The following is a 144,179-nucleotide window of genomic DNA, read 5'->3' as shown; positions in this document are numbered from 1 at the left end:
TACTTCTCTGGATCGCATTGTCATCCACACTAGAAAAGAGCTCCTCCCTCTTTCTCTCCCGGTCCTGGCTCCTCCCTTCCTGGCACTTGGAAGGCTGCTACAGGAGTCAAGGAGGCTGGGAAATGTAGTTTTCCCTAGGTGCCTTGGAAAACTAGATTCCCAGCATGTCTGACACCTGGCAAGTTGCTGTGGCAGCATTCCAAATGCCAGAAAAGGAGGAACCAGGGAGGACAGATGAAGAGGAGGAAGAGAGAGAGAGAGAGAGAGAAAGAAAGACAGAAAGAAAGACAGACAGACAGACAGACAGACAGAAAGAAAGAAAGAGTCTCTCTCTCCCCTCTGATTGCCTTTACTATCACAGCATTTTCCGCCAATGCAACAAGCTGGTAAGTGGATTGGGAGCTCATGGGGTGGTGATGAGAGAGATTCAGAGCCTACTGCACTTCCAGTGGTGTTGAACTGAGCTCAGAATGAACTCTTTCTCATGTTTGGGGGAAGATGGCTTGGTTTGCTGAGTATCTTGTTCAGGAGGCTCCAATTGTTGTTGTTGATGATGATGACGACAACAACAACAACAACAACAATTTATTACATTTCTATACCACCCCATAGCCAAAGTTGTCTGGGTGGTTTACAAAAGTTAAAACATTAAAAATACAGTATGCAGAATTTAAAAACATAAAACACACACAGACAGTATACACAGAGACAACGTACAGTCAGGGCCAGATATATTGGAACAAGGATAACTGTTTTGGCAGTTGGCCTCTGCACACAACCACATTGAAGTTGAAAGGAAACACACCCAGATGGGAGCGAAGTCAAGACTTTCAGCTGTAATTCAAGGGGTTTGGCAAAAGTGGGGCACTAGCCATTCAGGAAGGACAGCCAGTGGCACCCCCTCCCCCCATCATTGGTGGCTCATAAGTAATGGAACAAACCAACATCATTTCAAACTTAAGGGTCACCTTTAATACTGGGATGAAAATCCTTTGCAGTCAATGACAGCCTGAAGTCTGGAACCCATGGACATGACCAAATGCTGAGTTTCCTCCCTCGAGATGCTTTGCCAGGCCTTCACTGCAGCTGCCTTCAGCTGATGCTTGTTTGTGGGTCTTTCTGCCTTCAGTCTTGTCTTCAGTGAGTGAGAGGCATGCTCTATTGGGTTGAGATCAGGTGACTGACTTGGCCATTGAAGAACATCCCACTTCTTTGCCTGGAGAAACTCCTGGGCAGCTTTTGCTGTATGTTTTGGGTCATTATCCATCTGCAATATGAAGCGGCGTCCTATCAGTTTGGCAGCATTTGGCTGAATCTGAGCAGAAAGTACAGCCCTATACACTTCAGAATTCATCCTGCTGCTTTTCTCAGCAGTCAGGTCATCAAGAAACCCCAGTGACCCGGTTCCATTGGCAGCCATACATGCCCATGCCATAACACTGCCTCCACCATGTTTGACAGATGATGTGGCATGCTTTGGATCACGAGCTGTTCCTTTCCTTCTCCATGCTTTTCTCTTCCCAACATTCTGGTACAAGTTAATCTTGGTTTCATCAGTCCAAAGAATCTTATTCCAGAACTGGGCAGGCTTTTTTAGGTGTTTGCTGGCAAAAGCTAATCTGGCCTTTCCGTTCTTGAGCGTTACCAGTGGTTTGCACCTTGTTGTGAAGCCTCTGTATTTACATTCATAAAACCGTCTCTTGACTGTGGATGTTGACAATGACATGCCTACCTCCTTAAGAGCGTTCTTGACCTGGCTAGATGTTTTGAAAGGGTTCCTCTTCACCATGAGCAGAATTCTGCGGTCATCCACTTTAGTTGTCTTCCGTGGTCTTCCAGGCCTTTTGCTGTTGCTGAGCTTGACAGTTAATTCCTTCTTTTTCAGGATGTTCCAAACTGTTGTGTTGGCCACTCCCACTGTTTTTGCGATCTCTCTGATGAGTTTATTCTGTTTCCTCAGCCTAATGATGGCCTCCTTCACTCGCATGGGCACCTCTTTGGACCTCATGTTGGGGGTTCCAGTGAACAGCTACCAAATGCAGATGTAACACTCAGAACCACCTCCAGGCCTTTCATCTGCTTGATTGGTCATGGGGTACCCAGGAAACAGGCCACACCTGGCCATGCAGCTGCTTGCCAGCCATTCATTCCATTACTTATGAACCACCAACGATGGGTGTGTGTGTGTGCCACTGGGTGTCCTTCCTGAATGGTTGGTGCTCCACCTTTGTCACACCCCTTGAATTACAGCTGAAAGTCCTGACTTCGCTCCCAGCTGGGTGTGCTTCCTTTCAACTTCAATGTGGTGGTGTACAGAGGCCAACTGCCAAAACACTTTTCCTTGTTCCAATATTTCTGGCCTTGACTGTATATCTAAAAACAACTTTGAGCAATCAGCCAAACCATAAAACAAATCCAGGATCAATTAAAAATCATCTCATGCAGCCAAATGCCTGGGAGAAGAGAAAAGTCTTGACCTGGTGCCGAAAAGGTAACCATGTTGGCGGCAGGGAACACAACCCAGGAGACAGCGTGGCATGAACATTATTATTACCCCTTTTGCTCACCACGAGAAAGGGCAAGGATCTATAGTTTGGATTCTGTGCAGGCCACTGAACCACTGGAAGCAGGGCTGGCGTCAGGGGTCGACATCATTGAGCATGTGCTGAGGCTCACATCAGTCATGACTCGTGGAGCTCCTGGCCCTGAGGCCCCACATTCTTGCTGTGCAGCTGCTCTCTCGGAGCACAATAGCAGTAGCAAGAGCGAGAAGCAGCAGCATCTTCCTGCCCTGCTGCCATGTGCTTTCCCTCTGGGCAATTGTGTGGTCCAGAGGGAGAGGGGAAGAGACAGGACAGTGGGGAGGGCATCCCAAGTTCGATCCCCGGCCTCTCCAGGTAGAGCTGAAAAAGGTCATCTCAAACTCTGGAGAGCTGCTACCAGGCAACGTTGACGATACTGGGCTGGGTCGATGGATGGTCTACCGAAGGCCGCATCCTATGTTCCTGTGACAGTGAGGAGGAGGTGGTCTCACTCAGGGCATCACGTTGAAGGGCTCCTAAAACCTGGTGCCCACACTGCTTGAAAACCCCGCTCCTCTCTCCCCTTCTGCAGATCCCTGCCTGTGTAGTGCCCTTTACACATTACTGCACCACCACGGGAACCGCTTTTCTGTGGTTTCCTCCTGTGATCCTGCTGAAGTTGGCCTAAAACCAAACAGGCAGGGCTGATGACTCACGTTTTTCCTTATGCAAGATAAAGTGTTTGAGAATTTGCTCCAAGGAAGGTGTGTGTGTGTGTGTGTGTGTGTGCGTGCGCGTGCGTGGGGGGGGGGGTTAAAACAAAAAACGTCACCTATTTTAAAGATACTGACTTTGCTGTTGTTGTTTTTAAACATGAAAGACTTCATTTTTGTAGGAAATACCAGCAGTCTACCTGGTTGGTGCTAGTAGCAATCCAAACTGAATGTTGCCCCCAGATTATGACTTCTTCGTGGTATTTCCTCCGAAGTTATTATTTCCAGAGGGGCAGCTGTGTCAGTCTGTTGCGGCAAAAGCAACGCAGAATCTTAAAGACAAACTGGTTCTCTCATAAGCCTGTGCTAAAGCAGACAGTCTCCATGAAAGCCGATGCCAGAATAAATACGGTCATTTCTAAGGTGCTGCAAGACTCTGCGTAGTTTTTCCTCAGAAGGTAGGCCTCTGCAGGGTCCTCATCCCAGGCTGTTGTTGGACCCAGGGGAGCTGTCTGCCAGTCCAAGTGCATGGTCCAAAACAGGCAGAGAGCGAGTTCCAGAGCAGCCAAGAAGGATGAGAGGGCTCAGAGGCAGGAGTGTTGTCAGAGCCAGGAAGGGGCCAAGCTTCTTGGCTGGGAGCTTAGGACGTGTCACCAACCACAGATGGGTTGATCAGGACCAAAGTTTGGGGCTTTATTCGGCCTTGTGGACTATCTGGCCCTTGTGGATCATCTGGCCAGATGCTCAGGAGGGCTGGTGCTTCAGCCTAGATGGTGCCCTTGAAGCCCAGAGCCCAATCCACCAGTCCACCAATAGCAAGACAACAGCCCTATTCAAAACTACCACCACACCCAGCACCTTAGCAGACATTCCAAACCAGAGCCTCATAAGAAGATAAGACGAGCCCTGCGGGATCAGACCAAGGGTCCATCTAGTCCAGCATTCTGCTCACACAGTGGCCACCCAGCCTTCTGGCCACCCATGAAATTACCATTCTTTCTGACACCCGGGAGTTCTTCTGAAGCAACCAACTGAATATTACCCCTCTTGTGGGTAGGATGGCCCACATCCCACACTACAAACCAAGGTGGCCATCCTCAGAAAGCTTAGGAACAAAGCAGGTCAACAATCGGAAAGAAAAAAAAATAAAATAAGGATGTTCTTGTGTTCGTGAGCCCACAGCCCTGAGTCATCTGTTGAATGCTTGTTTCTTCTCCATGCAGTACTGGTCACAAGGAAACCCTATGCTCATTTACATGGGAGTAAGCCCCATTGAAATCAGAGGGCCTTGCTTCCATTTTATTTATTTATTTATTTATTTATTTATTTATTTCATTTCTATACCGCCCAATAGCCGAAGCTCTCTGGGCGGTTCACAAAAATTAAAACCAAACAACACACAATAAAACAATTTAAAATATATAGAACATTAAAACCACAATATAATAATACAACCACAATAAAACCTGGCAGCAGTACAGGAATTTAAAATACAGATTTAAAACAGCAAAGATAAAAATTTAGAAAGCTAAAAAGCCTGGGAAAATAAAAAGGTCTTCACCTGGCGCTGAAAGGAGTACAATGTAGGCGCCAGGCGAACCTCACTAGGGAGCTCATTCCAGAGCCGGGGGGCCACAGCATAAAAAGCCCTCCTCCTAGTAGCCACCCGCCTCACTTCCTTTGGCAGGGGCTCACGGAGAAGGGCCGCTGATGATGATCTCAAGGTCCGGGCAGGCACACATGGGAGGAGGTGATCCTTCCGGTAACCTGGCCCCAAGCCGTTAAGGGCTTTGAATGTTAACACCAGCGCTTTGAATCGGGCCCGGAAATGGACTGGCAGCCAGTGCAGCTGGAAAAGTACTGGCCTAATATGAGCTCGCAGGCCAGTCCCTGTTAACAATCTTGCTGCCCTATTTTGGACCAGCTGAAGTTTCCGGACTGTTTTCAAAGGCAGCCCCACGTATAACGCATTGCAGTAATCCAGACGAGAAGTTACCAGAGCATGGATAACTGTAGCTAGGCTATCTCTGTCCAGATAAGGGCGTAGTTGGTATACCAGCCGAAGCTGATAAAAAGTGCTCCGCGCCACTGAGTTCACCTGTGCCTCAAGTGACAGTTCTGGATCCAAGAGCACCCCCAAACTACGAACCTGATCCTTTAGGGGGAGTGCAACCCCCTCCAGAACAGGTTGATTATCACCTAGCCGGGCAGACGAACCACCCACTAACAGTACCTCCGTCTTGTCTGGATTGAGTTTCAGTTTATTGGCCCTCATCCAGTCCATTACCGTGCCCAGGCACTGGTTCAGAACAGCCACTGCCTCACCTGGTTTTGATGAGAAAGAGAGGTAGAGCTGGGTGTCATCCGCATATTGATGGCACCTCAGCCCACACCTCCGGATAACCTCCCCCAGCGGTTTCATGTAGATGTTAAACAGCATGGGGGATAAAACAGAGCCCTGTGGAACCCCATGGCACAATTGCCATGGCACAGAGCAGTAATCCCCCAGCACCACCTTCTGGAATCGGCCATCCAAGTAGGAGCGGAACCACTGCAGTGCAGTGCCTCCAACTCCCAACCCAGACAACCTATCCAGAAGGATACCATGGTCGATGGTATCGAAAGCCGCTGAGAGGTCCAGGAGAATCAACAGGGTCGCACTCCCCCTGTCCCTCTCCCATGTAAACATCGGGAGGATTGTACTGGCTGGCTGGGCCAAACATCCACCCATTTCATTTTGCTGTGGGGGGAATGGAGGAGAGTGTTTCTTAAGAAACCCAAACAAAGCCTCTTTGCTGCCTATTGGCTCCTATGTTTGCTCTAATATTATAAGGGGGCTTTTTTTTTTTTAAGGTGGGTCGTCTTTTTTGCCTGGAAATAGCCATCCAATCAGGAATCACCTAGTGAGCACGATGACAGCACGACTCTACATAGCCAATCGGTTTGAGCTGTGGGATGACATCACAGAGACAATTGAGAGCAAGAGAAACGCTTGCTCTCGCTCCAAATGGGCAGAGACTTTCATTTCATGCCGGAGCAACTTGTGAAGAACCACTAGACACTGTGGCTGGTGACTCTACCCCTGAGCAACAGCCTGAATCTGACATGGGGGTGGTGCAAAACCAGATGAATACGGAAGACTTTCAGCACAGGGTCCAGAGGGGCTGAATGCAGAACCCGAGTCTGACCCTACCAGCCAGGAGTCCCTTGAGTCAGAGACCCCAAACTCCCCCCCCCCCCGAGATAGCACCTTTTTGAGGCAGATTCCCTGGAAGGGTGACCCTCCTTTGCACACTCCCTTGTCCCTGCTTGTTAGCGTGAGCAATGCACAAGGCTGGAGCTGGCTGAGAGGTGAGGGAAAGCTTGGCTCTAGGCCGATGGAGGCTCGTGGCTCTGGCGTCAGTGGGGCAGTGAATCCACTCCAGCCTTCCGTCAGAACCCGTCTGAACTCTAAAGGAGCTCTCCGAGGCCTGCAGCTCGGATCGCCCCTTCTGACTGGTTCTGATGGAAGCCTGGAGAGGATTCACTGCTCCACCGACATGGGAACCACCAACCTCCACGGCTCCAGGCCAGAAGGCTGCCCCTTTAAGGCTCTGCACTCTTGAGGAAGGGGGTGGAGCCTGGGAAGGGTGACTGGCCCAAGGGGTATAAAAGGCGGCAGCTGAGTTCCAGCTCTTGTCAGAGCAAGTGGTCTCTTTGGAGCTATCCAAGGTCCTGCAATGCCTGCCTAGCTAAGCTACCCACAGGCACCTGTCAACGCCTCGTGGGCTCCTGCCCACGGCCAGGACGGAATAGTGTGAGTGCTTCCTGCTGCTGCTGATACACACACACACACACACACACACACAATGCCACACCTTTTGGCTCAGACCTGCTGGCAACCCGTAATGATGCAGTGCATAATCATTATTATTTTTGTAAGGCCCATCTCCACTGCCATTTCTGAAATGGTTACCGGAAGAGGTAACGTACCTCATTTCTTCCCCCCTCCATCCCAAAGCCCGCCCCCCATGTCTCAACTTTCAGGTATTGCATGTGCCTCGATTTCGAGTATGGCCTAGCACAAAGCACCGTCCATTTCACATAGAGACCAGCATGGAAATAGTTATCTGCTAACGTCAGACCATGTTATGGTAGTGAGACAACATCCCTAGACGATGCTCAGATTTATTTTGCTCTTTGCCAGGAGCAAGACGCATTTCATACCAGTTTTAATCAGTGTTCGCCCTTCCACGACCTGTAATAAAAGGCTCGCTCATTCATGGCCACCTCTTTAAGATATTTTGCCCTCCCTTCCCCCCATCCCACCAAGTGGCCACCTCACGTGATCTGAGTGGGTTGCCAGGTAGGCTGGGGCACACCTCTCAGATCATGCACAGCTTCCTTGGTGCTCCAAAAACATTGCCACCCATTCGAGCACTTGGAATGCCTCAGTCCTCCTCTTACCTGCTTCCAGCAGCTGACATTGATGGCCAAAAACTTGCGAGAAGGTGACGGGGCCCACTGAAGGGCTGGAGGTCATGGCTGATGTCTCCATGGCTTTGGCAGGGTCTCCTGGATTAGTCATGTGCCCAACCCTGAGCCTTGGAATTTTCTCTCCTTTCCTATCACAGCCTCTTGGATAGCCTAGTGGTGGGAGCAGGCAACTGGCAATGCTAGATTATGTGGGTGAGGTTCATTTAAGGAAGCTACCTTCATTCACCTTCAGTGGGACACCTCTTGTGTCCCAGAAATGTGTCCTTCTCTGTTGCGGCCAGCTCCAGAAGGCATCAAATGAGCCACCTTCTTTTGATGCCAGTCAGAATCTGTTCTTCTTCACAAGTTCTTGCTAGAAAGATGCACTCATCATTTCCCCCAAAGACACCGTCCCCTCCTTTTCTTTCTAGCTTCTACACACACTTCCACCAAGAGCTTTTGCAAAGCTTTATGGACTGACCTTTCCAAACTGGCAAACCATCATCTTCCCAGCCCCTGGTTTGGGGGGCTCCCCCAGCCCCCTGAAAAAGGCGACGTCCCTCTCAAGCCTTGCGAGAAACCACAATCGTCTATCACTCTTTCCAGCTTCCAAGTCTGCAGGAATTGTTGACGAGGCAAAAATACTTCTGTAGGGGGCCGGCGAGTCGAGATGGAGCCCTGTCAAAGGAGGAGGACAACACACTCCCAGACACCCCTGCCACCCCCACCGCCACTCAAAGCCCCTTGCCTAAAAGGTGCCACTTTGCCTCCCTTGTTCTCTGTCCTCCCTCAACTCTGCAGCTTCACGGGGCACAAGCATCCCCTGACAGTCCAGTCCTGCCAGCCGCTTGGCACTGCTCCGTGGTACGCGCTTCCACTCCAGATCTTTCCCTCCCCTTTCCTGTGCCCAAGCTGAAACAGAGACACAGGAGGGGCCTAGAAGCATCATTAAGTTACGTTGCCTCTGAATCTGCTGCAGTGTTTCCTCCTCCCTCTCTAACCCCCCCTCCCACATCCCACTCCAACTCAGCGATGCAAAAATTCTCTTCTGGAAACAGATGGAAATAGCAGGCAGGGGGGAGAGAGAGAGAGAGAGTTGTTTTTGCTAACTGCTGCCTGTCTCCTGTTTGTCAGGGATGATGAAAGAAGAGGAGGTGAAAGGGGCATGAATGAGAGAGGCGTGTCACACGATGCAGAGTGGAATCCCTTAAAAAAATGACAGGGTAGCTCCACTTTGGAAAAAAGCCACACATTCCAGCAGCTCCCGTCTCCTCCCGTAACTACACCTGCCTGATATACATAATGGAAATTAAGGAATATTTGACCCTTGCCCCCGTCTTCCCTTCGCAGTGGATGCTGGTGGAGGCAGTGAATCTGCTCCGGGTTTCAGGCAGAACCCGTCAGAACTCTAAAGTTCTTGGATAGCTCCTTTGGAGTTCTGACTGGTTCTGACTGAAAACCGGTGTGGATTCACCGCCCCACTGACATCGGAGTCAGCAGCCTCTACTGTCCCTTGCCTTCCTCTGTTGTTTTCCCTCCCTGTTGGATTTTAGACTGTAAGCTCCTTGGGGGCAAGGACTCTTCTCCATTGCACAAGGAAATGCTTCTTCACACAGTGCATCATTAACTGATGGAACTCACTGCCACAAGATGTGACCACGGCCACAGGCTTAGATCAGGTTCCAAAAATGCCTCCGATGTTTTGTCGTATGTGTGTTTGGATCACCTCTCGGACTGGGCACTTAATGCTGAATGATAGCCCGTGAGGAGCCATAATTTCACATAGTATGTGGAGTTACATTTCTGAATTAGCAGTCCCTTTCATGGCGAGGGAAGGATGTTGCATCATATTGGGCTGAGTCCAATAGTTGGGCAAATGCATTGGAAGGACAGATACTGAAGCTGAAGCTCAAATATTTTGGCCACCTAATGCGAAGAGAAAACTCCCTGGAAAAGACCCTGATGCTGGGAAAGACTGAAGGCAAAAGGAGAAGGGGACGGCAGAGGATGAGATGGCTAGATAGCATCACTGATGCAATGAATATGGACTTGAGCACGCTCCGGGAGAGAGCGCAGGACAGGAAGGCCTGGCGTGCTCTGGTCCATGGGGTCACGAAGAGTCGGACACGACTGAACGACTGAACAACAAAGACCACTTGCACAAAGGAAATTGTCTGTGCTCTCCTGTCCCTTGTGAGCCCCTGTCTGACCCCCAGATATGTTCTGGAGGATCTCCCAACACTGATTTCTAAGGGGTATTAGACAATTGCTTGGAGGCAGAGTGGGTCTACCAATGGCTAGTAGTCGTCATGGTTATACAGAGCCTCCACATATTCAGAGGCAGTAAGTCTCTAAATACCAGTTACTGGGAAGCAAGGAAAGGACAGGGCTCTTGACTTCATGCTCTGATTATGATGTCTCCAGCAGAGATGGGTAAAACTGTCATGTTAATTTTCAGGCAATTCATCAGATTCTCATGCCCCAGTTCCCTGTTGATGTGCGAATTGTGGAAAAAACAAAACAAAGGAAAACCTGTGCAAAAATGAGTACCTAATTTTAGAGCTGTGCACCACTTTGGCCCGAGGCCCAAACCCCGAGTCGAAGCGGGCCGCTTTGGGCCACTTTGTGCCCCTTCTGAGGTGAAGCAGAGGGGGCATGAAGCGCTCTGGAGCGGGTTGGGGGTCACCGAAGTGCTTGGTGTGCTTCAGAGCTTCAGCCCCCGGCCCATCCCCCCCCGGCGCCTCCAAGTCCTTACCTGAGCCGCTTTCTCTGCTGCCACTGCCATCTCCTGAGGCCTGGACCCGTGCTGACTCCCTGGAAGACCAGTCGCTGCATGTCCAGGCCTCAGGAGATGGAGGCAGCAGTGAAGACGACAGCAGCAGCAGGCAGTGGCAGTGAAGAAGACCAAGGCGGCGGCAGCAAAGAAGGTGGCAGCAGCAGCAGCAGAGGAGGCGGCAGCCCAGGTAAGGAGCTGAGGGGTTGCGTGGGGGCATCAGGGGGTTTGCCATCTGAACCCCACTTCGGGTTCAGAGCTGAGGCGGGTCGGGGCCCCCCCCCCGAATCTGCCCAGGCCACATCAGGCTCGCTTCGGAAGCTGTGAAGCGGCTTCCAAGTCGGATTGGGGGGTCCGTGCACAGCCCTACCTAATTTGCACTCACCGAGCCAGAGCCTGAACTGGAACACAGCTGCGCTCTGAAATCAAACACTTGCCCAAACATTGCTGATTTTTAAAAAATGGCGATCGGCAAGATGTGCCCATAGACTTATATGCAAAATAGGGCCGTGAATCTTGCGTATAAGCCTATGGACACATAGACTTATACGCACGATTCATGGCTCTATTTTGCGTATAAGTCTATGGGCACATCCTGCCGATCGCCATTTAAAAAAGAAAGAAATGGTGATCGTCGCGGAGGAGGCGAATGGCTCTGGCTGGCAATATAAGCGGCCCTGTATCTGGTGCGGCTCTGCGGAATCCTCGCTGAGTGGAGCCACTCCAGAGGATTCTGGAGACGAGTAGGGATGCCAGAGAATTCCGTGACGGATCTCGGTGAGGCTGAATGCCAGTGCATTCGGCCCCCTGAAATCCATCGCGGAACGGCCTGCCACCCCCCCCGCCCCCCGCGAATCCCCCCCAGGATGAGACTTACCTGGGGCAGATGTTCCGGATGGTGGCGGCTCCAGCGGCAGCTGTGGCTAGTCTTCTGAACGGCTGCTGCCGCCGCCATTTGCAGTCTGTGGTATCCCCCCCCCCATAGACGTAATAGGCTACGTAAAGACTTACGTAGCCAATCACGTCTGGGTTTTAAAAAAAAAAAGCGTATGCAAATGGCAGCAGCTACAGCCGCCACCATTTGCATTCCTTATTTTTCGCTGTCTTAGTCTACATCAATATTTATGTAGACTAAGAAGAAGAAAAGAAAGGGGAACGCAAATAGCGCCTACTATGCTATTTGCGTTCCCCTTTATTTTCTTCATCTTAGTCTACATAAATATTTACGTAGATTCAAATGGTGAAAAATAAGGAACGCAAATGGTGGCGGCCGTAGCTGCCGCCGTTTGCGTACACTTTTTTGTTTTTTGTTTCACCCAGAGCCCTCTGCGGCCGGAAATCCGGCTGCGGATGGCCCTGGCCTGGGCCTGTTCGGCTGCTCCGCGGAGCCACCGCAGAGCACAGCCGGCCGTCGAGGATTCCGTGGGGGAGAACCGGATCGCCTCCCCCCCGTTGAGGATGCTGAGGGGAGGGACAGAACGCCTCCCCCCCCATGAACAGAATCCGTGAAAAGGTAAGTGACTTTCATACATCCCTAGAGAGGAGGAATGGATGGCCTCCAGCCCCCCACGGATTCCCCACCGGAACGGACAGTGGGGAATCGGTACACCCCTACAGATGGTATAGTGTTCTTTTAACCCGTAAACACTGAACAGTGTCATTAAGATCAATGCTTGGCAGCTGGAACACTTGGAAGTCTGGGAAAGAGGACTAGAAGTCACTGCTACTCCGCAGTACTTTTGCAGTTGCCAGCTTCTTCTGGAGAAGAGAGGAGGGGGTAGCTGTGAAACAGCTAGCCTGGTGAGAAGACCTCACCTCCACGGATTTGTATTGAAGCTAGGCTGCTGTAGCCCCGTGGAGAATAGCAAAACCAGCTCTAGTGCCATGGATCATCCTTACTGCTGTTTAATTTGAGGCCTGCTGGTTTTGAGTTCGCTCTGTTGCTGTTTCATTGCAAATTGCAATATCAGTTTTCGTCTATGTTTTCCAAATTGTTGGTTTTGTCATATTTGAGTTTGTTGATATGATTTGTAATGACTTGTGTTCTGTGGTTTTTAGGAAGGGGGGTCAAATATGAAGTATGTTAAGTTAAATGTTTTTTGTGAGCCAATTTTGCTACAGTTTACTGTAGGGAAGTAGCATATAAAACAAAGCAAACATACAATTTAAGGACAAAGTATTTGCAGCATATGCTAAAGAGATGGGCAAACTCTTAAACTGGAGTGAGGAATCTGAAGGCTGGCACTTTGGAGTCATTCCCTCCAGGTCCTCTAGTCGGATGACATCTAGAGTTCTCTGGAGTCTAACCTGATGGAGAGCTCTCCCATCCACTTACTTAACTTATCAAGGTGGTGGTAGTGATGGGACAGTGGGGAAAGAACACCCAGGATTTGCCCTAAGTAGTCCTTTGGACCTCAGTTCTGCCACACATGTTTGCAGAGCATACACGGGGTCATGATCCCCAGCTCCCACACCGTCCAGTGTGCAGGAGATGGTTCTGATGAAGATGAGGCACAGGCTACTTCCTCAGAGGTAGGACAATCAGTGCCTTATTCAGGATCCTCCCATATGGAGAACACAGCCCTACCATCATTGTGTGGCTCAGAGCAGGAGTCCCTGGCAGAACTTACATCTCCCCAACTTCACAGAAATCTCAGGCTACAAAACCAGGTCAGAGCCCTTTAACAGTCCTCCATGAGGGGTGGAGCTGATTACACTACAGGTCATCAGCCTACATAAGGCTTGACTGGGCTTTAGCTCCCTGCTGAGACAACATCCTCCTATTTTTGTAGTAGAGAGAGGTCCAGCCAGCAGGACCTGCTTGGAGCTATCCAAGGTCCTGTTTCCTTCTTGCCTAGTTCTGAGTCCTGTTGGATGCTACCAACCTCCCTGACAAGCCTCAAGGGACCACAGAATTGGATGCTCAGCTAGCAACTGGGGGAGATGCCCAAGAATGGAAGCATTTGGCAACAATGAACTAGGGACTACTGAGCCAATCCACTCTGGGCCCAACTTGGAGCTCACACTTTTCTGGGGGACATTCAACAAAATAATCAATTTCCCCTAAAGCGTTTATGGAGATTACTGAGACAGGTCCACTCATCACTACACGTTAAAAGAAGGTAATGTTCACACAGAAGCTATAATAGGGATGAGCTACTTTCCCTCCATCCTTTCCTTTATTCCATGGGTTCACTCCAGCTTGAGTTTGCGTCCCCCTGAAGTGCAGTATAACTGAGAGAAATTTTTAATTTCTTTCCAGGATTGGAGCATGCACAGTCTGCCACATCCTGGATCTCCTTTCTCCTCTGCATTAACAATGCACACCTGCACATTGATTAAAAGCCATTGCACTCACGCGTGGTTGCATCACGATTCTTGGTGCGTGTCGTTTAAAACACTGCATGGGTGTGCTTAGGTAAAACTCTGCACAAAAACCATTTTGTCATGCGTACAATGTTATTGCGTTGCTTTTCCTGCAGTTTTTTTAAATCAGGGAACACTGAACGTAGAAGTGGGAAACAAACGGATGAGCCAAAAAGCTTTGGCAAACTGCATATGCACGCGGCTCTGTACAAAATTCAGAAATAAACACACACACAAAAACAGAGAATTCCTGGTACGCCCATTCCATTTCAGAAATAAACACCGGGCAATTTGGAACTCCAGAATCTGAGGGCGATATTTTTATGAATTAATGAAGAATATGTATGTATGTATGCATGTATTTGTTTGCTTTGGGAACTATATCCCCACTGCTGTCTATTCCTTCTCAGACAATTCCCTGTGTTGCTTTACCTCGGATATGCGGTCCCGTCTGAGCGTCTACCTTCTCCAGTTCCCACTACCTGAGGCACTCAGTCGCTCAGTCAGTCCTGCCAACTTAGGGTTTATGACAGGAGTTGGAAAGCCTCTCTTTCCCCCAAGGAAGCAGGGTCTCCAGTGAGAGTTGTCCTAATAGTGAATTAACTCTTCGTGCCCTTACCTCCTGTCTTTCCCAAATTCCTGCCTCCTCTGTTCCCCTCCCTTGCCTTTCTTTCTGTCCATCTGTTTTCCTCCTCCTTTGTTCTTTCTCTTGGGCATTCTCTCTCCTCCCTCAGCCACCCCATCCTTTGGTCTCCTTCACACTCCTCCCTTTCTTTTATTCTCCCAGTTTTCCCCCTTCACCGCTGTCCCTGTTCGGGTGATGCTCATTCTGGTGATGGAGCGAGCAGCAAGTGAGCTGGTGACATCAGCAGTTTCAGCTGTCACCATTGGAGTCTCCCTGTCCTTGCACTTTGTGCCAGCATGGAATCCCAGGTAGGGATGCTGGAGAAATTCGAGATGGATTAAAATGAGCTCAGATTTCTAGGAATCTGACCTGCGGAATCTGCTGCGGAGAGGGCCCCCCCCCCCCCTCACCAGGCCGTGCGGAGTCTGCGGACTTTCGGATGATTTTTTACTTTCCCAAAATTTACGCATATAAATCCGTGGGAAAATACGTATGTTTCTGCTGAGGAAACGTTGAATGGAATAGGGGACAGTACACTAAATGTTACGTACTGAGGTAAATTAGGTAAATACTTACGTAAATACTTACGTGCATATTTATGTAATTATTTCTGGATTTTTCTGCATGATGAAAAAAGAAATACTCGCATCCGCCTGTGGGCGGATGACGGAACGAAAGGCACTTGACAATCTGCGAAACGCAGACGGAGCAGATTTTACGTGGTCCATACATCCCTAATGTGTGCAGGGAAAACCAGCAATCCCATGAGTGAGTCAATGGTCTTATAGTCCCCTTCCAACCCTCCTATTCTACTATTCCATGACTCATCGAGGTCTGGGTAAGAGATGGCAAGGCCCGCTGATCCCTCAAAGGGGGGAATGCACATTTAAAAGTGCACTTTAAAAATGCATTTTTCTATGCAATCACAAGTTGGGAAACGTGTATTCCCCCCCCCCCCAAATGCTTGCCTTTCTTTTGGTCCATCTCTGTTTTTTTTTTCCCTAGAGATGGAAACTATGACACAGCTCCCCTCCCCAAAAATGCACTCCCGTTCTTGCTTGCGGTTATGAATGGGGCCAATTTGGATGTTTAACAGACTGAAATGAAATTCTCCTCCATCCCTAATGGGAAAGAGCCAACCCCAATTTGCGAGACAGGGGGTTCCCTATTGGTCCTATTGGATGAAGCCACTGAAAAGGCCCTTTCTCTTGTCCCACTCAAACCTGCTTCTGCTCTAGATGGTCACTTGCCCCATTTGGGTGTTTTCCTTGCCTCCTTGCCTTTCCCAAGCTCCTGCATCCACTGTTCCCCTTGCTTGCCTTTCTTTCGGTCCATCTCTGTTTTTTTTTCCCTAGAGATGGAAACTATGACACAGCTCTGTGCAATAGACATGACACATTCTGATCTTAGGGAGAGGCAGGATGATATGGAACAAGGCAGTCCCAAAGGCATCCCGGGCCGTTCAGGGCTTTAAAGATAATCATCATCGTTCTACATGGGGCTGTCTTTGAAAATGCTACAGGCACTTCAGCTGGTCCAAAACAGGGCGGCGAGATTGTTAATCGGCACTGGCCAATGTGATCATATTAGGACCGTACTCTTCCATCTGATGAAGGTTTGAGGAGATGCTCAGTTTGGCCTCTTTCTCTTCCGACAGCCTCCTTGCCTCTGCGGTTTGGCTGCTTTCTTCCTCGGCCCCTTCAAAGGAAAAACAGCAAATAGCAGACTCCGGGGCTGCAGGCCAAGCCCTCGATGGATTAATATTGTCCAATTAACTCTTCCGCCACAGAGAAGTGAGCTGGCAATTGCCCAGGGCAACATTATCTACAGCAATGTGTAGAGGCGAGAGTGACAGGCTGGGAGCCGGGAGATCCGGGTTCTAGCCCCCACTCGGCCATGGAAGCTCACTGGGTGACTTTGGGCCAGCCACAGACTCTCAGCCCAACCCACCTCACAGGGTTGTTGTTGTGAGGATAAAACAGAGGCAGAGGAAGACTACGTATGCCGCCTTGGGTTCCTTAAGGACGAAAAAAGGTGGGATATAAATGTAATAAGTAAGTAAGTAAGTAAGTAAATAAGTAAAGCTCCATGCTCGCTGATTCCGTTTTCAGGCTCAAGCCCAGAATGCCTCAACAGTGCTCACAAATGCTGAGGGCGCACTTTGGGCTACTGTGCATGACAAATGGCTCTGAAGTCTGAACTGCAGAGCCTACCCTTGAGGCATGTGGCTTTCCTGCTGGACATGGAGGGTATAGAGCAGGATTACTAACCTTGTAGACCAGGGGTGGGCAACCCACAGACCTCAAGCTGCATGTGCTCCTCGCCCTGATTTCAAAAGCCAGTTCAGACCTCTGGTGAGAGTGAGCTCTCTCTCAATAGGGCTGGTGTGAGGCAATTCACAGTGCAATCCTGTGTGTGTGTGTGTGTGTGTGGGTGTCCACTGGGGAGTAAACGCCATTGAGCTTATTCTCTGCTAAGTGTGCTTAGAATTGCAGCCTAACGCAGCCCCCAAATAGAAATTTGGGGATATTGGAAAGAGATTCACATTTCACACATGCACCCCTCCCTGCTAGAAAGAGCACACAGCTCCAGCTGACAGTTCCTGGGGATGCAGACGCTGGCCTCATCCATCAGCCAGAAAACCGAGGGCCACTGGTAAGCTGTACTCCCTGTCTCCCAGGATGAATTTTATTTTATTTATTTATTGCATTTATATCCCGCCTTTTTTCCTCTTGCAAGGAACCCAAGGCGGCTTACATCCTCCTCCTCCTCTCCATTTTATCCTCACAACAACAACCCTGTGAGGGAGGTTGGGCTGAGGGTCTGTGACAGGCCCAAAGCCACCCAGTGAGCTTCCATGGCTGAGTGGGGACTAGAACCCGGATCTCCCGGCTCCCAGTCCAACACTCTCGCCACTACACCACACTGAACATCATCACACGGGGGAGACCAACCTGGTCCTATCGCTCATTGGCGTATTTGCTTTCCTTCCCCTCCTTCCTCCCAATCCCTTTTCCTTTTGCGCCATGTCTTTAGGTTGTAAGCCCAAGGGCAGGGACTGTCTTAATATTCATCTTTGCAAGCCACTCTGAGAGCCTTTTTCGGCTGACGAGTGGGGTAAAAACACCCCAAACAAACAAACAAACAAACATGGGAACAAGAGACTGTGTCACAGAATCACAGAATAGTAGGGTTGGAAGGGGTGTGTAAGACCATCGAGCCCAACCCACTGCTCAAGGCAGGAATCCAAATCAGTGTCTCCAAATTAGTTCCAAGCCAGTGGCTTCAAATTCGTTTCAATGAGGGATGTTCAGGCTGTGTAAACTCCGCTCCTGTCTCTGTTTCACGGATTGTCAGGAGCCTTTTGTTCCATCGTCTGCTCACAGACAGATGCAATTCTTTTTCATCCTGTGGAAAAATAAGCAAATAATTCCGTAAGACGATTTGTATCAATTTACATAATTTGCCTTAGCACGTAACGTTCAGCGTATTGTCCCCCATTCCATTCAACTTTTCCTCAGCAGAAACGTGCATATTTTCCTACGAATAAATCTGCGTACGTTTTGGAAAAGTTAAAAAAAATATCCAAAGTCCAGGGACTCTGTGCGGCCTGAGGGGGTCGCTCTGCAGCGGATTCCACAGGTCAGATTCTTAGAAATCTCAGCTCATTTTAGTCTGTCTCAAATTTCTCCTAGTTTCAACAGAAGTTGTGCTGCTTAGCAAAGCAGTATGCAAAGGCATCTACAGAGATAACATGTTACACATGCCTTTCGAGGATCCTAGATATTTGGAGTTTCAAAAACTACTTTCACTAAGAAACTGGCACTCCCATTTTGAAACAAAAGTTGAAACTTCAAACATGCTGACTCAAGCATCCTTGGGGTGGGTGGGAATACAAATCCACTCGACAGGTACAACTCAAATTATTGATTTAGAAAATCGGCATTTGCAGGTTCACAGAAATCACAGACTCATAGGGTGGGAAGGGGCCTGCAAGACCATTGAGTCCAACCCCCTGCTCAATGCAGGAAGCCCGATTCCCAGGCGGTCTCCCATCCAAGGACTAACCCAGGCTGACCCTGCTTAGCTTCCGAGATCAGAGATGAGATCAGGCGCACCCAGCCCTTTGCTCAACATCACAGACTCATAGAGTGGAAAGGGGCCTGAAAGACCATCCAGTCCACCCCCCTGCTCAGTGCAGAAAGCCTGATTCCCAGGTGGTCTCCCATCCAAGGACTAACCCAGGCTGACCTGGCTTAGCTTCTGAGATCAGAGATGAGATCAGGCGCACCCAGCCCTTTGCTCAACATCACAGACTCATAGAGTGGAAAGGGGCCTGAAAGACCATCCAGTCCACCCCCCTGCTCAGTGCAGAAAGCCTGATTCCCAGGTGGTCTCCCATCCAAGGACTAACCCAGGCTGACCTGGCTTAGCTTCTGAGATCAGAGATGAGATCAGGCGCACCCAGCCCTTTGCTCAACATCACAGACTCATAGAGTGGAAAGGGGCCTGAAAGACCATCCAGTCCACCCCTCTGCTCAGTGCAGAAAGCCTGATTCCCAGGTGGTCTCCCATCCAAGGACTAACCCAGGCTGACCTGGCTTAGCTTCTGAGATCAGAGATGAGATCAGGCGCACCCAGCCCTTTGCTCAACATCACAGACTCATAGAGTGGAAAGGGGCCTGAAAGACCATCCAGTCCACCCCCCTGCTCAGTGCAGAAAGCCTGATTCCCAGGTGGTCTCCCATCCAAGGACTAACCCAGGCTGACCTGGCTTAGCTTCTGAGATCAGAGATGAGATCAGGCGCACCCAGCCCTTTGCTCAACATCACAGACTCATAGGGTGGGAAGGGGCCTACAAGACCCTCGAGCCCAACCCCCTGCTCCATGCAGGAAGCCTGATTCCCAGGCGGTCTCCCATCCAAGGACTAACCAGGGCTGACCCTGCTTAGCTTCCGAGATCACAGATGAGATTAGGCGCACCCAGAAGCCTACAAATTTCCACTTCCATATGGGAGGTAAACGTGCTTGCACGTGGTTTCCCCATGGAATTGGTGTCATGTCTACAAACCCGGCAGACACACATTTCTCCTATTTTTTTTGCAGCAATGCAATATTGCGGGGGGGGGGGGGATGCGATAGCCTTTCTCCACAAGATGGTGCCACAAACGCACACAAACACACACTTATTGAAGCAGAAGGGTCCATCTAATTCACTAAGAGCCCTTTATTCTTATCTCACTAAATTAAGTTAAATCTCATTAAAGTAAATGAAACAGAAGATGAGCCCAGCTGGATCAGCCTCCGTTTGCTCATTGTGAGAGAGGTGGTGTTACCGGAGAGGGTTGCCTGGTCATTATTCGGCTAGCGCATTGGTCTCCAGAGTGGGGTGCACACACACTCACTCCCAGGGGCGCAAGACGATCTAGTGGGATGCACGAGCCGCCTGATAATTGAGCGCTCCCCCCCCGCTGCCCTGACAAACTGCCGTTGTGTGCAATGATGGCGGAGACAGTGGCAGCAGGGTGGGACGGGAGCCGAGAGGGAAGCTCCCTGGCATCTCTGTCTCTGCTCCAGTTCCATCCTGCCTCTGCTGCGGCCACTGGGAGCAACTGCCCAGTCTCCACCAGGCATGCCAGAGGAAGCCTCCACCCTCCCCACCCTGCTTTGGAAGGGCATGCTGCGGGGACTGGGTCAAATGAGGATCCATAAAATCAAAACGGGATCCTCATGATTTCGTAAGATTTTTGAAGGGGAGACCCACAAACCCACCATCCAATCACAGAGCGCATCTGCCTCCGAGGAGCGAACCAGGAAAAACAGGGATCCACCACTCGTGGGTGCAGCCACGGTGCAAAAACGTGGATCCGTGGCAGGGGTCCTCTTGATTCCATACTTTTTTTGCAGAGCCAATCCCCCACACCAGCATCACATCGCAGAGCACCTCTGCCTCCACGGGCTGAACCAGAACAATCATGGATCCGACACTTGTGGGCACAGCCACGGTGCAAAACCAGGGGGGAAATGGCTCCTCCCCCATTCCCTGGAAGACGGCGGAGGCCGGTGCGCATCCAGAGGGCCCAGGAGCTGGTGGGGTCGGGGGGCAACCCGCCCCCATTGCAAGCCACGGCCGCTGGACTCACACAAGCCTTCACGGGCTCCCCCCACACACGGAACCAGGGCCCAGGGAAGGAGCTGGGGGCTGGGTGGCAAGTCGGGAGGGGGAAGCAGGATTCGGATGTCTGAATTCTGCTTCAGCTTTGTAGACCGAGACGGGTCGGGGCCCACCCCCCCCGAATCAGCCCGAGCCGAATTGGGCCTGCCTCGGAAGCCCAAAGCGGCTTCCAAGTCGGATCGGGGTGTGTGTGTCCAACACACAGTCCTAACCTAATTTTTACCTCTTTGAAAGGAATATGCAGTGTGTTGGACATGTTCCATTTCCTCGCTTTGACCATCACTTTGAGGCTGTGCTTCCCATTTTGTCTGGCTTCCACACACGTGCAGACCACAAGGGCCCACTCACCCCAAAGCTGTCTATGAGTGCTAGGATATGGCAATGACTTAAGGCTGCTTCATCCACCACCCGGCAACAAAGCACGAGTCGTCACCACATATACACTCGACTGGGAGCTGCAGCCAACCATGAATATACGTGTACAGGCGGGAACTGCAACCAAATGTTGCAGCGTATTCCCACCTCCTAATAGGGTGCTCTTTTCAGGGCTCCAGACACCCTACCCCCAAGCAGGCCATTCCATGCCCCCCCCCCCCGTTTTCAAATCCCCCACCAAATTCAGAAGCAACACTCCATGGCTACTGAATATATCTTCTTTGTAGGGTGGGGGTTTTATTTTTATTTATTTATTATTAAATTTATTAATCACCCATCTGGCTGGTCACCCAGCCACTCTGGGCGATGTACAGTGTACAATAAAACAGTTTAAAATAAAATTCTACAGTAAAAACATTTTCTAAAATACCCTAACCCACCCCAAATGCCTGCCTGAACAACCACGTTTTTAATGCACGACAGAAGCTCATTAAAGAGGGGGCATGGCGGAGTTCCCTAGGGAGGGAGTTCCACAAAACCCTAAGTTGGTTTTGACCACTTAGGGTTTTTCTTTTTCTTTTTTTTAAAGATTTTGTTATACTTCTACAGACTTCAGGTTACACCCCGGTCATGCCGATACTTCTCCCATTTCTCAGTGGCTCCATTTTGGCTAAAATCCCACCACCACTCACCACCTACTTTCAGCATTAGGAGTGAGAATACATGGGTTTGGGTCCACAAATACATTTTATTCTTTAAAATGTACTCGCCCTGCAAGTAGGTGTGAAGCATCCCTAAGAATGTTCAGCCTGCATCCCTAAGACACATTTTACACCAACCACATATTCACTATGTCGCTTTCTCTGTGGAACTCCCTCCCTAGGGAACTCCGCCATGCCTCCTCTTTAATGAGCTTCCGCCACGCATTAAAAACGTGGTTGTTCAGGCAGGCATTTGGGGTGGGTTAGGGTATTTTTAAGAAATATGTTTTTAATGTAGAATTTTATTGTTTTAAACTGTTTTATTGTTGTACATCACTCAGAGTGGCTGGGTGACCAGCCAGATGGGTGATAGATCGATCAAGCCAGCCAGCCAGCCAGGATTTTTCATTTGCAAAAGGACAGCTGCCCTACAGACCTATTGTTAAGGATTACTGATGCTGCAACCCTATATACATGTAGCAGAACTCAACAGGAGTAGGCATGGATGTGATTTCACTGTTAGGTACCACGTGTACTCTGAATCTCTGAAATGCGATGAGATCAAAGCTTCAGTCAGCATAGTGTAATGGTTAGAGCCGGACTACCACTGGGGATGCAGGTCCAAATCAAAAAGATGAAACTCCCTTAGGTGGCCAGTCAGTGACTCTCAGCCTAATCTACTTCTTGGGGTTGTTGTGAGGATAAAGGGGGCAAGCGGGAGACATGCTTGTACATTGGAAGGAGAGTGAGATAACATGCTATGAGTAACACTGACATTGCATGTGGGAAGAATATAATCTGATAAGCCTAACATGGGGGAAAAAACAAAGCCAGACTTTATCCATCATTCTGACTTGCAAACAAGTGCAAAATGTTCACTTAAGTTCCTGGACCACATGCCGAGGTCTGACAGTAATTCATTTTTAGGTACAAAAAGGCCATTTTCCCACAGTTCAAAGGATAGCTTTACAAAAAATGCTTCCTGCACTTGAAAATCTAGGTCATGAGGGGAGTAGCGAACCCGACTTTCCCCGTGGCTCACTCCTCCTTTCAACCTCCCTTGCAAGACAGGAAGGGGTTATGTTCCATTTATTCCCCCTCCCCTCGGCTCTCTCCAGGCTACTGAAGACTGGGTCCAATCCTTCCCTGGTTAGCTTATGAACAGCATGCTACAGCCTTCAATAAATATTTTGTTTTAAACTGTTCTATTATACACTCTATACATTGCCAGAGTGGCTGGGTGACCAGGCAGATGGGCGATTAATAAATTTAATACATAAATTCATGGGAACCCCTGCTCCCCAACGCCTGGCTTCCTGGCAGGGAAGGACACTCACCTTCTTGGGTAATCTTGTCTGTGGGTCTAGGGGCACTTCTGGGCCATTTGGCCACGGGAGCAGTTCCTTGTGTCATGCCAGAGGACTCCACCCCAGCTGTTGTGCTGGGGACGTAGTTGCGGGATCCCCGACAGGTCACGTGTTTGCAAAAATAATTTTTAAGAAATACGTATTATGGGTTTACAAAGGTCATTGAACATGGTCAGATCTCTCTCTCTCTCTCTCTCACACACACACTCACCCCGTTTGCCTGTCGGCTGTATTTTAGGTCTCTCCAATGATGCCACGTTGAAAAGCAACAACAACCCTTTTTGTTTTGTATGGCAAATTGGAAATTTTTAATGTTTTCAATAGAATAGCCTTTATATCACTCTCCAACAAAAAAGAAACTACAGAACAGCAAACTTTAATACAGGAATAACCTCCAGATTAACAAACCCCCCTCTCCTCCCCACCCCCAAACAAAATTAATGTAAAATGTAAATCACATATAGTACAACTGAAGTGTCCAAAAACAATTTAAATAATTTTAAATATTTTATTTTATTTCAAACTTGCTACAAATGCTTTATACAATAGTTCGATGCAGAAGTCCCCATAAACCGGAAAAAAATGTAACAAAAAAAGGGAATGATAGTGAAAGAGAAGGTGGTTAAAGTGGCACAAAGTCACCAAACAATATTAAAACTACAAATTTTAAGAGGTAGATTACTTTTTAAGTCAAGAACAAATAAGATTTAAAAAATGGGGCGCTTAAACGAAACTAACTGCTCTTCATCATCTGAAATGCTAGCTCCCTCAAGGTGTGTGGAAACAAAACAAAACTATATTTTCAGGAGGAAAAATAATGATAATCTTGCTTTACAACTAGGGGAAAATGTAGCTCTTCTTATTAGATACATCAGCCAATTAACAGTAATTTCATCCATGTGTTCATTTGTGCTATACAGCTTTAAGGGGTGAATGCTTCATTCATGATAAGTTGTGGATGACACCCCCATCGACAGATTTCTGAAATGGATGCCAGTGAGGTGGATGGGACCAAATCTTTCTCTTTCCACAGCCTCTCCCACCCACTGCCCCGTGCATAAACTAGAAGATGGGGGAAAGCAAAGACAACTTCTGAGCCTGCTTCCACCACTCATTTTTTTTTAAAAAAACCCAAATGGTCTGGGAGATGTGTGTGTGTGTGTGTGTATGTGTGTGTGTGTGGCAGGAGGGAGATAAAGAGGGAAGGAATCCTTCTCCCCATCAGTCTTTTCATGCTGGTATAAAACAAAGGCTTTAAGAGACTCGGTGTGCGACCAAAAATACGTTGAGTGCAGTTAACGTTTTGTCATCCCTGAATATACCGGGAGCATCTGAAGAGGACCTGCTTTGCATACGTTTTGGCAACACCATCTCAAGCAACTGGTTTGTTTCCCGTGCTTTCCCATCTGACAAAAGCAAGTAGAAGCACGAGCTACGAACTCTCTGGCAGGATTTGCTCCTGTTGGGTTTGATCCGCATCCTTAAAAACAACAAAACGACCGCGGGAGGAACAGCCATGGGCCCGCCCTCTTTTCTTGGCAGCCAAGAATCCCTGTCGCCTGGCTGGCGCATGCCAAATGCTGTAGTGGTGTAAATTTCATTTACAATTTGGAGGCTTTTTTGCTTGTTGTTTTGTTACAGGAGGTTCCTAAATGGGAAGAAACAAAGCGGGTGAGAATATATTCAGGACACCGCCATCAGGCTGGATCTGCAAGGCAAGGCAGGTCAACACAAAAACACACGTAAGTGTGATGGTACAGGAGGGAGAGAAGCAGGCTTATTGGGAAACTACTGAGAACAGTCACTTCTATGCAGCAAATGGGTCTGAGAAATAAACATACAGATAATACTGGGGAGGGGGGAATGATATATTTCGCACAATTACTCCACCTGCCACCGACAGGCTTCAATCTCACTAATCTCTTCTGAATTTTGGAGGAGGGCCATAGCTCAGTGGTAGAACGGCTGCTTTGCATGCACAGGGCCCCAGGCTCAATTCTTGGCATCTCCAGGTAGAGCTGAAAAATGCTGCTGTCTGAAAGTCTGGAAAGGTGCTGGCAGTTATACTAGACCAGGCTTCCCCCACCCGGTGCCCTGCAGACGTTTTGGACCACAACTCCCAGCATGCCTGACCACTGGCCATGTTGGCAATGGCTGATGGGAGCTGAAGTCTAAAGCATTTGGTGGCACCAGGTGACTGAAGGCTGGAGCAGACAGTACTAAGATGGAGAAATAGTCTGGCTGGGTAGAAGGCAGCTTCCTATGTAATTCTTTGCAGCCAAAGCAACATTACCAAAGATCCCCCCCCCCCCCCGGCAAAGCTGTAGCTAAAAACAAATTAAGGCCATTAGATAAACAGCAAAATAAAGTATCAAAAAGACAACAGAAAGCCCAGCTCCACTGGTTACCGGTATGTTTCCGAGCCCAATTCAATGTGCTGGTTTTGACCTTGAAAGCCTTAAAATGGTTTGGGACCAAGTTACTTGAAGGACCGCCTTCGCCTGTATCAGCCTGCCCACACTTTAAGATCGGAAAGAGAGGCCCTTCTCACTTGCCCACCTGTGAGAGCAGTCAGGTGAGTGACCACATGGGAGAGGGCCTTCTCTGCAGTGGCCCCACGCCTTTGGAACAAGCTACCATCAGAAGTTTGCCATGCTCTGTCATTGCAGGATTTAAAGAAGGCCTTGAAAACATGTTACTTTACCTTGGCCTTGTCTTGATATGGCTGCTGTTGTTGCCGTTATTGCCGCTGCTGGTTTTAATGCCGGCTTTCATGGTGGCTTTTATTGCTATTTTATTGTGTTTATATCGCTTTAAATATTTTACTGTTTTTATGTATTTCATTGCTGTGAGCCGCCTTGGGAGGGCTTCTGCCCTGAAAGGCGGCCAAGGAATGTTTTAAATAAATAAATAAAATGTTTGAAAGAGTCTTGGATGTTGCTAAAAGCCGTCAAAGCCACAAGAGATTTGAGCAGACTTTCTGTCTGGTACCTAAATGAGGGGAAAGGCGGCCCCAGGTGCAGCTGTCTAGTGAGGGAGTCCCACAACTTTGATGCCGTCACAGAAAGAGCTACCCAACTAGCCTCTGAAGGTGGGACATACAGAAACCAACAGGTTTTCCCTTTGGAAGAGGTAGATTTTAATCAAGAAAACAGCATGGAGAAAAGCATTAACCCACCGTCCCCTATCCCAGCCCCGCTAGTAACAGGATGAACAGTCTCGGATCTCCCAACATCATGTCTAGCTGGAACCTCAGACATCGAGTACCATACAGGAAGTACTCAGTAAAAGCTACTATGGAAGGAAAGGGCAGGCGGAAGGGGTGGGGGTCTCAGGGGAAAGAGGTACCGTAGATTCTGAATTTGGACTTGCATCTTTCCCATTATTGGTTTAGCTAAGCAAGTGCAGGTGAGAGCCATAGCTCACTTTTTTTTAAAAAAAGTGAAAAAGGTAAAAACGGTCAGCCCTATCTTCCACAGATGATATGTGGAGCAACTAAAAATCAACAGAACAATGGGCGGGTTAGGGCAGCTTGAACTACCCATCAAGTTAAACTTTAATATGAGCAGTAACCAATTTAGAGTTAATAGCTAAACTACAGGAAATTACGCTGCTTGACAGCACGCTGCAGTGCAATACAGGTTTACTCAGAAGTAAGTCCCCGTGAGTTCAGTGCCGCTTACTCCCAAGTAAATGGGTTAAAGCTCTAGTAAGTGATCCAAATGACGTGTTGACATTTCGGAAATGATGGGCAGCTGAAGACTGGGCTGATCAGTTCAAATCCAGAGGAAAAGTTATCGCCTGGCCCCCGCTGCTTCCCTTTGCCATCTACTACTCTTCAATAGCACGCGGGCCCTCCTGTACTTAAGATTTGGAAAAAGACACCACAGAGGCAACAGTTGTGAAGATAATGGCTGCCTGAAGCTTGGATGTTTTTCGGCCAAGTGTAGAGAGAGGAAAGCAGGGCACAGAGAGACATCACGGACTTCCACAACTTCCACTCGCCGTTTCAGTTTTGGTGCTACGCTTGGTCACTTAAGAGGCAGGTTGCACTCATCCCTCGAGACGGCCTGCCCCAGAATTCCAAAACGGCATGCCACAAAATTCAAACAATGGCCCCTCTGAGCCCAAAGTACTCACCCAGAGAGGAGGCTACCTGGGGTGTCTCTGGATGAGTCACTGGCCTGGATGTGCCTCCTTCTGAACAGGAGGGCCATCCAGACATGCTGTCACGATGCCCCTGTTGCCTACTGAATCCTCCAAAAGCCAGAATCAATGCTCAGACAAAAAGGGCTGCTTTCCAAGGATTTAATTCCATTCATCCTAATGAAGCATACAGATGCTAATTGCCTGAGACTCAGAGGAACTACAAAGGAACAGGCATCTAGGGGTTTCGAAGGATTAGGTCGTCAGTTGATCTCCATTTGGGAAAAACGCGGCAACTCTCTGAACTTAAGGGGTGGGAGGGGAAGATCTCCCCCTCTCCTGTGGGGCCTCGGGGCGCAGCTGTTGACGTCCAGCCAATCGAGCTGAGCGCCTAAGCTCGGCTCCTGCAATCTCTCGCTTGTGCCTGCGCCTGGCGTCTAGAAGCTCAAGTTGTCCCTTCCTTTCCATGCCTGGGTCACTGTCGCTCCCAGGGATGTGAGCGGGGGGGGGGGGCTCCCCCTCCAGCTGCGCCTCTGAAGTCTGAGAGTTCCTCTCCCACGAATGGTATCTCCTCCACAGAATCAGAGCTGCCTTGGGACTCTATAGGCTCAGATACAACCCTAACAGACAGGACCTGGGCTTCACCGAGGGGGATTTAAACCACAAGGCAGAGGCGCACCACTCAAAACACTCTGGGATCTACCTGTACTAATTCAAGAGAACCAAGCCACGACATTAACTGCAACTCTGCCCTGTTACCACCACAGGATTCTTTCTCCCACACAGGATCATTGGGGCATAAGCCAAATTTCCATCTACTGCAGCATCTTACGTCCCACAAAGGCCAACCAGATGCCTCCAGGAAACCCACAAGCAGCCTCCAAGGCTATAGTCCTCTATTGCAGTTGCTCTCCAGCAACTGGTACTCAAAACGTACTGTGCCTCTGAACCTGAGAGGTTCTACATCATGACCTCTCCTGCTCCATGAATGTGTCTTAATCCAGCCTTCCCCAGCCTGGTGCCCTCCAGATGTTTTGGACTTCAACTCCCAACAGCCCCAGCCAGCATGGCCAATGGTCAAGAATGCTGGGAGTTGTCCAAAACATCTGGAGGGCACCAAGTTGGGCAGGGCTGGCTAAACTCCCTTTTAAAGGTATGAATGCATGAGTTAGTTATGCAGTTTGTGATGAGGTATATTTAGCATGGAATTGGTCTGTCCTTCCATCCATGTCCCCCCCCCCCCGATCTCCCAGTTTCTCTCCATGCCATTTTCTTCCTTCATTCTTTTTTTTGCTCTGTTTTCATAGTTGCCAGTTGCAGTGCTACAGTAAACTATGGTTTGCACTAAAGCAGAAGGAAATAATTGAAGTGCGGTGTTCAAGGGGAGGAGGGTGTGAGCATGCGGCTCATTCATGTAACTCAAACCACAGTTTGGCATTTATTTAAAGTATTTTTTACCCCAGTCTTCAGCCAAGAAGGCTCCCAAAGTGGTTTGGAGGTCAATAAAAAACCAAGGGATGAAGATGATCAGGGGACTGGAAACAAAGCCCTACGAGGAGAGACTGAAAGGACTGGGCCTGTTTAGCCTTGAGAAGAGAAGGCTGAGGGGAGATAGGAGAGCACTCTTCAAGTACCTGAAAGGTTGTCCCAGAGAGGAAGGCCAGGATCTCTTCTCCATCATCCCAGAGTGCAGGACATGGAATCATGGGTTCAAGTGACAGGAAGCCAGATTCTGGCTGAACATCAGGAAGAATGTCCTGACTGTCAGAGCAATATGACAATGGAACCCATTCCCTAGGGAGGCAGTGGATTCTCCCACACTAGAGGCATTCAGGATGAGGCTGGACAGCCACCTGTCAGGGATGCTTTGACTTGGATTCCTGCACTGAGCAGGGGGTTGGACTCGATGGTCTTGTAGGCCCCTTCCAACTCTACTCTTCTATGAATGGCCCAACCACCCGTCTTTCCCTCTGCTACAGCCGCACGGAGTATTGTACCTGAACAGCTCTCCTGAGCCTCTACCTATCCCTCTCAGTCTCTTGCACTGACCTGGGTTGCACGATCAAAACAGCCCATCATGGCCGGGTGTTGAATATTCCAACTGGCAGCCTGTCCACCTGCCTGTGGTTTAAATAAGCCATGGTGGGCTGTTCAATCATATGAACTGGCCCAATGTCACCCATCCTGCTGTGTCTCTTTCACTCTCAATGGTCTCAGGCCTGTTATTGTCTCTCCCTACCCATCCTCCCTTCCTCATGCATTGTGGACCCATACTACATCTATGTGGCACCCGTTTCTCTTCCCCTCTCCCTCTCTCTCTCTGCTCTATGGAATGTTCATGGAGATTCTTGTGGGTTCCCAGTCGACAGCTGGTTGGCCATTGTGTGAACAGAATGCTGGACTAGATGGATCCTTGATCTGATCCAGCAGGGCTCTTCTTACGTTCTTATGAGGCTCGGGTTTGGAATGTCTGCTAAGGTGCAGGGTGTGGTGCTAGTCTTGAATTGGGGCTCCCAGCACTCAGCTTCTGACACCTGTGCTACCTGGGCTTCAAGGGCACCATCTAGGCTGAAGCACCAGCCCTCCTGAGCATCTGGCCAGATGATCCACAAGGGCCAATCCTAGTCCACAAGGCCGAATAAAGCCCCAAACTTTGGTCCTGAGCAGAAGAACACAAAATATAAGTCCCACCCACTGAGATTTAGGAAGAGGGGTGACTACAACCAATCTCCTTTTAACCCTTCACAGACCACACATCACATGTTCTGCTTGTGGGTTTCCCATGGGCAGCTGGTTGGCCACTGTGTGAACAGAACGCTGGACTAGATGGACCCTTGGTCTGATCCAGCAGGGCTCTTCTTAGGTTCTTACTTTTATTGCTGCAGAGCCAAAAATTCACAAAGCTAGAGAAATGCCTCATGTCGGGGCAGAGGTGATATGCTGTTGGGGAAGCAGAGAGGTGGTCTTGCCAACAACTTGGCATAGAAGAAGAGGTGAAGAGTTGAGAGAAGGAAGGATCAAGGGTCCAGGGAATAACCTCAAACAGGCTTCATGATATAACAGGGAAGGTGCCATTGGTCGGAAAAAGAGGAATGGAAAGAGGTGATGGAAAATAGAGCCAAGATAGGGGCTGCATTTCACATACTGAATCTTTGGCCTCCTGGGAGCTGCACCATATTCTAACTGGGCCCACCCATGTAGCCGGTCATGCACTAGACCTTGTGTTTGTTTCTGGAGAAGCGGGGAGTGATCTGGAAGTCGGGGGTATATCCACCACCCCCTTGTCATGGTCAGATCACTATCTGGTGACGTTGGACTTCTCGGTTCCACAACCCCTCTGCAGGGGTGGAGGACCCATTAAAATGGTCCGCCCCAGGTGTCTTATGGATCCAAATGGATTCCTGAACGCGCTTGGGGATTCTCTGGGGCATGCCAACGGCCACTCGGTCGAGACCCTGGTGGGTGGCTGGAATGCCGCAATCACTGGGGCATTAGATCGGGTGGCTCCGAAACGCCCTCTCCCCCTGAACAGGGCTCGGACTGCACCATGGTTCAATCCGCAGTTACGAGATCTGAAACAGGAGGTGAGACGGCTAGAGCGCCGGTGGCGGAAGTCTCGCTCCAAAGACGATCAGACACGGGCTAGAGCTGTATCTTCAGCCTATCACGTGGCGGTGAAGGCAGCAAAAAAGGAATATTATGCTGCCTCCATCGTGTCTGCAGAGTGCTGCCCCAGGAGGCTGTTCCAAGTGGTCCGGAGCCTGGTCGGTCCTGTGGCTCCGGAACCACTGGAGCATTCTAAGGCCTCCTGTAAGGCTTTGGCAAGGCACTTTGCAGATAAAATTGATCAGATTAGGTGTGTTACTCTGCACACTGTGGATACAGTTAGTGAGCAAGAGGCGGCCTGTGGCAAACCGGTTTTGTGGGATCGGTTCCAGCTTCTTCCTCCTGATGAAGTGGACAAGGTGCTTTCATCTGTAAGGCCGACCACCTGCTTACTTGATCCTTGCCCATCTTGGCTCATTATGAGCTGCAGAGAGAGACTGGGTGAGGGGATCAAGGCGGTGGTGAACGCCTCCCTTGAGGAGGGAGTGATGCCATCAGCCCTCAAGGAGGCAGTGATAAGACCGCTCTTAAAGAAGCCCTCCTTGGATCCTCAAGTTCTGAACAACTTTCGCCCAGTCTCAAATCTGCCATTTTGGGGCAAGGTGATTGAGCGGGTGGTGGCGGTGCAGTTGAAGGCACACTTGGAAGAAACTGATTATCTAGACCCATTTCAGTCGGGCTTCAGGCCTGGGCATGGGACAGAAACGGCCTTGGTCGCCTTGGTGGATGATATGAGGAGGGCTCTGGATAGGGGTGAATGCTCCTTCCTTGTTCTCCTCGACCTCTCAGCGGCTTTTGATACCGTTGACCACGGTATCCTCCTGGACCGCCTGGAGGGGTTGGGCATTGGAGACACTGTATTGCGGTGGTTCCGGTCCTTCCTCTCCGGCAGGTACCAGAGGGTAGAACTGGGAGAGGAGGTTTCGGACCCGTGGCCACTTACTTGTGGGGTGCCACAGGGTTCCATCCTCTCCCCGATGCTATTTAACATCTATGTGAAGCTGCTGGGGGCTATCATCAGGAGGTTTGGTGTGCAGTGTCATCAATATGCGGATGACACGCAGCTCTACCTCTCGTTCAAATCTTCACCAAGGTTGGCCGTAGAATCCCTGTCCAAATGTCTGGAGACGGTGAGTGGCTGGATGGGGAGGAATAAGCTGAAGCTGAACCCTGACAAGACCGAGGTACTTTTGGTGGGAGACAAGAGGAGGCTGGGGGATGTTGACCTAGTGTTGAATGGGGTATGGCTACCCTTGAAAGACCAGGTCCGCAGCCTGGGGGTCATTTTGGACTCCCAGCTGTCCATGGAGGCTCAGGTGTCAGCTGTGAGCCGGACAGCGCTGTATCAACTCCATCTGATACGGCGGCTGCGCCCCTTCCTTCCCGACCATCTGCTCCCATCGGTAGTACATGCCCTGGTCTCCTCTCGTTTAGACTACTGTAATGCGCTCTACGTGGGGTTACCCTTGAAGAAGGTTCGGAAGCTGCAGCTGGTACAGAACGCGGCAGCTCGCCTGATTAAAGGCAGCCGCCGGCGAGATCACATCACTCCAGTGCTGAAGGAGTTGCACTGGTTACCAGTTGTTTTCCGGGCCAAATTCAAGGTGTTGGTTTTGACCTTTAAAACCCTATATGGTTCCGGCCCAGCCTATCTTAAGGAGAGCCTCCAGCAACACCAGACAGGCCGCTTAACAAGATCAGCCTCGAATGGCCTTCTCTCTATCCCATCAGCCAGGACAGCTAGACTGGTGGGGACGAGGGAGAGGGCCTTTTCTGTGGTGGCCCCCACTCTGTGGAACTCCCTCCCTAGGGAACTCCGTCATGCCCCCTCTTTAATGAGCTTCCGTCGTGCATTAAAAACGTGGTAGTTCAGGCAGGCATTTGGGGTGGGTTAGGGTATTTAAAAAAAAATGTTTATGGTAAAATTTTATTGTTTTATGGTGGGTTGTACATCGCCCAGAGTGGCTGGGTGACCAGTCAGATGGGCAATTAATAAATTTAATAAATAAATAAATTTGGCTACAGGTTTCCAATTGAAGAGACTATAACACAGAGTAGGATCAGATATTTATAACATGATATGGGAACCACCATGAATTCATCTACCTGGCTGCATTTTCAACACTTTCTCATGACATTTTTAGCTTTTAAGGACCACTGGTGACTGCATCAAACTGCCTGTCTCTTATGATCAATGGCCTTTTGAGGTTAGGCAGGTGGCAAATGGGGAAAGAGGGCTTTCTCTGTGGTTTTGGAGGACTCTCCCCAGGGTTACTCATCTGATGCCCTCTTTAATGAGATTTAGGCAACAGGAGAAGTTTAAACATTTGCCCTGGCAAACAGTCATGTTTAATGCACTGCTGTTCTAGATTTCTTATCTGACTATCTTTAGTGCTGTTTTAGACTGCTGGATTTATGGATTTCATTTTTAATGCTAGTTTTGCTGAATTGGTGGCCATCATTGATTTTTTCTACTCCACCTAAAAACTCAATTAAGGAGGTGGAACATAACTTTTAACACACAAATGATGTTTCCTTTTGGACCTGGAGTTGGCACAATGAATCAGCAGTTGGCCCAGGTTCCTTAGGACCATCAACTGGTACTTCCTACAGCAACGTCTGCCTATAGCTCGGCCGTTGTTCAAATTTGTACTAGAGCTGAACTTCTCTTTTAAAGCCACAAGTGGATCCTTTACAAGTAAGTCCCACTGTGGTGAATGGGGCTTACTGCCTAGGAGGTGTGTTTAAAAGCTTACCTGAAATCTTTTAGCTCCTGCCTTGTGCTGGTTTCATCCCTCTTGTTCTCCGCAGCATCCGCACCGGTTGCCTGCTGCAAACTCCGGGTGACAGGGCCTCCCACTCTCTCTCTTGACTTCACGCTGAACCGGTCAACCTTCTTTTTGTTTGTCACTGTCGACTTGCTGGCTAAGGCCACTTTGTTCCTTTGTATCCTGACATGCAACTTGCGGGATGTTTTGCTCGAGAGTCCAGAGGAACTGTTCTTGGTTACCCCTTTTGCTCTTTTGCCCTCCGCTGAGATCAGTTTGGCCACTCTTACAGGGCTGGCGTTCCGTGCTGCTGACGGGGCACTCGGCTTTTTGGATCGAATGGGCGGTACGAATTTGACATTTTGTTTCAATTTGAAGGATGCAGCTGGCAGCTGGATTGACATGGGCCCCGTGCTCCGAGCTCGGGTCTTGCCCAAATGAGCCTGCGTGCTTTGCATTTTGATCTCGGCATCCGCTGTTCGTCGGCGCTGGTTGCTATTTCTATCGCTGCTGGAAGGTGATGTCCCGCTTTTCTTTTTCGCGTTCTTTTTAGAGGAAGGGGAAATGGGCTTTTTGGGGCAACTATAGGAAGCGTGCTTGTTCAAGCTTCCAATGTATGTGAACTCCCGGTTGCAATAGGGGCAGATGTGAGAGCTGGGCTCCGCAGTGCTGTTCCTCAACTCCGCCTTCTGCTGGGATTTCTTCTTTTGCAAAATGGCTTTCTGGACAAGTTGGTTTTTCTTCTTCAGAGCGCTAATTTTGAGTTTGTTAGAGGACATCCTACTCACCTCAACACTGAAATTGAGTCTCTTGGGCTGGCCCATGTGCCTGAACGTATTGCTTGCCGGGCTGGGGAGAACGACACCGTTTTTGGGGCGAACAGTCTGTTTGAGCGGCACAGGGTTCTTTTTCGGCGTATACCGTTTTTTATCGCTGGCAGAAGCGCAAGCCAATATGTGTTTGTGTAATTCGGGCATGTTGTCTACACTTTTCCCACACTTGGTGCAGCGGATGGCAGTGGTGAAGGTCTGCGGAATATTGTGAGTTGTGAAATTTGTGGCAGTAACTCCAATCCCATTAGGGTTGCGGTGGTGATATTGGAATGGAGGGGGTTTAAAACTTGGGTAGTGCTGATTGAGGCCCATGCGGACATCTGGATCTTTTGACTTGACTCCAGCTGCCATTATCTTGATAGTTGTATAAAGTTCTTCGGAGGAGTCGTTCAGCTCCTCATCTTCCTCTTCCTCTTTCGATGGTTCAGAGGAGTCTTCGGGCAGGCTCTGCACGTGCTCGATACTTGCCTTACTGGGATCTGTAAAGTTCTGAGGCCGTAGAGTCCCGCTTTCAAATTCGTGGTGTGTGCATTCCTTGTCAGGGTGCAGATCTCGCTGGTGCTGCTGCAAATTGCACAGAAAAGCAAATTCCTTCTTGCACACAGAGCAAACGAAGATGTTCCCAACTCCATGGAGCAAGAAGCGATGTTCTCGTAAGTCTGTTTTCTCCCGAAAGAGTTGGACACAGAATTCACATTTAAAGGGCCACTCTTCGGCATGAACGGATAAGTGTTTGGTGAGATCTTTGATGGAAAGAAAAGGTGACTCGCAGACATTGCAAACGAAGTTCTTGTTAAATGTTTCCTGAATGATATCTGCTTCCCCTGAACTGTGTGGGTCTTCTCTTGGCTTCTGATGCTCATTTTCCACTTCTTCTTGTTTAAAAGATATTATGGGGCCTGAGTTTTCTAGGTTATCGCCAGGGGAAAGGACTGAAGAGACGACAGAGAGAGGAGGAGGAGAAGGTGATGAGAACGATGATGATGGAGAGGAGGAGGAGGAAGAAAAAGAAGAGGAGGAAGAAGAGGGGGAGAGGTTGGGAGGCCCTGGTGAAGCACAACTAAGGGGTTCGACAGAAGGAACAGGAGAAGCCGAGACTGTTGGAGAAAGGATTGGAAGAGGGGAGTGAGCAGTGGTATTTGATAAGGGAGAGGGACATGAGCTTGGAGTGACACTGATGGGCTCTTCTGGGAGTGGTGAAGGGACAGTAGGAAGGAGAGGTGGAGGTGGGGTGGGAACCTTTAACATAGGTGGGCAGGGTGGTGGGGAAGGAGAGCTTGTTGGCGTCAGGAGAGGCGGCACCTGACACGAAGACACCGTAGATGCTGGAGGCAAAGGCGTCTCAACGGAAGGGCTCGGGGAGTCTAATTTGACAATGGGTACAGGGAGACCAGCATCAGGCTCGGGCTCTGGATGTGTTTGTGCTAATTTGCACACACTCAGGCCCGTAGTCGTTCCGGCTGCAGGGTTTTCCGATGCCGAAACAGTCCCATTATATTCGTTCAGCAGAACTTTCTGTAACATGGATGTGGTTGGCTTCTTCTTGACACTACTACATGCCGGTGCAGCCAAGTTACTCTCCTTGGCTTCAGTGTCATTGCAAGGCTTTTTATGGAGACTGAGATCTAACACTGATTCCCAGGGAACCTGGGCCCTGTTCTTGCAGTTTGACCTTTGCTTTACGCTACTGGATAAGTCCAACGGCTGCTGGTTGCACACATTGCCAAAAGGAGGGCTTGGCGTCCAATCCTTTGATACTTTATAGTCTTCTAAACACAGAGGACTCATCGTCTCTTTTTCTTCTCGCCCAGACAAGCTCCAGGCAGGAGAATTACTATGACTCTCGAGCTTGGGAATTTTTGAGCCTAGAATTGCATCGTTCCAGACAGATTTTCCTTCACCCGCTTTGCCAAAATCTCGAAGGGCTGGACTGTGCTGGGGGGAACTGGGAGGGGAACTGGTCCTCCTTTTGAATCTGCTGGAGGCTGCGGGCAGAAGAGGCGAAGAGGCAGCAGGAAGTCCCAGTTTGGGGATTTCAGCTGAGGACGATGGGGGAGACGGCACTACCTTATTACCATCCTGCGTCTGGAGAAGCTGCTTCAGTTTGGAGGATAAATAAATACTTTTCTCTTTGGGGAAAGGCAAGTTCTCAGCAGTCGATATAGTGAGAGGAATAGTCAGAGAGCACAAGGACGTGATTGGTTCTGGATCCATTTCAGTTTTTATCTTAGGCAGGAAAGGCGGGCTTGTGGTCCTCCTCTTTTTAGGTTCGGCGTTCCCGCTGACTGGCAACTCCTTAGATACATCACTTATGTGCACCGTTGTTGCCTTTAAATTCGGGGATATTTCTACCGTCACAGGGCTAAGTAAACAGTTTATTCCATAGAGTTCAGTTGAGCTGGCTTCCACCTCGATCACATCGCAGTTGCTTGTGCTGCTGTTGGACTGAATCTTACCATCTATGTAGTAATTGAGGTTTTCAGATATATTACTGGAAACGTCCATGATGTACACATCATCGGCCTCACCCTCCTCCTCCTCGAGGTCTGTACTTGCTACATACACATTTGGGGCTTGCTGGGTTGGGGGCTCCTCAGGTTTTCTCCTGACACCTTTGGGGATGAGATGGCGCTCATGGACCCTCCGCTGATGCCTGCGCATGTTGGTGTGGGTGCCAAAAACCTTCCTGCAATATTTGCACGGGTGCAGTTCTTTGGGCTCCTTGCTCTCTTCAAAGAGAGCAGGGTTTGGCATTTCTAGGGAGACTTTCTCGGTTTCCGCAGCTGTGAACTCTTGCCTGGCGGCCGTCTCCTCTTTAGCACCAGCCTCAGAAACCATTCGGTTCTTGGCAATGCCGTCGGCTGGCTGGGCTGAACCCAGAGTTAAGAACGGCTTCAGCTTCGGTCCGGCTTCATGGCGCCGCTCATGCCGTCGCCGGTTAATCTGTGTGCCGAAGGCTTTGCCGCAATAGCGGCATTTGAAAGCGTGGCTGATGGCTGAAATGTGGATGTGCATGTGGCGTTCGAGTCCCTGCTTCGTGGTGAATTTCCTTTCACAATGTTGACACGGAAACATGAACGTGCCCTGGATATTGCCGTTGGATTCGCCTCTCTTTATGGAAAATTTTGCCAAAGGCTTTTTCTTGGGGGAACTTTCTGGAGAGTCTTCAGATACACTGCTATGCTCTTCCACAGATTCCAGCTTGTCTTCACACATGGACATGGGTTCCACATCAGGACTTTTTTTAGGTAAGCTAGCATCTTCCTCCTCCTCCTCAGGCTCTTCCTCGTCTTCCTCCTCTTCCCCCATATCCTCCTCAGGCTCCTCCCCATCCTCCTCAGGCTCCTCCCCATCCTCCTCAGGCTCCTCCCCATCCTCCTCAGGCTCCTCCCCATCCTCCTCAGGCTCCTCCCCATCCTCCTCAGGCTCCTCTTCCTGCGCCTCTAAAACTTTTGATGCACATGTTATTGCTTCCGATTTGTCTTCCGGCATTGTATGTGGCTCACTCATGGGACTGGAGATTACCAAGTTCGGAAGTGTGTCTTGGTTGACCATCTCTTGGATCACAGCTGTCTGTTCCAGCGACAGCACCGCTGAGACAGAGGGTGTTCCATCCTCCTGTTTGTGGCCTGTTAAATAGAAGAAGAGAACAAATTAAAATTTGCTGAACATTCCAAATATATTTGCAGGATTCTGTGATGACTGCCATTTGCAAAACACAGTAATATTACGGTTTTGTTTACTACTTTAGAACTAAACTTTTAAATTAAATTTAATTTAATTTGTAAATATGGCCATGCCCAGAGGCCGGAGTAAGATCGGAACATCTCTTGGTGCCTTTCCAGTTGTGCCCTGTATGAGACCATTCAACTTTCAGCAGGAGAAGTGGAACCTGAAACAAAATAGTGCAGTGCATCCTCCCTCCTAAAAAGAGCTGTTCAAGGTCCTGGCCAGCTGTTCCCTCTAAGCAGGGCAGGCCACTTTTCTCTCCCCCAGCCTTTTCCCACTTTTCTTCTCCATCTGCCACTCTACCTTCCATGGCTCCTGAGCATGTTCAGTTTTCACCAACCTGTTGTCGCTTTTTTGTTGGCTTTTTTTTTTTGGCCCCTTTAGGTTTTAAAAGCGTTTCTGTGATTCTGCAAAACCTTGGGGTTCCAGAACACATGCTGTTACTTCCCTCTTGGACCCCTCGTGGCAGAGCACGGACCAGCTGAGTTCACGATTAGGAGTGACTGAAATGAATCTTCTCCCCCTCTGCATGGTGCACTCTTGCACCCCGCCCCCCTTACCTTCCTTAGGCTCCCTCATATCGACAGCAGTTAAATCCAAAATGGTCTTCTGCTTTTTATCTATTGCTTTTTTCCCTTTGTTTTTAGCCTCCTGGGATTTTTTCTTCCCTAAAAAAAAGGGAGGGGGAGGGGGAAGAGAAAGGAAATAGTAATTTGCTTTTAATGCATTGCCTTCTTTTTTAATGACACCTTCAAAGAGTGAATCTTGGGGTGGAAATTCGTGTTTTCTTTTCTTAATTAAAAAATAATAATATCAAGTACAGTGGAGATAACATAGTCACACATACATTTAAAAGAAAAAGCAAATCAGACCAAAAAATTCCACTCAAATCACCTTAAAGCAGCCTTTGCCAAATGGGTGCCCTCCAGATGTTGTGGACTACAACTCCCATCAGCCCGCTTGGCAAACTATCAGGGATGGTGGGAGCTGTAGCCCAAAGCAACTGGAGGGAACCAGGTTGGGGGAAGGCTTTGTTACAGTAATCCAACCAGGAGAAGTTACTCTATTAAAACCACATAGAAAAACTACATTTATTGGTGTGTAGATGAAATAGCTGCTAGTCTTGATGGCTATGCGCTACCTGCAGTACCAGAGGCAGGGAGCCTGTGTACACCAGTTGCTGGGGAACATGGACGGGAGGGTGCTATTATGCTTGTGGTTTCCTGGTCAGCAGCTGGTTGGCCACTGTGTGAGCAGAACGCTGGCCTAGAGGGACCCTTGGTCTGATCCAGCAGGGCTCTTCTCATGGAATCTTTTCTTCCATGCATCCAATAAAACAGCCTCCTTCAACCAGGCACCCTTCAAATGTTTTGAACTACAATTCCCATCACCGTCACCAGGCCACTTGCCATGCTGAGTGGAAATGATGGGGCTGTGGTTCAAAACATCTGGAAGTACTGGGTTAGGGAAGGAAATAAAGGAGAGTTCTAAAATGCGCTCTTTTGCCACTTTCCAAGATTTCGTTAGCGATCCTTCTGGGTGCTGGAGCTTCAGGGCTGTGTTCATCCTCTGGGCTGTGTTCACCCTCAGTGTAAGTATCACCTTCCCAACACGCACACACCAACCATGCTCTCTGGCTGTCCTTGTTCACCAGGGACACATTCGAATTCTTGGTCTCCAGTAAATCACTGTCCCCATTCATATTGGGGTGCGTGTGTGTGCCTTGATAAAATTTTACTAGTCCAAGTTGCTTGAGTTGCCATTCTCCAAGAGTTCAGCTCTGTGCCCATGGTCTTTATAAATTGAATCATGGAGTTGAGAGGCATCTTGTCTCAAGCGCGCATGCATCCAAGGGCTCGCACATGGGCACTAAAGGACCATGCAGTACCCAAACTGCATTTCACTTCTTCAGCCACTGTTTTATTTTGAACTGTCATCAACCTATTATTTGCAAGTGAATTATTTTATTTGTATACGACTTCAAAAGATCACACGTTGCCTTGTTATTTAGATTAATGGAGGCCAGGCTACTGCAAAATAAACCAATACAAAACATTTCTGACACCTCCCTTTTGTTTCACAGGTGGCCCTGCTTTGGCTCCAGTCCTCTTGGCACTCACCACCTAAGTTTGCTATTAGAGGGAGTGGTAGCATCGCCTTTAACAATGCGCTATAGTGTGTGTGCGCGCACGCGCGTGTGTACATACACACGCATGTGTTGGGGTGCGGGAGTGTTTGGCAGTGACTCTTGGGAGAACTGGATTGTTACAAGCATGTCATTATTTTTAGTTCTGAAATGTTGGAGGATATGACACACAAAACATTGAAGGGTATGACACACAAAATTCCAGAGTTTCTACCTTAATAGATGTGTTGGAAGGCCCAGACACTTGAAGAAAACTGGAAATAGTTTTTCTCTCTCTCTCTCTGCACCCAGCCTTAGACAGAAGGGCCAATGAGAACTCTAATATACACTGCTTCAGTTCCGGTCACAGCTACTTTGCACTGCCCCAGACCTACATGTGAATCTAACCATCACCACTCAAACCCTTCCCCCTTGCAGATTATTTGAACGCATTAATTCTGAGCACATCCCACCCTGATTTAGAAAGATTATATATACTCCATCAAATGCTTCAAAACAGAAGGGGAAGAGAATTCAGGAAACTAGCTAGTTTCAGAGAAAGAGCAGATAATTTGTTTTGGTTGCCTGATAAAATTGACTACGACACAATGTACAGAGGGAGCTGGTTGAAAACAGACGTATCTTATCATATACAGAATCAATAGAAACAGGAACATAATAAAATAACAAGACAACATTATCGGTCAGTCAGAAAAGTCGCTCTTGGGAAAAGTCCGAAAGGCTTGACACAAATGGTTTTACAGTCCTTGCAGAGGACGAACTCCTGAGTTCTGGAGCAAGGTCATTCAACTGCCTCGGGCTGGAGCAATTGCACAAATAGATGGTATGTGAAGCAGGGTCTGGTTGTGATGCACGAAAATGGTGGTGGTGGGGAATTATATATGGGGTCAGATGGACTCTGAAAGGAAAGGAAAGGTTCCTCCTGTGCAAGCACCGGGTCATTACTGACCCCTAGAGGGACGCCGCTTGCGCTGGCGTTTTCATGGCAGACTGTAGTGGGGTGGTTTGCCATTGTGCCTTCCCCAGCCATGACTACCTTTCCCCCAGCAAGCTGGGTACTCATTTTACCGACCTCGGAAGGATGGAGGGCTGAGTCGCCCTGAGCCGGCTACCCGACACCCGGCTTCCGCTGGGATCGAACTCAGGTCGTGGGGAGAGTTTTGGTTGCAATACTGCCGCCTACCACTCTGCGCCACACGAGGCTCTCTAAAAGGTAAACAGAACCCCAAAGCAGCACCTTGAATTGGGCCCAAAGGCACGCTGGTATATTGGGAGCACAAGGTTGATAGGTGCATGAAGCATCGAGGGAGACGGGGATAGCTGATAATTGGAACATCTGTCTGTACTATCATAGAGCGATGCACAAGACAGCAAGAGAAAGGAGGGAGGTAAGTCACCTATTTATGCACAGGATGCAGATGTTTTGGACTAAAACTCCCATAAACTCTGTCCTTTGGCCATGCTGTTTGGGGCTTATGGGGGCTGTAGTCCAAAACAACGGGAGGGCACCAAGTTACCTACCCCTGAGCTCGTGGGTTCGAACCCAGCAGTTAATCTGTCATGTACAGCGTAGAACTACTGAATCTTCTTACAAGTCCCTCGCCATAAATCAAGCACATCTGCACAGAATGCCAGGCCTGAATAGATCGACCTAACGCAATACGAACTGCACGTCTGTCACCGGCACCAAAGAAAGGGCGTGAGCAGCAGGTAAATCACAGAGACGCACCCAGCTGCAAGTCACACGTATAAACATACCACATGCAAAATATTATAAAGGAATGATGAGCATTTACAAGACATTCTGCAAAACATTTTTTTTTCCATTTTGCAAATAAGGTGCTAACCCCCAAGGACCATAAATCAATGGCAGAACTCAGCACCCACGCAGGGCAGATCACTTGACCAAGCGAGTCACATCACAAACTACAGATCCATGGCAGAGAATCAAAACCAAAGCAGAGCTCCCTGCACAACTGACATGCGAGCATCCTCCCTCACATCCACGCGGAAGCCCTCCTCTCCTGCATGGGGAAGCAAGTACTACAGATGGAGGTTTGGTCCTTTGCATCCTATGCTGCAGCACTGGGGAGTGGCTATAAACTCCACTTCACAGAGCCATCGGTAGGATGACCTGACCTCTCGGCCAAACGACAGGGACGACTGCCTCTTTCGAGCGGGTGTTTCCTTTTTAAACATGGGCACCTCCAGAGGATGCCTTGTGAGGCAAGTAGTACCCTAAACCAGAGATTCTCAAACCATGGTTCCAGTCAGGTGATCTGCAGAAAGGCTGTGGAACAGTCGACAATATCTACACTAGGGCCGAATTATTGAACAGGCTAACAAGACCCTGGCCTATGGCCCATGATTTCCAGAACATGGTGCTTGCTGGTTTTGACAACGATGCTGGCACTAAAGATTTTTAAAATTAAAATGTGAGTATGTGCTTTTGATTAGTAGAACAATACAATGTCCCAGTAAGACCCGCAGAAATTTGCAAGTAGTCTGCAACAACAACAAAACACATTTGAGAACCGCTGCCCTAAACAGTACGGGAGCAGAAGATGCCGCACATCCCACCTTCTTTGGAGAGGCGGCTGTTCGGGCCACGCGACGCCCTTCTCTGTTGTACAACTCAGGTTGTGGAACTCCTTCCCTTATAAGCTCCAGGTATTATAGAATCATAGAATCATAGAATAGTAGGGTTGGAAGGGGCCTACAAGGCCATCGAGTCCAACCCCCTGCTCAATGCAGGAATCCAAGTCAGAGCATCCCTGACAAATGGCTGTCCAGCCTCGTCTTGAAGGCCTCCAGTGTGGGAGAGCCCACCACCTCCCCAGGTAATTGGTTCCATTGCCGTATTGCTCTGACACTCAGGAAGTTTTTCCTGATGTTCAGCCGGAATCTGGCTTCCTGTAACTTGAGCCCATTATTCCGTGTCCTGCACTCTGGGATGATCAAGAAGAGATCCTGGCCTTCTTCTCTGTGACAACCTTTCAAGTACTTGAAGAGTGCTATCATATCTCCCCTCAGTCTTCTCTTCTCAAGGCTAAACATACCCAGTTCTTTCAGTCTCTCTTCATAGGGCTTTGTTTCCAGTCCCCTGATCATCTTTGTTGCCCCCCTCTGAACCCTCTCCAGCTTGTCTGCATCCTTCTTAAAGTGTGGTGCCCAGAACTGGACACAGTACTCCAGATGAGGCCTAACCAGTGCTGAGTAGAGGGGAACTAGTACTTCCCGGGATTTGGAAGCGATGCTTCTATGAATGCAGCCCAAAATAGCATTTGCCTTTTTTGCAGCCACATCACATTGTTGGCTCATATTCAGCTTGTGATCGACGACAATTCCAAGATCCTTCTCGCTCGTAGTGTGGTTGAGCCACGTATCCCCTATCTTGTAACTGTGCATTTGGTTTCTTTTTCCTAGGTGCAGAACTTGGCATTTGTCCCTATTAAATGCCATTCTGTTGTTTTCTGCCCAGCACTCCAGTCTATCCAGATCACTTTGAATTTTGTTTCTGTCTTCCAAAGTATTAGCTATCCCTCCCAATTTTGTGTCATCTGCAAATTTGATCAGCATTCCCTGCACCTCCTCCTCCAAGTCATTAATAAAAATGTTGAAGAGCACTGGGCCCAGGACTGAGCCCTGCGGTACCCCACTCGTTACCTCTCCCCAGCTTGAGAAGGTCCCATTGATAAGCACTCTTTGAGTCCGATTCTGTAGCCAACTGTGGATCCACTGGATCGTTGTTTCATCTAGCCCACTTCGAGCAAGTTTGCTCATCAGGATATCATGGGGCACTTTGTCGAAAGCTTTGCTGAAGTCGAGGTATATGATGTCTACAGCATTCCCACGGTCTACAAGGGAGGTGACTTGATCAAAAAATGAGATCAGATTTGTCTGGCAGGACTTGTTTTTGACAAATCCATGTTGGCTTCGAGTAATCACGGCATTGTTGTCAAGGTGCTTCCAGATGGATTGCTTTATGATCTGCTCCAGAATTTTTCCAGGGATTGATGTCAGACTGACTGGTCTGTAGTTCCCAGGTTCCTCCTTTTTACCCTTTTTGAAGATAGGGACAACGTTAGCCCTCCTCCAGTCATCTGGCACTTCCCCGGTCCTCCATGATTTCTCAAAGAGAATAGACAGCGGTTCTGAGAGTTCTTCTGCCAGTTCCTTTATTACTCTAGGATGCAGTTCATCTGGCCCTGGAGATTTGAACTCATTCAAAGTAATGAGGTGTTCCTTGACCATATGCCTGTCGATCTCAAGCTGCAATCCTGCCCCTTCAGCCTGTACTTCGCCTTTGCCAGGGGGGTCATAGACCCTCTTTTGGGAGAAGACTGAGCCAAAGTAGGAATTGAGCACCTCTGCCTTTTCTTTGTCATCTGTTATCATTTTGCCATCCTTATTTAATAGCTGAACAACCATTTCTTTCCTCTGCCTTTTACTATGCACGTAGCTGAAGAAAGCCTTTTTGTTGTTTTTAGCATCCCTCGCTAACCTCACCTCGTTCTCCGCTTTAGCCTTCCTGACGCCATCCCTGCAATTCTGTGCTACCTGCCTGTACTCTTCCTTTGTTACTTGGCCTTCTTTCCACTTCCTATATGTGTCCTTTTTTGTTTTCAGGTCATCCCTAAGCTTTTTGTGAAGCCACATTGGCTTCTTCTGTTGTCTTCCACCTTTTCTTCTTGTTGGAATTGTTTGTGATTGTGCCTTGAGAATTTCCTTTTTTAAAAGTTCCCACCCATCTTGGACTCCTTTTCTCGCTAGCATTGTTTGCCATGGGACCTTACTGATCATTGTTCTGAGTTTATTAAAATCAGCTTTCCTAAAATCCAGGGTACGCGTTTGAGTACACTCGGCTTTTGCTTCCCTTAGAACCAAGAACTCAAGTACAACATGGTCGCTTTCCCCCAGAGTTCCTGTAACTGCTACTTTACCCACTAAGTCATCTCTGTTGGTTAGGATCAAGTCAAGGATAGCCGATCCTCTAGTTCCTTCCTCTACTTTCTGTAGGAGGAAGTTATCCGCCACACAAGTCAGGAATTTCCTGGAGGGGCCATGTTTTGCAGAATTTGTCTCCCAACAAATATCGGGGAAATTGAAGTCCCCCATTACTACTACATCATGCTTCCTTAAAACATTGGCTATTTGCTTTTCAAAAGTTTCATCCTTGTCTTCTCCTTGATTGGGTGGCCGGTAGTAGACTCCGACCACCAGGTTCCTTTTATTCTTTGCTCCATTTATTTCAACCCAGATGCTCTCGATGGGGCTACCAAGCTCCTCCTCCTGTATTTCTGTGCAGAGATATGTATTTTTCACATACAGTGCAACCCCGCCTCCCTTTCTGTTCCTCCTGTTCTTTTTGAACAAGTTATATCCTTCAACTGCTGTATTCCAGTCATGAGAGTCATCCCACCAAGTCTCAGTTATACCTATCAAGTCATAATTTCCCTCCTGTATTAAGAGTTCAAGTTCGTTCTGTTTGTTTCCCATACTCTGGGCATTAGTATATAGACATCGAAGACCATGTGCTTCATAGTCTGGCTTTCTTCCTACATGTGTCTGAAGACTATTATTGGGCGCTATCAGCGCTGTTCTCTCCATTGCAGTGCATGCGCCTGCAATGTCCATTGTTACGTCCATTGTTACCCCCAACATTACATCTCCCTTCCCCGTAGGATTCAGTTTAAAGCCCTCCTGATGAAGTTCTTCATGCTGTGGCCAAACACATTCTTCCCAGCCTTTGTGAGGTGCAACCCATCCCTAGCCAACAGCCCATCTTCCAGGAATGGGCTGTTCTATTAAGACTATTATTCTATTAAGACTTTAAAAAAATATATTTTGCCTCGCTTTTGATCTGCAAGCATCCTCGTTTATCCTTCCCAACTACATTTTGCTGCTTTATTCTGTTCTCTGATTTACTTATTTATTTATAAATTTTATTAATCGCCCATCTCGCTGGTCACCCAGCCACTCTGGGCGATGTACAAAGTATATAATAAAACAGTTTAAAACAATAAAATTCTACAATAAAAACATTTTCTAAAATACCCTAACCCACCCCAAATTTATTGTATTTTATCTCGTTACTATATTTTTTCTGTGTTGTACGTGCCACTCTTAGGCTGGAGAAGCAGCACACAGATAATTTTAAACAAATATATACATTAAAAATATTGTGCCTTCCTTTCAGTTGGGGCAAGGGGAAACCATCACCACACTGGAGGAATAGGAGAGCAGACATGTCCCCTCTCATGCACAGACACAAAAATGCCCCTCTCCCGGTGTTGGAACCGAGTCCCAGGAGGGACTCCACTCCAGCAGTGGGAGAGGGGCATTTTTATGCCCCTTCAGGAGGATCCCCCTCCCGAAGTTAGCTGCCATCTTGAGATATAGCCTGCTGTCGCGCAAGGTCAGAAAGAGCTCTTCCAGTGTATGCTGCCTTTCACCTGTTTAGCACTATAATCCTCGTCAGCCTCATGAAGCAAGACTAATAGCCAGGGATTACTTGAGTTGTAGCCCAAAACCTCTGCAGGGCACCAGGTAACACACCAAGAAACAGCGGTTGGAGCTGACCACGGCCATTTCGCTTCTACATCTCACTTTTTACATCTCCAGAAGAGGGGCTGTGTAACTTGACCACACATCTTCCTCCTGTTAGTAAAGTGGCTATGTCAAGGCCCCTGACTCTGTAACTACAGAACAGATGGTCACTAAACAACTGAAAGGGAGACTCCCGAAACATACCTGATTTTTTTTTAATGTTATCTAAGAAGCAAAAAGGAATACATGATGAGAGCGACAAGAGATGCTGAGAATTTCTCCCGGAAACTTCAATGGGCCGAGTGCCAACGCATTCGGTCCTCCGAAGGTTGTTGGGGGAGAAATTCTCCGCCCCCCCCCCCCCCGGGATGGGACTTACCTTTCACGAATGTCCCTCCCACCGGCGGGTCCTGCCGGCGGTTCGGCAGGTCTTCGTCAGGGACGGCAGCCGGTCTTTCGACCGGCTGCCGCCGCCGCCATTACAAGAAAAGTAAAAAAAACAACAACGCCCCTATGATAGGCTACGTAATGATTAACATAGCCTATCACGGCTAGATTTGCAAAGTCAGCCGTGATAGGCTACGTTAATCGTCACGTAGCCTATCACGGGTGACTTAAAAAAAAAAAAAGCGCATACGGCAGCAAATAGCAGCAAATAGCGTTGCCCTTATTTTCGCCATAGTCTACGTAAATCTTTACGTAGACTACAGGGACCAAATAAGGAACGCGAATGGCGGCTCCCTATGGGGGCCACCATTTGCGTACGCGTTTTTTTTTTCAAAGTCACCCGTGATAGGCTACATGACGATTAACGTAGCCTATCACGGCTGACTTTGCAGATCTAGCCGTGATAGGCTACGTTAATCGTTACATAGCCTATCACAGGGGCGATTTTTTTTTCTTTTGAAGGTCGCGGCCGGGGAGACGGGGCGCTTCTCCCCGGCCTGAATTTTGGCCGGGCGAGGCGGGAAGCCTCCCCCCCCGGCCTGAATTTCGGCTGGGCGAGGAGGGAAGCCCCCCCCCCGGCCTGAACTTCGGGGGGAGGAGCGAAGCGCCTCCCCCCCACCGCGAAGCAAGCTGCGAGACCAGGTAAGTGACTTTCATGCATCCCTAGTTGGGACAATTATGCATCAGTGCAATTTTTTTCCCAACAGTTGTAACTCAGCCATTCTTTCTTGGGTTTCCCTCTATTTTGGGGTTTCCCCCAGCCATTCTTTCTTGGGTCTCCCTCAGCCATTCTTTCTTGGGTTTCCCTCTATTTTGGGGTTTCCCCCAGCCATTCTTTCTTGGGTTTCCTTCAGCCATTCTTTCTTGGGTTTCCCTCTATTTTGGGGTTTCCCCCAGCCATTCTTTCTTGGGTTTCCCTCAGCCATTCTTTCTTGGGTTTCCCTCTATTTTGGGGGTTCCCCTCAGCCATTCTTTCCTGGGTTCCCCTCAATTTTGGGGGTTCCCCTCAGCCATTCTTTCTTAGGTTCCCCTCTATTTTGGGGTTTCCCTCAGCCATTCTTTCTTGGGTTCCCCTCTATTTTGGGGTTTCCCCCAGCCATTCTTTCTTGGGTTTCCCTCAGCCATTCTTTCTTGGGTTTCCCTCTATTTTGGGGTTTCCCCCAGCCATTCTTTCTTGGGTTTCCCTCAGCCATTCTTTCTTGGGTTTCCCTCTATTTTGGGGGTTCCCCTCAGCCATTCTTTCTTAGGTTCCCCTCAATTTGGGGGGTTCCCCTCAGCCATTCTTTCTTAGGTTCCCCTCTATTTTGGGGTTTCCCTCAGCCATTCTTTCTTGGGTTCCCCTCTATTTTGGGGTTTCCCCCAGCCATTCTTTCTTGGGTTTCCCTCAGACATTCTTTCTTGGGTTTCCCTCTATTTTGGGGGTTCCCCCCAGACATTCTTTCTTGGGTTTCCCTCTATTTTGGGGTTTCCCTCAGCCATTCTTTCTTGAGTTCCCCTCAATTTTGGGGGTTCCCCTCAGCCATTCTTTCTTAGGTTCCCCTCTATTTTGGGGTTTCCCTCAGCCATTCTTTCTTGGGTTCCCCTCTATTTTGGGGTTTCCCTCAGCCATTCTTTCTTGGGTTCCCCTCAATTTTGGGGGTTCCCCTCAGCCATTCTTTCTTGGGTTCCCCTCAGAGATTCTTTCTTGGGTTTCCCTCTATTTTGGGGGTTCCCCTCAGCCATTCTTTCTTGGGTTCCCCTCAATTTTGGGGGTTCCCCTCAGCCATTCTTTCTTGGCCCCCCCTCTATTTTGGGGCTTCCCTCGACCATTCTTTCTTGGGGTCCCCTCTATTTTGAGGGTTCCCCTCAGCCATTCTTGAGTTCCCCTATATTTTGGGGTTTCCCTCGGCCATTCTTCCATGGGTTTCATACAGATAGGATAAATTATCTTGAATTTATGGAGGACCAAATTTGTTATATAATGGGAGAAAACTGTAGGGTGGGAGGACAAGACACTATCTGTGAAGGAGCGACTTCTCACTAAGTGTGAAGCCATGGCTCTGGCTCCATAATTGTGACTACAGAAGTTAGCACAGTGGAGTAAACTGTGTAGACAGGTTGGATTTGTATACACACACACTGCAATCAGGCTTTCCAATACACCACAAGTCAGCGGCTTATTTTTTTGCAGAACTGGACAAATACCCATAGAATTACGTTTGGCTGAAGTACCTGCTTTGCACTGAAGGAAAATGGATGGTTTTCGTTCGCTTCAGCTGTACATCCTTAGGTAATGAGGACTGGGACTCAAAGCACTGGGGATACTTGAAGGGAGAAAGACAGGTCTCCTGTGGAGGAAGGATGGCTATACCATCACATCTTTGTTTTTCTCATGTCAAGGGGCTTTTGACCCCTACCGTTCCAATACAGGAGGATGGACTGCAGGACGTTATGTTGCTTTCACTTGGGAATGGCGCAGTGCAGGACCGCCAGTCAAGGGCCTGCAACTGTGCTCATGTGGTAGTTTGGCGAGAGATGGGCAGGGGGGTAATGCACCGAGAGGTGTTTGTCTCTCAAACAAAGCCCTACGCCACCAGCACTCTGGCTTCTTGGGAGGCCAGGCAGAGTCATCTCATTCGTCTGTGCAACTCATCCCTACGTGTAACAGACTCCTGGTGTCTGGCCTTGCCTGCTTGCTACCTCATTCCAGCTTGTCTCTGACCACATCTATTGCCTCTCTGGCCCTTTGCTCCTTGACTGCCTGTACCTCAGCTGGATCCCACCTGCAACCCATCCTGCAACTAGGTCAAAGCCTGACCGGGGCCTCCTTTCTGACCTCGTGATGGACATCAGAGCAACTCAGAAAACAGAAAGGAGCCTCACTGCTTTCCAAGTGCCTCCAGAACCCACTGCCATGTCTGGGAGAGACTAGAGAAAGGGAGAGTTTCCCTCGATGTCCTGATGAGTTTTGGCAGTACTTGGAAGCAGTGAGCAGTGAGGGACAACTGCTCACCTCTCTTCCAAGTCAGGAAAGGGCAGGGTTGAATCGCGACACACATTTCATCTAGCCATGACTGGAAAAAAGAAAATGTGGACCCGTGGCACTGGTAACTATTTGTTGTTCAGTCGTTCAGTCGTGTCCAACTCTTTGTGACCCCATGGACCAGATTACGCCAGGCCTTCCTGTCCTGCACTCTCTCCCGGAGTGTGCTCAAGTTCATACTCATTGCACCGGTGATGCTATCTAGCCATCTCATCCTCTGCCGTCCCCTTCTCCTTTTGCCTTCAGTCTTTCCCAGCATCAGGGTCTTTTCCAGGGAGTTTTCTCTTCGCATCAGGTGGCCAAAATATTTGAGCTTCAGCTTCAGTATCTGTCCTTCCAATGAGCAGTCAGAGTTGATTTCCTTTAGGATGGACTGATTTGACCTCCTTGCAGTCCAGGGGACTCGTAAGAGTCTTCTCCAGCACCTATACTGCTACCATATTCTCGCACTGTGCAGCTCATAGCTCAGATGTGGGCTGACACCTGACAGGCAACTCACTCAAGACACAGTGATGGGTAATGTCAGGGTTGGATCGGAGCCCATAGAGCCCCAAAGCAGTTCTGATTCTGAGGAAGAGATAGAAACTGTGGGAGAGGAACCCACGCGCTGTTCGGAGGTGCCGCCAGAGGGAGAGCCCCTCTCTGCTCACATTCCTGAGAGTGGCAGTGACCCTGGCAGGCAGGGGGAGGGACAACTGGAGCTTCGGGATACTAGGCGCTGGGACAAGTGGGAGATGGAGGGCACCGAGAGGAGGCGCTCAGTCCGCTTGGCGCAATGTCAACAGCTGCACCCCAATGCCCCATCGCCTCCTAGCCCTTAAGTTCAGAGGCTTCCCGCCTTTACCCTCCAAACCGAGATCAACTGATTCACTAAGGCTAGAAACCCCTAGTAGGCAGCTCTCTTAAGTTTCTCTCATTAGGCTCATGCAAATAGCATCTGTAAGCATCATTAGGTTGAATGGAAATAAAGCCTCGGAATAGAGCCCTATCATCTGCATATTGATTCTGGCTACTTGAGGATTTCTGAAGGCAGCAAGGGCGCTCCTGACAGGTAAGTGGCGAAAAGACTTGGAACTAATGTGTCTATGTTCTATGAGGGCAGGCTGGGCTGTGGCTCAGTGGCAGAATCCCAGGTTCAATCCCCAGCATCTCCAGGTAGGGACATAAGAACATGAGAAGAGCCATGCTCAGACCAAGGGTCCATCCAGTCCAGCGTTCTGTTCACACAGCGGCCAAGCATCTGCTCACGGGAAACCCACAAGCAGGACATGGGCGCAACAGCACCCTCCCACCCAAGTTCCCAGCAGCTGGTGAACATAAGCTTGCTGCCTCTGATACTGGAGGTAGTACACAGCCATCAGGACTAGTAGCCATGGATAGTCTTCTCCTCCAGGAATTTGTCCAACCCCTTCTAAAGCCTTCCAAATGGGTGGCCATCACTACATCTTATCGTAGCGAATTCCAGAGTTCGACTCTGCGCTGTGTGAAGAAGTCCTTCCCTTTATCTGTCCTGAATCTCCCACCAATCAGCTTCATGGGATGACCCCACTGGGTTCTATTACTGTGAGAGAGGGAGAAAAATGTCTCTCTGTCCACATTCTCCACACCAGACATAATTCTGTACACCTCTGTCATGTCTCCCTTTACCTTCCCCTTTCCCAGGGATGGGAAAGACTTCTGTCTGGAATGCCGGAGAGCTGCTGCCAGCCAGTGCAAACAATACTGAGCTGGACAGACCAATGGCTGGACTCGGCATAAGGTAGCTTCCTATGATATATTTTTAAAAAGAAAAATAGGAAAGCTATCTCAGGTTTTCAGGTCGGGTCGTCACCACCTTATCATATAGAAGCAAATCCCACACGACCACGGAGTGTTTTGTGTGAAGAGCTACGACTTGCTTTGGTCTGTCCTCAATCTCCTGCAAATCCATGTCAATGTGCAAGACCCTTCATGAAGTGTAACAGGACAGGTCCCTGCCTCGAGGAGGTTACAATCTAAAATTTGCCACAGAGGAGACAACAGTGGAAGGGAAAGGAGATGGAGGCAGGAGTAAACTGTGGACGAATATACATTTATTTCAGCTATACCTACTTCAGCTTAGATCTAGGCAGGGACGGGGATTAGGGGTTGAGCCAAAGGTTACATGGAAAAGGTGGCCATGTTGGCTGGGAGATGCATCAACTGCAGAGCATACTCAACCCCGTTGAGTCTCATATGACCTAAGTGGACCCTAAAATGAGATCAAAGATGCATCTGCTCTTACTTGAGGCATTCCTTGAAGCTTTCTTCAATGACACAATGGTGACAGGCACACTCTGTAAAGGGACTGACAAGCTACCGCTACAGGATCTGGCACCAGCCACTGATTGGGCATGGGGGGATAACGGCATCAGGAGCTTGGCCAATTTTCAGTAGGGCGGAGGCTGATGGCCGTGCCGAGGGTCAGTGGGACGCATCTGGTTTCATTTCAGAGGTGATGCAACTAACGTGGCTGGAAGAGGGGGCATAAGCTGTAGGATTTGGCGAAGCAGCCCTTTATGGAGAGAAGAGAAGAAAGGGAGGCGAGCATAGGTGAGGCGAGGGAAGTCAGATGGCTGTGGGCAGAATGAAATGTACCAGTCCTGACCCACTGGCACCAAATCATCAGCAACCTGATCCAGATGGGAGCTGACCTGATCGAGGAAGTGTTTCTCTACTAGACTTCTGATGAACTGGGAGATTGGGACAAAAGCTAACCAGGGCCCAGGATTTATTACAAAAGGGAGAGGTGGGGAAGTTCTACTGCAGACCCAACCAGAGGACTTTGCTCCTAAACAATGCATCCCATCAACTTGCTACATGAGTTAGATCAATAGCTCTCAGTGCAAGTCAAGCCCCAAACTTCCAGGAGTTTGTTACCTGGGAAGGCTCAAGTTCCTTTCTCTTTCCCATTAGTACAATGATAGCTGTGCTGTTTCTCAGTGCTAGGGAGGGGGTGATCAGGCAGCTCTCTGAAATAATCGTAATTATTATGGAGACTTTGTTCCCCAACTTTAATCTTGACGAATGTCTTTGTTTTGCCTTTATTAGCCTCAAAAACAACCACAACAGTGTAGTCTAGTGGTAAGAGCAGGGGTGGTCAACTTGCAGCCCTTGGCCTAATTTCAAAAGCCTTCAGCAAGTGACCAGTTCAGGCCTCTGGCAAGAGTAAGTTGTCCCTCCCTGTAATGGCCCCAGGAGTGTAACCAAGTCACCTGTAGTTTAGAGGGGGCTAGAGATCCATAATGCTTGGCCTAGGTTCATTATTGGTGCAATTTCTTTGCTAGTGGGCCTCTGAGCATGTGAGAGGAGTCACAGGTCGACAGCATGGCCTCAGCACATTCCATGCTAACGAAGGCTAGTATCTTATCAGGGCCTAGGATGTGCCTGAGAAATGAGGCTCTGTTTATGCCGAGTTACAGGTGCCTGTGCTGGGAAAGTTCTGACTGTTTTCACTCCGACCAAGCACTGTTAGCCTATGCTGGGAAAGTTGTAGAGGAATGCTAAATAACGCTTGCTGTTGTCATGCTGCCTCACTGCTGACATGTATGGTATAAAACCCATTGTACCCCATGGTTCTGTGTTCAGAGACGCTGTCTGATCCAACCACTGGGGACACCTGTGTGCTGACTGTACTCAATAAAGTACTCCTTGTAAGTAAACCTGGATCTGATTTATCACTATCTTGGCACCTCTAAATTAAGAGGCCTACTGCAGGGGCAATACACTCCCCCAGCAGTCCACTGGGTAGGGAGGAAGATGGAAGTGGGGAAGAGAGACAGAACAGAGTGGCTACCACTGGCCTGTGGTCCCTGACAGATAACTCCAAGGCAGCCTTCTGAAACCTGCCCCCCCCCCCGATGCTTTGGACTTCAATTCCTGTCAGTCTCAGCCTATGTAGGAGTTGTAGTCCCAAAAATCTGGGAGGGGGCCAGGTTGGGGAAGGCTGCTCCAAGGGAATGTGTCCCTCAACAGAAAGGTTCCCCCCACTACCACTTTGCTAGAAAGTGTTCAGCTTGAGCCGAGACCCAGGTTGAAGTCCCCACTCAGCCCGCACAATGCTTACCTGGTGACCGTGGGTTAGTCACATTCTCCCAGGACTACTCTTGCAAGAATAAAAGGCAGACAGGGAAACCACATGGGCTACTCTGAGTTAATCTGAGCAAAGGCTGAATACAATACAATACAATAAATAAATAGGCTTGAAACAAGACTTGGAGATAACCATCCTGCTGAAAGATCTCCTAATGAGACTCTCCGAATTTCAAATGCTAGCTCTGGAATTAGACCCGCATGACCTTAACACAGAATTAACCCTGGAAGAGAGGATCCAGCCAGCAGCTGCTCCCACTTACTAAAAACAGCCAGGACGACAACTTGAGAGCAAATGTAATTTTAGATCCACTGGATCAGAGTCCAAGGAGCAAGGGGAAACATTCAAAGCTTTTCTCTGTCTATTGCTTCAGCACTTCCCACCAAACTTCCAACTGGTTTGCACAAACACTGCACGACTTCAGACCTGCCAGGCATCCCCCCCCGAACCCCACCCCCATTTCACTATGGTTTTTCTCTGATATAAGCATGATCGGGAACATCAAAAATGTCCACATTCTGTGATCCGAAAGTAGTAATACTGTAAAATGTTTAAGCTACAAGTTAGGAAAACACGCACACAGCTTTTGCTTACATTTAGCAGAATCTGGATTATTTTTACTTCCACCTTTGGAGGGATTGAAAGAAGAGGACTAGAGCTGACAAAACCCCTAAAAAAGCAGTGCAGGCGAAGAATTCTAGAAGAGGGATCGCAAACTATGTTTAATGACTAAGTCCCAACGACAAAACTTCCCAAACCTGCACTGAGACCTTTTCTAGTTTCTAGAACAGCAAGGAAAAATAAACTCAACAAGCAGGAAAGAGTTGTGTGAGTGCCTACACACGAGTCAGACAGCAATATGCTAACCTACAGCCAGACCTTTTAGCGTAATGACATGACTAAACCATGGATAGACCCTCAACAGAGCCAGTGTGGTGTAGTGGTGAGAACACTGGACTGGGAGCCGGGAGATCCAGGTTCTAGCCCCCACTCAGCCATGGAAGCTCACTGGATGACTTTGGGCCAGTCAGAGACTCTCAGCCCAACCTACCTCACAGGGTTGTTGATGGAAGGATAAAACGGAGAGGAGGAAGGTAATGTAAGCCACCTTGGGTTCCTTGCAAGAGGAAAAAAGGCAGGATATAAATGCAATAAATAAATACTTGGAGGGACAAAAAGCCATCCAGCCCAATTCTCTGGCCCAGCTTGTCCATCCACCATACCAACCAAGCAGCCTTTGTGACCCAAACCACACCGTGGACCATGGAGGGCAGGCACACCGCAGAGACACGCTTCACAAAGTGAGTAGCTCCAGCTAACCCACACAACTGTTAGCCAAGGCTCATAAAATATACCTTCTCCCAGTCCAGTTACAGTGAGCCACCATGATGGCCAGGAGAACCATCTCAAGGGCCATCTATTCTAAAGACAAACTCTAAAGGACCATCTCTTCCCATATGATCCTACCTGTTCAATTAAGTCTTTGATGGAGGCCCTGCTTGATGCCTCGCCCTGTTCAGAGATACAGCTCTTAAGTCCCCAAACAGGGCCTTTTCAACCATGGCACCTGGGCTATAATTCTGGAGGTTTGCTGACTGGCACCCTCCTGGTTGGTGTTCAGACACTATGTAAAAACTGCTATTCCAGCATGTTTTTGGACCGGGCAACAATTTCTGTCTGTGTTCAGCTGGCTTCTCTTGTTTGTTTCTGTGTGTGTGTTTTTTTCCTTTTTGTTCTACTGTGCTGCATTTATTTTAATTTGATTGCTGTCCCATCTTTAACGCTAGTTTGCCACCTTGGGGAGTGCAACTTGTAGACAGAAAGGCTGGGTATACATATTTTAAATAAAATAATAGGCAGGTCAACATCCTGTCTTGGCTGGGCAATCTGATATCCCATAAGAACAGGGGGACCCTTGGCATATCATGGATTTTATTAGAGGAGCAAAGAGGAAGATCTCTTCAGGAATGTCTTTTTCCTTTAGCATGGACAACTACATCAAGGAAACAAGTTACACTGAAATCAAAACCAAACCACCTGGGTGCTTTAGTTTTCCATCTTCTAACGGAGAGTTCGACATGTTACTCTCCCGTAAAAATGAAACTCGGGATTCTGCACCAGCTACTATAACAAGGCTTAGAGATTCTATGCTGTGACTGCAGAGGGTTATGCCTCCTTCTTTGCAGGGATTAGCCATTCCCATCTTCCAGACATTTGTGGCCAGCAAAAGCCCAAAAAGAACCTGTTGGGAGCCTGATATAAGTACACGAGTGCACTCACCATCAGGTTACTGAAGGGTCCTACATGCTTGCTACTGCCAGCTGGATCCTCCAGTTGGTCTAAACAAGAAAGATACAGGAATGAAACACAGGGGAAGTGGAATGAGAACAGCGATAAAAAAAGAAAAGAAAAAAATAGAAAAAAAGAAGAACCAAATAAGTATGTTGTGTCGACACAGAGCGGAAGGACGTTGAACGAAAGAAACAGAGAAGGGCCAAGAGGTCTGTCTGTTGAAGGGACAAGGTGAGAAAAGCCAGAGGGACTTTTTCCCTCCATGTGGTTTTTTAAAAACTGGCTTCGAATTTGATTGCCTGGGGCCGCTTCGTTGGCCCTGGATCTGGGGTCAAATAGAAATATCGCCGGGTGGCCTGGAGCATGCCACAGTCTTGCAGCTTAATTTCCCTCTTTTGTAAAATAGGATTGACTGCAGCCTACCTCACAGGGATATTGAGAAGATTAATGAAATAGATACGGTTGCAGCGCACAATCAATAATCAATAATCATTTCAGTAGTCCCTCTCTGTTCTCCTGCCGTCCAAGGTGAGACGGGTGGAAAGTGAGGAAGACATCTTTTTCAATGGTGGCATCCCCATCTCTGAAAAACCCTCCCCAGACAGATCTGGAAGGCACGCTCATTACTATCTTCCTGGCACCAGGTTGAGACTTAAAAAAAAAAAAAAATTATTTAAGGGTTTTAACTTTTATTCCTGCTGATTTGTTTGGTTTAGTCACTGCTGTTTGTTTGTTTTATTGACTGTTTCTGCTGTTTGTACCATTTTGCTACTGTTGTTCTATCTTATTTTAGTTTTTAAGCTGTTTTTGTGAGCCGCTTTGAAGATTTGGAGGGTGGGGTGGAAAAACCGCAGATAAATATTTAAAAATAGCAAAAAAAATTAAGAGATGGCACACACCTCGTTTGCCCCAGCTTTCTGCTTGTGGCATCCTATGACCTAGATGACTACATGAATTTCAAGATGAGGCTGGACAGCCATATGTCAGGGATGCTCTTGGATTCCTGCATTGAGCAGGGGGTTGGACTCGATGGTCTTGTAGGCCCCTTCTGACCCTATGATTCTAATTTAGGATGTCACTTGCCTACAACTACCCCAAAGCAGAGACATCAGAACGCAACTGCTGTCAAGAACAACCTACGTGGACTCCTAGAAGTCGGTCCCATTGCCGAGACAGATGCCTAATTTATGTGAACAGCAGAGGAGTTGATAAAACTGCTCTGACAGCGTACCACTGCGGACTGCAAGTGATGACTGCGTGAAATATAGGGAAAACTCCAAGGAGACAGGGAAGATGTCAAGGAGAAAGGGGTTCTTGCTTAGCCTTCTCCCCAAAACGCTCGTTTTCTGTGTTTAGGGATTCCACCTCTCTCCTCCAGTAGGAAGCAATCTAATCGTGCAGTGTCACCCCTGATCTCTGAACCAGTAAAGTTCCAAGGTGGGCAGTAATTAAACTAATACATAAATTCACTTTACGATGGCTGAATGGTAATTACAACATTTCATAAAGTAGTTCAAACTACATAGTTAAACGATTATTGGTAGTTAACTACTATAGTTCCATTAACAATAATACTTGCTTCAGGTTTGTAAAGAAGACCACAAAAGGTACCAGCCTAAAAGGCTGGTAGGTTGCATTTCCATGCTGGGAAGGGAAGTCCTCTCTTCCACAGCTAGAATGGAAACACAGGCTACTAGCCTCTGGGCTAGGAAAAACATCTGACTGGTCCTCCACTTGGCTGCTGCATTTCCATGCTTCGCCTCCTCTGTAGCCAGCATGGAAGCCAAGGAGACGGGTGGAAGAAGGACAGAGATCTGCCTATCTGTTCACTTACCCACATGGAATTCCTGGTTGCCTATGGCAATCGGAGGAGTTGTTAAATACAAGGCTGATTTACTTTAATCCATTAGGAGAAAACGGTTTAAATAATTCACTGTTTATTCTATAGAAAAGTCTGCATACAGCTACATTGAAAATATCAGATCCATCGCGAAGAATACAAGCCTGCCTGCATCTACCAGCAAGAGGGTGTGGCAGCCTCCTTTCAACTGGTACAGAGCCAGTGTGGTGTAGTGGCTAGAGTGTTGGACTGGGAGCCGGGAGATCCGGGTTCTAGTCCCCACTCGGCCATGGAAGCTCACTGGGTGACTCTGGGCCAGTCGCAGACTCTCAGCCCAACCCACCTCACAGGGTTGTTGTTGTGAGGATAAAATGGAGAGCAGGAGGAGGAGAATGTAAGCCACCTTGGGTTCCTTGCAAGAGGAAAAAAGGTGGGATAAAAATGCAATCAATCAATCAATGCTTCGCGCATGCTAAGTGGTTAGCAGGGGGCTGGCTACACGACAAGTACTTCAACCCAGGCAAGGGAGAGAGCAGTTGCACCAGAGATGGGGAAAGCAGCATGAAGTGTGAGGTTTACAGGTCTCCTTTAGTTACTTACAGGGCTGTGCTGGCAACCGAGTCTTAATTGGGGCTCCTTCCAAAAGGAAAGTCGAAAACATGTCATGGAATAGAATCACAGAATATTAGAGTTGGAAGGGGCCTAGAAGACTATCGAGTCCAACCCCTGATTATTTCATTTATAATCGGTTCAGTTCCTAGAGAACAGCTGACCTGGGTTAAGTAAATATTTGAAGTTTCTACACTGTTTCATTTAACCTATTTATTTATTACATTTCTAATATGCCCAATAAATAATGTTCTCTGGGTGGATTGCAAACCAGTTAAAAAAATAAAATGCCACAGAACTGTTAAAAATATAAAATACAATACAAATATTTAAAATAAAATACAATATAATGCAAAACAGTAAACAGCAGAGAAATCAGTAAAACAGCCACAGTAACCTAGAACAAGGTCTCTAAACTGCCAGGGAGAAAATAAAGGTCTTGGCCTGGTGTCGAAAAGATATGAAGGATTTTTTTTAAAGTTTTAATTCTCATCCTGACAAAGAGGGAAGTGGTTATTTAAAAAGTAGCTAGAAGTTTGCAACTATTTCAAAGTACTTGAAAAAAAGTAGTTCCATTTGCTTTTATGAAACTGTGGTTCGCTAGGATTTATCGCTACCAATTTCGGTAGCAAACTGGTAAGCTGTGGTTAAACTACTGACAAGGTATTCAATGGCCAACCGTACACATTTCAAAACAGTTACACCACCTCTTCTGTGATTTCTGTGAAGCAGACCACAACTTTCACTTCAGTTGTTTCGGTGATTGGGACTTTTTTTTTTTTTTAAACCTCCGTATTACTCTACAACCTGTTAGATTTAGGGCGCAATCCAATGGCCGCTAGTCAGTCCCCACCGATCCCCACCCCCTCCCATGCCGCCTTGTAGGCAGCGCGGATCGGCCCCACGCTCATAAGAGCAGCACCGAGTGGCAAAAACGGGGCGTTCCCGGGGCACGGGGACGTTGGAAATCCGGTAAGACACATCCTATGAGTCGTCCGGCCGCCGCTTCCCGCACTCCGAGGTCCGGAAATTGGCTGCCTAGCCGCAAAAGCAGGGGGGGGAGCGAGGAGGAGATCCGCTCCTTGCCACTCCTCCCGCCATGCACTGGATAGGCAGTCGATCTTGATAGGATTGCTCCCTTAAAAACAAAGGTGCCATTTCTATCATTAGCCACCATGAGGCGTAAGGATGGGAAGTACATAAACAGCAGCCCCAACCAGTTGCTTGAAATGTGACAGCATGGAAGCAGCTCCAGATAGCAAGCCTTCAGCGATGGCGGCTGTCCGTGCAGGTTGGGCTATCTTTTGGACAATGCTGATGCGGCCCCTTCTTTCATGTGCTTCATACCAGAGTGCTTACAATGCCAAAAACCACGGGGGAAGCTGCTAGCATGAACAGCTGACCACTTCAAGCAGCCTCCGTGTAGCCATGCTTTGAGAAGGCACCCACATGTCAACCCGAATCCTTCAAACTGAGCCTAAGACACGTCGTTGGCATACCGCAAAAGTAAAAGACTGACCTGGCGTACCTGAGAAGGAGCCTTTTCGTAAGCAGCAGTCTGCTTTGTCAGGTGCTAGAGAGGTCGTGTAGGGAAGGTGGCTTGGTTACTGAAACTCCGGGTCTGATGGCTACCCTGCCACAAAATGTGGTGATGGTCATGGGCAAGAAAAGCCTTCTGTCTGTCCCATCAGCCAGGACAGCTAGGCTGGGGAGGACTAGGGAGAGGGCCTTTTCTGTGGTGGGTCCTGCTTTGTGGAATTCCCTCCCTAGTGACCTCCGCCATGCCCTGTCTTTGATGAGCTTCCGTCGGGCTTTGAAAACCTGGCTGTTCAGGTGGGCATTTGTGGTGGGTTAAGGGTTTTTTTAGACCAATGTTGTTTTGTTGATTATGTTGCATTTTGTGTTATTTGTATTGTATGCTGCCTAGAGTGGCCGGGTAGCCAGCCAGGTGGGCGGCTAATAAATCTAATATAAATGAATGAATGAATGAATGAATGATTTGACAAAATTCATGGGGAGAGGATAGATCTCTTAGTGGCTACTATCCATGACAGCTACATGAAACCTCCATATCCACAAGCAGTCTACCACTGAACACTAGATGCCGGGTGGGGGTGCAGACATTAGGAGAGGGCTATTGCCTTCCTGCCCTGCCTATCAGTCTCCCAACTGGCCACTGTGGTTAACTGGATGCAGAACCAGACCTGATGGACCTTCGGTCTCACCCAGCAGGGCTCGTCACATGTCCTTATGTTCTGGGGCTAAAAATCCATGCCACTGCAGTATCTGCTGGCATTATGTAGGTTTTGTTTGTGATAAATGGCTTTGTGCTTGTTCAGGATTTTGAAATGCTGTCAGCTACTCTCTCTTTCTTACATTTCCTGCTTCAGAAAGATACAGAACTTCAGTTTTAGAGCAAAGGTTTCCACAAATACAGAGAAAGAGAGAGAGAGAGACAGAGAGAGACTGACCTGGCTGCTTTGTTGCTCTCTCCTCTTAGCAAGATTAACAGGAAATGAAGGCATTAGAGCTGCCAAGCAGTGTTTAAGTGCTCCACATTTCTACAACCTCCCCGCCATTTAAGAAGCCCTGTTCCAATTCCATTGCATCGAGAGGCCTCTGAGAAGCAGGGCCCATTCAGCTGCTACAGAACAGCCGTAGACTAACCCAGCTATAGTTTTAGTGCATTCGGTTCTGTCCCTCCTGGCGTTCCAAAAGCAGGTTGGGACAGTTTTGTTTAGGCGTGCTTTACGTTGCCGGTTCTTATGTTTCACTGCTGTTGCTGCTTTTGGTTTTGTTTGGATTATTTTCCCATTGTCTTATGGCTGTTTTGCTTTTATCGTACTGTAAACAGCTTTGAAACACTTCTTTGGTGGTGAAAGGTAGTAGGCAAATTTAGCAAAATAAATACATATTGTGGCAGTGGAAGGGACAGTGTGGCTGACGCGGCCTCTCGATCGGGAATCTACCAGTGATCATGGCATCTGGGTAGAGAGCAATATGACACCAGGCCTAGGCCCAAAGGATACGTTCCATTCGGAACTGGTGATGGCTGTCCAGCCTCATTCAAGATGAGGCTGGACAGCCATCTGTCGGAGATGCTCTGACTTGGATTCCTGCCTTGAGCAGGGGGTTGGACTTGATGGTCTTGTGGGCCCCTTCCAACCCTACTATTCTAGGATTCTATGAAGCCCCACTCAGAACACTGTATTCAGTTGTGCCAATCAAGAAAGATGCCCAAGAACTAAGAAGCTGTCAAAAACAGATCTATAGAGATAATTTTGTTAAAAAGGGAAGGATGAAAAAGGCCATATATGGTTAAGCTACAGACACTGAACTATATAGGAGATGTTGTCAGTTTTCCCAAGTTGCTAAGCTGTAACTCTTCTTCTCTGAGAGCAGTTCAAGTACAGGCACACATATGGGTGGTCAAGCAGATTGGGTATTTGGTGGAAAACCTTTCAGCAAGTATCCAGGGAGACAGATAGATAGACAGACAGACACAAAGACACAGAAAAAAAGAATGAAACAAACAACCTGGGGAAAATTAGGGAACACGCTTTTTTTGGCCCCCACCCCGAACCTGACATGGCAAAAAAAAAAAGGGCTGTTGGTGGGGAGAGGACTGAAGGAAAAAAATCCGCTTATGAAATATTCAACAATAATGCTACAGCCAATTCATACTCCTGCAAATCTTTCACAAGATTCCCAAGGTAGCAGTGATAGCAGTATTAGTGTTTTTGACTGGGCTACACAGTGATCAATACTCTCAGAGCTGTATGTGGGAAGAAATATTATGAAACACTAACAGCAGAATAGAGAATATATCCTCGGACACTTACACCTATCTGGAAGTCCACCGGGCATATTGCTCTCACGTCATAATGGCAAGGCCTTTGAATCACAGACCCTCCAACCCATCTTCCTTCTCACTTGCCTCAGTTTACTCCATCTTCTGAAACTTGCACCAGAGAGGGTCATTTGAAATAAACACACGTGCTCAATTCGAAGGAACGAACGCACATGAAAGAGCTGAGAAGCTTGTTTGAAGTCATACAAGTCTTCAATTTATTGAAGTCCATGAACGTCAAAGTAGAAGTTCAAACTCAGATGCTACAAACCGCTGGCTTGCATCCTCCCTCCTTCCTGTTGTGTGCATGCTCCTCTTTGCTGTCTTGCTTTTCCTTGTTTGAGCCAACTACCATTTTAACTCCGAACTAGAGGCTGAAACCATGGTTTGAGGTCAGTTTCAAGCCTTGATTCAGAGGCAAACTACGGTTTGCTCAAACAAGGAAGGGAGAGCAACTGGGGAAGATGCAACATGCATTCTCATGATGCACCGCCAATCCTCCAAAGCACCTTTCCCTACCTCGTGCCCTCCAAATGGTTTGGACTTCATCGCCCATCAGCTCCAGCCAACGTGGCCGATGGTCAGGAATGCTGGGAGTTGTAGTTCATAGCATCTGGAGGGTGCCATGTTGGGGAAGGCTGCTCCAAAGCACTGGAAAATCAGGAGCATTATGTCTGAACTGGCCCAATGATCCTGATTGGAGAAATGAACAACTTATGCTAACACCTCAGCTTTTCCCAACGTCTAGATGTGTTGGACTACAGCCCCCATCACTCCTGGCCAGCATGGCCAAGAGCACCAGGTTGGAGCAGGCTACAATGAGATATGGGGATTAGGTGGATGATCGAAAGACTTCTCAGAAAATGTTAAGTTTATCCCACTTGGTTTCTTGCCTGAAAGGAGCAGAAAATTAAAGCACAAACTCACAAGCCAGGGAAACAGGGGAGAGGGAAATCCCCGGGTAAAATAATATTCCAACACAAGTTACCTTGAGGATCAAATCCAAAAATGTAAACAGAAAGCATGTCCATTTTTTCCTATTCAGGAATCCATCACAGGATCCCTACACAAAGGCATTGCTGCTAATACATTCCAGACTACTAAAATTAATCATGCCTCCAACTCAGTGTATGACACCAGTAGACCTTGTAAGGTTATGGAGTCCTTCCAAAACAGGAATTTTCAAGAGCATATTCTGTTCTAGAAGGTGCTGAATCTGATACAGGGAAGAGCTACAGCTCAGCAGCAAAGCACCTGCTTTACATGCAGAACATCATACTTAGCCGATTCGACTTGGAGATCACTTCTATAACAGCCTGTGCCCACCCAAGAACGCCAAACTATTCTGGGAGAATCTGAGCAGATCTAGGGAGCTCATGCACGTGCGCACACACATACACAATCCACATTCACTGCCCCCCTCAGAAATTCCTGCTGCTGAATATGATGGTCCCCATGTAACCACTGTGATTAAAAGATATTGACTGGACTGCTCCTTATCCATGAATTTGTCTAATCTCATTTTAAAGCCACCTAAATGAGTGTATATCACCACCTTGTGGCAAAAATAAAATATAATAAATCATGTTTTTTTTTCATTTGTGTAGGAAAAGTACTTCCTTTTCTTTTCTGAATCGGCTGCCAACCAGTTTGATTGAATAACCCCAAGATCAAATATGTTGGGAGAGGGAGAAAAAACACACATATCTATCCATTTTCTTCACACCATGCATAGAAAAATATTCCCTGCACATGGGACAGCCAGCATGTCAGGGAGGGGAGCCCTTTCCCCTGACATGCTACCTTTCTATATGCAGGGACATTTTTGTATGGAGGATATTTTGTGAGCCTTTGCCTGTGATCTGAAGTGGTACAGCCCAGACACAGTTTGCAACCTAGGAGAGAACCAGGCCTGTCTAAGTGTGCAGGGATCTTATTTCGAGGGAAGCAACAAAAGAGAGACTGAGATGGTTGACTCAGGCATTTTGAAAGTGAAGGAGCTCACAGGCTGTCTGGAAAGCTACATGAACAATGAGAAATATATACAGAGGAGACACAGAGTAGCTTGTGAGGGAGCTACTCCGCGAGGGAGCTGCTTTGTTATTCTGAGGGGGGTAAAAACGGCACACGTATTTTCTTCGGCTGAGTGCATCCCCTCAATTCGATTCTGCAATTGTTCTGAGATTCCCACATGCCTTTGGTTCCACTACAGATGAATTTCAGTCAGAGATCCAGATTTGTGAACAGTGATGGAACTGATGTGCCATTCCAGCTTTACAAAAGCATTTTTTTAAAAATAAACTGCACAATTTTTAAAGGACAAAGTAGAGGTAGACAAGGGTCGTCTGACTCTCCCATTCTCTCCCCCCACCCACCCCCAATCTTGTGCTGTGCTACAAACGCTTACTGGAGGACAGAAGGGAGAGCCAGATGACTCTCTTCCAGCCTGCAAAATTCCAGAAATATGCTGGAAGAATAACGGATTCAGGAGGTTTGAATTCCGCTCCAGAAAACATTTCTGGTAAAGCAGAACCTCAAAGTGGAATCCAGTAAAGGCAGCTTCTGGAAGAATCTCCAGCAATCCCTCTTACAATTTCTGGCCACGTTATATTTTGTCTCTTGTTTTCTGGAGAACTATGGCTGCAAGTTGGATGTCTGCACGTTAATCTCCATGCACTTAATTCTTTTGTTTGTCCCACTACTGCCAGAGATAGTCGCCCTGTTCCACTTCCATTTCTCTTCCCCATCAGCGCTAGCAAGGTGGTCAAATGACTGCATTTTTGGTCCGCTTTGAATACAATGTAAACGTTCATAAGACCAACGCTATTGTAGTTCCTGAATTAAATATTCTTAACTGGTGACTCTGATCCAGCTAAAGTTAAGTCGTAACTAAGACTGCAGTTCCATGCAGAGTTACTTGGGCATAAGCCCCACTGAACTCAATGACACTTGCATCTGAGGAAACATGGGCAAGAAGGGACTGGATGTCCCACTAAAAGCAACGGAACAGAAGTTAGTCACAACTCAGTTTAGCTAAAATATATAAGGTGAATATGCATGTTTGCGCGCACACACACACACACACAAAAGGCCATAAACCTTTTCCAATCCATGCCCTTCTACATTATGCAAAAACTACAGAACTGTTTTTTCATTAGATGTCAGCTATCCAACATCTTAATGCTCTTTTGAAAACAACTGCACAGAAAAAAATAATTATTAACCTCTCACTATCTACCTTTAACTTTTGTGTTTGGGCTAAACATATCATTCAAAATCATCCCTCAATTTAAAGTTAAATTGTCACTCTGCCCCCTTCCTGCCAGTGGAAAGCTTTGTACAGCTTGGGACTGGGGTATGTCAAACATCACCTGCTCCAAATGAACCTCCCCATATTTTTAGATCACGTGGTGAGACCCTTCGACAAGGTTCTTTGCTTGTTGAGGTTAGGTGGGTGCTCGGAAAGGGCCTTTTCAGTGGTAGCACCCCATCTGTGGTGAACACGTCAAAACGTTTCCATTGTCCCAGGCATTTTAATTCACTTTAATGTGATTTTACCATTGTCGCTATTAATTTATGCTTCTTTTAGATTTGTATTTTAACTGGATTGCTTTGCTGCTATAGAGGTTTTAGTCTTGTTGCTGTTATTTTTATCCTGTTGTCTTGTTTTTATAAGTTTGTGTTTATCTGTACATTGCCCTGGAACCACCTTTTGAAGAGGCAGGATGAAAACATATCAGACATATAAATAATACATTAGGAGTGGGGGAGGGAAGAGTACAATTTGATTATCCTCAAAATGTTCCTGAATCTGCAGCTCTGAGAGATGCTGGAGGGCCATTTTTGGTGACCAAACAAACCATGGAGGGATCTTTGTTCAGCTGCTTTTTTCCACTCAGGTCCTACACAGGAGAGCAGACTGAGGAAGAAACACAGCAACAACCCAATGGCTGCATTTTTTGTTGTTCATTCGCTCAGTCACTTCCAACTCTTCATGACTTCATGGACCAGCCCACGCCAGAGCTTCCTGTCGGCCGTCGCCACCCCCAGCTCCCCCAAGGTTGAGTCCGTCACCTCCAGAATATCGTCCATCCATCTTGCCCTTGGTCAGCCCCTCTTCCTTTGGCCTTCCACTTTCCCCAGCATCAGCATCTTCTCCGGGGTATCCTGTCTTCTCATTATGGGCCAAAGTACTTCAGGTTTGCTTTTAGTTTTGCCTTTAATGGCTGCATTAGCCTGACGCAAATAGCATGAGACAATCTTAGCCCCTCATTTTGATGCACCCCCAATCGCTTCACAAGTTACACATTTCCTACATGGCCATTTCTGCACAGGAAACCCGAGCACGGTCAGCTGCGTGGGTCTCTGTGTGATTGCCAGAACCAGTGTAGCTGGAAGTTACGCTGATCCTTTAGAGAGGCAAAGAGCGATTATGGGACGGTCTATCTAGCCTAATGGATGGAAGGCATGGTTCTGTTTATGTTTAGCATGGTTCTCCATTTATGCCGAGATACTGATCTGCTGGATCATCTGCCGCAGATGCAGTCACCAAACGAACTGGCCGTCTGGCTTTACTGGGGAAACTGACACATAACTTTAGCTTCTTCAGAGAAGAAGCAAAACCTGTCCCTTTTGGTATGGTCTGGTGTCCCTTAAGAGACCATGCCAACAGAGGCCACCTAGCTTTTGGCCTACCCTCGTCATTCTGAAAGGACAACCTGCATCAGTCGTGGGAGCTTTTCAATCCCGACTGTTTTCCTCTCTTGCATTTGCTCAACACTGGATTTCTTGACAGAGAGGAACAGACAGAATCTGTAGCACTAGTCTTTGAGGGACTCCGTGGAGTGATTCTGAACCGTGTGGCCTTGAGGGCCTTGAGCAGCCTTCAAATGCTGGCATTCCACCTGAGCGCACCGGAAGGTGAGAGATGGCGGCAGCAGCAGGGCCCCTTATTTATTACATTTCTATACTGCCTCATAGACGAAGCTGTCTGGGCGGTTCACAACCATTAAAACTTCTAGGTGCAGCGTAAAACATTGTAAATTACAAATGCTTAAAACGACAATATAAAAGTGCAACCAGAATGAAACCCAGCAGCAAAGCAGAGATTTAAAATGGTGGCGCTAAAAGACTAGGAACGCTGGGCAAATAAATAAATAAAATGCTGGGAAAATAAAAAAGGTCTTCACCTGGCACCTGAAAGAGTACAGTGTAGGCACCAGGCGGACCTCTCTAGGGAGCTCATTCCACATCCGGGGTGCCACAGCAGAAAAGGCCCTCTTCCTTGTTGCTACCCACCTCACTTCCTTTCGCAGGGGATCCTGGAGAAGAACCCCTGAAGATGATCTTAGGTCAGGGCAGGTACATATGGGAGGAGGTGACCCTTCAGATAACCTGGCCCCTTCATCAGTTCACCTGGGATCGATGGCCATTTGGTTCCTCCGAACTCCTAGAACTGTTTCATGCAGTAACCAAAAAAGCTTCTCATGGTGACTCCAAGGAATCCTTCCTTGATTAGCTCAAGCTACTTCAGAACTTATAAGGGTGGATGATGGCCCAAGACCCTCCAACCCATCAGCAGTTGGGCCCAAAGGGTTGGATGGAGAGGACTGCGTTCCTGAACCACCATAGGAGGCCACACCACTACAGTCCATTTCAGAGCCCGATTCAATGTGCTGGTATTAACATTCAAAGCCCTAAACAGCATGGTTATCTTAAGCATCATCTCCTTCCATATGTACCTGCCTAGACCCTAAGATCATCGTCAGCGACCCTTCTCCGTGAGCCCCTGCCAAAGGAAGTGAGGCGGGTGGCTGCCAGGAAGATGGCCCTTTCAGGTGCCAGGTGAAGACCTTTTCATTTTCCCAGGAGTTTTAGCATTTTAGCATTCCAGTCGTTTTGAATTTGTTACTGTATTTCAAATCTCTGTTGCTGCTAGGTTTTATTCTGGTTGTATTTTTATATTGTAGCTTTAAGTGTTTACATTTTATACTGTTTTTATTCTGTTATTTGTGGTTTTAATTTTTGTGAACTGCCCAGAGAGCTTCGGCTATTGGGCGATATAGAAGTGTAATAAATAAATAGATGGGACAGATATTTACCCTGGATTTTCCTGAAGGGGATTTACCCCTTCCCTTTTGCTCTCCACTCCTTTCCTCTCTGTTGTGCCTTGTCGTTACCTTTAGGTTGTAAGCCTGCAGGCAACAGGACCTATGTCATTTCTGATTTTTGTGCAGTACCTAGCAGCTTTAGGTACTTCATAAACAAACAAAAATGGTGAAAGCAAAATGTGGTTTTGTCTTAGAAATGCCACCAGAAAATTGTTATGAATTCCAGGCATTACTGAAAGCTTTTTCATATCACCCACTACAAAAACTAGAAAATTAATGGAACATACTGAAATGGGTGTTGAACACATTTGTCTAAACACTCAAAAAGAAATGCATGGAAGTTGTAACTATTCTGCCTTGTTTTGCCCAGACAATCCTAGCTAACCAGCACCAACAGGCCCTGGTTATTTAGCTGCCCAGTCTTCCAATGTACAGCCTGATGTTTACTGTAAAATAAGTCCCACTTTTTATGATTCACTGCCATCTTTGGTTAGATTCGCCCTAACCTTTCCCCAATAACTAACATGACCTGAATAAAGGCAATGCAGTTACTATAAAAGTAATGCTCCTGAAATTTGGATTCAATAGAAGTAAAAAAAAACGGGGGGAAAAACCAAAAAAGAAAAGCTCAACTTTTTTTTTTAGGAGTACAACTTGGATGTATATTTTCTGGAAAGAAAAGTAAACATAATACTCTGTCCACTACATTGCATCTGAGCACATATATGTGTTCAATCACCAAACAAACTGGCCATCTGGCTCTGCTGGAGAAATTGACATATAACTTTAGCTTCTTCAGAGAATATATATATATATATATATATATATATATATATATCTGTTCCCATCACTGTCAGAACTGCAGCTTCAACCCAAAGGCTCTAACTCAAAGCATGCTGCCACAGAAGTTTAGTTGTTATAGAATAGGAGCACCTATATTTTAACCACTTTGCAAAATTAGGTTTTAAAAAATAGAACCCTGACATATATCATTCAAGATCGTTCTGAAATATTTCCTTTGCTGTCCTCAAAAAACCCCATACCCTGGGGTTTCTTCCTTCTCACCTTCCCCAATTTTGTTTCTATCAAAAACGTTTCTTCAATCCATTAAAAACTAAAATGTCCTGAATATGCAAACAGAAGGACATCTATTTTTCCACTTTCTACACTAAATATAGACTGATTTTTACCTCTACAATACGAGATGTTTCTGCATAACAGCTTCTCATTAATTTCAAAAACAACCCCACCCACAATGAGAAATTCAAAATTAAAGACACAGGCCCAGTTTTCTCAAGTGCAGTGTTGCAAACAGTACTGCCATAATGAAGGAATAAATGCAGATGCTGTGTCTTGATGAGTCATCACCCAAATTTCAACACCAGACCGGAATAAAATCCTAAGAACAACCTGTACAAATTCAACATTTAGAATTCTCCACAAATTAAGATGCCATTTGCTAACTGAATTTGTGACAGTTAACACTACTGGGAATGAATAATAAATGTCTTGAGTATAAAATATAAATGTTTGCAGGCTCTTAAAAAAAAAACCTCAGTGCTTTTAAACTTTTGAGATCATCATTTGCAGAGTACATCTGCTAAAAGAAAGTGCCATAAAGCAAACACCAAGGGCAGCTAAAACGTTTCCATGCTGTCAAAACAAAACGATCGCTTCGTTTTCCTAACACGCGTGACAAATGATCAATATTAAAACCCTAAAAGCAACTGAAGTAACAAGCACGTCATTTCCTCTTCCTCAAAGTTTTTAACTAACTTGTCGTTTCAAAACTAGAGACACATCAGATATGTCACACACACACACAAACCGGTAACATCCGAAGAAATTGAAGTTACTGTCCTACTTCAAGGGGAGGGAAGGTGGTGGTGGGCAGGGGGAGGGGGTAGGTAATAAGAGAAAAAAAAACTCCTTTAACTGGAAGACTGGGAACTGCGTGATCTAAGCAGGTGGGCGGCAGAGCCTGGGAAAAGGTCATACGGACGTACTTGCTGGCAAGAGACACTCCGAACTGAGAAAGGATTAGAGCGACCCGTAATGCCGCAAGCAGGAGCTGGCGGAAGAAAAAGAGGAAAGTTTGTGCGTCTCATCGCACCGCTCCCGAGATGTTTGCCTCCTTGGATTTTTCTCCACGGATAGAGAGAGACAGATGGGCGGGCGGGCAGTCAAACCCTCTTACCTTTCTTGGCTTTGGGAGAGTTCCTTTTGCTCCGATTGCTTGCTCTTTCTTCTTCAATAGCGGCTGCTATCTCTGGGTTGTCTTCCCCATTGTACCACACCAGGAGCTCCTCGCCTGGCTCAATTGGCTGGAGGAATAAAAGAGACCAACAAGACACCAATCAAACAGAAGGTTGCTAATAAAAAGAGGGAGAGGAGCAGGCGCAGGGCCAGAGGGCGTGGAGCTTGCCAGTGCGGATCACAAACAGCTGTACTCTGCACTGAGAGCGGATTTCCCAACTGCCTGTCTGGCCAAACAGGAAGGACTCTTTAACCCTTCACGGCTGGTGCAAGCAGATTCGGCTGTACTGCAGCGTCACAGAAAAAGACAGAGAGAGAGAGAGAAAGGAGAAGGAGGCTATACCAAACCCCTCTGCTGGAAGGAGGACCGCATATATTCAGTGCAACGGCGTGACTTGCGGATTCATTAAAACTCAACTGTTTGCCGTCTGATTCAGCAGAAGAACTTTAACCAGACTGCAGATTGCAGGCGGGGGGGCGGGGCGGGGGAGAGACACCAACCCGATTTGCATTTATTTTTAGAACTTCTGGACCGACATCGACTCGTTCTGACAAGTACGTTTGGAAAGGCGAGGAGGAAAACAGAATTAACACAAGCAGTATCAACAAACGTCGCCTCCCTTTGAAAGGAAATGGAATCTTGCTTGTTTTGTTTTAAGCGGCGCTAGTTTGCTTTTCTGTTAAAATGGTACCCAAAGCGGCTCACAAACAACACCAATCTCCAAAAGAAAGCAGAGACGATAATTTGAAAAACAAAACAAAACTGAACACAGAAGGGAATCAATAAAACTATGAAACAAAAACACATTAAAAGCCATGGCAAACAAAAAGGTCTTCTCTTTGGTAATAGAAAAACATTGGTTTTTCTTTGCCTGTTGGGGAAAAGTCATTCCAGTGACAGAGCGTATCAAAGAGGAGTTATCCTTCCCTATTCCTGCATTAAAGTCTCCAGGCCAAAAGGACTTCAGCAGAAGGATACTGAGATTCCAATTTTATCACATACTGTCTTAAACTTTCCCACTGGGCCATTATTTCTACTCTGCTACTACGAGACGGAAGGTATACATTAAAAATGACAGACAGCACCACCACTAAAAAGGCCCTCTCACCAATAGCAGCTTTGCCTCGCAGGGACACCTGGTTCAGATCTTAAATTCCAGGCAGATACACACAGGAGAAGATTTCCAACGGTTATCTACCAACTCGACTTCTGTAGATATATTTACTTCTCTGTTTTTTCCTGTCCACTTAAGACTTCATTTATGTATTTCATAATGTTTACATCTTGCGCGTGTGGCCACTTACAGTATATCAAAACAACCCCACCCACCCACCCCCCGCAAAAATTAAAAATAAACAGCAGCAGATAAAAGCAACCATTGAACCAATTCGGTAAAACTCTGTAACCTAGCAGGTCAATGCCTGTTGAAAAAGAAACTTCTTTACCGGGCAGCAGAAGGCTAAGTGAGGGGGGCAAAGGAAACTTTCACAACCAAGGCACATCAACAGACAAGCCCCTTCTCAACGAATTAGAATCATAGAATAGCAGGGTTGGAAGGGGCCTATAAGACCAAGATCCACCAACCAGAGCCAGGTACAAAAGATGCACACACAGAATTAAAGAATTCTGAGCTCAGGAATCTGTTTTCAATACCAGAACTGAATGGAGCTCACAGTCCTTAGGCACAAAAAGTCATTCCTGGTTACCTACAGCATGTTTTTATTTCAGCAGTATAATTTAGGGGAGGGATTCATTTTGTTGCTAGTATTGTTAAAGAATTTGGAGTCAGGCATCCTTGCCAATCTATTGTAAATTACCCAGAGATCTACCAATAGATCTTGATTTATATTCTATATAATACTGACTGGCACAGTTCTCCAGGGTTCCAGACAGGAGACTTTCCCAGCTCTACCTGGAGATGCCAGAGATAACTGAGCTATGGCCCTTCTCATATTCTAGTCCAACATTTTATCAAACCATCTCTTTTTAAGCTCGGTCAGTTTCTGCTCTCGTGCTCAGTGATATGAGCTAGTATTTCCCCCCCCCTGAAACTGAAGTGCTTTTGGAACTTTTTGCATTACTACATGTTTCTGCCAAAATGTTTCCACTTTAAGAAATGCATTGTATCATGAAATGGGTTAGTAGCGTAATGAACACAACTGAAATAAAACTGGGCAACTAGATTTGATACGACGTTCGTCAAATCAAAGCTTTCATCATAGGAAGCACATTATTTATGTGCACAGCTCTTCAGGCATGCTAAATTGATCATGTTTACAATTTCCAAAGGCCCAGTTCATACATCACAACAACCAGGCTTTTTAAAAACCTATTTTTAAAAAACATTTTTGTGAAGGTGTCAGTGTGTTGGCGCACACCGGCTGATCATTCCCATTGCACGCTGCATCGCTGTGTTTTGTCGTGATGTGCGAACCAGGAACTCTAACTTGTCTCTCCACCAACAAGCCTGAGAAATAACCCAATGTCTGTTCATGGGTTATTTCCCTGGCTTGTCAGGAGAGAGATAAGCCAGAGCTCCTGGTTCACATGTCATGACCAATAACCTAGGGACAGAGCCACTCCCATTCGAAGTGAGAAAGATCAGGCAAGCGTGTACTAGGTTTATCAATAACTTGGGTTGTTGTGATGTGCAAAACCAGGCCAATGCCTACATTCCCCTAACATTTAAGCAAGGGGTGGGCTACATGTGGCCCTCCAGATGTCTTGGCCTACAATAACTCCCATCATCGCTCACCATTGGCTAAGCTGGCTTGGGGAGATAGGAGTTGTAGGCCAAAACATCAGGAGGGCTATACGTTCCTCAGTCTTAAAGTATTTCCAGGAACTCTACATAATGTGCAAGTAAAACTTTGAATATAAACATTTAAACTGCATTAAGTGCACTCAGTTTTTTTTTCTCTAATCAAATATTTCACCACACTAAGTGCACTTAGTCCATACTATAGAGCCACTGCAAGTCGCTGTAGACAATGCTTAATTTTGTTGTGTATTCAGTTAACAGATGAATTACACAAGTCTACAGAGTTAATCTCAAGAAGCAGTAAGAAGCTGATATGGAACAACCAATTGGTTCAAAATTGGGAAAGGAGTACGACAAGGCTGCATATTGTCGCCCTGCTTATTTAACTTATATGCAGAGTACATCATGAGAAACGCCAGGTTGGATGAATCACAGGTCGGAAGATTGCCAGGAGAATTATCAACAACCTCTGATATGCAGACGATACCACCCTAATGGCAGAAAGTGAAGAGGATCTAAAGAGCCTCTTGTTGAGGGTGAAAGAGGAGAGTGCAAAAGCTGGTTTGAAACTCAACATTAAAAAAACTAAGATCATGGCATCTGGCCCCATCGCTTCCTGGCATATAGAAGGGGAAGAAATGGAAGCAGTGACAGATTTTATTTTCTGGGGCTCCAAGATCACCGCAGACGGTGACTGTAGCCATGAAAAGACGCTTAAAAGACGCTTGCTCCTTGGGAGGAAAGCTATGGCAAACCTGGACAGCATAGTAAGAAGCAGAGACATCACCTTGCTGACAAAGGTTCGTATAATCAAAGCTATGTTTTTCCCAGTAGTAACGTATGGCTGTGAGAGCTGGACTATAAGGGAGGCTGAGCGCCGAAGAATTGATGCTTTCGAACTGTGGTGCTGGAGAAGACTCTTACGAGTCCCCTGGACTGCAAGGAGGTCAAATCAGCCAATCCTAAAGGAAATCGACCCTGAGTGCTCATTGAAAGGACAGATACTGAAGCTGAAGCTCAAATATTTTGGCCACCTAATGTGAAGAGAAAAGTCACTGGAAAAGACCCTGATGCTGGGTAGGATTGAAGGCAAAAGGAGAAGGGGACAGCAGAGGATAAGATGGCTAGATAGCATCACGGATGCAGTGAATATGGACTTGAGCACACTCCGGGAGAGAGCGGAAGACAGGAAGGCCTGGTGTGCTATGGTCCATGGGGTCACGAAGAGTCGGACACAACTTAATGACTGAACAACAACAGAGTTAATCAGGATAACATGCGTACTTCAGATAGGTCAAATAATTTACTATTGACTTGGAGTGATACAGATAGAGGTGTGCGTGTGTGTGTGACACACACACACAGCATTGATAGATGGGCCAAATTCAACAGGTGGCAATTTCCTATACACCTGTGCCTGAGACCCCAGAAAGCCATTGCCAATGAACAACAATAGTTGGCTAGATCGACACATAGTCCATTTTGGAGTACAGCAGCTTTATATATTACTAAACACACTAAATCAGATCTCCATCGATTCAGGGCAGTGAAAAATTTTCTGATACTTTTTTTTTTCCTGGAAAACCCGTATCATGACTTATGTTATCCATGAATTCCCTTGGTGCAGTGAAGTCTCTGTTCCTTCCACCCACCATCTGCAATGCGAGAATACTACTACTAGTTTAATTGTAGGACTACTGTAAGTATTACAATGAAGATAAGGTGCGAAGCACTTTAAACATCTGAAATGTGCTGCCAAGCACAATTAGTAGAACATATTTGATCCACAACCACCACTAAACCTCCCCATCCCAGAAACACATAACCAGATTTGCTAAGATCAAATCACAAATTGCTCTCAATTAGCTGGGAAAAGACCACACTTTTGCTAACCAGAAGTACCTGGGATTTGAAGGATGGTTTGCAACACAGCTGCATGAGTACCATAGGCAGCTAGATGGATACGTTTTTTGACATCACTGTGGGCAAAATGACAAGAGGGGATTTTTTCCCCCAAGGGGAGATGAAACTGACTACTAACACGATTAAATGAAGACCCTTGTCAATTTCACTCCCCCCACACCTTTCTCAGTCTTTGGACTATGGTGAGACTTACTAGCCAGAGATATTTATGATTTTATGACTTTTACAGATTTTACTTTGTAACTCTTAAAATGCAACAGCCACCTTGAAAATGAATTTATTTTCATTTATATTCTTCTGCCCCCACCGCATACCTTTCAATAAATATTCAAGAGGGGATGGCCAACTTGTCACATACTTGAACCCAATACCGACATACACTTATCTTTGATATTCGTTATTGATTATATTTATTTATTTATTATTTATTTATTATTCACATTTATAAACCACCTTATCTGCTAAAAAGCCCTCAAGGCGGTGTATGACAATTTAAAACAAAAAAGCCTTGAAAAAAACAAAAAAGTAAAACATTAAAACTACACATTTTAAAAGGCAAAATTGAAAAAACAAACACCCACATACATTCAAAATAATGTGGTTAAAAAAAGAAAGGTGACAAAGTAAAGCTACCAAAATGCAGAACAATAAAATGAGAAACATAAAAAATGATGGGCGTGCAGGGGAAAGAGTGAAAGTCCCCAAGAACTGCCTCCACCATGTTGCCTTTCAGCTTCTGATTTACAGCTCAGATTCCCTACTTTCTAATCCCGTTCCCCACAACACACACTGCTTTGCACAGATTACATATAACTACACTGCCATAAGGAGCAAAAAGATTTTAGCCTGGGTAGGAGAACCACAGTATAGACACACTTTGAACTGACAGTAAGGCAACTGCTTTATTATCCTCATCCTATTCATCAGCACACCTTCCTTTAAATTGCCCCAAAGGCTGACAAACGAGTTCATGGCTGGACAGGGATAAGACCTCAGGTTCCACAAGTCCACCCCTAGGTCACACTGATATTCCAATGTACCTAGAGGCAGGGATGCTAGAGAAATTTGAGGCAGACTAAAATGAGCTTGGATTTCTAAGGATCCGACCTGAGGAATCCACTGTGGACTGACTCCTCAGGCCACGTGGAGTCCATGGACTTTGGATCTTTTTTTAATTTCCCCCAAGTTTATGCAAATGTATTCATAAGAAAATACGCAAGTTTCTGCTGAGACTGTTAAATATACAGGGGGGAAAGTTGAATGGAATGGGGGGCAATATGGTAAATGTTTCATACTAAGGTAAATTATGCAAATCGTTGTGAACCCCTTACGGAATTATTTGCATATTTTCTGCGTGGTGAAAATAAAAAATCTGCATCCGCCTGTGAACAGACGATGGAGCAAAAAGCACCTGACAATCCGCGAAACACAGACAGAGTGGATTTTACATGGTCCATACATCCCTACCTAGAGGTACTTTGGGGGTGATTCCTATGAATCATAGATGCTACAAAAGAGGATGCGGATGGAAGCAATCAATACAACACATTAAGGGTAAGGTAGTATTTTATTGGCTCAACCCTAATGTTATTTATTTTTTTATTTATTATTTATTTATGCACACACGTGGAATTGCAAACCAGATGTCAGTTTTCCAACAATCGAGTAAGCGACTGGTTGCCGCTTGGTTCCTGCTCCATGACCAGTGTCTAACTCCAGCTATTCCCCCTGGCCGAAATAGATAGAGAGGCTAGACAGTGGAGGCCCCCTCTGCCTTGGGCCAACTGCCATCTGACTTCTCCCCTCCAAGCATAATAAATACATTACTGAAAGAATTAGATTTTGTTATATCCTACTGATAATGCACTACCTAGTTGCTTTGAGAAAGGGATGATATGATATTTTCAAGAGTTTGATATTTATTTACTGCATTTTAAACCCACTTTTCAGACAATTGTTGTCTCCCAAAGCAGCTCACATCAAAAGAAAGAAAGACGCCCTGCCATCAGGGTTACAAACTAAGATAAAAAAAAATATTATAATTATAGAAGAGACAAATATACAAGGCTGACGATTTTTAACTGCCCGGGGAGAATACAATAGTCCTGATGTGAGACACACACATATATATTTAAAATTATGTTCTATTATTATTCCAAATAGTTCAGAACACAGAATGCTTCAGTCAAATAGGCACAGTAACATTTTGTTTGAATTGTGATTATGGCAGAAGGTTAATATATAAAGTTGTCAGAGAAAGGTAAAACACACACTTTTCAGGTAATATTTTATCTAGAGAACAGAGAGCGAGCGAGGGAGGGAGGGATGTCTTTCGATTAAAAATGAGTAAGGTTGCTAACAGTATTAAAAGTAACAAGGACAGCAGCAACATTAAAAACTAACATTATACAATACAAATAGCAAAATAAACTAAATAAAAACACAGAAGAGGAAATAAAACCAGCAGAAATCAATTGCCACATCTACTGCACATTAGGGCAAATAAATTTCTTTTAACATGTTTTTCCTCGGAGCAGGGACCTGTCCTCTTGTAGTCTGTAAAAAGCGCCACACAGATTGATGGTGCCATATCAGTCTTGTATTTAGCAACTTGCCAATTACCTAGGGAGATAGTGGGCTCTCCCACGCTGGAGGCATCCAAGACGAGGCTGGACAGCCATCTGTCAGGGATGCTTTGACCTGGATTCCTGCACTGAACAGGGGGTTGGGCTTGATGGTCTTGTAGGCCCCTTCCCACCCCACTCTTCTATGATTCTATGAGGCTGGGCAGCCATCTGTCTGGGATGCTTTGACTTGGATTCCTGCATTGAGCAGGGGGTTGAACTCAATGGTCTTATAGGCCCCTTCTCACCCCACTCTTCTATGATTCTATGAGGCTGGGCAGCCATCTGTCAGGGATGCTTTGACTTGGATTCCTGCACTGAGCAGGGGGTTGAACTCAATGGTCTCGTAGGCCCCTTCCCACCCCACTCTTCCATGATTCTATGAGGCTGGGCAGCCATCTGTCTGGGATGCCTTGGCTTGGGTTCCTGCATTGAGCAGGGGGTTGAACTCAATGGTCTTGTAGGCCCCTTCCAACCCTACTCTTCCATGATTCTATGAGGCTGGGCAGCCGTCTGTCTGGGATGCTTTGGCTTGGATTCCTGCATTGAGCAGGGGGTTGAACTCAATTGTCTTGTAGGCCCCTTCCAACCCTACTCTTCTATGATTCTATGAAGGCGAGTGAGCAGTGAATTGAACCATTCCTCCTCCATCAGCTCACTTGGGGTCTGTGCTAGCCACGAAGGAAGTAAAGCTTCTTCCTCCATTGATCAGCATGAAAAAGTAGAGGATGGCCTAGGGGGGTGGGATGATCGGGCCCTTCCCCACCAGACTGCTCGGCAGAGGTCTCTCTCTTTTTGTTTTAAGACGCTAAGAGACTAGCAGCCTATTTTTCCATGCTGGTTTTGGAGGAAGGGGCTTTTGTGGGATCATTTACAAGGCTGTGCTATATGAATAAAATGTCAGCCACAAAATGCATTTGCAATGGGACAGTTTGCACCCCACCCCTCCAAGCCTGATCCCTTGGTCCTGGGCTTGCATGCCAGTGACTGTAGCACATCCTCAAATGCATACAGAAGCCTTCCCTTTCTCCGTTCCTTTCTTTTCCTCCTTTTTGCAAAAACGAATAGCACTGGGAAGGGAGGGTAGCAGAAGACTTCATGCCACTGCTGTGCTTTCATAGCCATTCAGAGTAATATGATAGTAGAAAAAACACAATATGCCCATCAACTGGAGCATGACAGCCACCAAATTTTTCTTATCATATGGTAATTGCTTACATTTTACCAGGCACTGTACAATCAAACTTAAAATAAGACAATTCCTGGCTTAGGACTTACAGTCTAGAAGGACGGGACAAGTCACACACACACACACAAACAGGGGAGAAAGAGGCAACAAGAATAAGCAGCTATGGGAAGGATTAGGACATCCAACTATTGGTAGGATTTCTGACTCCAGATGGTTAAACAGCAGCAACAGAATGACCGTCCCGCTAAATTATACTGTGGAAATAAAGGAAGTTCGGGAGCAGTGTAACAAGGAATAGATGTTTGCGTGGAAGGACTATAACCTCTGTTCAGTTGTGGTACTCAAAACAAATTCCTGGGCTCAGACTTCTTTAAATGTATGCATTTTGCAACTGCCGCTGGTTGGTGTATCTTGGATTCCGAGTAAAAAACAAAGCAGATTCTGCAAGCCTGCAGTCTGCTCACACCTCGTCTATGGGATGCCCATCCAAGACATATCTAACTTTTATAACACTTTTGGAAAAGACCATAATCTATTAAATATAAATTATATTAAAACCAAGTTCTTTTTGCCAGGGAGGGAGGGAGGGGGATGAAGGATCTGAGACAAATTTCCCTGAAGTTTTTTCTTACAGATGGAATCAACTGAAGATTTAAGATATACAAAAACAGACAAAAAAGCCTTCCTCTGAAAAGTCCAGAATATTTCTTCACCAAACCTACATTTTGTAGGCTTAAACCTACAAAATGATCTGCAGTTCCTATCTAAATCCAGCATGTTCTGTTCCAAAAATACCTTCAAATTCAGCCCAGGCTTCTAATTTATAGTAGAAAAATCATGCAAAGAGTTTACCAATAATAGATAGAAGACAACTTGGTCTGTAAGTATTTGTCCTTTGCTTCTTTCCCAGGACCTTTGGAGTATTATTATACATCCTGGAGGTGGGCGGCTACCAGAAGGTGGGCTTTTTCTGCTGTGGCACCCCGACTCTGGAATGAGCTCCCTAGTGAGGTTCGCCTGGCACCTACATTGTATTCCTTTTGGCGCCAGGTGAAGGCCTTTTTATTTTCCCAGGCATTTTAGCTTTCTAGACTTTTAGCTTTGCTGTTTTAAACCTGTATTTTAAACTCCTGCACTGCTGCTAGGTTTTATTGTGGTTGTATTGTTATATTGTGGTTTTAATGTTCTATATATTTTAAATTGTTGTATTGTGTGATGTTTGGTTTTAATTTTTGTGAACGGCCCACAGAGCTTCGACTGTTGGGCAGTATAGAAATAAATAAATAAATAAATAAATAAATAAAATCCTTTCTGGTCTCTGATACACAACCTTATGTTACTGAATCAGTTGCAACATTTGTATTCCAAGCTATAAAAACCTCTAACCAACTTCTATAGAAGGGGTACTGATTGTTTTAATTTTGTTTTGATCTAGTGTTATTTTTTAATAATTGAAAATTGCAATCTTAGTGGACTTCTTGGTCTGCTTGCATTTCCTTCTTTCCTGCCTGTTTTTGAAATTTGAAAGTCTGCAGACTATTAATAAACTTGAACCGAGAGGCTCCATTCAGAAACCTTGAGGGTTGCAGGTCACACAAAGACTGAGCTCTTTAGTCAGCTTTAGTCAGGTACGTATTCACGGTGACAATGGTCTTCTATCATTCTTTTTATGTCCAGGTTGCAGGTAAATGTATGGTCCCTCATTAGTTCCAGAAAATAAAGCCCTTGAAGAGATAGGATTCCCAGCTAGAAACAGGAAGTACATTTCTCTCTTTTCGACCTGACCCCTGGGCCGTACGGGCACTGTGCTAAAAGGTAAGTTTAAAGAGGTTTGTTTAGGAGGGTCAACAATTCTGGACAAAAGTGGTCTGCCAATCATTCACATTTGGGGATGCAGATGGTTTACCATCTTCCCTGCTGGCTGTATCCTCTCCGGGCTGGTAAGTCCCAGCAGGGCATTTCCCAGGCTTCTCCCCACCTCTAATGATTCTACCCAACAAGCCCACCTTAAAGCCTCCTCCCTGTATATTTTCCCTGGAATTTTCCTCTCTTCTTCCCCTGTACAGAAGAAACTGATTATCTAGACCCATTTCAGTCGGGCTTCAGGCTTGGGCATGGGACAGAAACGGCCTTGGTCACCTTGGTGGATGATATGAGGAGGGCTCTGGATAGGGGTGAATGCTCCTTCCTTGTTCTCTTCGACCTCTCAGCGGCTTTTGATACTGTTGACCACGGTATCCTCCTGGACCGCAGGGAGGGGTTGGGCATTGGAGACACTGTATTGCGGTGGTTCTGGTCCTTCCTCTCCGGCAGGTACCAGAGGGTAGCACTGGGAGAGGAGGTTTCGGACCCGTGGCCACTCACTTGTGGGGTGCCACAGGGTTCCATACTCTCCCCGATGCTATTTAACATCTATGTGAAGCCGCTGAGGGCTATCATCAGGATGTTTGGGGTGCGGTGTCATCAATATGCGGATGACATGCAGCTCTACCTCTCATTCAAATCTTCACCAAGGTTGGCCGTAGAATCCCTGTCCAAATGTCTGGAGATGGTGAGTGGCTGGATGGGGAGGAATAAGCTGAAGCTGAACCCTGACAAGACGGAGGTACTTTTGGTGGGAGACAAGAGGAGGCTGGGGGATGTTGACCTAGTGTTGAATGGGGTACGGCTACCCTTGAAAGACCAGGTCTGCAGCCTGGGGGTCATTTTGGACTCCCAGCTGTCCATGGAGGCTCAGGTGTCAGCTGTGAGCCGGACAGCGCTGTATCAACTCCATCTGATACGGCGGCTGCGCCCCTTCCTTCCCGACCATCTGCTCCCATTGGTAGTACATGCCCTGGTTTCCTCTCATTTAGACTACTGTAATGCGCTCTACGTGGGGTTACCCTTGAAGACAGTTCGGAAGCTGCAGCTGGTACGGAACACAACAGCTCGCCTGATTACAGGCAGCCGCCAGCGAGATCACATCACTCCAGTGCTGAAGGAGTTGCATTGGTTACCAGTTGTTTTCCGGGCCAAATTCAAGGTGTTGGTTTTGACCTTTAAAACCCTATATGGTTCCGGCCCAGCGTATCTTAAGGAGCGCTTCCAGCAACACCAGACAGGCCGCTTAACAAGATCAGCCTCGGATGGCCTTCTCTCTGTCCCATCAGCCAGGACAGCTAGACTGGTGGGGACAAGGGAGAGGGCCTTTTCTGTGGTGGCCCCCACTCTGTGGAACTATCTCCCTAGGGAACTCCACCATGCCCCCTCTTTAATGAGCTTCCACCATGCATTAAAAATGTGGTTGTTCAGGCAGGCATTTGGGGTGGGTTAGGGTATTTTAGAAAACGTTTTTATTGTAGAATTTTATTGTTTTAAACTGTTTTATTATATGTTGTACATCGCCCAGAGTGGCTGGGTGACCAGCCAGATGGGCGATTAATAAATTTAATAATAAAATAAAATTAAAAAAAAATACTGTTCAACTCTGTCTTTGTCTCTTGGGTCTACTCTCACTCCTCCATCCCTGTCTCTGGTTGTCCCCTTCTCGCATTAACGCTTGTGCTCAGTCTCCTCCCCGCTTGCTCAGCCGGGAATGCCCACCATTCAGCTGCTCAGTAGTCCAACTTCTGGTTTGTTGGGAAGGACTCCAGAGTGCTCCATTTGGTTCTCTGCCAGGCAACGGAGCCTACTGCTGTTCCAGAAGCATTCTTACTTCTGAGGAGATGGCCAACTGGACCTGTCTCCACTCCCCAGGTGACACCAGCCAGTGCACAATCTATTTCTAACGAATCCCTTATTCATACCTCATCCTTCCACTGAGTCTTCATCACTCAGAGTGGTTTACCCTGAATTAAAGTTCATGTATGCAAGGCAGGTCCTCTTATCACTGAACTGTTGGCTATCTCAAAAAGATCCAAGGGAGAGTCCCAAAATCACTAAGAAACTGTTGAACACACAAAGCTGCCTTATATCAGCTCAGGCCTTTGCCCTATCTAGCTGAACATGGCCTATCCATGGAAAAAACAACAACAACTTGTGGCATTGTTTTCCAAGGTTTTAGACTGGTCTTTTCCCCAACCCCAATGCCAGAGACCCTTTCAAGCTGGGGATGCCAAGGACTGAACCTGGAACCTTCTGCATCGGAAGCATGTCTCTGCCGCTGTGCTACGGCTCCTCACGCATTCATCAGGTTGTGCTTCACAGAGCAGCAATGGAAAAGCAGTTTCTTTAGAAGAGAGAGAAATTAAGGACAATTAAGGCAGACGTGTCGGTACTGCTACCTTTAAGGTTTTGTAGTAAATGGTCCTGTTGATCTCCAAAGGGAAGAGGTTCTGCTCCTTTCCTGAACGAGCCCAGTTCACATAGCGCAGCCAGTTCCCCTTCTCTGGATCTGTGGCATCAACACACATCCACCCCAAGTTTGGGTAATAGACCTTCAGATGTTGTCAGGGAGGAGGAGGAGGAGAAGGGAGGAGAACAAAGTTATTCAGCACAAGGGTATGCACACGTCTTACCCATTTCAAAATGTGGGTGTTTTATATGGCTGGGTCCATTTAGGGTCAGGGAGGGAAGGGAAAAAGTCACACAGTGGTCTCTGGGAGATTAAAGAGGCCCCATCACGGTCCCCCTCCCAGCCATTCCATGAGTATGAAGTGGGAGGCTTGCATTCTAGGCCTATTGTCCTCCAACCCTTGCTTTCTCCTCCCCTTCATCTGAAAGCGTTACTGCCAGGACCCACTGAAAAGGCGAGTTTTGCCTTGAGGTTGCCTCAGTGTCTCCCCACAAGGAAGGCCTTGAACCCCCATTTCCTGTTTTCCCAACGGGCCTACAGGCAGCTCCCGAATCTGCCTGCTGTGAAGCTGCTGTTGTAGCCTAAGAACATAAGAAGAGCCCTGCTGGATCAGGCCAAGGGCCCATCTAGTCCGGCATTCTGTTCACATAGTGGCCAACCAGCTGTCGTCCGGGAACCCACAAGCAGGGCATGAGTGCAACAGCACCCTCCCACCCATGTTCCACAGCAACTGGTGTACATAGGCTCACTGCCTCTGGTACTGGAGGTAGCACATAGCCATCAGGACTAGTAGCCATTGATAGCCTTTTCCTCCAGGAATTTGTCCAACTCCCTTTTAAAACCATCCAAATGGGTGGCCATCACTACATCCTGTGGTAGTAAATTCCATAGTTTAACTATGCGCTATGTGAGGATGTCCTTCCTTTCTTTCCCTTTTTCTTTCCAGTCTCCTCTTTAAACATGTGTTCCTCTCTGATGGGCAAGGACACCTATGCATCGCATGAGTATCTTGACAGCTTTCTGTGCTGGGGCGTTGTTTGCAAAGCGAGACACAAGCCCAGGCATTCTCCACGAAAGCCCCCCTACCCACTGGGCTGTGGGATTGGCTGCCTGCTCACTGCAATGCCAACCCTCCCACTGTTGTCTGGCCCTGGCTGTTTGCCCCACAAAAGGAGGGGGAGTTCCAAGACTGCTGCTGCGATCTAGTCTGTCAGAGGATTTGAACTTGAGAAGGAAGTGTCAGGAGTGCCCTAGCGGCCTCTTTCAGTACACTCCAATAACCAACTCAAGACACAGACGAAAGGATTCTTTTCAAGGCTTTAATCCTTTTCCAACTTAATGACTCTTTCAGATGCTAATCACCAGCGACTAAGCAATCAAAAGCAGAGTAGCCTATGCTCTGGGTAGGCAGTTGGTTCCCGTTTGAAGGAGAATCACTTGAAGACCCTGAACTTATGGGCTAGGGAAAGATCCTCCCTCTTTCCCTTGGGTCCACGGGACGCGGCCGTTGCTTGCGTGCCAAATGGGTGCTACGCCTCCTTTCCGCACCCTCCATTGCTCGTCGCTCCCTGCGTCTGCGTCGAGCATCTAGCAAGCCCCCCTCCCACACTCTCTCACTGCCAGGGTCACTATCTATCTCAGGAATGCCAGCAGGAGGAATCTCTGCCAGCTGCTGTGCCTGTGAGGGATGAGCTGGCTCCTCTCCCACGGATTGCTGATCCTCCTCAGAATCAGAACAGCTATGGGGTTCTATTGACTCAGTTTCCACCCTGACAGGAAGATCTGGACCTTGAGGCTGTGGTGCTATCCTTTCCTCCACCATGCTAGGAGGCTCGTGGGGGAAGCACTGTGGTTTCTCCCTTGCTGCCAGGTTGTACACTATGTGTGTAGGACCATACTGGGCACAGGGATGTTCTGCCATCCCCCATATGCTGACTGATGTCTTTTATGCACGGGTAGCATAGGAGTGTTATTCGTGTGCAATGCTGCAACTGCTGGGTGGTGGTGGTGGAGTTGCTATGGAGGCAGCAACTTGCATTGCTCCATTCTTGTTTTTATCTTAACTACTGTATTTGTATTAAAATTGAGTCGGGTTGTATAAGCAGAATAAGCTGCAAGAAAGGGTTTTTCTTTCTTTTTTTGCAAAGACAAGCTTTCATGGTTTTAAAACTCTGGAGCCATGAGGGTTGGGGACTTGTTTTAAAAGAATTTTCAGGAATCCACCACAGGCGATCAAGTTCTGCACTAGATACAAAATTTTAAGTTTATCTCCTGATGTCAAAAACTTCAAACAAACCCACTCTTAGATTCTTCAACAGCCCTACAACATTCATTTCCCTGCTTAAGGGGCCATATACTCCAGAATACTAGATGCTGGGTACAGGAGAGGGTTTTTGCCTTCCTGGCCCACTGGTAAACTTTTCAAGAAATCCGTCTGGCCACACAGAATACTGGATTAGATGGACCTTGGCATGATCCAACAAGGATCCAGTTCTTAATTAAAGTTGATCTAGAAATTATTTAGAAGACTGCTCCCTTTTAAAAGCCCTTTGTGTGTAGCTTTTGTTTCTGGAAGTAGCAAGAGACAGAGACATGTGTTACAGGCCCTACATTTCTACCTGATTCCATCTTGGACAGTGTCTTTAATAGTTATGGGGAAGGCACATTTTCTCATATTACTGTACAGCAGCAGCAAGAGAAACTGGGCCAGTAATTCTTTCCTTGACCTCAGAGAGCTGGAAAGAAAAACAAAAACAAACCTTGCCTGCAACCTATGTTGGAAAGTCACTAAGGTTTAGAAACAATCACAACCAATAAAGCACGGCAACTTTAATAGCAGGAGGCAAAAATAGAGAAAGTGATTCATGTGTGCTTTTCAACTGTTCAAAAACCACTGAGCAGGATTTATAAAAAGCCAAGTTTCACTGACTGTTTTATAACCATTTCATATACCATGCAAAAGAAAAGATGCATGTATACCATGCATGCAATCCAGCTCAGAAATGAATTGGAGGCAAATTCTTTCTCCATTATTGAAAATTAATTTCAGTTTTCTGCTAGGCAGACTAATCACAGGTAGCCTATGGTGCTGCCACTCACAAATAATTGTTCCGCAATGTATGTAGCATTACATGTATGTAGCATTACGTGAGACACACTTGAAGTGGGTTATTTTGCTTTTTACAGAACCAGAGGACATATTTTCAATGTCTATGACTGCTGCCAGCATATTAAAGCAATGGTACTCCCCTGACCCACTCCAAGACAAAGAATATCCCTTTGATTATACTACCCATGTGCCAAGTTCACACAGGAAAGGCATGCAGTATTTTTGGTGCTCTCAGTTGCTAACCAATAGCTGTAGAAAGACCCTTCCTTTGACGTTTTGCAAAGATGCCAGAGCAACGAAGGCAACAGCTCTCTCCTACGGCTACTCTCCAGCAACTGATGTCCAGTGACAGGCCCTGAACTCAGAGGTTCCATATAGTCATCAAGCCAAGCAGCCACTGACAGATGTAGGCTCCACAAATATGTCCCATCCTCTTTTATTTTGTTCTATCCTCTGGTGGCCATCATCCCATCTTGTGACACTTAAGGACAACTCTCTTTTCCCTGCCCTGAATCCCCTGTCAATCAATTTCATTGGCTGGCCCCAGGTTCTAACATTATGAGAGAGGGAGACGAGCACCTCTGTTTTAGTTTATCCACAACATGCATCACTGCATAAGTCTCTAGCATGCCCCCCACCCCCCCACCCTGCAGACCTTCCCCCACTAAACTAAAAAGCCCAAAATGCTTTGGGGCATGGTCTTGAGATGGCAACCACCTCAGCAGCTCAACTTCGACCCAGGCTTCCTGAGATCAGAGATACATGTTCTGTCCTCCAGACCTCACTGGCTCACCTCTCAGGACAGCAGCTGATGCTGGATGGGGGGCGGGGGAGCCCAAGACACTGAAGAGCCTGCCCTGGCCTGCCTACAGCGCTGGTGATGACGTTTAGAATTTAGAACCCTTTATAGTTTGGAGCAAGGATATCTAAAGGACCACCTTCTCCCGCATGAACCTGTCCACTCATTAGGGTAATTGTTGGAAGCCCTTTGATGTCTTCTAGCTATCCCTGAAGTTTGTCAGGCCATGATCAGGGAGAGAAGTCTTTGTAGTCATGTCAAGTCTTTAGAACTCCCTCCTGAAAGAAGTTCGCCTTGCCCCCTCCCTCCCTTAAGAACATCAGAAGAGCCCTGCAGGATCAGACCAAGGGTCCATCTAGCACAGCATTCTGTTCACACAGTAGACAACCAGCTGCCCATGGGAAACCCACCAGCAGGAGAGGAGTGCAACAGCACCCTCCCATCCATGTTCCCCAGCACCTGGCATACAGAGGCATACTGCCCGATACTGGAGGTAGAATAGAGGCATCAAGGACTAGTAGCCATTGATAGCCTTTTCCTCCATGAGTTTGCCTAACCCACAGGAAACCCACAAGCAGGATATGAGTGCAACAGCACCCTCCCACCCATATTCCCCAGCATCGGGTGAACAGAGGCATACCGCCTCTGGTACCTCATGCCCTTATATTTCAGTGGATGGCAAGAATGTTTTTAGAAAGGCCGTTGGCTTATAACAGGGACAGGGAATATGTGGCCCTCCAGATGTTATTGGACTGCAACTCCCATGATCCCTCACCATTGGTATGCTAGCTAGGAGTTGCGGATCAGCAGCCTCTGAAAGACCACATGTTCCCTACTACTGGCCTATAACAACTGGATGATACTATTACTGGATTTACTAAATGCCTCGAGGGCATTTGCCAGCTGGGCGCTATGTAATAAATAAATACATAATAAATTTTACACTATTGAGATGAGGTTCTGTCTGCAGTTGTTGTTTTCTTTGGTGTTGACATATTTTTGGTGTATGCTTTTCTAGATTGTGCTTTTATCTCAATACTGTTTAGAATCATAGAATCGTAGAATAGTAGGGTTGGAAGAGGCCTACAAGACCATCGAGTCCAACCCCCTGCTCAGTGCAGGAATCTAAATCAGAGCATCCCTGACAGACGGCTGTCCAGCCTCGTCTTGAATGCCTCCAGTGTGGGAGAGCCCACACCTTAGTTTTTTAAAATGTGTAATCAACAGGGATGCCCTTAGCTGCCTTGGGCTATTTTTTTTTTAAGGAAATAATAAATACAGTCTTTCATCAGCCTTTCCTTACCTCCCACATGTACACATTGCTTTTCACTTGAGATCTTTTCTTCTTGTCACCAACAAATGGTCCAAACTTTCTGCCTCTGAAAATTGGCTTTGTTGCCCAGACACCTGAAGATCAAATGAGGAACTGCAATTAGCCCGCTTGATTCTGCATACCTCAAAACAGTGCAAAGATGAGTACAGATATCAAGGGGGTGGCATAAATCCCCCCCCCCCCAGCTTTGCCTGGCTACATGCAACATGAAGGAGAACAGCAGAGGAGGTAAAACTTGTTTCTTTTGCAAGACAGACGTGAGAACCAATGTATTGACCTGGAACGTCGAAAATGTCTAAGCTGTGTGTGTGTGTGGGGGGGGCATTAACATACCATAAATGTTACATACTAATGGCAAAGCAGGCAAAAGAGAAAATAATCAGTAAAAGCCATCAGCATTTGGCAGCACATGATGAGTTTTAATCGGTCCTGGATGTGTCTTTAGTTATGTCTGATAGTTCAATGTTGTTTTTAATTATATGTTGTTTGTGTATATGGTTTGTGTGCTTTTATGTGCTTTTTTGTAAATGGCTTTTAAACTTTTTATATTGTATTTAATGTTTTAACTTTTGTAAACCGCCCAGAGAGCTTTGGCTATGCGGCGGTATAGAAATGCAACAACAACAACAACAACACTACTACTACTACTGAGAGCTACCTAAACTGGGACTGGAACAGAGGCATCAAGGGATTGATAAAATCTGCTTCTGAAAAAACAAGACTTGATCCAAGCTTCAAAAGGTCCAAAAGTAAGATGTTGTATGTTTCTGGCCGCCAAGCATAGAGACAAAACCTGCCCCGTTAGGCCTGGTCCACAGCTCTGTTAATACCCCTCCACAGAGTCGATTCCAAACACAAGGGTTGCTCTAGAGCTCCTCATCTCCTCACCCCATCTCTGGGATGGCATCCTTCATCTGCAAAACACCCAGTGGGCAGGGATATGTACGAGGGCTTTAGAGCTGTGCATAATTTCTGCGTAAGTTTGTCTCCTCCCATTAACTTCAGCCACTCAGATTTCATCTTCCTGACTGGGGTGGTTTGCCAAAAACAGCTCATGACACCAGGTAATTCTGGGGCAAATCATCCCAGAATTTATTTGTCCAGGCCCCAATGAAACATGCAGCTTTTGACTCGGGTTTGGCAGGGCCTGCTGCTTTTGACTATGGTTTTACACGCCTTGCTGCCCAGTGACAGCTATTTTGAAATCTTGGATTTCCCTGTTGTTTTCTATTGAGCTCTTACATCTGCACCAGGGGAGGAAAGAGCAAGGTCTAAATCAGGGGTGGGCAACTTGTGGCCATCCAGAATTTTTGGCCTACAACCCCCATCATCCCTTACCGTTGGCTGGTTAGAACTGTAGGTCAAAACATCTGGAGGGCCGCAAGTTGCCCACTCCTGGTCTTAAGGAACCGGGTGCAGAACAGCTTGTGAGACTCTAGAGATTAGGTGTACAGTAGAGGACAGGTGAGCCATGGTATGTTAAAGACGCCAGGTTAAAAAAGGACAATGGAGAGGGGAGTGGAACAGACCTACTTGGGCTTAGCATATCTCAGAGGAGAGCATTAAGGCTGAGTGAATGCATGTCACGAGGTTAAAAAAAGTGTTCCTGCCCATGAAATACTCCCCCGCCAAGCTAGACAGCAATAAAGCACTTGGCTTCGGGATTGGCCACCAGACCCAATCCTGAGCCGTTCAGCACTACATACGTATATATTAACCAGGTTTATACACCACCCAGAAGCTGGAGTTCCCTGGGCAGTTCATAAAATAGAGAGAACACAGGAAAATAGAAGAATAAAACATAACGTCACAGCCATCAAAGGAAACCAAAGTAAAAACAGCAGCAGTGGAGAACAGTAGTGCAAGGATCTAAAAAGCACTAGCACATTTAAAAAAAAAACGGAGGGACTGGAAAGCATAGGAGAATAAAAAGGTCTTTTCCTGGCACTGAAATGAAAACGTGGATGCCAGGCGAGTCTCTCTGGAGAGGGCATTCTACCTGTGTGCCACCACCAAAAAGATTCTCTTTTCTAGAAGCCACCCACCTGACCTCATTTGACAGGGGCATCCAGGGAAGGGACTCAGAAGATGGCCTTAGGGTCCAGGGAGGGGAGGGGGGGGGAGAGAGAAAGAGAATGTGTATGTATACACACACGGGGGGGGGGGCAGCAGGGAAAGCTTTCAGGAGGGTAAGAAAGAAACAAGGTTCTTGATCTAGGATGTCTGGAACCCTAAAGAAGAGCACTCCTGTTAAGGGCTGGATATGTACTGCAATAATTTATTATGGGTACCCCCATAAGAAGTTCTTCCTAGCTTCTTACCTACAACTAAGTTCCTGTCGTTTTCTTTGACTGATTTTTACCTTTGCCTTCATAAGCAGAATCAGATTACTTCTTTTTTCTGAATCTTAAGACCCATCAGCATCTCTCCGCGATCTTTTTCTAGGCCACGCACATTCAGTTCCAGCCGTCTCTCCTTATGCGACTTATTTCTAGATTCACTTACCAAGCCGTGTCTTGTCAACAGCAGATGGAAGAAGTCTCACTTCCTCAGGAAGTCCTTTGAGTACGTGCTCAGGTACGTCAGCCAAAGTCTCAACTGATACTGCAGGCTCGATTGAGCTCTGCAAAGAAGAAGAAAGGGACACAGCAACAGTAAACACACCACAGAATCAAGCAACCCATCCAGATTACAACCAACAGCACTGCACAAAAGAATCGACCCGCTAAACGAAGCCAAGCGGCCCGTGGCAGTTCAGACGTGCGCTGGTAACAAGCACTGCCAAACCTGAAGGCATAAAATAAATAGAAGTCCCTCGCTCAGTGCATATTCTACCGAGGGGTACGCCCACCGTTGTGATGGCTACCAGAAGAAATGGCTTTTTAAAAATAGACACAGAGAGGATAAGTCTATCACTGGTTACTAGCCATAACAAATAAAAAGGGCAACCTTCATTTTCAGAGACAAGATACGGAAGAACGAACAAGAGCGGGTAGATGTTCCCGCTGCGTTTGGCTTGCAGCACAATCCTTATCTCTGTTTCTTACAGCAAGCCTGTGAGCCAGAGATTACACAGGTCCACATCTTGGTTTTCATTCTAGGTGATCGATCACAATCCTTCCATCATGCCTTTGGCTCAACCTCTTGTTCCTCAGTCCCCTACAGACACCGGGCCTAATTACGGGTAACTACATTACAGCGTATTCTTCTCCCTTTCCCCTTGCCTCTGTGTCTATTCCCCTTGGCAGACACACACACACACACACACACACTCCCCTCCGTCAAAATTTAAAGTGGAAACTCCTCAGGGAACGGATAAGCTTTTTCCCCTTATGTTAACCTGTCCAGTACTACGTACGTCACAAAGGTTTTACTCTAGGTTTATTCTGGTTGTAGCATTATATTGTGGTTTTAATGTTTTTATGTTTTATATTGTCTTACTGCGTGCTTTTTGGTTTTAATTTTTGTGAACCGCCCAGAGAGCTTCGGCTATTGGGCGGTATAGAAATGGAAATAAATAAATAAATAACATCATTCTTTGTAAGACCAGATTTGGTGTTTCCCCTATCGGCTGGACAGATAAACCGCTGAAGTTGCATACAAGGTAGTGTTTTCCGCCCTAGGGGTGGGGAGACAGGGGACTCAAAGGGCACTGACCACTCTACAGAACTGGGGACAGGATCACGATCAATGAAACAGCTCTTCCTTTGATCTGCATTAAATTGCCCCTTCAAGGATGATTTCGGCTGCAAAGAGGGCAGAGCCCTCAACAGCCTGAAAAGAGCCTCCTCTAACCTGCTGCCTTCCAGATGACTTGGGCTGCAACTCCCATAATCTCCAGCCAGCAGGTCAATGGGCGTGTTGGCTGCGGATGATGGGAATTGTAGTCCGATGCATCTGGAGGGCACCAGGTTAGGGGAGGGCTGGCTTAAAATATCCTGGATGAAATTAAAGTCAGGTTGCTATGTGTTGCAAGGCAGATGTCCTCTCCCTAAAGCTCCTGCACACCCCGCAGGGAGGGTGACGCGTAAATGCCTCCCCCCCCCGCCCGCCACTATACAACCTTCGTGGATGACCAAGCTTAAAAGCCACTTATCAGTGGCTTTGTATTGAACAACGCACTGAACAGCAACAGTCTGGTTCATTACAAATTCTCACTGAACAAGATTATTTCCAGAAATGCTGAGGAACGAACAACCTTCAAAGGGGAGAACAAACAAATGGGGGAGACGTCTATCAACTGCCATGTTCAGAGGCAGCGTGCCATGGGGTGACAGCTACTAGGGGGTAACAGCAGCGCATGGTAGTGCCTTCCAGGCCTACTTGCGAGCTTGCTGGAGGCTGCTGGTTCACCCCAGTGGGAAACAGGATGTTGGAATAAACGGACTTTTGGTCTGACTCAAATTGTTCTAATGTAAAAAAGAACGCTTCTTCATTATGATGGCAAAACACCCTTTGTTATGACAGGCAGGATAGCAAAGACATGGAACAGAGATTGCAAGGACCCTTAAGGATCCTGCTTGCACAGGCGAAGCCACCCCGTGTCAAGCGTTTCTTGACTATTGGAACCCGCTGACTTTGTCCAATAGGAATGATCCATCAATGCAGCAGAAGGTAGTTACTGCTTCCTCTCAGCCTTGTCCCAAATGGCAGACTGCTTAATCTGCCATAATCCACTCAGAACTGAGCTGACTTCCATCTACATATCCCCTTTGGGGCAGTATATCAATACTCCTGACCTCTTCATAATTTGTGCTGGGAATCACACACACGCAGCCCCCAGTCCTTCCCATCTTGAGCACAAGCTACCAAATCCCTTTCACTGGCCAGCCTTAACCATGTCAGCATTGACCTAAACCATGGTTGCCACTAAACCACGAATTGGTATCGCTCAAGGGTCTGAAAGTAGTTTCTAACCCTGGTTGAAAGTGAAACCTGGTTATCCTGGTTAGTGCTTTAGCCACAATTAAGACCTGGAGATGGGGGTTGTGCTGGAGTGGGGTGGGAGCCTGTTTCATTAACACTGGAGCATTCATTGCCTGTGCACCAGCCTGTCCTATTTCTACAAATTAGTCATGTTAGAGTTTGACAAAGAAATGGATATGTCTTCTTTTCTTTTCTTTTTACTTATAACTTCCACAGCACTTCCTTATTTACAAATCATTATCCCACTAACCCCTCATAGCAACCCCAGACCATCGCTTTTCCCCAAAAGGGCAGAGACAGAGAGAGAGAGAATGATGTGCCCAAAGTAGAATGAATTGTTATGGCAAAGGATAGTCGAACTCAGCTCTCAAATCAAACACGCACACCTATTAAACCACACTGGCTCTAGTTAAACCACGCTTTCACTGTGTTCTTCCACGATGGTGTTTTCCCTTCATGAGAGAAAACTCTTTAGTTACAGACTCGCCCCCTTGGTAAAGCTTATGGTTGATATGGCATTTCTTCTACCCAAAATGCTGGAGAAGGCGATTAATCCCATTTTTTACAGACAGAGAAATGCAGCAGAGACCCACACACTGCAGTGGAATTTGAACCCATTCCCAGTGAAGATCTAGGCTTAATCCACTGGACTGCATCAGATTTAAAGACAAATTAAACTGAGGGCTTCACCACATTTAACACCTAATGTGGAACAGAAAATTTGCCACTGCTGTATTAAAATGACTCAGCTCCAGTCATATAATGGTCACCTGTCCCTACATAAACCTGTCTTGACTTTTAAAATCTTCTTTAGACACCCTGTTCAAAGTGTTGCCCCCCACTTCTGGAAGGAGGTGGGCAGCAACTAGGAGCAGGGTCTTTTCTGGAATACTCCCTGCCCCAACCTCCGGGTCACCTCACCTAGCTCCTACTTGGCCGATCTGTAGGAAAGCATCTGCTTTACCCATGCACTGGCCTGCTTTTTCTTCAGCTTTAAACGCACGCCGATGTTACTGTTCTTCTGAAGTGAGGTTCCAAGCTCAATTGGTCGATCTCTTTACTGCGGTTGACTTATGGTTTTATTGTGAGTTTGCATCTTTACATTTGTTAGCTGCCTTGAGAATTTCCATGCTTGAGAGAGCAACCCTGTGGACTGCTCTGTTGATAGGCAGAGGGCTCTGAGATAGGAGCTGTTTGCCTAACCTATTGTAATGGCCCCAGGAGCGTAACCAAGTCACCTGTAATTTTAGAGGGGCCTAGAGATCCATAACACTTGGCCTAGGTTCATTATTGGTGCACTAGTGGGCCTCTGAGCATGTGAGAGGAGTCAAAGGTCGATAGCGCGGCCTCAGCACATTCCATGCTAATGAAGGCTAGGATGTTATCAGGGCCTAGGATGTGCCTCAGAAGTGAGGCTCTGTTTATGCCGAGTTACAGGTGCCTGTGCTGGGAAAGTTCTGACTGTTTTCACTCCGACCAAGCACTGTTAGCCTATGCTGGGAAAGTTGTAGAGGAATGCTAAATAACGCTTGCTGCTGTCATGCTGCCTCACTGCTGACATGTATGGCATAAAACCCATTGTACCCCATGGCTCTGGGTTCAGATAAGCTGTCTGATCCAACCACTGGGTATGCCTGTGTGCTGTAAGTACTCAAGGAAGTACTCCTTGTAAGCAAACCTGGCTCTGATTTATCACTATCTTGGCACCTTTAAATTAAGAGGCCTACTGCAGGGGCAATACACCTATGCCCTGCTGACAAGAGCTACGCAGGGCAGGAGGAAGTCAAAGGTGATTCCATCTCTGGTTCCTCTTTAAAAATGAAATTTTCAGCTAGACAGGCCTCTGAGACGGTCTAGCTGACCAACCTGGTTGTGGGCGGGGACAAAGCAGGAGTAGGATCCTGTCCTCACCTCTCCCACTCACTGTCCTGCCCCCTTTTTGATTTCTCCAAGGTCTTCCAAGGTCACAACAAGCAGCCGCTGTCATGCTTTCCCTGGAGGTTGTGACGCAGCAGGGGAAGGCTCAATGTCTGATTCCCTCTCCCAAGGTCACATCTAGGGACGTACGGACTGTGTAAAATCCACTTCATCTGTGTTTCGTGGATTGTCAGGTGCCTTTTGTTCCGTCGTCCGCTCACAGACGGAGGCGAACTTTTTTTTCCTGTCATGCCGAAAAATACGCAAATAATTCTGTAAGAGGTTTCGTAAGAATTTAATCATTTACTTTAGTACGTAATATTTAGCACATTGTCCCCCATTCCATTCAACTTTTCCTCAGCAGAAACTTGAGTATTTTCCTACAAATAAATATGCATAAATTTCGGGAAAGTTAAAAAAAAAACCATCAGAAAGTCCATGGACTCCACATGGCCTGAGGGGGTCTCTCCACAGTGGATTCTGCATGTTGGATTCTTAGAAATCTGAGCTCATTTTAGTTTGTCTCGAATTTCTCCAACATCCCTAGTCATATCCTATGGTCCCTATTTTAAGTATTTCCCATTATGGAAAAAAAACTATTACAATTTCTAAATATGCATAATTTCAGAAGACTGACGAGTAACATAATCAATGGCTACAATACCAGTCAGCCTGGGCAGTTTTGATGATGTAACCTTTTTTCAGGTGAGTATCCCCAGATAGATTGACAGATAATATACTTATACCTACAGTTATCATGCACACCTATATGGGCATGATAAAATTAGTGTGTTAACTGTTAATGCTGCCTTCATTTTTTCTTCTTAACATTTAAATGATGTAAGGGAAGTGCATGCTTTCACAGAAGCTTAGAGATGTCCTGAAAACAAAACAAAAAACACATATAGGAAGTGGAAAGAAGGCCAAGTAACAAAGGAAGAGTACAGGCAGGTAGCACAGAATTGCAGGGATGGCGTCAGGAAGGCTAAAGCTGAGAACGAGCTGAGGTTAGCGAGGGATGCTAAAAGCAACAAAAAAGCTTTCTTCAGATACATGCATAGTAAAAGACAGAGGAAAGAAATGGTGGTTCAACTATTAAATAAGGATGGCAAAATGGTAACAGATGACAAAGAAAAGGCAAAAGTGATCAATTCCTACTTTGGCTCAGTCTTCTCCCAAAAGAGGGTCTATGACCCCGTCCCCCCCGGCAAAGGCGAAATACAGGCGGAAGGGGCAGGATTACAGCTTGAGATTGATAGGCATATGGTCAAGGAACACCTAATGACTTTGAATGAGTTCAGATCTCCAGGGCCAGATGAACTGCATCCTAGAGTAATAAAGGAACTGGCAGAAGAACTCTCAGAACCGCTGTCTATTCTCTTTGAGAAATCATGGAGGATGGCTGAAGTGCCAGATGACTGGAGGAGGGCTAATGTTGTCCCTATCTTCAAAAAGGCAAAAATTAGGAACCTGGGAACTACAGACCAGTCAGTCTGACATCAATCCCGGGGAAAATTCTGGAGCAGATTATCAAGCAATCAGTCTGTAAGCACCTTGAAAACAATGCAGTGATTACTCGAAGCCAACATGGTTTTGTCAAGAATAAATCCTGCCAGACAAATCTGATCTCATTTTTTGATCAAGTAACCTCCCTTGTAGACCGTGGGAATGCTGTAGACATCATATACCTCGACTTAAGCAAAGCTTTCGACAAAGTGCCCCATGATACCCTGATGAGCAAACTAGCTCAAAGTGGGCTAGATGAAACAACGATCTGGTGGATCCACAGGTCGGTTCCCAGAAATGAGCATATCCTATGGCCCGCTAGACAGTGTCTAGTGGCCATAGGATTGCTCCCTAAAAAGATGTGTTTTCACACCCTTTCTAAAAGCCAAGAGAGTGGCGGGAAATCATAGTTCTTGAGGGAGTGCATTCCACAGTTTAGAAGCAACACAGGAGAAAGCCCTTTCACACATACCGAACAAGCGGGCCTTTGCATGTAACAGTGCACTCAGATCTTAAAAACCTGATGAGTTCATAACGAGACATATAGGAGATAACCAATTTGTACCCACAACAGGGGTTTGGGGAGATTCCACTACCTTTTCCTAGCATCAGCACCATGTCTGGTTTAGATTAATTTTCTGTCCAGGGTAATGGAAAGGGCACCAAATGGAACAAGATGCCCCCCCCCCCCCGCCCCAGCATAAATAGGTTCCAACTGTTCTTATTTAGTAGCGGCTATCCCTATTTCTGTTTTGGGGGGCTACGTCCACGACAAAAAAAATAGCGCGAGTTACTAGAGGTGTCGTGCTCAGCTGCCTCCCACCAAGGTCCCTAGAATTTTGAGGTGGGGAATGGATGCATTTTATCATAGCACACATGTAACCAAATGCACATTTATTTATTTTATTTATTACACTTATACCCCACCTTTCTTCCACTGTGGAACTCAAGGTGGCTACATGGGGTTCTCAGGTGGTCTCCCCTCCAAGCACTGACCAGACCCAGACCTGCTTAGCTTCAGCAGCTGCCTCCTGTGCCTTCAGACCATGTCTGGGGACCATACAACACCGTCACCTGGTGCCAACATTGACATCTTTTCAGCGCCAGGTTAAGACTGCGCTCTACACCCAAGCATTTAATGGCATATGCTGGGGCATTTATGCCAGCTGTCTCAATCAAGCCTGTTATTGTAACTGTTTACTGGAATTGTTTTTAACTATTTAAACTTCTTTGAATGTTGTATGTTCAACCATTTTTTAGACTATGTTTTATTATAATGTTGTATGTTTATTATAATGTTGCATAATGTTTTAATGTTGTAATTTGTATTTTTTTTCTGTGTGAGAATTATTGTGAACTATCCCCTACCGCTATGCACAGACACAGGACGGCAGGACAGAATAAAAGAGGTTCAGCATCCCTGTTTTATACAAACACAGGAAGCTGCCTTGTGACGAGTTATAAGTTGGTCCAAATAGCTTAATATCATCTGTACCGACTCACAGCAGCTCTACAGAGTTTCAGGCAGGAGTCTTTCCCAGACTTCCCTGGAAATGCCAGGGATTGAACCTGGGACTTTCTGCATGCAAACCAGGTGCTCTCCTGTTGAACTAAAACTCTTTCCTGTATCACAGTCAGCATCTTCTAGAGCTGAATTTGCTCCTGAAAATCCCCGTTTTGGAAAGTCTCAGTAAAGAAAACCACGTGCTCTACCACTGAGGCATGGCCCTTCCCCAGGGACAATTGCCTTCATTCAGATGTAATGCCAAATTATGGTTTGGCGCTACGGGTCTGAGTCATATGCTCATGCCCTCCCTCCTCCCCTCTTGGCTCCACTTCAATGAGTTACTTCCTATTTAACACAAATCATAATTCGTCTTTACTTGCCATCCAAACCCAGAAGCTGGTTCGCAATCCTAGTCTGGAGAACAGGCACAAAACATCATTTGTCAGTTCTGAAAATTGGGATTCTGCCTGAATTGAGCTGCAGATTCATATGGCTGAAGGGAACCAAAAGGCCTTTCACACAATTGTTCCACTCTTTCCGCTCCCCACATCAAATGCACATGCACATACCAGCTAGTATGCCATAGGAAGACAAAGAGATGTGACGGCTCCCCCAAAAGACCCCTCCCCAAATTTTTGAAAAGGTAGGCAATAAGGGAGAGAACAGGTCAAAAGGATTGTAGGCAGTGTACTTGCTTCTAGTGTTTCCAAAGTCACTCGCTTCATAAGAGAAAATATTTCATAGGAGTCTTTCCCCAACCCTCCCCAGAATTCCTAGTTTTTCTCTTGGAAAAATTCAGTAAAAGTCCCATGGGATGGGGAAAACATACACTTTTACTATTTTTTTTTCCAACAGAAAAATTGGATATTTGGTGGAACACTGGGGAAATTCTCCTATGAAATATTTTCTCTTAAGAAATGACTGAAATGCTTTAAGACAAGGTTTTGCTCACTCAAACGGCGTAGACAGACACAACACACAAACTCAAGATGTATTTCTGAACCTAGAGGTTGCTGCCATCTTCATGAGAGGATCACATGAGGCCTTCGTTGCTTGTGAATTGCTGCTTGCCTCCTTCTAATTTGGAAACATTAGAAGCAAGTATCTGTATCTACAGTCCTTTTGACCTGTTCTCTCCCTTGTCGCTGTCCTTTTCACCTCTCCCTTCAAATGACTGTGACAGACACCCTACTACAGACTATACTACTAAAGAGTTCAGTGTTATAAAGGATGACTTGATATCCAAACATGCTGCTAGTCCTTAATATTGTGACTGAGTCAAAACTGTTATTGTCCAAATATTACTCTTCCTTTGGTTAACTCCAAAATGTGTGGTGTCTGTTTTCAACCTATAAATGTTCTTACTTCTCAGGGTGCAGCAGTTGGCAAATCTCTAACACTGGATGTATTCACACGTATTTATACTTTCAAGGCTGCATGCTTATCTGGAGATAACATTACTTAGGACTGCTCTATAAATTTCATAAATATGTCAAATAGTACAATTATATATGCTGACTTATAAAAAGCAAATTGTATGTTGTTAAAACAGAAAAGTAGCTTTAGGTTTGCTGAGAATTGCATAGATTTCCATCCCCCCACCACAAAAAAAAACTTTAAAAACCTAGTAAAAGCGTCTCCCCATCCACCCCATGGCTGTTTTTGTATTTAAAAATCAATAAAACATTAACGACGTTGGGAAACCAAACCCAGTTACGTTTTTATTTGTGTTAAATCGCAGATAAAAGCCATGTCGCTAAGGCTGTCACCTGCTAATCTTAGCTGATTAATCACATTAGATGATTAAATCAATCAGTTAGGAAGCTGCCTTGCACTATTACAAGCTCTAGCTAAGATGATGGGGAGTGAACCCGAGGCCTTCTGCATGCAAAGCGTGGCTCTACCAACAAATTACAACCCTTCCCTTCTACCTGCGTATGAGAAAAAACAAGCTGTTGTTGTTATTGAGACGGTGAATCCCTTGCAGCAGACACCATCTTAGAAGAGGCATTCCCCCTTCTCTCTCATACAGGAGGGAAGTCTCTTCTGAGATGGAGTTTGCCATCTTGCAACTTTTACAAGCAGTAGCATTAATAACAGTGCCTTAAAAAAATTAAAGCCTGGGGAGGAATTAATCGGAGGCATATTTTAAGTCGTTCAAAATGTTTTCATCGATTAATCTAACCAATTAAAGTCAACCAATGCTGCGGCCCTACATATATATGAAACCATTTTCCAGGCCTCCCCTAAGAATGTTGTCGAGTAAGAAGTTAATGAGCCTTTTCATAAATCACGGTAAGAGAAAAGCTGCATTATGGGTGGGCAATTAAAAAGCAAAGAAAGGTAGAATGAAATATAGGAGGAGGCTTGGAAGATGTGCGGTATCAGCCATCCAAGGCAGTAGTTATACTGACCTGGCATTACAAGTTGTCAACAAAAGGCGCTGCAAAAAGAAGAGGAAGAGGACGACAAGAACACAACAAGAGTTGATGCTAAATACTTAATTCTGGAGAAATACCATGCATGCATGCATGCATGCATGCATTTAGTACGTTCAGCAAACTTTGTACACCCTGGAGACCAAATCTGAATGTGAAATACCAGAAAGTGCTTTCGAAAATAAAAGCATTCTTGGAAGCAGCGAGCTGTCATCGATACTGTACAAACACGTAGGGTGCAATCCTATGCGTGTTTAGACAGAAAAAATAGACCTCCCAGCATTCAGGTCTATACATTACACTTGCCAGCATTCCCCAGCCAGCGTGGACGTTTTCCCATCTAAATATGCATCCGTTTGTGCCCTTAAGAGATTTTGTGATGGTGGTGGGCAATCCTCTTGCAATGATTGGTTGGTTGAGACTCCCTAATGTCATAGTGGGCAGAAAGGTCTCAGGCTGAGAAAGGTCTCAGGCTGAGACTGGCCGAACCTCTCTAAGGGCAGGGAATTGGAAGGACTTAGCGAAAGGGCAGGAGAAAAAGGAAGGGACAATGGACATAAGAAACAAATGGGCAGCAGGGGAAGGAAAGCAGTGGATATGAAACAGGAAGGTTTTATACAGGAGCAGGAGAGACCCAAAGAGCAGAAGGAAATCTGGGACAGAATATGCAGAATATGCTACCTTTCACCAATGAAGAATGGTTTGCCAACAGTGATGCCTCCTGGACAAAGTAATCCATGCTCTAGTAACTTCCAGGTTACACCGCTGAAAAGCATAGGACATGGGACTGCTTTTCAATATTGCTCAGAAAATGAATTTCACAACTGAGCAAGCTGTGTTCTGAATGGAGACCAGCTACAGAGATACCTTGTCAGTTCTTAAACAACTGTATTGGCTCTCTATCCTGAGCACAACTGGATGGAATGTCGGATTCAGATCAGGGAGACCCAGGTTAAATCCCAACTTAGCCAGAAAGCTCACTCAGGGATCTTGGGCCAGTCACCATCTCAAAAGCTATCCTATCTCACAGGGCTGTTTGTGAAGGTAAAATGGAGAGGGGGGAAAACCATGTCTCCTGCCTTGATCTTCTTGGAAGTTGGGTGTGATTTAAATTAACAGAGGCAGCAATCCTATGGCCCCAAGACAGCGTCTGAGGGGCCATATGAAACTTTGGATTTCCCAATCCGAGGTCGGAGACAGTGCTCCGACCTCGGGAGGGGGGAATCGAAGCACTGACCCCTTTCCCCACCCCTCGCAGCCGGCATGGAAAGAACTGTCCCAGCTGCTCTCAGGGGTCGGGAACTTGACCTCAGAGAAGGTGAGAAGGGGGCGTTTTGGTGAGTAGGAGGGGAGGAGTCTGAAGAGACCAGGATACAAGCTATCCGCATGCCTCCACAGCCTCCCCCCCACCCCCAAAGCACCCCAGATAGTCAGGCAAAAAAGCAGCCTGGTGAAAAATGCAGGGTGGGAGGACAGAGAAGCCGAGATGGCCTCCACCACTCCTCTCGCCTGTGTACGGTGCTCATATGCCTCTGAGTTCAGGAGCTTATGATCACTGAGGGTGCAACCCATAGGACTGTGTCCTAAATATATCAAGAGACTGAAATGTTTTCCCTATGAGGAAAAGCTACCACATTGAGCAGTGTTCAGGCACTGTGGTGAAGCAGATGGGAGTGCTGGACTAGGGCAAAGAATGGTTCAAATCACCACTCAGCCATGAAGCTCTCTTGGTGGCCTTGGGGCAGTTGCTATCGAGCACCCTAACCGACCTAACTGACAAGTGTAATAAATATAAACGAATATATATGTAAATAACTAATATCAACAATACCTCTCCACTCTCATATTCCTCCTCCCACTTCTATTCAGTGGGGCAGAAGGGAGCCTCTTTCATATCTAGGCCACACAGGCATACGAAGACCCAGCCACCATGCATCCTGGGAAACCATCACAGCACCCACTCATAAAGCTTCCCAACATCCTTCTGCACATTTCCTCTGAGACACCATTATGATCGAGCACATGGCCAGTGTGACTTCAAGGAAGAGACGGAACTGAAGCAAAATGGCTGCTGGGAGGCTTCCGGGGGTAAACTGAATTTAAGCAGCCCTGCGGCACTTCTTAGCCAAAGCATGTCATGACAACGTTTTAGCCGTGGTCTAGCATTCAGGCAAGACTCTTTCCAACGACAGCACAGCAACATCTCCATCTGTATGTAAGAGATGCCGGAAAAGGGAGGGGAGGAAATCGCTGTGCAGCGTCCCACAAAAACCCTGTTTTGCTTTAAGTTGATGCATGCTCCAGCACAAGCGAGAAGGGGAGCCTACAGCCATGAAGGACTTCAAAGAATAATAATAGAGTTCTCAAAATGGCACAGGCATGACAAATATATAAGATCAGAGGAGCCTAGCTGAACTAACCAAACGTCCATCTAGTCCAGCATTCTGTTCACACAGTAGCCAACCAGCGGGAAGTCCACAATCAGGACTTGAGTACAACAGCACGCACACTCACATATATTCACCCGCAACTGGCATATACAGGCATACAACCTCCGATACTGGAGGTAATATACAGCCATCATGATTAGCAGCCATCGATAGCCTTATCCTCAATGAAGTTGTCTTATCTCCTTTTATAGCCATCCGAGTTCATGGCCATCACGACATCTCACGGTAGGGAATTCCATAGTTTAACTACGTACTGTGTGAATTCCATAGTGTCTGTCCTGAATCTCCAAAAATTAAGCTTCGTGGGATGACCCTGACTTCTAGGATTATGAGAGAGGGAGAACAGCTTCTCTCTATCCACTTCCCGTGCACCATGTTTAATTCTGTACACCTCTATCATATCCCCCTGCCCCCTTTACTCACCTTTGTTCTAAGCTAAACAGTGCCAGACATTGTAACCTTTCCTCATAGGGGAGTTGCTCCAGCCCCCTTGTTCATTTTGGTTGCCCTTTTCTGCACCTTTTCCAACTCCACAATATCCTTGTTGAGGTGTGGTAGCCAGAACTGTACACAGTATTCCAAGTCTGGTTGCATCACAGACTTTTATATGGTCAGTATGATATTGGCAGTTTTGTTTTCATTTGGGGAGAGTGAGTGAGGAGAAGGGAAGAACTCACCCCGTGGTCACATCACAAATAGTCACAGGACATTTGCACAAATACAACCACACAGCAAATACAAACTGCAACAACCACAACAAAACCCTTCTCCTCATGGCAACAATCTCATTTCCCCCCTAGATGTCAAGATTGCAGGTTTGAATACTGGGTAAATGCAATTATGGTCACAACTAAAGTGCAACCTGGAGAAAATATGGGCAGACTATGAGCAAGCAACAAGAAGGGGGGTGGGGAAAAAAGCATCAGTTGAGATCAAGAACCCCCTCTCTCCAGCAATAGCTCAGTGCCTTTCAGAGAAGAGTGGATATTCATAGCTTCAGAAGTCCTAAGCTTCAGGGTCTTCAGAAAATGTGCAGAGAAGAGCAAATAAGTCCCCCCTTCCCCACAAAAAAGCAACAATCAGAATAAACCACGACTGCAATCCTATGTAGAATGACTTGGGAATAACTACTGCTGATCTCAACGGAACTTACTTCCAAGTAAACGCTCAAAAGACTGGACTGCTGGCCTTGCTTAAAAACACACCCTCTCAAACATGCAAGAATGCATAGGTGAAGAACTGTTTATTCAGTTACAGGGTCTATGCTGAGGCATCCATAGATCTATTTTTAATATAGCAATGCTTTTGATAAATTCAGCTGATTATGGAATTAAAATTGCCAGGCAAAAAGTGAACTCCCACTTGCAGTTTTCAGATACCCTATAGGCAGGTATCATTTATACAAAATAAAGCAAGCTTTCTTGGAGGAGTGTTCTTGTAAAAGGGGCCAGGGAAATTATTCTATGGTCAGATTAACTGGGGTTCACACAAACTGGCCCAACTGAAAACAAATCAACTTTAATTAAACAGAGCTTCACATTTTCAGCACGTCCAGAAAGAATGAAAGCGGAATGTTTCATATTTCAGCGAGGAGGAGTCAAAACTTGGATTTCAGTTGGAATTAATATTTCTAACAGGAAAAAAAGTAGATGTCCTAACATGTGAGCAATCACTTTTGAGAAAGTCTTACATTTAAACTCACCTGATACATTCTGAGATCCAGTTGTTTTCTGAAAACTTATATACAACAAAGAAACTCCTGTGATTACATGAACCCTAAAAAGAAAAACAGACAATTGTCATATGCTCCTAGCTACAGAATTATGAGTGATTTGAAGCTATACTTAAATCAGTAGTTGAAGGCCCGGAGGTGGAGGGGCGGGGGCGCTCTTCAAATTACATTAGCACCAAAACTAGAAAAGTTCAGTTTTCACCCAACATTTTACATAGATCATGGTAAAGGTTCCTAGCTCCATAATTACATAGGTGAAATCCAAAGTGTAAAGAATAGTGGATCTTTTTAAACACTGCACATACATTATCTTGATGTAATCTTTAGAAAACAGAAACCCAGTAAGGTAGGTCTGCAGTAGTATCCTCAGGTGGTTTTCGGGGGTGGCGGTAGGAGCGCTGAAGTTGAGAGTGGATGGCTTGCCTATGGTCACCAAATGAGTTTACAGCCGTTGCAATATGGCATTTAAAAAATTATCCCTGCCTCCCACAAGGGGTCTTTTCCATCCCTGATTTGAAGGCAATTAATTCAAAGTAAGAATATCGGAGACTATCCACCATTCGTAATATGGGGCAGCCATCCTATTTAAATGGCGTATTTCTAAAATAACATTTTAAGTTATTGGGGAAGTGCCAATCCAGTCCTTGGTGCTGCAGAACATGTCATACCTATGCCCTAGGAAATGCGTTCTCTCGTTGCCACCGCAAAATAGTCACAGCCGCCTTTGCTCCTAAATTTAGAGAAAATAAATTCCACTCAGGCTTATGTAGCTTGGGTTGTTTATTTTTGTCAGGGGTGGCAGGCAGGTGAAGAAAAGAACATGACTGTATAAGCAGTCCCTGCATTCTGAGAAATTACAGGAGAATGAACAGAGACAGTAATTCTACAGGTAGTACCAGACTGTACATTTAACCAAAGAGATAGAAACACACACACACACCGCCTGCGCGCCGAAACAGCTGGCTAAGGACCACAGCTTGGTAGCAGTCATGTCTTAGTAATGGGCTGGATGAGGGAGAACAAGCTGAAGTTGAATCCAGGCAAGACGGAGGTGCTCATCGTGAAGGGTCCTAATTCAGGTATTGAGGTACGTCAACCAGTTCTGGACGGGGCTGCGCTCCCCCCAAAGGAGCAAGTTCGTAGCCTGGGGGGGCTTCTTGACCCAACCCTGCTCCTGGCACCCCCGGTGGAGGCAACGGCGAGAAGCGCCTGTTGTCAGCTTCGGCTGGTACGCCAGCTACGCCCGTTCCTGGAACAGGTGGGCCTGGCAACGGTGGTGCACGCGCCGGCAACCTCTAGGCTTGATTTCTGCAATGCGCTGTCCTTGGGGCTGCCTGTATATTTACTTCGGAAACTTCAACTGGTGCAAAACATGGCAGCCAGGTTGGTCTCTGGGGCAGCCCGTGGAGACCATATTACACCGGTTTTAAAATCTTTACACCTGCTGCCAATTTGTTTCGGAGCAAAACATAAAGTGCTGGTTCTGACTGTAAGGCAACCAAGGTCTAGGTCCAAGGTGCCTTAGGCAGTGCCTTCTCCCCTACGACCCAGTCGGCCACCTAAGGTCCTCGGAGGGCTCTCTGCTGCGGCTGCCTAATGGGAAACTGGCAGCCACACGCAAGGGGACCTTTCCTTTGCCGCCCCTCAGTTGCAGAACGACCTGCCGGTTGAAATGCGCCTGCCGACCTCATTGAAGGTTTTTAAGGGGGAATTAAAGACGCTATTATTCCGGCAGGCCTTCCCTTTTGAGAACTCTCGCTCCTTTGCTGACTTTTGTATACCGTTGATTTGTTGTTGGATTTTTTTTTTAAAAAAGTTTTCAATTCAAAGTTGTTTGTAGTTCTATGTTGTTGTACATATTGTCTGTGTGCTTTTATGTAAATGGTTTTTAAACTTTGTATATTGTATTTTAATGTTTAAATTTTTGTAAACCCCCCAGGGAGCTTCGGCTGTGGGGAGGTACAGAAATGTAAATGATGGTGGTGGTGGTGATGATCTTTTGCAACCCAAAGGTTCCAGGTTCAATCCCCAACATCTACAGGCTACCAGCTATGATGGCTCTATGCTACCTCCAGGTTCAGAAGCAGCACACCTCTGAATTACGAGTTACTGGGGAACAAGGTCAGGAGAGGGCTATTACTCTTATGGCCTTCTTGTAGTCTTCCTAGAGGCATCTGGATGGCCACTGTGGGAAACAAGATGCTGGACTAGACAGGCCTTTGCTCTGATCTGCTAGGGCTGGGGGAAAAAACCCATCTGGAGCTCTGGAGAGCTGCTGCCAGTCACTACTGACAATATGGAACCAGATGGGCCAATCTCCTGTTGGCATAAGCCAGCTTCCCATCATCCTATGCTTCCTTCCATTTGCTTCCTTCCATCATCCTATGCTTCCTTCCATCTGCTTCCTTCCATCCTATGCTTCCTTCCATCATCCTGTGCCTCCTTCCATCATCCTGTGCCTCCTTCCATCACCCTGTGCCTCCTTCCATCTGCTTCCTTCCATCATCCTACGCTTCCTTCCATCTGCTTCCTTCCATTTGCTTCCTTCCATCATCCTATGCTTCCTTCCATCTGCTTCCTTCCATCATCCTATGCTTCCTTCCATCTGCTTCCTTCCATCCTATGCTTCCTTCCATCATCCTGTGCCTCCTTCCATCATCCTGTGCCTCCTTCCGTCTGCTTCCTTCCATCATCCTATGCTTCCTTCCATCTGCTTCCTTCCATCCTATGCTTCCTTCCATCATCCTGTGCCTCCTTCCATCACCCTGTGCCTCCTTCCATCTGCTTCCTTCCATCATCCTACGCTTCCTTCCATCTGCTTCCTTCCATTTGCTTCCTTCCATCATCCTATGCTTCCTTCCATCTGCTTCCTTCCATCTGCTTCCTTCCATCATCCTATGCTTCCTTCCATCTGCTTCCTTCCATCCTATGCTTCCTTCCATCATCCTGTGCCTCCTTCCATCACCCTGTGCCTCCTTCCATCTGCTTCCTTCCATCATCCTACGCTTCCTTCCATCTGCTTCCTTCCATTTGCTTCCTTCCATCATCCTATGCTTCCTTCCATCTGCTTCCTTCCATCATCCTATGCTTCCTTCCATCTGCTTCCTTCCATCCTATGCTTCCTTCCATCATCCTGTGCCTCCTTCCATCATCCTGTGCCTCCTTCCGTCTGCTTCCTTCCATCATCCTATGCTTCCTTCCATCTGCTTCCTTCCATCCTATGCTTCCTTCCATCATCCTGTGCCTCCTTCCATCACCCTGTGCCTCCTTCCATCTGCTTCCTTCCATCATCCTACGCTTCCTTCCATCTGCTTCCTTCCATTTGCTTCCTTCCATCATCCTATGCTTCCTTCCATCTGCTTCCTTCCATCTGCTTCCTTCCATCATCCTATGCTTCCTTCCATCTGCTTCCTTCCATCCTATGCTTCCTTCCATCATCCTGTGCCTCCTTCCATCACCCTGTGCCTCCTTCCATCTGCTTCCTTCCATCATCCTACGCTTCCTTCCATCTGCTTCCTTCCATTTGCTTCCTTCCATCATCCTATGCTTCCTTCCATCTGCTTCCTTCCATCATCCTATGCTTCCTTCCATCTGCTTCCTTCCATCCTATGCTTCCTTCCATCATCCTGTGCCTCCTTCCATCATCCTGTGCCTCCTTCCGTCTGCTTCCTTCCATCATCCTATGCTTCCTTCCATCTGCTTCCTTCCATCTGCTTCCTTCAATCATCCTATGCTTCCTTCCATCTGGCCAAGTAGTGAAGATTATCTTACTATTTCCTTGCATTTCCAATCAGGGTCTGTCTTCTCCCTTCTGAAACTACCTATAACATTCCAGAGGGCATTTGGGTTCTTTTGAATGTATGCATGGTTTTCTGCTGCTGATCCTGTTGAACGTCTCAGAGTTTGTCTGTTTCTCATGGTTTTTATTTATTTTGCTGAATGTTTTTGATGATACTGTTAAGGTTTTAATTTTCCCACGAGCTGCTTTGGGGATCTGTTTTGGTCAATAAGCAGGATAAAAAATATCTTAAATGCAGTAGCATGGCAAGATGTGACTACCAACTTGAGAGGACCAGCTTTCCATGTGGTTATATATACCTGTATTCACCCTCTCATAACCTATGCAGGAGAGGGACTCAATGATACAGCATGTTTTGCATGTAGGAAGTCCCACGTTCAATCCCACCTAAAAGAATCAGGTAATAGGCAGCGTGAAACCCTCCTCTGTCCCAAACCCTACAGAGCCAGAGTAGACAATACTGAGCTAGGTAGACAAACAGTCTGACCTTGTATAAGACAGTTTCTGAATCAAGTGGAAATAAGATGCTAGTTTTTCTCATGCTGTCAACAGTGTGATGGTTCAGCTTTACCTTAAATTGCTCACATGTGACTTCCTCCACTAACTAGATGCACAATGAATACAAGGAGTCTCACTGATGTCGAGGTAGTATTAAATGATGTGCAAAAGGGAAACAAAACCGGGTTAAACTAAGATTTCTGCACTAACACCCCCCACTCAGCTCTTGTCAGCAATAAGAAAAAGCTGGATGTTGTACAAAGTCTCTCTCTCTGCAATTCAAGATAACTTAAAAATACCATCAAAAAAGAAAAGATAAATCTGCCTTAATCTGAGAAATGACCCTGGTTTACCATCTTCTTTCAATCTTGTTTTCCTTACTTAAACGAGGTGTTAGTACTTGGCAAAAAGGCTTCCTAAACATTAATATTACGCACACCTATCTTCTTCCACACAAATGCTACTAAAGAAATCCCTTAGATTCTGAAGTTGGTAAAACACTGTTCTTCAGAATTTGATCCATGGAATACAACCAATATTTCAGATTGGAACAAGCCTCAGATAGCTGAAGTGCGAGTCCAATTTCATCTAATGCCTCATTTTGTCTTCCACGCCTATTATTTTCATACCTTTATATGCTCAAATCATCTTTAAAACTACAGGGTCAAACACACACACACACAAGTTGTAAGCTGCGTTAAAGTAAATTATTATCTGTTACTAACGCAGTTAGACTCAGTACAATGATAGTTCTGAAGAAACAAAGATTCTCCAAGATTAATATTGCTTCACTGTCGTGACAACAATGAAGAGTTACATAAGCAAAACCAGATGTGTCAAAAATGTTTTGCACTCAGACTAAATTCCAGAATTCTAAATGGGGTGGGATGGAGTGGGTTTTAAGACTTGTTTTCATCTATCAACACGAATTAAGATTCTGGGATGGTTCACACTTCATGAAAAACCACGAGCCTTTTCTTCATGGGCTTTCTTCCTTCTCCACTTGCACATTCCAATTAAATAAGGGTGCAATCCTATGCATGTCTGGACAGAAAAAAGTCCTACAACTCCCAGCACTGCTGGCTGGGGAATGCTGGGAATTGTCAAACTTTTTTTTCCTGCGTAGACATGTATAGGATTGCGCCCTAAGCTACTTTGTCCTTAGGGCAAGTTCTCTTGCTGTTACAACCAAAATGGCAAATTATGATTTGAGCTTGCCCTCCAAGACCAAATTTCAAACCAGCTTCAAACCATGGTTTGCAATCATGGTGGGAAAGGAAGATGAGGGGGACACAAACCACCTTGTCCATAGTTTGCAACAGCAAACTATGATTTTTTTTTTTTTTGTCAAAGAGGAAGTATTCCTTTGGATAGGAGCACACAAGGCTTACATAAGTTATATGGGAAGCTCAGTATTGCCTCCAGGAACTGGTAGCAGCGTTCCAAGGTTTCAGATAGAAATCTTTCCCAGCCCTATCTGGAGGTGACCGAGATCGAACCCGGAACCGTCTGCATGCAAAGCGGGGGCTCTACCATTGAGCTACAGCCATTCCCCAAGGCCTAACTCTACATCTCTTCAAGCCGTACTATGGTGTGATGCCTGAACTAACCCACTGTCTTAGAAGAGTTCCTAGGAACGAGTAAAACTGGGTACTTCACCCATCAAATATTATCAAATATTTCCCCTGAAAGTATGAGCTTCACAGATTTATCAAATGTAGGAGCTTCATAGTGCCAATGTAGACATAATGCCACAGTCCCAAAGAGACGGAGGAATTTCTAGTGGGAGTCTCCCAAACTACACTTAGATTGGTAATGTTGTATCTGTAGAAGGCCATGGAACATGCCATGTGAACAAGTTCTTGAATTTGGCTGGGGAATTCTCTATAGGGCTGTGCAAAGCCTTCTCCCTTGTTGCTCCAAATTCCCTCTAAAGTCTAACTTGTACACCGTGATAGGTTTGCATCTACATATGAATAGATGCAAAAGGTATATCCTGTAACAGCAACCGCAATGAAGCACAAACCTAATGACCAGCAGCATGCAGTTATATGTATTTTTTAAAACATCAACTCTCTTTTTCTGCTGGGGAATTAATATCTGGGAATACATTAACTCAGCACATAAAACTCCCAACAGTGGGACGAACTATTCTAAAACAACTAAGCATGTTTCCTTCTACTTTAAATCCACATCAAAGTGGAGGTGAAACATTCTCCAATACCAAAAACAGTACCCACCAATGATTTAAATAAAGTGCAAAGTTCTCAGATAATACTGTGTTTGGAATGCCATGTTTACATGTACGTCTTTCAACTGAATAAAGCCCACATCAGAAAACATTCAAATGTGCTAGCTATACTGAATAGGGAGCAAAGCAAAGACTTAAATAAACAGGGAAAAGAAAAACGGAGCACTACATAAACATCACCATGTAATTCACTTCCTTATTGAGCCCAGAAACCCCTGATAATAGGGTGCTTGGCCACCAGTAACCAAACACTTGTAGTAGATGTTTTGTCATTGTTCCTTTGGACATCATCTTTAGGGATGATATCCCAAGAATGTCATATTAGTTCCTAAACACAACATCCATCAGCCACGGTATGTCTGTCCAGTTCCACAAAGCATGACTAAAATCTATTTCAAAGTGACCCCGATTTGCCAAAAGCCTACTGAGGACTCTGTCCAAGCCTTCCCCATTCTGGCATCATCCAGATGTGTTGGACTACAACCCCATTATTCCCAGCCAGGGTGGCTCAGAATGATGGGAGCTGTAGTCCAATACATCGAGACAGCACTGGATCAGGGAAGCCTGGTCTGTCCTATCATTCGCGGTTTAATGTTACCATGATGAATAGAGAGTGAAGAGAGGTTAGCTTGGCGTTTACATTATGCTCTTGGTGAAGACCTTTTTTTCCCAGGCATTTTAGTCTTTCTGTTTCTGTTGTTTTAAATCCGTTACTGTATTTTAAATCTTTGCGCTGCTGCTAGGTTTTATGTTCTTCTTTTTAAAAAAGTTATACTTTAGCTTTAAACTGTTATATTGTATTTCATCATGCTGTATTTTATGGTTTTAATTGCTGTGTACTGCCCAGTGAGCTTTGGCTATTGGGGGGTGTAGAAAGGTAATAAATACATAAATAAATGATTGTATTTGCACATTACTTTAAGACAGGAATCCTTGCTCATTAAACCTAAGTGTGCACACAGCTTGTCCTCATCTGCTTCGCGCTTCACACCCATAGGTAAATAAACCAGGCATGGACAATTTAGCATTACATCCAGAGCCAGGATTATGGTTTATTGCTCCCAAACAAGCCAGGATCATAAGGCAGCTTTAAACAGGAGTTTGTTCTTGGCTTATGTATCCTGGCTTGTTAGGGTGCAATAAACCACAATCCCAGGCTCAGGTGTAAGACCAGATGCCCAATTTGTTTCCCTGCTTGCATGAGGAACATAAAGGGAGTGAACAGGCTGCATGCACAAGAACACAGCTCATGCAGATTATGTTTTTATAAGACAGGACTCCTGGCTTAAAGTGATGTACAAACACAACCAATATCTCACCTTCCCATTGTGTTGTTAATAACTACCATCTCTTGGTTCCAGGGACTCCAGTACTAGCGGAGATTAGCATTTCAACAGCACTCATAAGCATGCGCTACATAAGATGAAGAAGCCTCCTGTTTTAAGCATCCAAGGTTGTGAGTTCAACAGAGTAGTTGAAAGGACTAATTCATATTAACTGACTCTGAGTGTGCACTCAGTTCAGTTAAGATAATAACAGACCAACTTCTGTTTGCACAAGAGCATGGGAGCAAAGAAAAGGCTCTTACAACAACACAATTGACCATGGATGCACAACACACTGTTTTCCGCGTAACAAGTTGACCACTATTTTCCTAAGGTGGCAAAAAAAATTTACATTTAAGGGTTCAATACTATGCACGCCTACTTGAAGCTAAATCCTACTTTCCAATGAGACTTGAGCAAACATGCACAGGATCAGGCTGCAAAATCTCCAAGAATAAAAACAAAACAAAAAACCTCAATTTGCGTAACCAATCACTGATTTCCAATTTGTACTTTAGATGTTCTCTAAATAAAAATATACACAAATTGGTTTGAAATTACCATCAAAACGTAACAACTTAAAACCGAAGAGGGCTTTATACTATCAAAAAAGCCACATTTAAACTTATATGCACACACATGAGGATAAACAGCGAAATTATCCCCTTGAAAACTAAGGCTGAAATCCAACGGAGTTGCTAAACTGATTGCATTCCCAATATTAAAGACAGCGGCTGATACTTTGTCCTTCTCCGCAAGCTAGATCATGTAAATGCACAATGCAATCCTTTAAACTCATTCAGACACTTCGGCGACAAACAAGAGGAGCTGTACTACACAAATCTGAAATTAACAGAATATACCTCTGCTCTGTGGCATGTTGGATTCCCATTCGAAGCTGCATGTCAAGACCCAGTGATAAAGACCCCCCTCAAAAGGAACTCTTCCCTCTTGAACCAAAGGACCTTGCAGGTTACCTAGTGGAGGGGTTCCCAACCCCCGGGCCGCGGACCGATACCGGTCCGTGGCCTGTTAGAAACTGGGCCGCAGCAGGGGTGTGGGCGAGGATTCCGGTGAAGGGAGGGACGGATCGCCTCTCCCCTCAGCGGACCCAAGGTAAGGGGGGTTACCACACCCCTGCTGTGGCCCGGACCCATCCCCCCCCCAGTCTGTGGAAAAATTGGTCCCTGGTGCCAAAAAGGTTGGGGACCACTGCCCTAGAGCACTGTAGGTCTCTATATTGCACCATTGTGTACTGAACCACAAGGAGTATAAGAGATTCCATTTTATAAAGCCATTTAAGAAAGTAAGAAAAGCCCTGCTGGATCAGAACAAAGGTCCACCTAGACTAGCATTCTGCCTCCAGCAGTGGTCAACGATATACCTCTGGAAACACACACAAGGAGGGCATGAAGGAGATCACCTTTCTGCACTGTTATTCTCCAGCAGCGGGCTTTCAGTGGCATACTGTCTCCGAGTCTGAACACAGACATTTCCATATATCCACCCTGACTAATAGCTGTTCATGGAGGACAGGTTCAATTCCCTTTTAAAGTCATCTATGCCATTACCCCCATCTTATGGCAGTGAATTCCATCAACGAATTATGCAGAGAAAGACTTTCTTTTCCTTCTCCTAAATCTACTTAAGATCAATTTAGCTGGATGCCCGTGAGCTCCTAGTATAAAAGGGAACAAAGCTTCTCCCCATGCACTTTCTCTACAGGCATAATTTTATAGAACTCTTACCACGTTCCCCTTTCAGTTCCCTTTTTTCCCCCCTGAACTCAAAAGCCTTTCCCCATAGCGAGTGCTACCCATTTCCCCACGCTACCAAGCAGAAGTGAGACAGTAAACACCACAGAAAGGCTGCTACTCCACGTAGGATTTATGAACCAGAATTTCTTATTCAACGGATGCTCTTAATCTTTGGAAGGTGTCTTGAAATAAAAGGGTGTCCGCTGGGAGATTCCGAGGTCCAGTTCTCAGTTCAGCTTTGATTCTCTCTCTTTCGTTCACTCTCTCCAAGAATTAACTGCCAAACGTCTGAGCCACCAGAACCAAATTTTACACATGCAGGGGATGAGGCGTCAGAAATTTATCGGTGATTTTAAATTAGGCTTAAATAAGCAGGCCCATCAGCCAGACACATTTGTGGCATTTTCATAGGCAACACTTAAAAAATAAATAAATAAATCACACTTCCATTGCAGTACTCACAATAGCTAGAATGTACTTCTGATTAACGCACAGACTTTGATTTAAGCCCATTGTTCACCACAGACCCCCCTCTCTTAATCTGCACTCCTTGTGTGCACACTCGCGTCTCAGCAACGTCCCCACCCAACCCTGTTCTCTTGGCTTGACTTTAGAACAGCCAGATTCAAATTTCAGAAGCCACGGTCATTCAGAGGCATTTCCCTCTGGATCTAGATCTGTGGGTCTACGGAGCAACTTTTCGAAATAAAAAGGGGCAAGCAGGACCTGCCTCAAGTTCCCTCACACTGATTAATATTATCACTACTACTATTGTGACATGACTGCAATTCTTGGTGCTTCCCTTCCTGCTGATGCTACAAGGGATGGCTCAAAATCAGGAGGGCGAGAGGAGCCCCCCCTGGACTCCTTGTGAGGACTGACCCACAGCCATCCGCCCCTGCTTCGGGATGGAGGGTGGGGAGAAGGTAATGCCTTCTAGCCAGACTCCCTTTCTTGGGATATGTACAGATAGACAGATAGACACACACACACACATCTTTCCTCCTTATCCATGTATGCAACCTTCCACCCAAGTTTTGGGCATAGGAAGAATCCCTTCCAAGCACCCCCACGTTAAAGTATCACCCCCAATCCATCCATGCACCCCCCTCAACCGAGCTTTTGGGCATGGGAACAGGGTCCCTTAAAGGGCCGTCCCCTTACCATGGGGGCTCAACACCCCCCCACCTACTCATCCCTGCATCACCCCCATACACTCTGGGCATCTTTCTGCCACCCCACCTTGAAGCAAGACACCCACCCATGCAGCCTGCACCCCTCCAGCAAGCCTGGGGAGGAGGAGCCCTTTCCAGAGGCACCCGGACATCCTGTGGTAAAGCATCCGCACCCATCCACTCATGCACACCACCCGACAGCTGCTCCTCCTATTGGGATAAAAGCCCCTCCCCAAACCCCTCCATGCCTCCCTCCCTTCCATGCTCCCACCCCACAGCTATTCCCTATGAAGATGAAGCCCCCCCAACCCCCCAAGCCTTCCGTGCTCCCACCCCACAGTTATTCCCTTATAGGGACGAGGGCCCCTCCCCAAACCCCTCCAAGCCTGGCCGCACGTCCATGCACCCACCACACAGCTATTCCCCTATGGGGATGGAGCCCCCTCCCCAAACCTCTCCAAGCCTGGCCCCACTTCCAAGCACCGACTGCACAGCTATTCACCTATGGGGATGAAGCCCCCTCCCCAAACCCCTCCACGCCTAGCCCCCCTTCCATGCACCAACTGCACAGCTATTCCCCTAAGGGGATGAAGCCCCCTCCCCAAACCCCTCCAAGCCTGGCCGCACTTCCATGCACCCACCACACAGCTATTCCCCTATGCGGATGGAGCCCCCTCCCCAAACCTCTCCAAGCCTGGCCCCACTTCCAAGCACCGACTGCACAGCTATTCACCTATGGGGATGAAGCCCCCTCCCCAAACCCCTCCAAGCCTAGCCCCCCTTCCATGCACCAACTGCACAGCTATTCCACTAAGGGGATGAAGCCCCCTCCCCAAACCCCTCCAAGCCTGGCCCCCTTTCATGCTCCCATCCCACAGCTATTCCCCTACAGGGAAGAAGCCCCCTCCCCAAACCCCTCCAAGCCTGGCCCCCCTTCCACGCACCAACTGCACAGCTATTCCCCTAAGGGGATAAAGCCCCCTCCCCAAACCTCTCCATGCCATGCACCCACTGCACAACTATACCCCTACAGGGATGAAGCCCCCTCCCCAAACCCCTCCAAGCCTGGCCCCCTTTCATGCTCCCACCACACAGCTATTCCCCTACAGGGAAGAAGCCCCCTCCCCAAACCCCTCCAAGCCTGGCCCCCTTTCATGCACCCACCACACAGCTATTCCCCTACAGGGATGAAGCCCCCTCCCCAAACCCCTCCAAGCCTGGCCCCCTTTCATGCTCCCACCCCACAGGTATTCCCCTACAGGGAAGAAGCCCCCTCCCCAAACCCCTCCAAGCCTGGCCCCACTTCCAAGCACCGACTGCACAGCTACTCACCTATGGGGATGAAGCCCCCTCCCCAAACCCCTCCATGCCTAGCCCCCCTTCCATGCACCAACTGCACAGCTATTCCCCTGTGGGGATGAAGCCCCCTCCCCAACCCTCTCCATGCCATGCACCCACCGCACAGCTATACCCCTACAGGGATGAAGCCCCCTCCCCAAACCCCTCCAAGCTTGGCCCTCTTCCATGCTCCCACCCCACAGCTATCCCCCTACAGGGATGAAGCCCCCTCCCCAAACCCCTCCAAGCCTGGCCCCCTTTCATGCTCCCACCCCACAGCTATTCCCCTACAGGGAAGAAGCCCCCTCCCCAAACCCCTCCAAGCCTGGCCCCCTTCCATGCACCCACCACACAGCTATTCCCCTATGGGGATGGAGCCCCCTCCCCAAACCCCTCCAAGCCTGGCCCCCTTCCATGCACCAACTGCACAGCTATTCCCCTAAGGGGATGAAGCCCCCTCCCCAAACTCCTCCAAGCCTGGCCGCACGTCCATGCACCCACCACACAGCTATTCCCCTATGGGGATGGAGCCCCCTCCCCAAACCTCTCCAAGCCTGGCCCCACTTCCAAGCACCGACTGCACAGCTATTCACCTATGGGGATGAAGCCCCCTCCCCAAACCCCTCCAAAACTGCCCCCCTTCCATGCACCAACTGCACAGCTACTCCCCTAAGGGGATGAAGCCCCCTCCCCAACCACTCCATGCCATGCTCCCACCCCACAGCGATTCGGCTCCCTCCGGGCACCCACGCGTACCCACTCCTGGGGCGGGGGGCCTCCCACGGCTCCCGCTCCCGCCCGGGGATAAGCGCTCCCCGCGAGCCGCCCACCGACCGCGCCGGGCACCGAGGGGCGCGCGCGGGGCGGCGGAGAGGACGCGGCGGCGGCGGCGGCGGCGGCCCCCCTCCGGCCTGTACCTGCGCGCCCGTCCGCGGCGGCCCAACCTGCGCGCCGGCTCGGCTGCCTCCCGGCCGCCCGTCCCCGCCCCGGAGCCGGCCCGGCTCAGTCCGAAAGGCCCCGCCGGCCCCCTCCGGGCGCCATTTTGTCTCCGGCGCGGAAGTGACGCCGCGCAGCGGGGGGGGGGCGCACGGGGAGGGGGCGCGTCCCTCGGCCTCGCTGAGGACTAGGGGCCTGCGCGGCTGGGCTGGGCGCGGATCTCTCTCCTCACGCATCCTGCCTCGAGCCCCTAGTCCGCAGTGGCCGCCCAGGTAGTTCGCCCTCGTTGAGGACTAGGGGCCTGAGAGGCTGTGCTGAGAGTGGGGAATCTCTCTTCTCATCATACATCCTGCCTCAAGCCCCTAGTCCGCAGGGACCGCCCAGGTAGTCCGCCCTCGCTGAGGACTAGGGGCCTGAGAGGCTGGGCTGAGCGCGGGGGATCTCTCTTCTCACGCATCCTGCCTCAAGCCGCTAGTCCGCAGGGACCGCCCAGGTAGTCCGCCCTCGCTGAGGACTAGGGGCCTGAGAGGCTGGGCTGAGCGTGGGGAATCTCTCTTCTCACGCATCCTGCCTCAAGCCCCTAGCCTGCAGTGACCGCCCAGGTAGTTCGCCCTCATTGAGGACTAGGGGCCTGAGAGGCTGTGCTGAGAGTGGGGAATCTCTTCTCATCATACATCCTGCCTCAAGCCCCTAGTCCGCAGGGACCGCCCAGGTAGTCCGCCCTCGCTGAGGACTAGGGGCCTGAGAGGCTGGGCTGAGCGTGGGGAATCTCTCTTCTCATCATACATCCTGCCTCAAGCCCCTAGTCCGCAGGGACCGCCCAGGTAGTCCGCCCTCGCTGAGGACTAGGGGCCTGAGAGGCTGGGCTGAGCGTGGGGAATCTCTCTTCTCATCATACATCCTGCCTCAAGCCCCTAGCCTGCAGTGACCGCCCAGGTAGTTCGCCCTCGTTGAGGACTAGGGGCCTGAGCAGCTGGGCTGAGCGCAGGGGATCTCTCTTCTCCTCACGCATCCTGCCTCAAGCCCCTAGTCCACAATGACCGCCCAGGTAGTTCGCCCTCGGTGAGGACTAGGGGCCTGAGCGGCTGGGCTGAGCATGGGGAATCTCTCATCTGCTCATGCATCAAGCCCCTAGTCCGCAGTGACCGCCCAGGTAGTTCCCCCTCAGTGAGGACTAGGGGGCGTGAAGGGCTGCACTGAGGATGAGGAGAACCCTCGGCAGCACCCTCTTCTCTCAATATGTCCCCCCTCAAGCCCCTGGTCCTTAGCGACTGCCTAGTAGTTCTTCCTCAATGAGGACCAGTGGGCATGAGCGGGTGCATTGAGGATGGGGAGAATACCCTGGAGCACTTGCTAGTACCAATACAGCCCCACATGCCCAAAGTCCAGAGTGAGACTTCCCAGGCAGCACATGCTCATTGTACATAGGAGTGTGTGGAAGCTATATTGGGGAGGGGGGCGTTCCACAGTCCCCCTTCTTCAATATGCACCACACATGTCCCTAGACCTCAGTGAACATCCAGGTGATTCACCCCCACTGACTACAAATGGGAGTGTGGGGGCGATAGTATGGAACAGTGGGGACACTCCAAAGCACCTCCATTTTCTGCAATACACACACACACCTATCCCTTTTTGTTGTTGTTCAGTCGTTAAGTCGTGTCCAACTCTCTAGTCCACAGTAATTTTCGAGGCAGTTCATGCTCACTGTGGGTGTGGAGGCTGCATTGGGGACAAGTGCACTCCACAGCCTCCCTTCTTCAATATGTCCCACACACATCCCTAGTCCTCAGGGGATGTACTGGGGAACACAGCAACCCCTCCTTGGATACACATGGCATATGTCCTTAGTCCTTAGTGACTGTCCAGACAGTTCCTATATAGTGCAGCCAACTCTCTTCCCCCACGGCCATCCTCTCAGAATAGTTCTTGCCTCAGTTCCCCTACCCCCAGCAGAAACATTTTTACCCCCTCCACACATAAGCATTTTTCTTCCCTCCGCCCCCATCCCTCCTTTGAACGTGTGTTAATGTGGCTTTGTTATCTTATTTCCGGAAAATTTTACAGTAAAAATAGTTTGCAACAGAAAAAAAAGGCCCTCCAAAGGACATCTAAACTTGTCCATATGTTATGGTTCTGTTATTCAATTGCACATTTGATTAAGCCCCATGACATAACCCAAAATATACACTTTATTTAGCCTCACCTGCCCAATGATCTCTTTAGCCTCACCTGCCCAATGAGCACTGCTCACATATCTCAAAAAGTGCAGGTAGCTGTGCTGGTCCACTAGGGAAAATAAATCAATAAATCTGAAACTACCAGTAGGGTAATATCTTTCTTAGGATATTTGAGTTGGTCATTCCAACTCTGAGCATGTAGAAAACTGGATCCGAGTTTCTTGCTCTGAGCATGTAGAAAACTGGATCCGCACACATTTTTATACATGGAAAAATAACGCCCCAAGTTCACGTGTGCACACAGCTGTATGCCCCCCATATACCTCAACCCCCCCCCAAATAATAACGAACCCCCTCAAGCCCACTTAAAAGTGTAATGAGGAAAGGGGGAAATATTCTGCAGCATCCCCCCATTCTTCTCTCATAAAACCCGCGCGCTATTCTAGTCCTCAATAACTGTTCAAGCGCTCAAAGCCTGCCTTCACAAATCACATCCCTTCAGACTTCTGTGCTGCCCATAGCTCAGTGGCAGAGCACCTGCCCTGCGTACAGAAATCCCTGGCATCTCCATTTATATGAATCCTTGGTAGCAGGAGTTAGGGAAGCCCTCTGCCAGGGAGCGCCAATCAGAAGAGACAATACTGGGCTAGATGGACCCATGATCTGACTTGGTGTCAGGCTACTTCTGGGAAGGGTTCATAGCTCAGCGGTATGGCACAGCGCTTTCATGCAGGAGTTCCCGGGTTCTTCCATCCCTGCTGTCTCAAAAGGATCCTAGGCAGGGCCAGATCCAGGTTTGAATGGGCCTTGGCAAAGCCCCTCTGGTGTAGCCCTCCTCCAGTGTGGTGGTGACAGCAGTGCCCCGAACAGTAATGAATTTCTGGGTCTAGCCACCAGTTTTAACTCCCTATAGGGTGCCCAATTTAGTGTCACTCCAGGGCATCACTGAACAGAGCAGCAGAAAGTGTTTAGGGGTGTGGGTGTGTAATGGAGGTGTAATGCCGGGCTGTTGCTGGGGAGTTGGGACCCCAGTAGTTGCCCAAGAATATCAGGTTCTGACGCTGGTCCAGCACCCATGACATTATCATAGAATCATAGAATAGTAGGGTTGGAAGGGGCCTACGAGGCCATCAAGTCCAACCCCCTGCTCAATGCAGGAATCCAAGTCAGAGCATCCCTGGCAGGTGGCTGTCCAGCCTCGTCTTGAATGCCTCCAATGTGGGAGAGCCCACTGCCTCCCTAGGTCATGGGTTCCATTGCTGTATTGCTCTAACAGTCAGGACGTTTTTCCTGATGTTCAGCCGGAATCTGGCTTCCTGCCACTGGAGCCCGTTATTCCGTGTCCTGCACTCTGGGATGATCAAGAAGAGATCCTGGCCTTCTTCTCTGTGACAACCTTTCAAGTACTTGAAGAGTGCTATCATATTTTATTTATTTATTGCATTTATACCCCGCCTTTCTCCCTCTCGCAAGGAACTCAAGGCAGCTTACATTATCCTCCTCCTCACCGTTGTATCCTCACAACAACAACCCTGTGAGGTAGGTTGGGCTGAGAGTCTGTGACTGGCCCAAAGTCACCCAGTGAGCTTCCATGGCCAAGTGGGGACTAGAACCCGGATCTCCCGGCTCCCAGTCCGTCACTCTCACCACTACACTACACTGGCTCTCATATCTCCCCTTATCTCCCCTCAGTCTTCTCTTCTCAAGGCTAAACATGCCCAGTTCTTTCAGTCTCTCTTCATAGGGCTTTGTTTCCAGTCCCCTGATCATCTCTGTTGCCCTCCTCTGAACCCTCTCCAGCTTGTCTGCATCCTTCAAGTGTGGTGCCCAGAACTGGACACAGTACTCCAGATGAGGCCTAACCAGCACTGAGTAGAGGGGAACTAGGACTTCACGGGATTTGGAAGCTATGCTTCTATTAATGCAGCCCAAAATAGCATTGGCCTTTTTTGCAGCCACATCACATTGTTGGCTCATATTCAGCTTGTGATCGACAACAATTCCAAGATCCTTCTCGCTTGTAGTGTGGTTGAGCCGCGTATCCCCCATCTTGTAACTGTGCATTTGGTTTCTTTTTCCTAGGTGCAGAACTTGGCATTTATCCCTATTAAGTGTCATTCTATTGTTTTCTGCCCAGCGCTCCAGTCTATCCAGATCACTTTGAATTTTGTTTCTGTCTTCCAAAGTATTAGCTATCCGGACTAATTTTGTGTCATCTGCGAATGACACAAAATGCTGGAGCTCACAGACTAGTGGTGAACCTGGAGGATGTGTGTGTGTGTGTGTGTGTAGAATACCTCGATATGTGAATGGTCAGTACACTGGCCCTGCTCACACTTTCGCCACAGAGCCGTCTCCCAGCACTTTCAGTCTTTTGGTCTAATAATTCATCCTCTCAAACGCAACAACCTCTAGATTACCCACAAGGAGATCCAGCGCTGCCAACTTGGACAGGACATAGGCTTTCTCCACACGGAGCTTTTCTCCTGCAGTGGAGAAGCCTCCTTCACAGAAGTCTGTGGGTTCTTTACAGGAGGCCGTGAACCTCCAAGGCATCTCCTGTGCTAAATGCCCTTTGTTCCATTTTTAAATAGATCTCAGATCATGAGCTATCAAATCACCCCATTGTGTTCTGCTTAAATTCCCTCCGTGAAAAGAATAAAAGCAGCAAAAAGAGGAGCGAGATCAATGAAAGATAATGGATGACTCGGATACGGGGAGAAGGAGGGGGGAAGGGGAATGGGGGAGGAAGCTGGTGAAAAGGGGAGTCGTGATCCTGCTTTTAAAACGGAAGCAGAAAGCCCTGTTTTAAATGCAGGATTTTAGGCTGGTGCAGAGATGCCCCCAGGATAGCAGGGGTGGGATAGACCTTGGCCCGAGACGCTGGAGAGAGTAGACAACACAGAGCCCAATGAACCGTTGGTCTGACTTGGGATAAGGCAGCTTCAATATGTTCTGGGAATATATCCCGACTGAACATCAGGAAAAGCTTCCTGACTGTTAGAGCAATACGACAATGGAACAAATTGCCCGGGGAGGCGGTGGGCTCTCCCACACTGGAGGCCTTCAAGACGAGGCTGGACAGCCACCTGTCGGGGATGCTCTGACTTGGATTCCTGCATTGAGCAGGGGGTTGGACTCGATGGCCTTGTAGGCCCCTTCCAACCCTACGATTCTATGAGTCTAGGATTCATTTGGGTGCATCAGCCTCGTGCCTGGCATGGGGCCATGGCAGGATAGACGGAATTTCCCTGGCAAGCATCCACACCTTGCAAGGATAACCAGCATCAGGGCTCAACATTCTTCAGCACCTGCCAAGGCCGACCCCCCGTGCAGGGAGCCTACAGGCAACCCTTGAATGCTCTTGGCCCTGCTGCTTCTCCTCCTTGCTGTCTTTTCACCTTTCCCTTCTAAGCAAGTGACCAGTAATAGGAGCGAAGAGAAGAGCTCCCTTTTCCCTTTCCCTCTAGGCGGATTGGTCCCAAAGGGAGAAGGCCATCTCGATAAAAGACTGGTAATCAGCTGCGTCTCGGATAAAATCCCACATGTCACTGAACAGGTGGCTAATTTCTTTCGAATCGCCATGCAAACAAGATCCAAGTTATTTGACTGTATTAGAGCGCAATCCCATGCAGATAGGTGGCTGCCTCCAAACTCGGGGGCGACCGCCTATCCGATGCCAGGCAGGAGCAGCATGGAGGGAATCGTTCCCTCCGCACTCCTCCTGCCCTGCATTTTCGGCTAGACAACTGCTTGTGGATGTCTAGCCGCGGGAGGGCCGAGTGGGGGAGGAGGCTGCCATATGACACATCGGATGTGTTGTACGGGCATTTCCACCCTCCCCGCCCCGGATAACACCCCCCGGGAATGCCCCATTTTGGCCGCTCCGCACTCCTCTTGCGAGCGCGGAGGGCGGGGCTGTTCTACGCTGCCTGCAAGGCAGTGCAGACGTGGGGGAAGGTCAGTTCTCCAGGAACTGACCTCCAAGCGCGGGCTCTGAGGCCTGTTCCCAGAAAACTAGATATCCTATGGCCGTCTAGCCATTCACTAGTGGCCATAGGATTGCTCCCTCCGTTAAATTGAAGAATTTGTAGCCCGATGTCCTGATAGCTGTATATTCGCCTGTGTATTTTAACTTCAACAGGTCTAAACGACTGTAATAACAAGTATTTGATTTTGATTACCCAGGAATTCTTCGCTTAAACTGGAGGGAGTTGTTTTATTTATCATAGAATAATCATTATTTATCATAGAATAATCAACAACCTCAGATACGCAGATGATACCACCCTAATGGCAGAAAGCGAAGAGGATCTAAAGAGCCTCTTGTTGAGGGTGAAAGTGGAGAGTGCAAAAGCTGGTTTGAAACTCAACATTAAAAAAACTAAGATCATGGCATCTGGCCCTATCACTTCCTGGTATATAGAAGGGGAAGAAATGGAAGCAGTGACAGATTTTACTTTCTTGGGCTCCAAGATCACCGCAGACGGTGACTGTAGCCATGAAATTAAAAGATGCTTGCTCCTTGGGAGGAAAGCTATGGCCAACCTAGACAGCATAGTAAGAAGCAGAGATATCACCTTGCCAACAAAGGTCCGTCTAATCAAAGCTATGGTTTTCCCAGTAGTATGTATGGCTGTGAGAGCTGGACTATAAGGAAGGCTGAGCGCCAAAGAATCGATGCTTTCGAACTGTGGTGCTGGAGAAGACTCTTACGAGTGCCCTGGACTGCAAGGAGGTCAAATCAGTCCATCCTAAAGGAAATCAACCCTGACTGCTCATTGGAAGGACAGACACTGAAGCTGAAGCTCAAATATTTTGGCCGCCTAACACGAAGAGAAAAGTCACTGGAAAAGACCCTGATGCTGGGTAGGACTGAAGGCAAAAGGAGAAGGGGACGGCAGAGGATGAGATGGCTGGATAGCATCACCGATGCAATGAAGATGAACTTGAGCAGGCTCCGGGAGAGAGCGGAGGACAGGAAGGCCTGGCGTGCTCTGGTCCATGGGGTCACGAAGAGTCGGACACGACTGAACGACTGAACAAATTATAGAATATGTACACCTAAAATTACTAAAAACACCAGGAAGGAAAAGTTCCCAAAGCACCACCAAGTGTGGTCTATAATAAAGGTTTATTCATTTAGAGATTTGTACAATGAATAAACATTTATGATAGACCATGCTTGGTGGCGCTTTGGGATCTTTTCCTTCTGGGTGTTTTTTTGCGCATAGCTCTTTCCCTCTCAGTTTTCTAACCTAAAATGACTTGCGCTACAATTCTATGTGTGTCTTCTCAGAAGGAAGCTCCATTGGGGCTCCCATTGGATTGCTGCTTACGCAATATACAAATATTAAAACAAAAGACAGACACTTCCCACAGGTTTACAGTCGCCAGCCTGAGCTAGGGCTGGTAGTTGGGCTCCCAAGTCCTAAGCATGCTTACTTGGGAGTAAGTCATAAATATACTTGTTCGGATTGGGCTCCCCCACCCCTCTTCTCCAGTGATTCTCTGATAGAGAAACAAAAACGTTGTATATACTATGTTCTTTAATTTTTAGAGGCCTCCACTAAATATTGCCACTAGCTGGTGCTGCAATGCTGTTTATAAAGCATCCCGTTATTATATAAAGAAAATGGATGCTTAGTTAATAAAGTGGGCAGGGGAAGAGAGAGCACAATGTTTAATGTCCTTCTGATAAGGATTGTTGCTTGCTCATTCTTTGATGTCCAATGAAACAGACATTTGTCTATATACAACATCCATTGTTACCAGCTGCTCTCTATCCCACCACCCTGAAAAACATAATACTTTTCAAGCAATGCAAAGGCACTAAATGCCCAAAGGTGAGGTCGTGAATCTTCTGGGATGGGCACATTCAAGCTGATCCATTCAATAGTCACGCAAGGACCACTTTGGGAATTGCTGCTCAGGACGTCATGGCTGCCATGACAACTCTGGGGCTGCCTCAGGATGCCATCGTCCCCACACATCTTTCAAGACACCTGAGATAAGCAAAAAGTGATGCGATGTAACTTAGTAAAACGTGGATGTAAAACTTCGTATATCATTTTTGTACCGATTTTTTATTGTATTTATTTACAATATTTGTATACCATTCCACATCCAAAGATCTTGGAGCGGTGAACAGCAGACAAGATAACGAATAAAAACACCATATAAAAATAATATTTTTAAAAAGAAGCAGAGTTCTGACAAACCAAGTTTTGATAAACTGTGGCTGTTCACTCAGGGAAGGCCTCCCGAAAAAACCAATGTCTTCAGGAGGTGCCAGAAGCAACACAACGTTGACACCTGCCTGACCTCCAAAGGCAGGGAATTCCACAGGAAGGGGGCCACCACACTGAAGGCACTTTTCCTGGTGGACTCCAGTCAAGCCATGGGTGCATGGGGAACCATCAGGAACATGCACTCTGGTGACCTCAGTGACTGGGCAGGTTGGTATCTATGCTGTATTAACAATTATATTGCATAAATATTCATAGGTTGAAATCCTATACACACATACCGGAGAGTAAGTCCTCTTGAATGGACATGCATAGGATTCCATGGTTAATGTTTATTTCTGTGCACCTTTGAGGCTCCATTGCTCCTCTCTCTCTCTTTTCTCATTTTTTGTTTTATTTTGATAACATTGCAAATAAATAATGCTTGGTGCGATTGTACAGTATTGTACCAAGATTCTATTTGCATGTCTTAACAATGTATAGGAGCATATTTGTGCATTAGTAAAAGCTGCAGGAAAAGCATCTTGATGCAATCAAAATATAATCACGCCAGTATTCCTCCCCCCCCCCCACAGTATTTTATCAACTTGTGTTTTGGTCATACAGAGGAGGTTGAAAGAATCCCAACAGACATCCCATGTCCTAATTCCAGAATTAGTTGTAGAAATAGTCTCGGTTAAACTGGAACTTGGGAGGAGCGGAATGTGGAACAGGATGAACAAAAGAAATAGTAAAGGAATGGAACAGGAAAAATTCTCTCATCCCCGGTGCTGATAGCTCCATCCATCCCATGGGTGGAACTATGTCCTTCTCTCTTTCCGCCGAAATATGCTTTGTCGGCTGAAATGTGAAGACTATACAGAGCATTTCAAACACACGTCCTTGCTCAAAGAACACGATGAAAGATAACAGGAAATGGTTCAGTTTTGTAATCTGAGTGAAACATGAAGCCCTAAGGGAATAGAATATGGAGAACAGCTTTGGAGATCAGAGAGAATAGGGTTGTTCTTTTCATATGTGCAATTGCCCCAACTGTCTCTATTTACTGGCACCTGTTTCTGGTTAAGCATTGTCCTGACTTTTGCCTTTTGGAGCGATGTCCGAGGAGTCTTTTCTAACATTTTGCTAGAGATGAGCTGAACCAGGGCAGAAGGTGCATAAGGATCTCCATGTAGCTCTCTCTGGGTGCTTTGCAGTAGATCAGCAAATATTTCTGACTCCCAATTAATGCTAGCAGCAACAAAATCCCCCTTTTTTTCCTTCCTAAACTAGGCTTTAGTTTCCTTCCTAAATTAATCAGGAAAGCTTGGGGGATAATAGGAGTAGATGCGTGTCCAAGCCTGTATGTGCAAGCTTCAGATCTGGAACTGAAAAGAAATCCCTGAACTGAGCATGTGCTCAGAGGCATTCTTGTTCTGCAATTCTGCATCCACCTTCTTGATCCACTGTTTTGCACTTCGCTCTGGAATCTGCCCACCCCTGCAATAGGTTAGTAAGGGTGCATTTCTATGGGGAGAGTCGGCTGCCTCTGAACTCGGAGACAGCCGACCATCCAATGCAGGGAATCTCCTCTGTGCTCTGGCCACCCTGCTTTTGTGGCTAGACGGCCGATTTCGGTTCTCTAACTGGGGGCTTTGCAGCTAGAGAAGGGAGGCCGAACAGCGCATAGGAAGCGTAATGGCGCTTTCATGGTCCCCGCACCCGGGAACATCCCCTTTTTGGCCATTCCACGCTGCTCTTCTGAGCGCATTGCCAGGGACGAACTACATCTCTTATGAGGCGGCAGGGGTGGAGAGCTGGATTTCTGGGAACTGAGCTTGGAGCGCCGGCTTCAACCTCCGTTCCCAGAAACCAAAAAATCCCATGGCTGTCTACATCCTGTCTATTAGACATAGGATTGCACCCTAAGTGGTTTAAAAACAGCACCAACAAAATTACTCGTCTTCCCCTGCCCAGCGTTGTGGACTGAAATGAAAAAAGCTTGTGAATGGAGCAGGATAACTCGGAGTGAATTTTTGTGTGGAAGGAGTTCAGTTCTGGTACTCAAAGGCCAATTACTGGGCTCAGTGTACATCTTTTGCACCAGGCTCCGGTTCGTGGATCTTGGCCTTCTAGTAAGAAGTGAAGTAGACTCCACAAGCCTGCTGTCTGCCCACCCTGCCTGCACTAGAATATGATTTCATTCTCCTCCCTGGGTGTCTTTGGAAGTTAAATCTCTGAATGAGGCAGCAGATTATCTTGATCAGGGACATTGCTGAGCACTTAAAAGACTTGGGGCCCAGGCCCATAAGACACAGATCTGCATAAAATCTGCGCATACTAATTTATATCTATATATACAAATTTAGAAATACTGGCTAGAATGTATTTAAATTTCACAGGAGGCCAATCATCTCAAATAAAATAAACTCATCAATTCATTTGTACCCTGATCCAGATCATCCCAAACCAATGATCCCCTCCCCAAGCTTAATTGCCACACAGGGATGGGGGGGGGGGTTGGGGGGTTGCAGCATGTGAGAAGGGAAGTGTTAACCCTTTCCTTCCCAGCTGCCATCCTCCCCAAAAATTGCCCCTGTGTGGCGATTAAGCTGAGAAAAACCAACTCCCAGCCAGTCTGGTGGTTTAATGTTCAGCTAGGGTAGAGCAGTGACCAGAAGGAAAGGGATCAGGAAATGTGTCACAGCTGAGGTGGAGGCAATTGTCAGAGGTGCTCCGAAGGACATAACAGAGCCACCCGAAGAGGAAGCTATTGATGGCCCTTCCTGTCCAGCCTAGCTTGTATTTCACTGCCAGGTACATGTTCTGATAGCTCACAGATGAGTCAGTTGCATAGAGAGTCAAAGGTTCCTGGTTCTAGCCCTGTGGCTCTCTAGGGATGTACGGACTGTGTAAAATCCGCTCCGTCTGTGTTTTGCGGATTATCAGATGCCTTTCGTTCCGTCATCCACCCACAGATGGCTGCGGATATTTCTTTTTTCATCATGCAGGAAAATACAGAAATAATTACGTAAATATGTACGTCAGTATTTACATAATTTACCCCAGTACATAACATTTAGTGCATTGTCCCCTATTCCATTCTACGTTTCCTCAGCAGAAACTTGCGTACTTTTCTATGGATTTATATGCGTAAATTTCGGGAAAGTAAAAAAAATAGTCTGAAAGTCCACAGACTCCTCAGGGCCTGAGGGGGGTGTTCCACAGCGGATTCTGCAGGTCAGATTCTTAGCAATCTGAGCACATTTTAATCTGTCTCAAATTTCTCCAGCATCCCTAGTCCTGTCTCATTGACCCTTACTGTAGCAAGACCACCTGCAGGGGCACTCTGACTCCAAACGCCCAATCTGTTACTTACCTTGGGTACCATGGTGACCCCACAAGTGCCAATATCCCTCCAGCCACCGCATCCTTGCCATCTGTCAAACATACAGCGGGTGGCAAGCAGCAGCGAAGACCAGTCAGTGGGGCAGGGCCAGGACTGGAAATATCCATCACATCTGGTTCAAAACCTCCCCTTCCACACACAGCAGGAGAGAGGCAGATGGAGACCAAATCAGCATTCCCAGGGCAGGGAGCTCAAGAGTCCCGTCAGCTACATTGAGGACTCCTTCACACGGAGCGTTTATCCTGCAATGCAGATTGCTCCTTCACGGATGTTTGCGGGCTCTTTACATGACGCCATGAACCTCCAAGGCATCTCCTGCACTAAATGCCCTTTGTTCCATTTTTAAATAGATCTCAGATCATGAGCTATCAAATTACCCCGTTGCATTCCACTTGGGTTCCCTCCGTGAAAAGAGTTAAAGCGGCAGGAAGAGGAGCGAGATCCATGCAAGATAACGGAAGACTCAGATACAGGGGAGAATGAGGGGGAAAGGGGAGGGGGGAAAGGAAGCACGTGAAAAAGGGAGTTGTTGTGATCCTGTATTTAAAACGGAAGCAGAAAGCCCCATTTTAAATGCAGGATGTTTGGCTGGTATAGAGATGCCCTGAGAGACAGACGAAAGACACACAGTTGCAGATTTACAGTTGCAAGAATAACTTCGGTAACGTGGGATCTTGAACAGCAACATTGTCCCTCCTTCTTGAAAAACTTAATTCTCTTCCACCCCTTTATGGCCCATCCAAGGAGTGATGTCGCTTGGAATGGATGATTTAAATGGCCCCTTCCACCTTTATGATTCTGTGGGCTTCTTCACATGGAGCTTTTATCCTGCTGTTGAGATTGCTTACTCACAGAAGTTTGCGGGTCCTTTTCATGACGTCATCAACCTCCAGGGCACATCCAGAGGTATTTCTTGGTTATTCCATCTCAGAAAGATCTGGAAGTAATGAACTATCTATTTAAGTCAGATTGTTACGCTATTAAAACAGCCACTAGATTGTGATGTTTCATTGACCTCTATAGACCCTTGAAAATTAAAAACTTCCCCTCTCAGCAATCATGTGGTCACCATCTGGGAGCCCACTGTAAATGCAGAAAGGCTCCAGAACAGGAGGACTGCAGGTTTTTTTCCTTCAGTGTAAAGTCAGCCTATGACTCTATTGCATTTCAGAAGAAGCAAGAAGGCTTTTTGCCTTCAGAATCCTAATCTACAACTGGATTTGTCTGGTTGAGCTCTGGTGTGGTTTCGCCCCTCCTATTGAAACATCTCTTTTTTCAGTTGCTTAATCCTGCTAAGGACACTGTGCTTATTTTTGGGTATCACATGCTGTAATGAGGAACATCTTATCCCCGCATCCCCATCCTGCCCCACGATCAAGCAATGCAACCCAGACCACAGGTGCTGAGAACAGGTGCATTGTATAAGGGTGCTTCCAGAGCAGATAACTTGAGATGGATCACACATGGGAGCTAAGCCACCCTCCTAGATCACCCCACCCCCCCAGGAATACAACATGCACACACAAGTTACTGACAACTCTCTCCTTGGAGAAAAATCCCATCCTGTAATCAAATCTAGAGATCATATGGAAACACTTCGGCCTTTGGTGTATGGTACCCCACAGGGGTCCATCTTCTAAACGAAACCCCCGAGAGAGATCACTCAAAGGTCTAGAGATGCCTGTTGCCAATGCAGGTATGACACCCAGCTCTGTATCTCCTTATTTGGATGTACCGAACTGCAGTCTGCAGTCGGTGATGGGCTGGATTGTGGGCAAACAAACTGAAACTCCATCCAGACAAGACTGGAGTGATAGGGTGTCAACCCCAAAAGATCAGGTTCATAGTTTGGGAGCCAGCTTGGCTCTCAGATGTTCGGGTGGCTGCTATGGCCAGGAGACCTTGCTGAGCTCCAGCTTTTGCTCCAGTGCTGCCAGATCCTGGAGAGAGTGGATATGGCCACAGTCGTGCATGCCTTTATGTCTAGATCCGTTTACTGTCACATGCGAGACTGCCTTTGAAGACCGTCCAGGAAATCCCACTAGTGTAAAATGCTGTCGCAAGACTTCTAACTATCATCAAGGCTGGGGAGCATATTCCTCCTTTGTTGTATCAGCTACACTGGTTTCTGGTCCATTTATGGGTACAATTCAAGGTGCTGGTCATCACCTTACCAGCTTAGGACGATGCTACCTAAATTACTACTCCCTCCATCTGAATTTACCGGTTCTCTGACGTCTTCTAACAAGGCCCTCTAGGGCTTTTGGAGCTTTTATTCTGCTGTTGAGATTGCTTACTCACAGAAGTTTGCGGATCCTTTTCAACCTCCAGGGCACATCCAGCCGTATTTCTTGGTTATTCCATCTCAAAAAGATCTGGAAGTAATGAACTATCTATTTAAGTCAGACTGTTACGACATTAAAACAGCCACTAGATTGTGATGTTTCATTGACCTCTATGAACCCTTGAAAATTAAAAACTTCCCCTCTCAGCAATCATGTGGTCACCATCTGGGAGCCCACTGTAAATGCAGAAAGGCTCCAGAACAGGAGGACTGCAGGGTTTTTTTCTTCAGTGTAAAGTCAGCCTACGACTCTATTGCATTTCAGAAGAAGCAAGAAGGCTTTTTGCCTTCAGAATCCTAATCTACAACTGGATTTGTCTGGTTGAGCTCTGGTGTGGTTTCCCTTTACCTTCGGAGGTTTGACCAGTGGAGAGACGGCACGAGATGTGGATTTCCATGCCTGGGAGGTTCAGTTGTCTCCAAGGTTATGTCTTCCACCAGCATCTCAACTTGTTTCTTTCCCAGCAAGCTTTTTGTTGATCCGCCGCACAGTGCTGTCATTGTGCTTTAGTTCTGGCCCTTTCTGATTCTGCCTCTTACAGCCGCTTTTGTATTTTCTTTTGCATTTGTTTTTATTTTGTTTATCACCAGTATTGCTCCTTGACATTTTATTGTCATTTTTGGTTGTTGCTGCTGCTGCTGCTGGTTCTGATAAGCCACCTCGAGTGCCTTCTTTGTGAGAAGTGAGAAGGCAGGGTATAAATGCCCCAGTACATAAAATCTCCCAGATGAACTGTGGGATTTGAACCCACAGCCTCATGAACACAAACCAAGTAAGAGAAACTGGCCTATATACTCACATAGACTCTCTTGATGCTCTTGATTTACATCAGAGGATCAGCTCATCTAGACCATAGAATCCTAGAATCCTAGAAGAGTAGTGTTGGAAGCGGCCTATAAGACCATCGAGTCCAGCCCCCTGCTCAATGCAGGAATCCAAGTCAGAGCATCCCCGACAGATGGCTGTCCAGCCTCGTCTTGAATGCCTCCAGTGTGGGAGAGCTCACCGCCTCCCCGGGCAATTTGTTCCATTGTCGTATTGCTCTAACAGTCAGGAAGCTTTTCCTGATGTTCAGCCAGAACCTATTTCCAGAACATATTGAAGCTGCCTTATCCCAAGTCAGACCAACGGTTCATTGGGCTCTGTGTTGTCTACTCTCTCCAGCGTCTCGGGCCAAGGTCTATCCCACCCCTGCTATTCTGGGGACGTCTCTGCACCAGCCTAAAATCCTGCATTTAAAACAGGGCTTTCTGCTTCCGTTTTAAAAGCAGGATCATGACTCCCCTTTCACCAGCTTCCTCCCCCACTCCCCTTCCCCCCTCCTTCTCCCCATATCCAAGTCATCCATTATCTTTCATTGATCTCGCTCCTCTTTTTGCCGCTTTTCCTCTTTTCACAGAGGGAACCCAAGTGGTTGTCCAGCCTCATAGAATCATAGAAACCTAGATAAGTAGGGTTGGAAGGGGCCTATAAGACTATCGAGCCCAACCCCCTGCTCAACGCAGGAATCTAAGTCAGAGCACCCCTGACAGATGGCTGTCCAGCTTTGTGCTCCACAACCTGCCCAATACCCCCTAAGCAACCTTGCTGCCTCAGATGGGAAGGGTGCCGTCCGATTTCCACTGTTGAGGAAAGGTTCAACTGCCAGTCCGGTTGGCTTTAGTATATCGAATGGGAGCGGGCGCCATCTTGCCTTTGCCTCGGGCAGCAAAGTGTCTTAGAATAATAGAATCCTAGAAGAGTAGGGTTGGAAGGGGCCTACAAGACCACTGAGTCCAACCCCCTGCTCAGTGCAGGAATCCAAGTCAGAGCATCCCTGACAGATGGCTGTCCAGCCTCATAGAGTCCTAGAATCCTAAAAGAGTAGGGTTGGAAGGGGCCTATAAAACCATCAAGTCCAACCCCCTGCTCCGTGCAGGAATCCAAATCAGAGCATCCCTGACAGATGACTATCCAGCTTTGTGCCCCACAACCTGCCCAGTGCCCCCTAAGCAACCTTGCTGCCTCAGATGGGAAGGGTGCCGTCCCATTTCCACTGTTGAGGAAAGGTTCAGCTGCCACTCCTGTTGGCTTTAGTACATCGAATGGGAGCGGGCGCCATCTTGCCTTTGCCTCAGGCAGCAAAGTGTCTTAGAGTCCTAGAATCCTAGAAGAGTAGGGTTGGAAGGGGCCTATAAGACCATCGAGTCCAACCCCCTGCTCAGTGCAGGAATCCAATCAAAGCATCCCTAAACACTTGTACATGCTCAGCAATTAATTAGACTCTGGTAAGGTATAGTAAGGCCTCCTATGCCACAGGAACTCAAGAATTTATCTAATGTATTTACAGGACACTTAGGGAGCAATCCTATGGCTGCTAGTCAGAGGCTAGACGGCCATAGGACAGGTCAGTTCCCAGGAACCGACTTCAGTGCCCCCGCTCCCAGGTCAATTCCCTGAAAACCGACCTCCACCCCCTCCTGCACTGCCTCAGAGGCAGTGCAGACTGGCCCTGTGCTCCGCTTTCGTAAGAGCAGCGTGGAGCAGCGAAAACGGGGCATTCCTGGGGGCGGGCTGGGGCGGGGAGGGCGGACGTGCCTTTCCGATGCTTCCTATGTGTCATCCGGCATCCACCCCACCCGCTCCAAATTCCTGTGGCTAGACAGCTGAGAGCCAGTGGTGGCGAGTGTTAAACTGGGAGTCAGGAGATCCGGGTTCTAGTTCCCACTCAGCCATGGAAGCTCACTGGGTGACTTTGGGCCAGTCACAGACTCTCAGCCCAACCCACCTCACAGGGTCGTTGTTGTGAGGATAAAATGTAGGAGAAGGAGGGTTGTGTATGCCTCCTCGGGTTCCTCAAGGAGGAAAAAAGGCGGGATATAAATGGAATGAATGAATGAATGAATGAAATTGGCTGTCTAGCCATGAAAATAGGATGGCTGAAGCACGGAGGGCACAATCCCCTCCCCGCTACTCCTTCCCTGCATTGGATAGGCCATTGCCTCCGAGGTTGGAGGCGGCCGGGCTGCTTATCCCGATAGAATTGTGCCCTTAGGGATGCTGGAGAAATCTGAGACGGACTAAAATGAGTATTCTCTGCTGTGGTTGTAGAGGCTCCCCAAGGTCTTGGGCACATCGGTTTATAATGGTTGCATTTCTTGAGGTTTAGACAACTTAACCTGACCAGTTTATGGAGGCTTTGATTTCATTGGTGGATTAGTGTCCTACCCGCCATTCAAGAGCAGAAGCTTCAAACTGCACCCACATTCAACCTATTAGTTATGCTAACTCCAGTGTTAACTGTCCTTAGGGATCAGCGGAGCTGTGTAAAATCTGCTCCATCTGTGTTTCAGGGATGCCTTTTGTTCCATCATCCACTCACAGACGGGTGCATCACCCTGCCCCCCCGTCATATGGGAAAATGCACAAATAATTGCTTAAGAGGTTTCATAAGAATGTACTTAATTTACCTTAGTAAGTAACGTTTAGCTTATTGTCCCTCATTCCATTCAACTTTTCCTCAGCAGAAACATGAACATTTTCCTATGCATAAATATGTTTAAATTTTTTTTTTGGGGGGGGGACAACAACATCCCCCCCACCTCCACCCCAGAAACCCATGGACTCCAAAGTGCTCCTCTCCATTTTATCCTAACAACAACAACCTGTGAGGAAGGTTTGGCTGAGAGTCTGTGACTGGCCCAAAGTCACCCAGTGAGCTCCATGGCCGAATGGGGACTAGAACCCGGATCTCCCGACTCGCAGTCCAACACTCTAGCCACTACACCACAGTGGCTCTCCTTTTAGTCCATCTTTTTAGCCCTTAGATGGACTAAAAAGCTCCTTTTAGTCCATCTCGAATTTCTCCAGCATCCCTAAGTGTCCTGTAAATGCATTAGAGGAATCCTTGAACTTATGTGGGATGGGAAGCCTTACCATACCTTACCAGAGTCTACTCTCTGGGTTTTGCTCCAAGCAGCTCAAAGTGCTGTACATTACCTCCTCCTCTCCATTTTTATCCTCACAACATCAACCCTGTGAGGTGGGTTGGGCTGAGAGTCTGCGACTGGCCAAAGTCACCCAGTGAGCTTCCATGGCTGAGTGGGGACTAGAACCCACATCTCCCAGCTCCCAGTCCAACACTCTAACCACTACATCAAGGGTTATGGAAGTTGTAGTCCAAAACGACACCAGGTTGGAAAAGACCGTTTTCAGCAGTGGGGTATTCAAGGCTAGGTTTTAGGGCAGGAGGGCCCCCACATACAGCCTGGCTAGAGATGTGAAGGCCTAGGGGGGAAAAAACACACACAGAGAAAAAATGGGGGGAGAATCCAGATTTTTTTTTAAAGCACACACAGTTTACCTTTCCCCTCCCTGCCAGAACTGAAGTTGAATGAACCTTTATTGGTCAAAGCCATAAGCCAACACAATTTAAAAGCAGAATAAAATATAATAAAAATATAAAATCCATTTGAAAACAGCACACACACAATAATTAAAGGACACATTTGCAACTCACTTCCCTTCCAGAACAAAGTCCTTCCTCCCAGACGTATATGAGGGTGGAGTATGATGCCTGGCTCTTAATTTTCTGGCAGCCAGGGCAAATTTCGCAACCTGGGTCATAACATATACATCTTTGCCTGCCAGCAATGTACAACTCGGATCCAAGGAAGGTCCATTTGACAGAAAACGAAGGATATGTAGGGATGTCAGAGAATTCCACCACGGATCTCGGTGAGGCCGAATGCCAGTGCATTCAGCCCCCCGAAATCCGTGGTGGAACAAAGCCCCCCACCCCCCCACCCCACGAAAGGCACACGGAATGGAGCACTTACCTGCTGCCATCTGCGCTGACTTGCGAATGGCGGCCACGTCTGTGCTGACTTGTGAATGGCGGCCGCGCCGTAATAGCCTGCGTAAATATTTACGTAGGCTAAAACAGCAAAAAAAGGGAACGCAAATGGCGGCCGCTGTAGCCGCCGCCATTTGTGTTCACTGTTTGTTTGTTTTTTTGCCATGATAGGCTATGTAAATAATTACGTAGCCTATCACAGCTAACGCAGGGATGCCATTTGCGCTCAAGTCAGCTGGGCTCCTCGGAAGACCCCCCAGGGACCAATCTGACTCCACTGAGCCTTATAAAACCCCAGCCTCCAAGCACAATCCTCTGCAGTATGGGCCACTGTCTCACTGGAAGGGACCTTGTCTGGTCCTTTCCCCTCCCTTGCTGCCTTGGGAACTTGACCTCCTGCCTGCCCTGCTGGATTACTCCTCTTGCCCTGCTGAACGTCAGTCGCTACTTTGGGAACTTGACCTTCTTGCCTCGGGTTACATCACCTGCCTCTGCCTCGTTGCATCTTTGGTTGCTGCTGCTGGAACTTGACCCTTGCCTGCTTCGGAGTGCGCTACTTGCTTTTTGGCCCCCTCTGATGGACAGCCGGCCTCTCCTGGATGCAGAAACGCGACCCGTTCAAGGCCTAGCCCATGGCGGAGCGTGGCAGGAAAGAAGGCTGTGTCAAGGGATGCCCGTGTGCAAGGATCGAGCGGAAGGCTGTATGGAAAAGATCTGAGATGGCAATGGAAGAAAGAGAGTCGAGGGATATTTATGAAATTCCCCCTCCATCTTAGGAGGTTCAAAATAGCAGGCCTTGTTTTTTCTTGGAGGTTCAAAATAGCAGGCCTTGATGGAATTCTCCATCATTCTGCTTTTCTTCCTGAGTGTTGTATAGCTCACCGTGGACCAACACATCTGGAGGGCGCCAGGCTGAGAATGGCTGTCATATAGAGCTGTGCCCCAAGGATTGGATGAGCTCCCCAGGCTAACCCCCTTTATAAAATTAAATGGCATTGTCCTTTGTTGTTGTTGAGTACATTAATCATATTTACTGTTCCTAGGAGCTGCTGATTTTCTAGGTGGTGTTGCATTTTGGCATTATTAAGTGCCTGTGTCTCCCCCCGGCCCCCCAGTCCTCCCTGGGCAAGATTGTCCCTGGGCTAGCAGATCTGAGCAAACAGTTCTTGAATATCCAGCCAAATCTATTTACTTTTTTAAAGTTACAAGCAGCATTTTAAGTTGCTGTGCAGGCTAGGGCTATTTTGGATTCCTTGGGTCCAATCCAATATTTACTCTAGTTCACAGCGGTGTTCCTGTAGGTTGGATACTTAGTTTTGTCCTAAAATTACCTCTTAGGAGTGGGAGCTGAATTGAAAGATGAGGGTGCGGTTCCCTGGCCACAAACCTGCCCTCAGTTGATCCATGCCATCAGCCAAAATATTTAGGCACAAAATGCCACAGCGCTGCTCCAGTTCATTGCCATGGGGCTCGTGCAGTTCATGTGCCAAAGAATTGTGCGTAGGAAGAAATCTACACATTTTGGCTGGCCTTGGGGGCAACTCGTTACTTTTAACCCAACCGTGGTTCTGTTGTGATGCTCAAGTGATGCTCAAGTCTATTTCTGGTTCATGTCGCATTTGTGTGTCTTCACCCATTCTGTTCTGTCCTATTTCCACATTAAGTAGCATTAAAAAAACACTTATGAAATTTACTTTTAAATATGAATTTAAATGCATTTCCCCCCCACTGGATACAGATTTTTAAATATATATTTGATGTCATTTTTAGGCTCAGATCTGTGTCAGAACATGCTGCATATTAGGTGTGCATCTGATCAGTTTGTATAGGATTTTTTTTTAGATTAGGGGGCAGGGAAGAGGGATCAACTTTTTTTGAGTGTCCCTAGTGGACAGAGGACTCAGGGGAAGGCATATAGCTCAACAGCAGAGTCCCTGTTTTGCCTGCAGAAGGTTCCTGGTCCAGTCACTGGAAAGACCCCTGCCTGAAACCCTGGAGAGCTGCTGTTAGTACTGAACAAGTACTGAACAGTACTGAACAAGATGAGCCAAGAGTCAGAACAGCTTCCTATGTTCCTATAGGGCAGGGGTGGGCAACATGTGGTCTGCAGGCCAAATGCACCCCAGGTTTTGTTTTGTTTTTGGTGGCCCCCACCTCACTGAACTTGCCATCAAAATCCAGCAGTGTAAAAAGGTCTGATTTTTCCTTCTTCTGAGGAACAGAAATAGTGGTTTCTCACCAGTTTGCCCTTGTTTTAAAGAAAAATTGGCCCCTTTCTTGCTGCACCACCACCAAATTCTGGTGGCAAATTTGGCAGGGAAGACCAGGAACCCCCAAAGTTGCCCACCCCTGCTATAGGGGAATGGCCATAGTTGAGTGGCCAAGCAGAAGTTTGGGCTTCAAAAGGTCCCTGGTCTCTCTAGGTAGGGCTGAGAAAATTCTGAAGAGCTATTGCCAGTCAGTGTCGACCATACCAATGTAGATGGACCAACCATCTGGCTGGGCTTAAAGCAGCTTCCTTAGGGAGAGGCAGGGTCTTTCTGATCTCACAGCTGAGCCTCAGGGGCACTTAGGGATGTCAGAGAAATCCTCAATGGAACCAAACGAGTTTGGATTTAAGAATCCGGCCCACAGATAGCTTTCCCCCTGTTGGGCAGATTCCGCCAACTTGTGGACCGGTTTTCTCACTTTCCCAAATTTTGCGCAAATTTTGTTGTAGAAAAATACACAACGTTTAAAGGAAACTGGCCAAAACTGTGCATTTCCCCCATAGGCTAAAATAGGGATTTACGGACTGTGTAAAATCCACTCCGTCTGTGTTTTGTGCATTGTCAGGCACCTTTTGTTCCATTACCCACTCACAGATGGATGCGATTTTTTTTCCCGTCATGCAGAAAAAACATGCAAATAATTACAGAAGAGGTTTCATAAGAATTTACATCATTTCCCTTAGTACGTAACATTTAGCATATTGTCCCCTGTGCCATTCAACCTTTCCTCAGCAGAAATGTGTGTAATTTCCTATGAATATATATGCGTAAATATTGGCAAAGGAAACAATATAAAAAAATAAATCTGAAGATCCACGGACTCTGTGCATCCTGAGCGGGTCTCTGCAGCGGATTCCACAGGTCGGAGTCTTAGAAATCTGAGCTCATTTTAGTCCACCTCAAATTTCTCCAGCATCCCTAGGCTAAAGCACGAGAATGTGCATTTTGTGAGAATTTGCGTATTTTCACATGCGTGAATTTGCCCAACTGCACATTTGCGCAAATGCGAATTTGCACAAATTTGGCCACCAAAAAACCCCATTCCGTCAATGGGCGGATGATGGAACGAAAGGTGCCTGACAATCCACAAAACACAGATAGAATGGATTTTACATAGTCTGTACATTCCTAACTTAGAGTGGAAGCAAGAGGGATGGCAGGACCTCCTCTGTCCTGCTCCTGTCCAAGCAAGGAGGAAGGGAAGGAGTTGCAGCCTTCATTCACCTTGCCGTGTGCCTGCGCGCAGTGGTGTCGATTGGTCTTTGAGGGACAAGCTGAGTGAATGATCAGCAGGAACAACAATGCGGAGGGAGTGGGTCTACTCAGGGATGAGGCCATCTTGCCCAAGGGCTCCCCAAAACTAGGAACCCACATCACACCTGAGGTATTGCAAGGAAAGCAACAACAGCAACAAACATTCTTGGTATGACTTCCTAAACAGCACATCCCTGTTGAATGACAAAGCATTTTCAGTGCTAACAGGATTGCTCTGGCCAGTGATACCCGGATTCCTATTTTTACCTCTCACACGATTGGACCAGCATGCCAACAACTCTCTCATAGGACGTGTGAGCAGTTTGCTCTGCAAACTCGCTAAATATCACTAACAGGATGCTGATAAATGCTCTATTTTTGTAAGCATGGTTTTGGTAAATGTGGGAGGGTATTTTTGTAACATGCAAATAGCTCCTGTCCATGCTGCCATCAGAGGAACTATCTCTACAGGAGGAAAACTACTGGTGAAATTAAATGCTGCTTTGACAATATACAGGCGGAGTCAAAGGGTAGATAGCAGCGTAGCACTTTGTCTGGTGCTAATGGGATGTACAGTCTTTTGCTGGAGAGAGGATGCACCTGGGCTGGTCCACATACACATCTCAATGCCTTGATCTCACTCTGCGTGGTGGCTAACAGCATACATGGCTAAGGATCCATACGGGAGCGAGTGACATCCATTTTAAAAAGAACTGCTCTGGCTTCCAGTTCATTGCTGGTGCCAATGTAGAGTGCTGGTTCTTACTTTTAAAGCCTGAAATGGTTTGGCCAAGGATAACCTTGCTAGCTTTGTTACAGTCAGATTAGAGACCTTTTGTCCCCTAAAGAAACATTTTCAAGTCAATTTCCCATTAAGTTGCAACTTGGAGGGTTTCGGGGGGGGGGGAGGTCTCCCCCATCCCACCTCCCAAGGCTGGGAGTGGGTCGGATGGCTCACCTCCCACCACACACAAGGAGACCAACTGTCAGGGTTCCCCTTATGACTTGGACCCCCTGAGCAACTCCTTAAGGAACTCTTGCCTCCTTAAGAGTCCCACCTTCCTTCTTGTTAACTTCCCCTTCCCAGTAACATGGAGTTTAGGCTGTAGGCATGCGGTGACTGACACTCTAGACACAGGGTTTAACCACAACAGTTTACTGGTAAATTAGTGCAAGCAAATCACAACCAAAGGTATTTACACAATAGAGCCGAGTGATACAGAAGGCATTAAGAGAAAACAAACGTTGCAAAACGTAAGTTCCTTTACCCTAGCTGTCCTTAGACTTCTCCAGGCTGCTTCTTCCTGTTCCCGCTTCAGGCTCTGGTCTTCCTGACTCTGATGTTACTGCTTTGGTCTCTCTGGCTCTCTCTTTTTATACCCTCCTGCCTCAAAACCCAAAGTCCTGTTTCAAAGAAATGCAACTTAACCGGGGAAATGAAACTGAAATGTAACCAGGGAAATGAAATTACTCCTCTCAGGGATACCCCTCCCAACAGGAAAACCCAAGGCCTTTTACCCTTCCTTGCCTCTGTAGGCCTCAAACTTTCACACTGACATACCCAAGAAATAGGTTCAAGGGCAGCCAGAAGCTACAAGGGAGATGGTGATAGAGGCAAGACAGCTTGCAAGCTAGTGCCGGGCTTGGGCTAGGAGAAGCTACAGTGCGGTTGCCTTCGTGGCTGGTATACAGACACACCGTCTGGATGTTGCTCAAGAGGCATCTCTCATAAGCTTGTGTGGCTTGTTCACTCTTCAGGTTCTGCAGGTGAGGTGCTCCTCCTGCACCATTCCAAAGGGGCTGGAAACCCTATTGATGGGGACGCAGGAGAAGGCCTTTTCTGTATCTACACCCCAATTGTGGAATCCTCTTTCTGGGGAGGGTTCATTGGCCTCCTCTCTCTTCCCTTTCTGTTATCTGATCAACCCTGTTAGGTTGAGTAGTTTTAATGTGCTGATCCCATTTTTGTGTGAGGTAAAGATATACATATGTTGGGTCTGATCCAGTATGGTCAATTTATGTTCAGGATCCAGGTTCAGGAGTAGAACGCTGGAGACCAGGTGTGGTGGTCCATCTTCAGGCACCTGTCAGGGGCTCAGCATGCTGCCAGGGCCTCCCACTAATATCTGCCCTGAATTTTCCTTCAATATTGTTTTCCCCTGGCACTCCTATTAGTTGGTGCGGTCCCGAAAATTTCTCCCACGTTTTTTCTGACGATTCTCATTCAATTTCATAGAAAAGAAATGGCTTTCGAAAAGAAATTCAACGGAGAAGAAATTTCAGAGAAATTCTTTTCAGTTGGGTTTGAGGTTCTTGTCCTTACTTTACTTATGAGGTGGCCATGGAGTGTGCGTGATTGTCTTGTCTTTCATTGTACAATAATCTCTGTGGCACCCTGTAGCCTCCTCGGCTCCCCACACTTCAGTTAAAGACATCGTGCGGAAGACATCATGAGACAATTCCTCCCATGGTTTTTTTTTTTCCCCAGTTCAGGAAGGGCAGGTGGCCTGGGAGGCTGTAGAGCAATGGAAAGATGTGTAATAGAGAGCGAAAACACACGCAGCGCGGAGCGCCTTCAGCCGCCTCGCAGTGATTATGCAAGCTCAAAAGCCAAAAGAAATTCAAAATTCTGCCTCAGAAAAGTGGAAGGCTCAACACAATGGATGCTGTTGCCACTTGCAGGAGCAGTGCAATAAACTAAAAA

The 144,179-nt window shown here is 47.2% G+C and overlaps 1 protein-coding gene across 9 annotated transcripts; it reads right to left on the bottom strand.

Annotated features, from left to right (window-relative positions):
* Window positions 1–23,359: 23,359 nt before the first annotated feature.
* PRDM2 (PR/SET domain 2) lies at window positions 23,360–119,070 on the bottom strand. Of its 9 annotated transcripts, none has more exons than XM_084821997.1 (10): window positions 118,938–119,070; window positions 106,546–106,607; window positions 105,848–105,921; window positions 91,907–92,024; window positions 89,372–89,475; window positions 84,150–84,302; window positions 71,328–71,454; window positions 38,715–38,822; window positions 33,581–38,054; window positions 23,360–24,720 (listed from the first exon to the last, which is right to left on the bottom strand). In XM_084821997.1, exons 3-10 carry the CDS (start codon window positions 105,854–105,856, stop codon window positions 24,708–24,710), a joined length of 5,106 nt encoding a protein of 1,701 aa, XP_084678123.1. In that variant the 5' UTR covers window positions 105,857–105,921; window positions 106,546–106,607; window positions 118,938–119,070; the 3' UTR covers window positions 23,360–24,707. The 9 variants fall into 9 exon arrangements, with proteins under 9 accessions (XP_084678123.1, XP_084678131.1, XP_084678127.1 ...); XM_084822005.1 differs by lacking the exon at window positions 106,546–106,607 and adding an exon at window positions 86,779–86,895; XM_084822001.1 differs by lacking the exon at window positions 118,938–119,070 and adding an exon at window positions 118,777–118,795.
* Between the last annotated feature and the right edge of the window lie 25,109 nt (window positions 119,071–144,179).

This window comes from Heloderma suspectum, chromosome 15 (genome assembly GCF_057233095.1).
Source record: "Heloderma suspectum isolate Gila_16-S chromosome 15, 16-S_ref, whole genome shotgun sequence".
Taxonomy (NCBI): Eukaryota; Metazoa; Chordata; class Lepidosauria; order Squamata; family Helodermatidae; genus Heloderma; species Heloderma suspectum.
This window is presented reverse-complemented; position numbering and strand designations above follow the sequence as displayed.

Excerpts from the sequence above, each read along its gene's own strand:
- PRDM2 (XM_084821997.1), bottom strand. Across the intron at positions 71,455-84,149 it reads TTTACTACAAAACCTTAAAG|CCAATTGAGCCAGGCGAGGA; the intron begins GTAGCAGTACCG and ends TTATTCCTCCAG. Across the intron at positions 38,055-38,714 it reads TATGAGGGAGCCTAAGGAAG|GCCACAAACAGGAGGATGGA; the intron begins GTAAGGGGGGCG and ends TCTATTTAACAG.